The sequence below is a fragment of the Rana temporaria genome, chromosome 2 (assembly GCF_905171775.1).
Source record: "Rana temporaria chromosome 2, aRanTem1.1, whole genome shotgun sequence".
Lineage (NCBI taxonomy): Eukaryota > Metazoa > Chordata > Amphibia > Anura > Ranidae > Rana > Rana temporaria.
This window is the reverse complement of record NC_053490.1, coordinates 488,373,393-488,517,571: the sequence shown is the minus strand read 5'-3', so window position 1 is coordinate 488,517,571 and position 144,179 is coordinate 488,373,393. Positions and strand designations below refer to the sequence as shown.

The window sequence follows — 144,179 nt, the reverse complement described above, 5'->3', positions numbered from 1 at the left end:
TTAATTACGTTCACGTCGCAACCAATGTATTTGCGGCGTACTATGGAGCATGCGCAGTGGCCTACGTTTAAGGCCGGCGCATGCGCAGTTCGTTCGGCACGGGGGCGCGCTTAATTTAAATACAAGCCGCCCCCTTTGATTTACGCGGGGATACGCCGGGCCATTTAGACTACGCCTCCGCAAATTACAGAGCAAGTGCTTGGAGAATACGGCACTTGCTCCAGTAAGTTGCGGCGGCGTAGTGTTAATGGCATACGCTACGCCCCGCTCGTAGATACGCTGATCTACGAGAATCTGGCCCAGAGACTATTAGTTCCAGAAAGGAGTGAACTCAGTGGAGCTGTACAAGGATCACATTTTGTGCAGGAGGAAAAAGAGGAGCTGGAAATAGGGAGGAAGTTGTCCCTGCATTTTCTGTTGTTGTCAAGTTGGGTATCCCATAAATCCCTAACCCCATCCAAGTTAACTTCCCCTCCATAAAACAACAAAATAAAGCTCAAGGACTGTTTTTCTGTGTCTGCATCCATGTTGAAAACGCTAAGTGACTGGCTGTGCAGCAATGGGGAACCCTGACATTTGCAACTCCTACGGGGGTAGTGCTACATGAGTATTTTATTTAAAACATGGCAATTTCTTATGATAAAGAATACTTTAGCAAGCTAAATGTCGTGCAGTTAGGGTTGCATCTACTGTAATTGTTTTATTCATTCAAGAACAAAACAGTAAAATGATTTCAGCCCCGGAATAAAGAACCTTTGTTAACAAACTTCATAAGAGTTTTTCACTGGAGAACAAATCCATTGACAAATAAATAAGACAGAAGATTAGTTCTGGAATAGTTTAACCCATTCTGGTATAGCACTGAACGCAAGAAAATGAAATTTGTTAGTTATTTTTAACATTTTAGTTTTTACTTGAAGTGGAACTGTCATAACTAATCACATGTGCAGACCTCCCAACTTTCTGAGATGGGAATGAGGGACACCTATCAGCAAAAGTATGCAGGCATAGGACACACCCCTTGCCACGCCCCTTAACCACTTAAGACCCGGACCTTTAGGCAGCTAAAGGACCTGGCCAGTTTTTGCGATTCGGCACTGCGTCCCTTTAACTGACAATTGCGCGGTCGTGCGACGTGGCTACCAAACAAAATTGGCGTCCTTTTTTCCCCCACAAATAGAGCTTTCTTTTGGTGGTATTTGATCACCTCTGCGGTTTTTATTTTTTGCGCTATAAACAAAAATAGAGCGACAATTTTGAAAAAAAATGCAATATTTTTTAACTTTTTGCTATAATAAATATTCCCCAAAAATATATAAAAACATTTTTTTTCCTCAGTTTAGGCCGATACGTATTCTTCTACATATTTTTGGTAAAAAAAATCGCAATAAGCGTTTATCGATTGGTTTGCGCAAAATTTATAGCGTTTACAAAATAGGGGATAGTTTTATTGCATTTTTAAAAAAAAATTAAATTTTTACTACTAATGGTGGCGATCAGCATTTTTTTTTGTGACTGTGACATTATGGCAGACACTTTGGACAATTTTGACACATTTTTGGGACCATTGTCATTTTCACAGCAAAAAAAGCATTAAAAATGCATTGTTTACTGTGAAAATGACAATTGCAGTTTGGGAGTTAACCACAAGGGGGCGCTGAAGGGTTTAAGTGAGACCTCATCTGTGTTTCTAACTGTAGGGGGGTGTGGCTGTAGGTGTGACGTCATTGATTGTGTTTCCCTATAAAAGGGAACACATGATCAATGACGGCGCCACAGTGAAGAACGGGGAAGCTGTGTTTACACACAGCTCTCCGCGTTCTTCAGCTCCGGGGACCGATCGCGGGACTCCAGCGGCGATCGGGTCCGCGGCTGGGCTTAAAGGGCAACGTACATGTACGTGGATGTGCCCAGCCGTGCCATTCTGCTGACGTATATCGGCGTGAAGGGGTCCTTAAGTGGTTAAAGGAGACTTGTACAAAAAACAAGATTGGTTAAACCCACAAGTGCTTTTTTTTTTACCACTACTATTCCTTTATATTGGCTTTTGGTATTCACAAATGTAGCAATTTAGAAATCAGATGAAAGGTTTAGCGCTGGAAAACACTTTTTGATAGATAAAAAGTGCATTTTATATACATCTATATAGATCAGACCAAAATGAGGGACAAATCAGGGGGGAAGAGGGACAGAGGGACATTGCCCCAAATCAGGGACAGTCCCTCGAAATCAGGGACAGTTGGGAGCTATGCATGTGCAGCATCATGGCAGTTGTTGATTAAACAGGGGCAAAGATGGCAGCTTCCTTGGCTGAAAACGATAGGGGGGTTTACTTACACTTTCATTTTCCTACCTTACATTAGGATGAAAGGGTTAGGGGGCTCAATGTTCACCAAGTAGAAATCATGGCCCGGATTCAGATACAATTGTGTATCTATCGGCGGGCGTAACGTATCTCAGATACGTTACGCTGCCGTAAATTAGGGCGCAAGTTCCGTATTCAGAAAGAACTTGCGCCCTAAGTTAAGGCGGCGTAGCGTAAGTGGTCCGGCGTAAGCCCGCGGAATCCGCGTGTTGTATGGTAATGAAGGCTGACCCCACATAAATGACGTTTTTGGCTAGCGGCGCATGCGCCGTCCGTGAACGTAGCCCAGTGCGCATGCTCCAAATTAACCCGCAAAAAGCCAATGCTTTTGACGTGAACGTAACTTACGTACAGCCCTATTCGCGAACGACTTACGCAAACAACGTAAAATACGGCACTGTTCGGTCGTTTTCCGACGTCCATACTTAACATGAGTTACCCCTGCTTTATGAGGGGTAACTTTACGCCGGAAAAAGCCTTATGTAAACAATGTAAAAAAATGCGTCGGGCGGACGTACGTTTCTGAATCGGCGTATCTACCTAATTTGCATATTACTCGCGTAAATCTATGGAAGCGCCACCTAGCGGCCAGCGTAAATGTGCAGCCTAAGAGACGACGGTGTAAGAGACTTACGCCGGTCTGATCTTAGGAAAATCTATGCGTAACTGATTCTACGAATCAGTCGCATAGATACGACGCCGCACACTCAGAGTTACGACGGCGTATCCGGAGATACGCCGTCGTAACTCCTATCTGAATCCGGGCCTATGAGTCTTCATATCCAAAGAGAGGAAAGATGTATATCAGTACTCACCAAATTCTCGTTTACACTTGTGACAGCCTCTGAAGAGCGTTCCATGGTGCTTTGAAAGGCACTGAAGAGACATTATGTTGCCTCCACACCACCTGTAATTACAACCACCACTGATTTTATGGTTACAGATGGTTATCACGCAACCCCATTCAGGCGAATCGGCCATGTTCAGTAGCCCACCGAGCTTGACGAGGGGATGGAGGGTGGTAAAAATGTGGTTCAGGCATGTGTTTTATGCTCCCTCCAACCGCAAGTGTAAACCAGCCTGGCTCTCTCTCCACCTCCTGGCATTGACGCTGGTGTTTTGAAGAAACCCATTTTTTTGTACATGCCCTTTCCAAGTATCCTGTTGATGCTAAACAGAGTATGGGCAGGTATTAGCATGTAGTGCCCTTTAACACGGGGTTCCACCTAAGTTTCTGGGCAGCACTCCTTTGAAATCTTCTTTGTTTACTCTAGGTTATTTTACTTGGTTTTACCCCTTTCATGACCAGAACACTTTTAGCTATACACCACTGTGCTATTTTAACTGGCAATTGAGCGGTCATGCAACACTGTATGCAAATGAGATTTCTATAATTCTTTTCACAAATAGAACTTTTTTTTTTGGTGGTATTTGATCAGCACTGGGTTTTTAGTTTTTTGCAATATAATCAAAAAAGGGCAAAAAAAATATTTTTAAAAAAATATATATTAAATTAAAGTATAAAAAAAATATTTATTTTCTCCTTTCTGTTAAATAAATAATACATTTAGGTCAAAATGTATTCTGCTACAGGTCTCTGGTAAAAAAAAGTGTACAATAATTTATTTGCATTAAAGTTATTGCAATCTCTATTTTTATTGTTCTCTTATAATACTCACGTGCTGTCACAGCCTGTGATTAATGCAGGTCCATCAATGCCGCCTATCAGTGCCCATTAGTCTCACCTATCAGTGCCCATTAGTGCAGCCTATAAGTGCTGCCTCCTCATAAGTGCCGCCCATCAGTGCCTCCTCATCAGTGCCACCTATCAGTGCCGCCTATCACTGCCCATTACTGCCACTTATCAGTGCTCATTAGTGAAATCTATCAGTGTCTATGAGTGCTGCCCTTCAGTGCCACCTATCAGTGTCCATCTGTGCCACCTCATCAGTGCAGCCTATAATTGCCCATCAGAGCCACCTCATCATTGCCCATCAGTGCCTCCTTATCAGTGCCACCTATCAGCGTTCATTAGTGCCACTTATCAGTGTGGCATCATCATCGCCCATCAGTGCCACCTCATCAGTGCCGCCTCATCAGTGCCCATCACTGCAATCTATCAGTGCCACTCCATCGGTGCAGCCTCATAAGTGCCACATCATCAGTGCTGCCTTATGAGTGCCCATCAGTGCCGCCTCATCAGTGCCACCTCATCAGTGTCCATCAGTGCTGCCTCATGAGTGCCCATCAGTGCCACCTCATCAGTGCTGCCTCATGAGTGCCCATTAGTGCTGCCAACTAATCAGTACCACCTCATCAGTGCAGACTATCAGTGCCACCTCATCAGTGCCCTTCAGATTTCACCTACAGTTTCACCTACCAGAGCTAAAATCAGGAAGAAAAGCAAGCCAGATCTGTCAGTAAATGCAGCACATACACTTTTAGGCACACAGCTAACCCTTTGATTGCCCTCCTGATCACCCCGCCAGTGCCATTAGTACAGTGACAATGTATAGTATTATCACTCATCACCGTATTAGGGTCACTGGCAACGTCAGATAGCATCAATTGGAGTCAGTTTGCATCCCTCCCAGCCAGTGTCAGTTAGTGCCAGTCCCTGATTTCCCACCACACTATCACAGTCATATAATAATTCGCTGATCACCACCATTACCAGGATAGTGTCTGCCTGGTCACTGCCAGAACTACAGTATACTAGTGTCCGCCAAAAGTATATAGCATAACCAAAATAAAAAGATATATATTTAATTTGTGTACAGTGGTGCATGACCGCGCAATTGCCAGTAAAATTAGTGCAGTGCTGAATAGCAAAAAATGGTCTGGTCCCTAATGGGGTAAAACCTTCCGGAGGTCAATTGATTTAATATACTACAGATCTCTAAACAACTCTGATGTCACAGACTGCATACAGATTTTATTTAGTCATCAGAAGTTTTATTAATACCCACGGGCCATTGCCAGCCATCCAAGGTGTATTAAAACCCTTGACATCCTTTTTAGTAAATACAGAGAGGAGTTATTAAGTTCATCCTAAAAGCCATTTCACAAATGACTGTTCCTGATGTATCTGCTCTTCATATGAATTTAATCACCAGCCATTTGGGTCACATTGTACTCGAACTCTATGCGATTCGCACCATTAGCTCAAATTTCACTCATGTGATTTATATTCGGGGCTATTCATTACTTAATCATCAGCATGTATGGGGAGAGACAAATGTTTTCTTCTGAGACGCATTAGGCTAAAGCGGAATAAACTGAGGTAGGAGTTCTGTGGGTTTAAAGAGGAACTCCGTCATGAACGCTTTGCAGTGCGATTGGCATCATAACTGCAAAGTAATACAGAAAAAATAACTTTAACCACTTGCCAACTGCCTAACGCACTTGTACGTCGGCAGAATGGCATGGGCAGGCAAAGCAACGCGCAGGTACATTGCTTTGAATCTGCCGCCTAGCGAGTGTGCGCGCCGTATCGAGCTCCGTGACCGTGCCCGCAGGACCCGCGGACTCAATGTCAGCCAGTGTCCCGCGACTGTGTCAGGGAGCGGCAGAACAGGGGGGTGCCATTGTAAACAAGGAATCTCCCCCTGTTCTGCCTAGTGACAGGACACTGATCTACTGCTCCCTGTCATCGGGAACAGTGATCAGTGTCATGTCACTGGTAGCCCAACCCCCACACAGTTAGAATCACTCCCTAGGACACACTTAAAGGATCACTAAAGGAAAAAAAATTTTTAGGTAAATAGCTTCCTTTACCTTACTGCAGTACTGGTTTCATGTCCTTATTGTTCGTTTTTGCTTTGAAGTTGCTGTAATTCTGCTGTGATCTCCACACTTCCTGCTTGTCTGGCTCCTTATAACCATCGTACTGGGAGATTTTCACGGTGGTCTAAGCTGTCATTACTGTGTGTCTAAAACTCCTCAGAACCAATCAGATTAATTTTAAAAACAAAACACTGCCCTGGATGTGTTTGTTTTTGTTCTGTGGGTCTCTTTACTTCACAGAAACATGAAACCAGTTTAAAACCGAAAGTGAAAGTACAGGCACATATGATTGAATTTAATCTATTTTTAATCATTTTTAAAAGGAATCAGTTAACTTTTATGTCTCTATACCCAATAAACAGTCATTTCAGCAAAAAAAATGTTTTCCTTTAGTGACCCTTTAACCCCTTCCCTGCCAGTGTCATTTACACAGTAATCAGTGCATTTTTATAGCACCGACCGCTGTATAAATGACAGTGGTCCCAAAATAGCATCAAAAGTGTCCGATGTGTCCGCCATAATGTCACAATCATGATAAAAATCGCAGATCGCCGCCATTACTAGTAAAAAAAATATATAATAAAAATATAATAAATCTATGTCCTATTTTGTAGACGCTATGGCCCAGATAAACGTAGGGAGCGCATATTTGTGAGCGGGCGTAACGTATCCTATTTACGCTACGCCTCCGCAACTTTGACAGGCAAGTGCAGTATTCACAAAGCAAAGTTGCGGCGGCGTAGCGTAAATAGGCCGGCGTAAGCCCGCCTAATTCAAATATGGAACATGTGGGCGTGTTTTATGTTGATCTACTGTGACCCCACGTAAATGACGCTTTTTACGAACGGCGCATGCGCCGTCCGTGAAAGTATCCCAGTGCGCATGCTCCAAATTAACCTGCAAAAAGCCAATGCTTTCGACGTGAACGTAAATGACGCACAGCCCTATTCGCGAACTACTTACGCAAACGACGTAATCGACGGAAAATTTGACGCTGGCACCACGTCCATACTTAACATTGGCTGCGCCTCATAAAGCAGGGGTAACTTTACGCCGGAAAAAGCCTAACGTAAACTGCGTATCTGTATTGCGTCGGCCGGGCGTACGTTCATGAATAGGCGTATCTAGCTGATTTACATATTCTAGGCGTAAATCAGCGTACACGCCCCTAGCGGCCAGCGTAAATATGCAGTTAAGATACGACGGCGTAGGAGACTTACGCTGGTTGTATCTTAGAGAAATTCTGGCGTATCTGATTCTTTTAATCAGGCGCCAAGATACGACGCCTCAGACTCAGAGATACGACGGTGTATCTGGAGATACGCCGTTGTATCTCCTACGTGAATCTGGGCCTATAACTTTTGCACAAACCAGTCAATATACGCTTATAACAATTTTTTTTACCAAAAATATGTAGAATAATATATATCGGCCTAAACTGAGGGGAAAAAATTTTTTATATATATTTTTGGGGGATATTTATTATAGCAAAAAGTAAGAAATATTGCTTTTTTTTCAAAATCGTTGCTTTTTTGTTTATATCGCAAAAAATAAAAACCACAAAGGTGATCAAATACCACCAAAAGAAAGCTCTATTTGTGGGGGAAAAAGACATGTTTGGGTGCCAAGTCGCATGACCGCGCCATTGTAAGTTAAACGACGCAGTGCCGAAACTGGCCCGGTCATTTGGCAGCCAAATCCTCCGGGGCTGAGGAGGTTAAAAGATTTTTTTATGTTTATTTTTTCCCAATGCCTAGGCGACTTCAGACTGTAGGCTTATAGGTGGATTCAGAAAGACTTAGTCTGAATTTGCGCCGGCGCTAATTTAAGCGTATTCTGGAAACCAGATAAGCTTAAATTAGGCTCAGATACGAGCGGCGTAAGTGTCTTACACCGTCGTATCCTAAAGTGTAATTTTTAGGCTGACCGCTAGGTGGTGCTTTAATTGTGGTCGGCGTAGAATATGTAAATCACTAGATACGCCTATTCACGAACGTACGCCCGGCCGACGCAATAAAGATACAACGTTTAGATAACGCATTATCAGGCCTAAAGTTATTCCATCAAATAGCTGGAATAGTAATGTTAAGTATGGCCGTCGTTCCCGCGTCGAAATTCGAAAATTTTACGTCGTTTGCGTAAGTCGTCCGTGAATAGGGATTTACGTCATTTACGTCCACGTCGAAACCATCAAGGACCGTGCGGCGTACTTTGCCGCAATGCACACTGGGATATGTACATGGACGGCGCATGCGCCGTTCGTAAAATACGTCAATCACGTAAGGTCACCCCCCATTATCATAAAACACGCCCCCTCAGCTAAATTTGAATTAGGCGCCATTACGCCTACCCGATTTTCGCTACGCCGCCGTAACTTAGCAGGCAAGTATCTTGTGAATCATGTACTTGCCTCGCTAACTTACGGCGGCGTAGTGTAAACACGATACACTACGCCGCCGCAACGATACGCCTGCCTACCTGGAGCAACTGGAAAACTGCACTTTGCAAAATGCGCAGTCTATTTGCCTTCAGTAAATCAACCCCATTGTGTTAGTCATAATGATGCAATAAAGGAAGTGTGAGGGACACAGAGACAGCATAGTTCCCAATGGCTCCAATTAACCTCTTGCTGCCCAACTAACCCATATGGGTGTCAGCAAAAAGGGCGGGATTTAACATCCACATGATGCACATACGTGCCCATGGGTAGCTGAGGTCTCTGTGCCCTGAGCACGCTCACTGCATGCTGCCAGCACTGTGACCGAGCTGTTAACCACTTCACGCCTGGCCTATAGACAAATGATGGCTGGGCGGTGGCTTTCCCATCCTGACTAGATGTTCACTGATCGCAGGGCCACACAGTGGCGCAAATTGTTTTCCAGGCGCGTCCACTAGACACAGCCGATAACCAATCAATCAGAGTACTGTCTCATTGCCGGCACCATGTGACCGCCATGATGAATCACAGCAGATCACATAACAGTTGTACACAATTGATGGCTTCCTTTAAAGCCATCCGATGTCTACAAATGTGTTGCAAGCTGTGATTGGTCAATTTGATCACATGTTACAGACAAGGCCAATCACAGCCCATCTATACCATGTGATTAGCTTTGATTATAAAAAAAAAAATTGTACTGTGTACCGGGCGCAACCTACAGTGGAAGAAGCAGTCTGCAATTGTCTACAGACATAATCAAACAGCTTTATCTTCAGAGCAGAAATAGGAAGGAATCTGCAACAATGTTTATTAATAGAGAAGTATAGCCAAAGGTCTTTTGGTCATACATCTCATGTGGATCACAGGAGTGCATTAAGTTCTGCACTCCTGTGACGCCAGATTCACTTGACAGTGGGCTGTCACCCAGCAGCCATTTGTAATGGGTGCAATGCTGTAAAGTAGCAGTGTACCATTGTAGTCAGACACAGTCGCGAAGGATCCATGCCAGATAGGGACAGTTCATTTAATCTAGGGAGAGGTTCCTGATAAGGAGGGACATAGTTGGTGTGCTGATAATATTAGAACCCCTGAACTGCCATTTGGAACCCACATCAGTCAGCTGTTTGCCGATACTCTGCCACTTGCCTACAGCTACCCCTCTCCTCAGATGCCGCTCTGGTCATATAAGCCTACCAACCCATTATCTGCTGGAGTCTTGCCAATGTGAGGCGAACATTGCTGGAACTTCTGCAACTGTGTTCTTGTGATATTGTGCCCCTGGTGTGAACATTTTTGTGGAACTCTTAAATAAAGAACTTTGGCGCTGTACCTTGTGTGTTGTTTGCCTACCTACAATTTGACCAAATTATAGTTGTGCGCATTTCTTTGAGTCTCTGTGTGCCATTCTTCCACACTTGGTATCAACTCATTGGCCCCGCCCACAGCCTCCACCAGTCACCCGACTTATTGAAATAATTACACTTCCTCCTTGTTATCTTATCGCAACAGTTGTTGATGTAGACAGAGTAATTGCAAAGAGCAACTAGGTGCTAATCTACAGATCACTATATTCAATGTAATACCAAAGATAAGGGAAGAGCAAACGTGAGAGATAAAAATAGCACTGATAAACACACTGTAAGAAAAACTCATAATAAGCCGTCACTGAAAATACACTAAAATTCTCCTTAAAATATCTCAAATACCATTACAAAAGGGCAGTGCTGGGACAAGGTCAACCCAGTGCCCAGGGCATAGATGGGAAAATGTGGCCACAAACCCCCCCCCCCCCCAGGACAGAGCTCCCCACCCTTATCTATGATTAAGCACTAAGTAATAGTGTGAAACGCGTCAGTTATTTTTTCTGTTCTGCTGTGGCATGTATTTTTTATCCTATTTTACTATTAAAGGCTAATATTTTTTGGAGTGCGGCTGGCCAGAAATCTCCTTTATCCTCATTGCTATATGCATTGCCAGCACCTGTGGCTTCTGATTCGGAGAAGAGGTTCATTACAAGCAGGATCTACCTAGAGCGGTGGCTCCCTTTCCCTAGAGCTCCCCACCCCCTAACTCCCCAGTACAGAGCTCTCCCCACCACCTAGCCCCCAGTATAGAGCTCCCCCCAATCGAGACAGCAGGGAGCATAGGGCTAGTGCCACCATGCTCCAGATGGCAGAAAGCCCTGCTGACAGAATGAAAATGCTGTTACTTCTGTCAATGCGAGGCAAGGAGAAGGGAGCTTCTGGAGCTCCCAGCATGTCCCCTTGATGACGACTCATTAATTAATTGATTTCCTGATACACTCTCAGGGTTACCCATTTCTGCGGCTGATTTCAAATTAAGGAAAGCATGCAAAATCAGACAAGAAAATCTACATCTGCTCACCTTTTAGCTCAGTCCTAACAGGAAGGAGAAACCCTCCTCACTTTAGTTTTATTAGCCATATGAAATCACAAAGCATACATTGATTGGTTCACATGATACAGATACACCCACTAATCCTTCTCCCCTGTCGGGCTTGCACCCGGCATGAAGCTTCTCATTGGTCAGTTCATATAGGGGTCTTTCCTATTCCATCTTCTTCTCACAAGTCCAGTCCATGCTCTTCTTGCAAATCCATGTGTCATAAAAAAGTTCTCTCAGTAAGCAGACAAGGGGGAGGGGTAACTTCCTCTTCCATACAGAGCAAGGAACGAGAAGGGGGTTTTGGAATCTAGGAATGCAGTGGGGGGGGGGATGAGCCAAACACACATTTGAAAGATGAGAAGCAGAAAGAGAAAATGGAGACTGAACTTTTTCCCTTATCCCTTTTGTATAGCCATCCAAGTTGAAATATACTTTAAAAACATATCTGACAAATCTTATCAAGGAAAATAAGCAGTATTGATCATTCTCATACATACATATGCATATATAAAAAGAAATATAAAAAAAACAACAATATAGAAACAATATGAAAATATAAAAGACATTAAAACATTTTAGTGGTTCTAATAAAATAATTCAAAATAGAAATTTTATCCAGATCCATCACACCCTTTGCACAAAGAGCTTGCTTTTGGGGCACATGCTCTTTCTTCCCACTTTGTCCTGACCCTGAAAAAGAGTAGACCAAAGGCTGCCATATACTTTGAATGTAGCACAGAAGGTGTCCCAACTATACATCTTGTTGAGAGTCCACTACACCCCGTCAAAACTCCATAAGATGGGTAGGTTGCGGGACCCTTTATGTTGCTGCTGTCGGCAACACAGCAGAGACCTCATCCATCTCCTGTGGAGGTGCCCGAAGCTTCACAGGTATTGGAGTGAGGTGGTGGGTACACTTAACGGAGTGTTTCAAACGACAATCCCCGTAGACCCTCTGTATTGCTTGCTGGGGGTCCTGGAGGATGTGATTCCTGAGGAATTAACCAGGATCACAGTCTCTAGAGCCTTATTTCAGGCCAAAAAGCTTATATTGATGGGATATAAATCAACCTTACCACCTACCACCGCCTTAATGGATAGCACACATGAGGAATACTCTCATTATGGAAAAGTGTATATACCAACACAGAGGAAGCCCGGGCAGGTTTGAACGAATTTGGTCCCAATGGCTGGATACTCCCGGTTTGAGCCCCAGGGAGCTAGTGTTGTCCAGAATTCTGCAATGTCCATAACACTAATCTATACATGTATGCTGAACTTAGAATTGCAATATTGTGGTGTGCTACACCTAGGTATTCATCTGGTGTTTGTCAGCAGAGTAAAATCTCTGCAAGTTTTTGTACAATGGAAACTGTTGTTTGCCTTATATTCAATAAAAACCTTTTTGATAAAAATAAAAAAAAAGGCTGCCATATACATCTCTATTTTTAAATCAATTCTCCCTTTATCTGCCAATGTGCCGGAATGACAACACTCTCACACCAGCCAATCAAGATGGCGGATGACCAGCATGCAGATGAAGCTGTGGAGAAGAGGTTGGCGCCAGCGTCGAACCGTTTGAGAATGACTTTTGTTCTGCTTTAAGACCAAATTAGACTTAGGCTGTACTATAAAGAAAAAACTATAGAGGGGCTTTAACACACAGTTAGGCCTCTTTCACACGGGGCGGATCAGTAATGATCCGCCCCGTGCACCTTCGCTCGCTCAGCGGGGATCGCTCCGTTGATCCCCGCTGAGCCGGCGGATGACAGGGCGGTCCCTGCACACTGTGCAGGGACCGCTCTGTCTTTTCTCCGCTCCCCCCCATGGGGGGATCAGATGAACATGGACCGTATGTCTGTGTTCACCCGATCCGATCCGCCAGACAGAAGGAAAAGTAGGTTTTTCCTCCGTCACACTTTGGCGGAGCGGGCATGTCACCGCCGACATCCGCGGCTCCATAGAGGAGCACGGAGCGCCCGTACAGGTCCGCAAAAAAAACTGACAGGCGGACCTGTACGGGCGCTCAGTGTGAAAGAGCCCTTAGGCTTCATTTACACTGGCACTGTCAAACTTGCGTTTATATGCATTTAGAAGAAATTCTAAATGCTTCTCAATTCATACTCTATAATGAATTTTCAATGTTGCCATTCAAACTGAGAGTTTTGGTGCAGTGAGTTTAGATATGTTTAGAGAAAATAGGATTTTGTGTATCCATGAATCAAATTAGAAACTCTGGGCTAGATTCACAGTGGAGATACGACGGCGTATCTTCATTTCTGTTGTTCATCTCTTCCATTATTCTCTGTGCAATATAAAGTGTCAGCACTCATTCAAGGCTTCCACATCCATCAGATTTGTCATCACCGTGGATGTCCATGTCTATTAAGGACAGCTCAGGAGGAGAAATCTCTGGCAGCCCACTCTACCCATGCATAGACAGCTTTAGCTGTTAATAAGCCTTAAATGAATACCCATTTCAAAACTCGACGGTTTTCCATTTTTTTTCTTCTTAATTAAAGGTTAAACAAATAATCCCGATAATCTTCTCATGCAGCATGTTGACAGACACGCTCCGTTATCTTTATAGAACATCAAATCGCAGCTGACAACTTTATGACAATGACCTAATTTTCTTAGATGGATTAATTTAGGGTTTTAGTTATGATCCATCATCACACTTAAGTAGAGATTGGCAGGGTGGTATTTTGCATATTTTGTAGATATAGCGCCATTTCCATTAAGCCTTTTTAATAAATGAAAAGAAGATTATTTGTTAAACCCTGAACTGTTAAGTAACGTATGTCACTTGATAAGAGAAAATGTCTACAAATTTAGCTGAAGTGAGATCATTGATCTGCCCACAAATGCCAGGTCAGGTGAACATCTTTAGCCCCACGCTTCACAATTTAAAGAGGAACATCAACCTCCTACCCCCCCCCCCCCATTTAATTTTTTTAAATCCTTGCTTATCTGATTCTGGGTTGCCCTCAATTCAGATACTTATTCACAATTTACATACTTACCTTACACTGCAATCCACCCCTCTGCTGCCACTATCCTCTTCCTTCATGATGTCATTGGGAGGTGGCTCTCACCTCAGGGTTCAGGCTACCACCTCCTGATGATCAGGCATGTACTGGCCATCAGGACTACGGGGATTTTCCCGGTGGGCCGATGGCTCAGTGGGCCGGTTTCAGTGACAGCCAATGGAGTCACTAGGGGGTGGCTTTTGGTGCTATGGCTCCGAATCTGGGGCCCATAGCCCCGAGGTCCCCAACCACAGGGCCGCGGCCCAATACCAGGCCATAGCCTCTCTGCAGCTGTGCGACGGGCAGCACGGGAGAGCCAGAGAGCGGGCAGGAAGCACGGGAGAGCTGGGGGCGGGTGTGAGAGCAGAGAGATTACATCATCTCTCACCACCCGCCCTACATCACCACTGTCCTGCCCTCATGGTGCAGCCGCGGGCAGCAGAGAGATTACATCATCTCTCACTACCCACCTTCTCTCTTGTGACCCTAATGTGAGGAGCGACTCTTTGGGGACTCTGAGGTAAGGAGGGGCACGCTGGGGACCCTGATGTAAAGGGGGGCTCTCTAGGGACTCTGATGTAAGGGAGGCTCTCTAGGGACTCTGATGTAAGGGGAAGGCTTTTTTTGCACAATTGCGTATAGTTTATATACTGTTTTTGTGTGTTTTTGCAAAATTAAAGTGGGCTGGTCTGGAAGAAGTCCAGGGCCAAATTTTTGTCCCAGTCCAGCCCTGCTGATAATGTGCCACCAGGCCCACCCTTCCCCAATCCCTCCATAAATGAAAGCGGATGCCTTCTAGTATATGTGATGTGCATATCCCAGGAGACACCAGGAGCCCAGTACATCATTCTCCCCTAGGCAATAATAAAGGATGGTGAAAGGCTGGAGTGTGCAAGATTTAAAAAAAATGTAGACAAACATAAATAGGGGGGTCGTGTTACAGAGTTACCACTGGGGAAATTTATCTTCACTTCCTGTGCCAGATACGCAACATGAACTTGGTGGAAATCTTCTAAAGTGATGGCAAGTGCTGGAACAAGAGTCCCCAGTAGAAGGTTTCCCCTCACCTATTATGGGGAAAAGTTTAAATTTGGGGATTTTTCCTCACTTACTGTTTTGGTAAAAAATATTCACTAGTTCAAATTAGGTGGTAAATCTCCTCAATTGGAACAAAGACAGCAATAATAGGTTCCTTACCCTATCTAAAACAAAACCAAAAAAAGATAGAGATACACTTCAGTCAGCTTCATCGGTTAACCGATAAAAACGGTCCATCAGTAATAAGCCAGTACACACTTCCTGTTGGCCATAGTAAAGCAGTAGAGTGACAGGTGATATTACAGCGAGTGCAACGGCATTTGTTAACTCATTTGTAAAAAAAATAAAATAAATAGACCTATGATTAAAGTGGAGGTTCACCCAAAAAATCTATTTTTAACATTAGATTGAGGCTAATTACTGGAGGCAGAATCGGGTGTTTTGTTTAAAATCAATGCAGTACTTACCGTCTTAGAAATAGATGTTCTCCGCCGCTTCCGGGTATGGGCTGCGGGACTGGGCGTTCCTATTTGATTGACAGCCTTCCGACCGTCGCATACAGCGCATCACCAGTTTCCGAAAGTAGCCGAACGTGGGTGCGCAGGCGCCGTATAGAGCCCCACCAATGTTCAGCAACTTGTGATGCGCTGTATGCGACGGTTGGAAGGCTGTCAATCAAATAGGAACGCCCAGTCCTGAAGACCAAACCCGGAAGCGGCAGAGAACATCTATCTCTAAAACGGTAAGTACTGCATTGATTTAAAAAAAAAACACCCGATTCTGCCTCCAGTAATTAGCCTCAATCTAATGTTAAAAAATATTTTTCGGGTGAACCCCCGCTTTAAGTGCTGCAGCACATTTTTATTTATTTTTGATTTAAGGCTATAGTTCTACTTTAACGTGAATTTCCATCTTTGCAACCAAATTTGAGAAACCCCCACGATATCTTTGTTATGTGTCCCCATTCACATAGCATACCTAGAAATAATTTATAAAAAACATGATTATACATATCACTCTATGGGCAGCTTTTATTGTTCCCCGGCTGCAAGTGTTGTGTGTGTAGAGTGGTTTTGTAGCCAAAAAAAGGAAGAAAGAGGACACAGGCACTGTGACAGGACTGCATTAGCAGCAGGGGCGGACTGACCATTGAGTCACTCGGGCACTGCCCGAGGGCCCCATGCCACTAGGGAGCCCCATCAGGGTTGCCGGGCTCAGTAAAATCAGGGACAGTATGTAAAAATCTATGTTTTTTTTACATCTGTCCCTGATATGTCCGAAACCGACATGCTTTTGATGTGAAAATCCCGAAGTTTTTAGCTGCCCCGCCTCTGCACTGCCTCCTGGCGTGGTGGCCATCTGTAAGCCCAGGGGCCCCATAATCTTCTATTGCCCGGGGGCCCCATGAGTTGTCAGTCCGCCCCTGATTAGCAGCCACAGCGGCTAGAGGACATCCAGAATACAAAGCAGACTGTAATTTGCTGCAGTGCTGCCTGGAGAGGAACAGCTGTACGGAGCAAAGACTTGTTGGAGAGGTAGTACCCAAAGAGACTGGACTTAGTGTTGTAGATCTGTGTTGGACAACCAGCCCGAGAAGATGAGTGCTAGAGAAAGGAAGAAAATGAAGGAGAAGCCAGGACTAAAAATGGTGCATGTATGCTATACAGTTTTCATGAGCTATTTGCAAACAGTTGGCACCCCCTGTAATAAAGTTGAAAATTGAGAAAATGGAAGAGGGCTCAAAGGATCCACAAAGATCCGGCGTAACGTAAATTCTCCCATTTAGGTTACACTGCCTTAAAATTTCTACCTAAGTGCCCGATCCACAAAGCACTTACCTAGAAATTTTTGGCTATGTAACTTAAATTACGCCGGCACAAGGCGTTCCTCTTTTCATGGGGGCGATTCCCATTTAAATTAGGCGCGCTCCCGCGCCGGCCGTACTGCGCATGCTCGTGACGTCATTTTCCCGACGTGCATAGCGCAAAATTACGTTACGCCGAGCTTTGTGGATCGCGACGGGTCAATAAAGATACAGCGAAAAGAAAAAATTCAAAACAAAAAAAATATTGCGTCGCTGGACAGAAGGGTCTGCTTTTACAAGGTGTAAACAGTTTACACTTTGTAAAAGCAGCCCTAATTTTGCGTTTGCAAACTAAAACTTACGGAGAAAAAACGAAGCTGAAAAGCTTCATGGATCTCCGTAAGTGCTAATTTGCATACCCGAGGCGGCATTTCGACACAAAATGCCCCCAGCGGCGGATGCGGTACTGCATCCTAAGATCCGGCAGTGTAAGTCCCTTACACATGCTGGATCTTCTGTCTATCTCTTGGAAACTGATTCTGTGGATCAGTTCCATAGTTAGAAACAGGGATACGACGGCGTAACAGCAGTTACGTCAGCGTATCCCTTTTGAGGATCTGGCCAAAAGTGCTTCATCAGTGACCAAAGTGATGGCAACAGTCTTCTGGGATTTCAAGGATGTGCTGCAGCAGTGCAGAAGACTGTTGCCTTTACGTCTCCAACTGATGAAACACTTCAGGCCTTCTTCTTGCACTGTCAAGTGTTTGCAAAGTGTGCATGTAAACCATATAGCATGCATGCACCATTTTTAGTGCTCCACAAGACTGCCCCCTGCCATGGCTTCTCTTATATTTCCTCCTTTCTCTCGCACTCAGCTTTTCGGTCTTGTAGTCCTACACAGATCTACAATGCTAGGTCCAGTCTCTCTGGGTACTACCACCCTCACAAGTCTTTGCTCCTCCACGCAGTCCTCAGGCAAATGGGGTTTAGCTTTTGCTCCCAAGGATGCACTACAGACAGTCTCCTTTGTATCCTAGATGGGGCCGGGGGCATCCCTCTTTCATCAGCCAGTGGAAAATGAAGGAAGTGGAAGAAGAAGGCTTAAAGTGTTCCATCAGTGGGCAAAGTGATGGCAACAGTCTTCCAGCATTCCAAGGATATGCAGCAGCAGTGCAGAAGACTGTTGCCATCACTTTGCCCACTGATGGAACACTTCAAGCCTTTCTTTTTGCACTTTCTCAATTTTCAACTTCACTACGGGGGTGCCAACTGTTTGCTAAGTGTCATGTATCTGGTCGGAGGCTGAAGTGATGAGAGGGCTTCCCAGGGCCGATCCTAGGGTCACAGGCGCCTGGGTGCAGAAATATTTCTGGCGCCCCCACATGGGCGTCGTCATTTTACTAACTCCTCCCCTTTACAAATGTTTCTATGGCAATGACTCAACCACAGAGATGCTCCCCCACAAAGTCATCATTAACCTGGGATCCTTACATGATCTCTTAAAAAAATACAGGAAGAGAAGCAGAGTACTTTATTGGGACCTGGAGGGGGGCCTCTGTGATGGACACAGAGAAGGTTTCTGTGAGAGAGTCTGTTAGATGTTTGGCACCCCCACCTCTGCAGGCGCCTGGGTGCAATGCACCCTGTGCACCCTGCCTAGGATCGGCCCTGGGGATTCCCCTCCTCCCTGAGTGTGGAGTACCCATGAAGGTGGGGACAGAGAGTGCTGCGCCCAAAGAAGCATGGGTTGCCAGCTGTGTAGTTGCCTGATGATCAGAGCAGGTGAGGCACCAGATGGAGACTGCTGGGAGGAGAGCATACAGGTCACACTCTAGGTGTGCAGGCAGATCTTGAGATGAGTATGTAGGAAGCGGAGCCAGAACCAGGATTATTTACAGGAGGTCAGTCAGGAACAAGAACAGGAACAAAGTCAAGATCAAGACCAGGGTCATGCACAGGAGAGCAGGCAGTAGCAAAGTCCTTGTGAACAAGCCAAGGTCAAGACAGGTCCAGGTGTGCAAGTCAGCAATGGAAAATCCAAGAATAAAGCAACACAGAAGCACAGGATACAGAAGGCAGACGATCATTCAGCATCTTGTGGGCCAGACTACTCTATTTATAAAGGCCACTGGACACCAGAATCGATCACGCTTTGGGTGCGCCATGGCTCAGACATATATGATGGTGCGCCCATGTGCATGCACACAACATCTGTGCACATTTCCGCACAAATTAGCATGACCATGTTGAGTACTGGCAGACATGCCAGTTTTTCTGCGGTTTATCTTCTGACAGAAAGGGGCCGATCCACAAAGAAAGTACGCCGGCGTATCTATTGATACGACGGCGTACGTTCAAATTTCCCGCGTCGTATCTTTGTTTTGAATCCTCAAAACAAGATACGACAGCATCTGGGTTAGATCCGACAGGCGTACGTCTTCGTACGCCTTCGGATCTTAGATGCAATTCTTCGGCGTCCGCTGGGTGGCATTCCCGTCGTAATCCACGTCGAGTATGCAAATTAGCTATTTCCGACGATCCACGAACGTACGAGCGGCCGTCGCATTCTTTTACGTTGTTTCCGTTCGGCTTTTTTCAACGTATAGTTAAAGCTGCTATCTGGTGGCGTACGCAATGTTAAGTATGGCCGTCGTTCCCGTGTCGAATTTGAATTTTTTTATTTCGTTTGCGTAAGTCATCCGTGAATGGGGCTGGACGCCATTTCCGTTCACGTCAAAACCAATGACGTCCTTGCGACGTCATTTGGAGCAATGCACCCTGGGAGTTTTGACGGACGGGGCATGCGCAGTTCGTTCGGCGCGGGGACGTGCTTCATTTAAATGAAACACGCCCCCTACTCGTCACATTTGAATTCCACGCCCTTACGCCGCGATTTTGTTCTGTGTGCTGCAATAAAATGCAGAATGTTTGCATTTTATCACAGCTCACTGCACTACACCTCCTGAGTGCATTTACAGTGTGAATAGAACACATAGGCCCAGATTCATGTAGGAGATACGACGGCGTATCTCCAGATACGCCGTTGTATCTCTGAGTCTGAGGCGTCGTATCTTGACGCCTGATTCAAAGAATCAGATACGCCAGAATTTTGCTAAGATACGACCAGCGTAAGTCACCTACGCCGTCGTATCTTAACTGCATATTTACGCTGGCCGCTAGGGGCGTGTATGCTGATTCACACCTAGAATATGTAAATCAGCTAGATACGCCTATTCACGAACGTACGCCCGGCCGTCGCAGTACAGATACGCCGTTTACGTTAGGCTTTTTTCCGGCCTAAAGTTACCCCTGCTATATGAGGCGCAGCCAATGTTAAAGGGTCACTAAAGGAATTTTTTTTTTTTAGCTAAATAGCTTCCTTTACCTTACTGCAGTCCTGGTTTCATGTCCTCATTGTTCGTTTTTGCTTTGATGTTGCTGTAATTCCTCTCTGTTCTGGACACTTCCTGGTTGTCTGTTTCCTGATCACCACAGTACTGGGAGATTTCTCACGGTGGTGACTAATCAGGGAGGTGTGATTAATGTGTGTAAAACGAAACTGGATTGGTGCTGAGGAGTTTTAGACAAAGTATCACTGCCCTCTATTGGCTCTCTGACTCTGTACATCAGAGAACCAGGAAACAACAGCAAAAACAAAACTAAACTGCAGGCACATTATGATTGTTTTTTATCTATTTTTAATCATTTTTAAAAGGAATCAGTTAACTATTATGTCTCTATACCCTGTAAACAGTCATTTCAGCTAAAAAAATGTTTTCCTTTAGTGACCCTTTAAAGTATGGACGTCGGGCCAGCATCAAATTTTCCGTCGATTACGTCGTTTGCGTAAATTGTTCGCGAATAGGGCTGTGCGTCATTTACGTTCACGTCGAAAGCATTGGCTTTTTGCGGGTTAATTTGGAGCATGCGCACTGGGATACTTTCACGGACGGCACTTGCGCCGTTCGTAAAAAGCATCATTTACGTGGGGTCACAAGAAATTAACATAAAACACGCCCACATGTTCCATATTTTAATTAGGCAGGCTTACGCTGGCCTATTTACGCTACGCCGCCGCAACTTTGCTTTGTGAATACTGCACTTGACTGTCAAAGTTGCGGAGGCGTAGCGTAAATAGGATACGTTACGCCTGCTCACAAATACGCGCTCCCTACGTGAATCTGGGCCATAGAAAACAATTGTTTTCTGTGGGTCCTAGCGGTGACCTTTGTTCTTCCAGTGCGGTAAAACATAGGTCACCACACTATATGTGAACAGGACTATAAGCGCAATACACAGTTTTTAGTAGTAAAGTAAAATATTGGACAATATATTTTCTGGATAATTAATAACAACCTTTTTTTTCTATACGGTATTTCATTTCATATTTGATCGGCAAAAAGTTACCGTATATTATTGGAAATATGTCTCCTATTAGAAGAAAATACTTCTATACGTTTATCCATTTATTGTTCGTTTGAAATAAGCCAGTAAATATTGTGCAGATACAGTCCCCATCGATTGTTAGGTACAGAAGCTCCAAGCTGGGGACATAAATTTCCCTCTTCCCATTAGAAGAAGTGACATTTACATAAGATTCAGAAGGTCATGACCTTCCTAGTTTTTTATCTCCCGGAAAGAAAATGAGTTTTCTTCAATGCCATAAATACTGAGGTGTTTTATTAGTACAAAGTTTAGGAAATAAAGCCTGTAGCTTACACCACTTTAATCTTTCGGAAAATAAATGAGTTTTGACTAAACTCTATAAATATGAAAGTCCTGAGATAGGGCTAAATGAAATATTTAGCAAAGTAATAGCTTGACGGAATATGGCACAATGAGCTGTCACTGTACAATGAATAGGTGTACTGGAGCAGATATATTAGACAAATCAATACACACTAAAGCCAAACTTCCACTTTAAGAAACAAAATAAGTAAAAATAACATATAATTAACAGGACAATATATTAACTTTATACAATCTCCACTCTTGAAATTGAGAAAATATAAAAAAATGCATTAACATTTTTTGCATTCTGTTTTTGAGCCACCAGGTAAAGCTTTACCTTTTTTTTTTTCAGATACTGGGCCATATTCTCAAATAATTTACGCCGGCGTATCAGCAGATACGCCGACGTAAGTCCGATCCTATGTTTAAGTGTATTCTCAAACTGAGATACACTTAAACATGCCTAAGATACGACGGCCTGCGCCGTTGTATCTTAGGCTGCAATATTTACGCTGACCGCTAGGTGGCGGTCAGCGTAGAATATGCAAATGACTAGTCATGCCGATTCTCTAACGTACGCTTGCCCGCCGTAGTGTTTTAACGTCGTTTCCGTAAGCGATACGCGGCGTAAAGATAAACATGCCCCCTAGGTGGCGTACTCAATGTTAAGTATGGCCGTCGATCCCGCGTAGAAATTTGAAAATTTAACGTCGTTTGCGTAAGTCGTCCGTGAATGGCGCTGGATGCCATTTACGTTACAGTCAAAACAAATGACGTCCGTGAGACGTCATTTAGCGCAATGCACGTCGGGTAATTTACCTAATTTAAATGATCCATGCCCCCTACTAGGATCATATGAATTAGGAGGGCTTGCGCAGGTGGACTTTACGCGACGCCGCTGCAAGTTTACAGGTAAGTGGTTTGGGAATCAGGCACTTGCCACTTAAACTTGCGGCGGCGTAACGTAAAGGACATACGTTCCGCCGCCTCAGATCTTTAAGAATATGCCCCACTGTATGTAGCTCTAGACCCCTTTCACACTGAGGCGTTTTTCAGGCGGTACAGCGCTAAAAATAGCGCTGCTATACCGCCTGAAAAACTCCTGCACTGCATTCTCAATGTGAAAGCCCGATCGGGCCCGATCGGGCCCCCGACCCGCGGAAAGGCAAGGACGTACCTGTACGCCCATTTGCCTGTACGTGCCATTCTGTGGACGTACATATACATGCGGCGGTCGGGAAGTGGTTAAAAGGTGTGATTTTTACTGCATTTCTGTCTCAATCTGATTCATTCACAGTATTTGTAGCTACTGACTTTTTATTTTTTTTCAAACAGGGAAAATAGCCACTTTAAAGTCTTTTGTTTATAGGCTTACAGCTCCATAGCTCAAGCTATGGAGCTGTAACCCAGCAGTAACCCAGTTCAATGACCAATTGCAGTAACCAATTATCATATAGCTTATCATATAGCTTAGGGCAACTTTTCTGTCAAACAAAAGTCTGCCAGTGATTGTTGTGCTCTTTGGCTATCTTACAGTGCCCTAAAAATCCTACAGCATATTAAAGCATTTGTAGCGCCCTCTAGTGTTACTAGCAGTAGTACAGGCAAATTTATCTGGTCCAGGGATAAACCTGAGGCATGGAATCTGGGTCAAGGTTATTAGGGTCAGGACTGGATGACTCATCCTGGCAGCTCTCTGGTGCCTCTCCCTGTTTCTAGAATGTTGGAGAACATTTTAGAAGGTAGTGGGTGGAAACTAGGAGGGGTTACCTTGAATATTTAGGGGCCCTTAGCCAATCCCCAGGAAGTGAGCCTGGCAGGGGACTAAGGAGCCTTTAAATAGGAATGAGCCATACCAGTCAAGGGGTTGGGTGGAAGATGGAGCAGCAGTGCTGAAGGGAGCCTATCCCTTGAGGGACCCCTGTCAGGGACAGGGGTGGATCCAGAGTCTTGTCTCAGGAGGGGCACTGCCAGAAAATAAGATTTTTTGTGGGCAATGTATTTGGGAAATGGCTGGTGTTAACACTTCAATCATCATGGCACCATGGTTGTTATGATGTCAGGATTATTGTACCACATTTATATTATTACATTGTTATAGAAAATGAAATAGTTCAACTCACCATAATGCAGAATCAGTGGGAGCCCCGAGTGTGTCACTTGCCACCATCGCCTGCCACCAGATGCAGATTGTCACTTGCTACAAGTTGCGGGTTGTCACTTGCCACATCACCTGCCACACGTTGTGGATTGTCACTTGCCACACGTTGCGGATTGTCCACTTGCCACGTCACCTGCCGCAAGTTCTGGGTTGTCACTTGCCATGTCACCTGCCACACGTTGCAGATTGTCCACTTGTCACACGCTGCAGATTGTCACTTGCCACACGTTGCGGATTGTCCACTTATCACGCATTGCGGATTGTAACTTGCCACGTCACCTGCCACAAGTTGCATATTTTCCCATGCCACGTCACCTGCCACAAGTTGCGGATTGTCACTTGTCACGTCAACTGCCTCAAGTTGCGGATTGCCCACTTGCCACATCACCTGCCACACATTGCGGATTGTCCACTTGCCACCTCACCTGCCACAAGTTGGCAGATTGTCCACTTGTCACGTCACCTGCTACACGTTGCGGATTGTCCACTTGCCACAAGTTGCGGAATGTCGCTTTCCTGCTGGTGAGAATTGTTACTTCCTGTGTCCCAGAGTCAGGCAGCAGAGAGATGATGTAATCTCTCTGCTGCCCACGGCTGCCTGCACTGTGAGTGAGGGCGGAACTGCCGGGATGCCGGGGTCAGGCGCCGGGTGGTGAGACATGATGTCATCTCTCTGCCTCGCCACCTGCTGATTGGCCAGTCCACCCACCGAGCCTCCCAGCTGGCAGTATCTCGTCCACTCTCTCACCCGCCCATCCAGCTGCGTCCGCTCCCTCATCCGCCCGCCGAGATGCCCAGCTGCCTGTCCGCTCGCACAGTCAGTTTGACTGTGCGAGCGGACGCCGGACAGGCAGCTCGGCGGCTCACCCATCGCGCCGCCCGCACACATGCAATACAGGTGCAGTGCAATTTCAGCCCATTCTTTTGAATGAGCTGTAATTGTGCCAGACTTCACCAAAAGTAGTGCATGCACAACTTTAAAAATGCACAGCAACCAGATCACCTGGTATTACTTTACTATACGATCCGGCAATAATTGCATGTACAAATCCAACACGCTGGTTGTACCCCAGTCGTTCAATGGATCAACTTGGATACAATCAGCCAGCCTGCCCATACATGACTGTATAAACAAAAGGCACTGCGCTAATACTAACAAGCACCAATAAAAATAAGAAAATAATTACAGTATTAACCCCCCACCCTCCGCCGAAACAAAGTGCCCTAATAACCAAACATTATGCCAAATAACATATATATAATTTAAGGTAAACAATCTTATATAAGTGCACATGACTATACATCAATCCATGGTAAAAAAAAAAAATAACACTTTTTTTATTATTATTCCGTTATTGTTTATTCTTTTATTTTGTTAAAGTCACAATGACTATACATTGTATACTTGCCTGAAAAACCTCAATAAAACGTTTGTAAACAAAAGAAAATACATAACAAATTCTCAAGCGCTCCAGTGATAAATGTGATAAGGAAACAATGTAACAAAGTATCTTGAACTGTGAGAAATAAATAAAACAACGTCCAGTGTCACACAGCAAAATGCGAACCAATCTGTGCAGTATCATAAACAAGCCGTTCCAAGTGATCAAAAGAAAGTTCATTGCTCAAACATTTATCCTCTCCGGAAAGTGCACACCTTTGTAATATTCAATAAGCAGCATGAATTTTTAATCCTCCTCTGATCTCAATTTAGGTGGTTCTAGTGCAAAACTCAAAAAAAAAAACTTAATTGAAATGAATTGTTGAATGAAAAAAAAAAAACGTTTTATTTCTATATGAAAATCAAACATAAAAATCACACTCTCGCTTTTGCTTAGTGACATCTCGGAATCAAGCACTGCCCAACGAGTTTCATCAGAATGATTTACTCAGGAGTAGGGTTGAGCGAAACCGAACTGTAAAGTTCGGGTTCATACCGGACTTTTGGGTTTTTGGTACTCGGACCCGAACAATTTACTGTAAGTTTGGGTTCGAGTTCGGGTATGTAATGGCGCACTGCAGGGCAGCCAATCAACATTTGTTTAACTTGTGTGACCTAGAAGCCATCACAGCCATGCCTACTAATGGCATGGCTGTGATTGGCCATGTGCCTTTAATACTTTTTCATTAAAAAGCGTGATTTTTACTGCACTTCTGTCTCAGTCTGATTTATGGTTCCTGACAATTACACCTTGATTGATGGAGGCTTCACTTCCCTATTATTTTAAGACACATATTGCCAATCACAATATGTGATTGGCAAAAAATAATAAAGATTTGATTTCAAATATATATTTGTATGACAATTTAAAATAGCTTATTGATGATGATGATAATCATTTTTTTTTTTTTTATGTGACCAGTAGCAGAGGACTAGAGACTCCTCTTGCCACTGTTTCCCTACAGACAGGCTGGGAAAGAGATGGGACATCTGTAAATCGATTAAGAAACAAGGTACTTAGATTTTTTTTATTAAAATAATTTCAATGCCATCATCCACATACAGAAAGAGAAGGGATAATTTGCATTATAGTGTGTGGGGTTGATTTACTAAAACTGGAGAGTGCAAAATTTGGTGCAGCTCTGAATAGAAATCAATCAGCTTCCATGTTTTTTTCTCGAAGCTTACTTGAACTAGCTGTAGTTATAGAAGCTATTTTTTGTACAAAAAAAAAAAACAAGATTGGTTAAACCCACAAGTGCTTGTTTTACCACTACTATTCCTTTATATTGGCCTTTGGAATCTACAAATGCAGCAATTTAGAAATCAGATGAAGGGTTTAGGTCTGGGAAACACTTTTTGATAGATTAAAAGTGCATTTTTTATACAACTCTATAGATCAGACCAAAATGAGGAGGAACGAGGGACAGAGGGACATTACTTCAAATCAGGGACAGGAAAAGTTTTGTCTATATTTCTACTTTAAAGGAGTTGTAAAGAAAAAAAAATGTTCTATGCATTAAGGTGAAAAAACATCTGATGATGCTAGACCCCCCCCCCCCCCTCGAAAGTCCCGCGCTCGGTCCCGAGATCCTCTTTGCCGCTCAGCCTGGCCACTGATTGGCTAGAGCGGATTGATTGAGAGCAGCGCAGCCATGTGCTGGCGCTGCTGTCAATCACATCCAGTGACGCGGCACACCGACGGGCAGGGCTGAGTGATACAGTGAGCTATAGCCGCTCGCTGTATCACGGGAGCGTGCCCGCAAGGACTCATCACCTTGCAAGCTCTCTCACATGAAGGTGATGAGTTCTTGCGGGGAGGACCAGATACAGCCGCCGAGGGACCCCAGAAGATGTGGATCGGGGCCACTCTGTGCAAAACGAACTGCACAGTGGAGGTAAGTATAACATGTTTGCTATTTTAAAGAAAACACGTTTTTTCCTTTAGTGACCCTTTAAGGGCGGAACCGCCACTCCACTACTCAACAGAACCCGCTGAATTGCCTTTTAGAAGATTCAAGACCATAGAGAGGATATCAGCAATTGGGGATTTAGCCAGCTACACAGTCAGATTTCGAGTCATCCAGCCCGTAGGCTGTCTTCTGTACCAGTTTCAATGCAACATTTTCACGTTTGACTGGTGCCTTCCTTTCAAATATGTGGCAGATTCAATCCAATCTGCAGATTTCTACAGCATTCTCAATGAGTTAAACAATTAATTAGACTCTATTAGCCTGCTGTCAGTTTGGATGTATGAAACCGTTAGTCCGGTTACTAGTCCTGTTCCATGAAAGGTCAAAGTACGTACTCTCCAATCTGCTTCAGTTAGCGCTGACTAATAAGGTAGCAGTGAAGTGTACAGGACTTGGCGGTTGCACAGCAGGCTTATTCGTCGGCGCTCTAGGGAATTGTTTTCTGATTTTAATGCTCACATTCCTCCCAATAAAATCTCTCAAGCTTTTCTAATGTGAACAGAGACCCACTAAACACACTAGATGCATGAACACAGTTTGACCTGGTGAATTTATTGAAGAAATAATGGTCATTTTTAGTGCAACTGCCAGTCTTAATTAAATTTTTCGGCTTTTTCTCCATGTGCCCATGTTTAATCGTCAGTTATGTGAATGCATCCCGGCGAGTTAAACAAATAAAACCCTCGTTATTTTTCTAGTTATATACATGGTAGTGTTTGAAATGCATGGCAGACGTGCATTGAGCAAAACACTACAGTTTGGTTCGTGTTGCCATGGTGACTCCAAAAAGTAGCAGATTGTAGAAATGATATCACTTTTATTTGGACTATAATGCTGGTGTTCATGACTTGTCCCTCTGTACAGAGATGATCAGCAGCGAACAATGCAGGGGTGTATTGATTTTCTGGTCAATTTTGTTTTATTTTTATTAGGTTACTGTAGTTTACATGAAAGAAATTTAACTGTGTGAACAGTACACCAGCTTCTCTTATTTGTTCAATTTTTGTCTGGTAAATTTACCATTGCATTGTTATATCTACAGTGCCTTGCAAAAGTATTCACCCCCCTTGGCTTTTTACCTATTTTGTTACATTACAGCCTTTTGTTCAATGTTTTTGTAATCTGAATTATATGTGATGGATCAGAACACAATAGTATAAGTTGGTGAAGTAAAATTAGAAAAATATATACATAAAACTCTTTTTCAGAAATAAAAAAAATGATAATTGGCATTTGTGTATGTATTTACCCCTTTGGTTATGAAGCCCATAAAAAGCTCTGGTGCAACTAATTACCTTCAGAAGTCACATAATTAGTGAAATGATGTCCACCTATGTGCAATCTAATAGGTAGATTCACAAAGAGTTAGGCCGGCTTATCAGTAGATAAGCCGACCTAACTCTGAATCTACGCCGGCATTTGTTTAAGTGTATTCTCAAACAGAGATACACTTAAACAAAGCTAAGATAGGCCGGCTTGCGCCGTTCTATCTTAGCTTGCAATGTTTCTGTTGGCCGCTAGATGGCGCTTCCAGGCCGGCGTAGATTATGTAAATGAGGGGATACGCCGATTCACGAACGCACGCCAGGCCTACACCGTCGCATTACGTCGTTTCCGTAAGGGATAGGCCGCCTAAAGTTATTCCACCTATGAGGTGGAATAACAATGTTAAGTTTGGCCGCCGTTCCCGCCGCGAGGTTCGAATTTTTTACGTCGTTTGCGCAAGTCGTCCGTGAATCGTGATTTACATCGTTTACGTACACGTCAAAATCAATAGGCCCGTACGGCCTACTTAGCTGCAATGCGCACTGGGAAATGTAGTCGCCCGGCACATGCGCAGTGTCAAAAAAATTAAAAAAACGTGAGGTCAAGCCTCATTTCCATACAACACGCCCCCCTCCAAGTCATTTGAATTAGGCGCCCTTACGCCCGCTCGTTTTAGGCTACACCGCCGTAGATTAGCAGGTAAGTAGATTGTGAATCACTACTAGCCTAACTAATTTACGGCGGTGTAGCCTAAAAAGGCTAGGCCGCCCTAAAGTTAGGCCAATCTACGTGAATCTACCTAATTGTGTCACATGAGCGATCTGTCATTACATATACACACCTTTTTGAAAGGCCCCAGAGGCTGCAACACCTAAGCAAGAGGCATCACTAACCAAATACTGCCATGAAGACCAAGGAACTCTCCATACAAGTAAGGGACAATGTTGTTGAGAAGTGCAAGTCAGGTTAGGTTCTTTAAAAAAAAATCTAAATCTTTGATGATCCCTAGGTGCACCATCAAATCTATCATAACCAAATTGAAAGAACATGGCACAACAGCAAACCTGCCAAGAGACGGCCGCACACCAAAACTCATGGACCGGGCAAGGAGGGCATTAATCAGAGAGCAACTAACAACAAAACCTGGGGAATGCCCAGGGAAAAACCAAGCCTACTTACCGACCAGCTCGCAGAACAACCAATAAACCTGTCTAACAGTATGCATTAAAAACAGGGGTTTTGTCCGCACGCATTTGCAAACGCATGCGTGAGCCACAGAGCCGCGCAAAAGCACCCTGTAATCTGTGGTCCTAACACTAAACAATGAGTATCCCCACAATGGAGGCACATGCATTCTGATGGATAGATAAGGGCAGGTGGACTGAAGGGGAGACACCCCTCCTTAAAGGTGCAGGAGCACACCAAACACCCAGCATGTAGCACAATGGCCGCAAAGGTGTTGGTGCGCTGCTGGACCAATACAAGCACCACAGGTGAAACATAAACGTGTCCACCGCCCCATCTATATTCAGAGAGGCCCACCGCCCCATCTATAATCAGAGAGGCAGCACAGAGACCTGAGGTAACCCTGGAGGAGTTGCAGAGTTCCACAGCAGAGACTGGAGTATCTGTACATAGGACGACAATAAGCCGTATGCTCCATAGAGTTGGGCTTTATGGCAGAGTGGCCAGAAAAAATACATTACTTGCAGCAAAAAAACAAAATAGCACATTTTGAGTTTGCGAAAAGTCATGTGGGAGACTCCCAAAATGTATGGAGGAAGGTGCTCTGGTCTGATGAGACTAAAATGTAGCTTTTCGGCCATCAAAGAAAACAATATGTCTGGCGCAAACCAAACACATTACATCACCCAAAGAACACCATCCCCACAGTGAAACATGGTGGTGGCAGCATCATGTTTTTCAGCAGTCGGGACTGGGAAACTGGTCAGAGTTGAGGGAAAGATGGATGGTGCTAAATACAGGGATATTCTTGAGTAAAACCTGTACCACTCTGTGTGTGATTTGAGGCTAGGATGGAGGTTCACCTTCCAGCAGGACAATGACTCCAAACACACTGCTAAAGTAACACTTAAGTGGTTTAAGGGGAAACATGTAAATGTGTTGGAATGGCCTAGTCAAAGCCCAGACCTCAATCCAATAGAATATCTGTGGTCAGACTTAAAGATTGCTGTTCATAAGCGCAAACCATCCAACTTTAAGGAGCTGGAGCAGTATTGCAAGGAGGACTGGGCAAAAATCCCAGTGGTAAAATGTGGCAAGCTCATAGAGACTTATCCAAAGCGACTTGGAGCTGTTATAGGTGCAAAAGGTGGCTCTATAAAGTATTGATTTTAGGGGGTGAATAGTTATGCACATTGACTTTTTCTGTTATTTTGTCCTATTTGTTGTTTGCTTTACAATAAAAAAAAAATCTTCAAAGTTGTAGGCATGTTCTGTTAATTAAATTACCGGTATGCAAATCCTCAAACAATTCGTGATAATTCCAGGTTGTGAGGCAACAAAACACAGAAAATGCCAAGGGGGGTGAATACTTTTGCAAGGCACTGTATATGAAAAGTGCAAAGAAATACCTGTGGCAAAGTGATCTGATAACTTCCACCTGTTCTGGACTTTTATCAGTTCATAAACCAAAGATATCAATGTGCCACGCTCCTATTACCCAAAGCTAAATGCAAAAAAACTATATAGTATCTAATCTCATCAAAGACACAATTAATATTAATAACAATCCCAAGATTACTTTCTGTGAATAATTACCGGAATGAATATGACCTCACATTTAAGTTCGATCAAACGCGCTTTCTAGTCCCACCAGGACTAAGGTATCCTTATCTCCTTATTCCTCCTCCTTGCCTAACGTCATGATATTCCTACCAAAAAGCATGTATAAAGGATTGCCAATAGTGCTTATATCTTAAAAACCAGGTGATATTTATTTAAATCCAAAAATATAACTACTCAAATTTTTTGAGTGCTTGAAGCGCACCACACTTACACCCCTTAAAATCCTTGCTTATTGTATCCATGACACCACACAAGCTGCTTGTATACACAGGTTCTCCCACAGGGTACAGGCACTGCGCCATTCTATTGCCCCTCCCCTGCGCGTTACGCCACAGGGACACATGACTTCCTTAGGGGCATCAAGGAGGAGGAACGAGGAGATAATTATTAGTCCTGGTGGGACTAGAAAGCTTGTTAGACCGAACTTAGATGTGAGGTCACATCCATTCAGGTGAGAGTACAACCAAGGAGGAGCACGAGTGAGGTGTCACACCAACATATTAATTGAGCAATTTAAGAAGCAAAACGGAGTGAGAATCACAGGGAGCTGTTGGTGTATGGCATTAAAGAGACCGTTTTACTGGAATCACACTACGGACTGCACTTATGTTCATATTTACCTTTTTACACAGCCATCTTTTGGCACATGAATTGTATGAATTCTCATATATGTGTAGCAAACCCCCGAGGAATCTGCTTTTGTTTGTTCTGCCTTTCAACCCCAATGAACTGTCCCAGTTATTAATATTAATTTTGCCTTTGATGAGATTATACACTATATTGTTTTTTTAAGCATTGGGTAATAGGAGCGCGGCAGATTGATATCTTTGGTTTATGTTCTACAAATATTTTATGGGAATGTGAGAAGCTCTCGCGGCTGTCATTTTAGATTTTATTATTATCTAGGGTTGCTAGCAAGGTTTTTCATTAGTTTATGATCACTTTTATCAGTTGCCCTGTTCCCAGTTGTCTTTTGGACTACAGAAGCCCCCATCCCCATGTAAAGGGGAGATGTTCAGTAGTCCACAAGACAGCTGGGAACAATGTAATTAATAGGAGTGCAGCGCAGTGGGGGCATGTCCAAGATGGAGACCAGATCAGATGTCTGAGAGTGTAGCCCTGCTGCTCTTGTTTCTTATATCTGCTTTTAATAGGGATTGCCTCTGCTGCTTGCTCTCTTCTTGAGTCCTTATCGGCTACGGATGGTCCAGTGCAGAGTTTTGACTGGACGCAACCACCCTTCGGCTCCAAGTCTGAAGAAAAGCCTGGCTGATTCTCCCGTGTTCGGAAATCCAACATGGCATCTCAGACTAAGCAATGTAACAAGCCTGCTCCCGACCAGCAGAACATTTCAGCCCTCTTGCAGGGAATTACAACGTGTCAAGCAACACTTACCTCAAAGATGAACCACATGCAAACCAACTTTGGCCTGCTCCACCAAGATATGCACAAATTCCGTGACTGGCTTAGGGAGACAGAATGTCGCATTTGGGACACCAAGGACTCCATCAGAGATAACTTCATGGCTGTCTGGTTGCTCCAGCTAAAGGTGAAAGCAATGGGATCGAAGGCCAATGATGCAGAGAACTGGAACCGCCTCAATAATCTTCAGATCGTGGAATTGCCCAATGGCTCAGATCCAGCAGCCTTTACAGAGCTTAACAATATATGTGCAAATCTGTGCTAGGTCATAAATAGAAAAAAAACTCAGAGCTTGACAAAGGAGTGTGCCCTGAGTTCCATCTACCAGTGCGCATGCTCCGAAACGCCATTGCAACCCACCAGTGACGTCATCACGCCCAGCACTGTGTTTCAGCCCTCACCATCGGCCTGATCCAAGCCTCGGTTTCATTACTGTGGTCCCAGAGATCCTGCTGGCTAGGATTTCTCCCCCACAGGCAGAAAAAACAGCTGTTCAGAACGCTGCTCTGCAGTGAATGCCACGCCAGTGTGGATCCTCCATGTAAGTGGATAATGCAAATGTATCTCATTAAAATGTTTACAGTTCTAAACTAGAGGCACCTGTGTTTCTCTTTTCATTTGCATATCTGGAGTTTCAACTTCCCCCTCAAAGGCTGCCAAGGTTGTTTTGGACTGCTAAAGTAATCTATACAGGTCTCCCCTCTTCACCTCTCCCCCTCCACATATACTGAGTATCCACTTCAAGGACTTATTGATGGACTAATGTAATAAATCTCATACTATTTAGCAGAGCCAGTACTCATTTTTTTTTGTCTAAATTTACCTGTAGCCATGGGCATCCGCTGCAATTTTTTCAGAGGGGGGCGCTTCGGCAGCGGCGATACACAGTCGCATTTTACCCTTTCCTCGACAGCTAGCGGGGGTTAAAAGCACCCCCCCCCATGTTAAAATGTAAAAACACCCCACTGTGCCCCCTGCATCTTTCAATATCTCTTTGTCACTACTGTGTACCCCCTCTCCACAACTGCACCTCTGGACCCCTTTACATTACACAGCACCCCACAGCTCTGGACCCCTTTACATTACACAGCACCCTGCATCACTGGCCCCCTTTACATTACACAGCACCCTGCATCACTGGCCCTCTTTACATTACACAGCACCCTGCATCACTGCCCCCTTTACATTACACAGCACCCTGAACCACTGGACCCCTTTACATTACACAGCACCCTGCATCACTGGCCCCCTTTACATTACACAGCACCCTGCATCACTGGTCCCTTTACATTACACAGTCCCCTGCACCACTGGACCCCTTTACATTACACAGTCCCCTGCACCGCTGGACCCCTTTACATTACACAGCACCCCTTTCTCTTGACTGAAACACTACACTATATTCACAGTATATTTATTTCAGGTCTAAAAGAGGAACATTTTGGAATGAGGGACAAATGGATTTGATTCCAGAAGAGGGAAAGTCACTCTAAATAAGGGACAACTAGAGGGGAGGGGATCACTGCAGTCACCGCTTAAATCGGCCCCAGGGCCAGTTCGGCCCTGCTCCTGGCTCTCCCTGGCGATTCCAGGGAGGGGCAAAAGACCCCCCTTGCCCTATGGAGCGGACACTCATGCCTGTAGCCCTTTGGAACAAGGGTGCTACATCAGTTTGATATAGAATGAGGACATACTGTGAGTGTAAAGTGTCACGAACCAATCACCAGAACATACAATTTACTCATTCACCCCTGGGAGAAGATCCAAAGAGGAAAAGGACCCAGAGCTGAAGACATCTGGAAAGGTAAGTCAAAAATAAAAAACACAGAATGGCCTTGAAGAGCAAGTCTGTGAGGGAGCCCAAAGCCCAGACTTTGGTTTTAAATTTCCTCTTAAGCATATGGCTTAAATATTGTCTTTTTGTCTATAAGTTAGTAAAATCTGGCTTTATTGACTGTAATAGCAGTTGATTATAAGGTAAGATGAATTTCATGTGCTATCCTCACAGCAAAGAATCAGGAAGCACTATCTGTCACACATAATTGCAACCGTTCCACCAAACTAAAATGCTTCTAAAGCATAAATTGTAGATCTTCTTAGAATCCCCTTAGAACAATACATTCACAGAATTGTCAAAATAGCAATCCTTCCGAACTTATGAGGCACAATTTATTATCATAATAAAACGTGTATTGCTGCAGGAATACTACATGAATATGTTTAAAATATTTTAGTATTTAGACGATACTGTTCTATGTACATATACGACAGGAGGGCCAACATTTCAGGATAGGGAATGGATGCCAACCTGTGAATATTGCCCAAACGCAGAATTCGTTCAAGATTTTAAAGCATAATTTCTAACAAGTCAAATCCACTTTTAACTCCTTTGCACCTGCAATCTATTCATAAATGTTCCCCAGCACAATGCCCCATATCAGGGTGTCACAAACTATGGTGAACAAGAGTGAACCACAACTGCGGTTAGATTATTTTAAAGGGGATAATGCATTTCTCAATGTGATATGAGATTCAATATTGGACCCCAGGCATCACTCTTAATCTTAGGCGAAGAGTTTGCATCATCTGTCACACAGAGAGGAATGCGTTGAGGAATTAGGCAAGGAGGTATTATAGCATAGCGCCAAGCCCTAGTTTAAAAGGTATATGCGAACATGTTTCATATTCAGGCCAGAAGCATGTTTTCCACAGGTAACAAATGTCATGCACGTAGCATAAAAAGATACTGTATTAGGCTAATATATTTTGGAGAGAGGTAGCTGCTGATTATTTAAGGAATATTTCACAAGCATTGAAAGTAATATGGCAAGGGTACTTATCCGTTTGCAGAGGATGACGGTTCCCAGTAATAGAAGAGTTTTGTTTGTCTTCTATGAATTCAGGTAGTGAGAGTCTCCTGCAGATAAATATCTTTGAATATTGATGGTAGCATGGATCCGGTTTGGGAGTGCTTAATTCTTAGGGGATAATAGTAACCAGTAGTTTGATGGTAGCGTGGACCGGGGTTCAGCAGGCTACGGCCGACAATAAAGGAACGTTGTATACTGGCAGTGCAATCAATTTTTAGCAGCAAGACATGTGTATCAGGAAGCGCTGATTGCACTGGGCACTTCCGTGTTCCAGCGTGGAACGCATACGGCGCCGGGCAATGACGTCAGTGCGCGGCCGCCGAATGCGTTCCAGCGTGGAACGCAATCAGCGATGAGGACGTCACTTACACAGGGATATATTAATAAGCATCTTCCCTGTCAGAGGATCTGGCACATACATTGCGTGGCTGGTGGCTCTTAATCCAGGCTGTCGCTGACACCAATGGAAACCTCAAGTGCTCAAAATAATGTCCTCAAGAGTGCAGGAGGTATTTCAAAACTCCAGAGGAACCACCCAGAAATCCAATGGAGATAGGAGTGAGGTTGAGGTCACCAGAACCCAATGTCTCTCAAACAAAATGAGAAGCCAAAAGTGCTTCAGAGATAAACCCACAATATGTTTGTGGTAGGTGAGGCAATTCCACTAATGCTTTCGGCTTCACTCTCATATATCAGGAACATGTAAGATATAAACACTCATAGTGCAGTATATTTGCCATTACTTCATACTCTTAGACCTATCTGCTGCCTTTGGCACAGTTCACCACCAGCTCCTTCTCAGCAAACTACACTCCCCTGGCATCCGTGATTCTGCTTTATCCTGGTTCTCCTCCTACCTATCTCAGCGCACTTTTAGTGTCACTTACAACTTCATCTCCTCCGCTCCCCTTCCTCTTTCTGTTGGGGTACCCCAAGGCTCCGTCCTTGGGCCCCTCCTATTCTCACTCTATGCCTCTTCCCTGGGCCAGCTGATAACCTCCCATGGCTTCCAATACCACCTCTATGCCAACGACACCCAGATCTGTCTCTCCACTCCTCAACTCACACCCTCGATCTCCTCACGGATCTCAAACTTACTGAATGACATATCGGTATGGATGTCACACCACTTCCTCAAACTGAGCTTGTTATATTTCCTCCTTCAAAGTCCCCCCCCCTCATGACTTTACCATTAATATCAACAACCCAACCATTGGTCCCTCCGCACATGCCAGGGTGCTGGGTGTAATCCTTGACTCTAACCCTTACTTCCGTCCCCCATAACCAATCACTGGCTAAATCCTGCTGCCTTAACCTCCGCAACATCTCCAGAATTTGACCCTTCCTGACTAATTACACCACAAAGCAACTTATTCACTCCTTGATTATTTCCCGCCTTGACTACTGCAACTATCTCCTTAATGGCCTACCCTTAAGCAGGCTATCCCCCCTTCAGTCTATTATGAATTCTGCTTCTAGACTAATACACCTCACTAACCGATCTGTGACTGCTGCTACTCTGTGCCAATCCCTTCACTGGCTTCCTCTACCCCACTGTGTAAAATTTTAAATGCTAACCAGAATATACAAGGCCATTCACAACATCGCCCCTATCTACATTACCAACCTCATCTGCAGATATCGCCCAAATCGTCTCTTCCTCTCCTCCCAGGACCTCCTGCTCTCTAGCCCCCTTGTTACCTCCTCTCAAGCTCGCCTTCAGGACTTCTCCAGAGCCTCTCCCATCCTCTGGAACTCCCTGCCCCGGTATGTCCGGTCAGCCCCTACCCTGTCTACCTTTAGGAGATCCCTGAAAACTCATTTACTTGGGGAAGCCTATGCCACACCCACCTAACAACTGTCCCCAAGCTACCTCCATCAAATCATTCTCTGCAGCTATTACCTTTTGTACCACCACCCCCTCCCTTTAGAATGTAAACTCTATGAGCAGGGCCCTCTTGTACCTTCTGTATTGAACTGTACTGTAATTGTGCTGTCCCCCTATACATTGTAAGGCCCCGTACACACGACCGAACATGTCTGCTGAAACTGGTCCGCTGACCAGTTTCAGCAGACATGTTCGGTCGTGTGTACGTCCGACCGGACAGGTTTCCAGCGGACATTTGTCCAGCCGACCGTTTTCCAGCGGACAAATGTTTCTTAGCATGCTAAGAAACATGTCCGCTGGAAGCCTGTCCATCGGACATGTTCGGTCGTCTGTACAGACTCACCGTACATGTTCGATCGGCCGCCATCCCTCGCATGCGTCAAAGTGATTCGACTCATGCGTGGAAGCTTTGAACTTCCAGGGCCGCGCACGTCGCCGAGTCATCGTCGCGGAGAACGGCGCGGCCACGTCACCGCGTATCGTGTACGCGCGGATTTCTGTCTGATGGTGTGTACAAACATCATACAGAAATCTCCGGGCGGACAGTCCGTCCGTCTGTACGAGGCCTTGGGCGCTGCGTAAAATGTTGGCGCTATATAAATCATGTATAATAATAATAATATTTGAATCCTACTGCCATTCCCGTCCACCATGTGCTCAGACAAGCTCGGCTCTGGTAGTTTTGCACCGATCGGAGGAAGTCACATGTGATAACATGTACACACAATGCACAGCATAAAGGCATATTTTGGATTTATCCCTGAAGCGCTTTTGGCTTCTCATTTGTTTGAGAGCCATTGGGTTCCAGTAAGCATCCAACCTCACTCCTATCTCTGTTGTATTTTTGGATGCTTCCTCTGGAGTTTTTAGACACCTCTTACACCCTTTGGACATTATTTTGAGCACTCAATGTCATTGGATTGACTGAACTTTGGTCATCTGTTATTTTATATGTATAATTTTCATTCAACATACTGTCGTGTTTTTTATATAATAGCGCTGCACATTGTATACTGATTGTAACGGAATGGCCTGTGATACCCAGAGACTTTTGAAGGATGCGGGGTACTCCTGTGCCAGCTTCACTAATGACTCTTGGGTCTAGGGTCATCCTATGTCCAATAGGGGCATAGGATGATTGAGAAATGATATAATGAATTACATGAGATTTGACAGTAATGATAATTCATGTATTGCAGGATATCTTGAAATATTACAAGTTGTTCCTTCTGAACACAACAGGTCAATAGAGTGTCTCCTTCAATGTGGAACATAGACTGTTGAGGTGCTAATTAAGTTTACCTGGCTGTAATGATAAAAGCTTGCTGTGATTGCATTCTATTGTCTATTGTGCTAATTAAGTCTGCCTCTCAAGAACCTTTCATTGTGTGAAGTTCTATTGATGATAATATGTGTTTTGATTTAACACACTCTAAAGGTCAGACGTCTGACTCATGTTTACTAAAGGAATGTGGATTTTGTAGCAGGTGAGAATAACTTATCGTGGAGTCAGAAAGTCTGTCTAAGATGTGGATTGAGGGGGACTCGTTAAGCACCCATTGTGTGATATTGTGGGTGGAGTGTGTCATTTGATTACTGCAGCATGCTTTGTAACTGTATATAAGTAACTTGAGTTTACCATTAAAGTATTAATTTGTTTGGAACCAGAGAACAGAGCTTGTGTCTCGTTATTCTGGGGGGAAAAATCCATATGGATCGTGTCTGCTGGATTGTGGAGTGTCGGATAAGCTGTCTTGGGTTGGTGGAATGGAATATCGTAAACGGCGTTAACCCCTGACCGTTACACTGATGTTTGCTAAAGGTTGTGTGTCTTTAAACCTTTTATTTTCATTATATTTCTTTGTAAAAAAAAAACAGTCTAAGTGCAGAATTGCACACGTATATATAGACCAATGGAAACCCATTAGAGCGGTTCCTGATCATTTCATCATTATGATATACAATGCCATTAGCAATCACATGCATGATGGAGGCTTCATTTGATGAAATAAGCCTTCAGCCTAAAGATAGCACTGCAAATGCCACTGTAGTCTGAAGATGACAGTGTTTTTCTGCTTAATACTGTAAATGTTAGCTACAATTACATAAATTAAAAAAAATACTTAAAATAAAAATCTTTTTTTGGGGGGGGGGGGGGTTATGTTTTCTGCATTTGTCAGCCAATAATAAAACAAACAGAGCATTTTTTTTAAATTAGTTTAAACAGTGTGCCAAATAAAATCCTTATTTGTCAAAATATAAATAGGTATGCAAATTTGTCAGCTATGCAACTCATATTTAGTCAAGTTACTGTAATTAACGCTGCAGATGCTATGAGCTGGACTGTGAATACCAGTTTCTAAATAATAAATGTTTGTGAATGCCATGCAAACTCAGCTCAGAGTCGAATGGCACAAGCAGTGTCACAAGGGCTTGTGTTTCTATAACTGGTGAGCTCACTGAGCTGTCATTTCACATACTACTCTAGTGTGACTGCATTAATGCAATAAGCATGCCTGTTTAGAGGAGGGGCATTCCTATTGTGGAACTTGACTTAAAAGATGAAGGCAATGGCTTTCTGTGGAAGGTAAGTAGGAACATCCAATTCCTAGCAGCTTTATTAAAAATTACAAAGATTAATATTTATCAAGTTTGTTCTTATACATACCTGTATTTATCATCAAGTTAAAGAGGTTGTAAACTCTATTAAAAAAAACTGTAAGACAAAGGCATAATGAGCTAGTATGCATTGCGTGCTAGCTCATTATGAAATACTTACGTTAGATTGAAGTCCCCGCAGCGGTGCCCACACACCACTGAGACAGCTGACATCTTCCCCGGTGTTTCTTCCGTGTTTCTTCCGGGTTTGGCCGGAGCCGCGATGACGTTACTCCCGCTCATGCGTGCGGAAGCCACCGGTCATGGCACAGGGCTGCGAAGAAACTGCACAGGTGGCCGTTTCTTCAGAGCGCATGCGCTGACGTGTCGGTGCTGCTTGTGTATTAAATATCTCCTAAATGGTGCAAGATTAGGAGATATTTACAGTACCTACAGGTAAGCCTTATTATAGTCTTTATTATAGGCTTACCTGTATGTTTAATTAAAAATGAAGACTGCTTCCTCTTTAACTATAGATGAGCAAAGTTTACAAAATGGCTTGTAATCACTTTATGGTCTATTTAATTGGTGCAAACACACGTGCGCAGTCTGAGGGGTTGGAGCTTGGTTATTAAAGTGAAGTTCCAGCGATTTTTTTTTTAAAACACCCATGTGATGGGGTTGCACCTACACCAGGGGTCAAGTCCTGGGAAAAAAAGTGTGGGAACTCCCACCCAAGATCCACTCCCCTACCAAAAAAAAAAATGATACGTTCATATGCATAATTACTAAACCGCATGTTTAGCAAAGCAAGTTCTTTCTAAAACCCGCGATAACTCGCGGCAGACCTCTGCAATGTCTCCTGGGAACAATGACAAAAGCTCCCAGGAGACATTGCGGAATCGATGAAGTGACGGAATACTCGCACACTACCCGATGAATCCATATACAGGAAGCGGCCAGTGACATAAAGGATTACTTAGGTTCGCCTTCCCCTGACAGTGACTCGAGCTGGGCATCGCCGCTTAGTGAAGGATTGGCTCAGGCGGCTCGGCTGCATTAGTCCTGGAAAGGGAACTGAGTTCCTGCTGTGAAAAAAGTGCAGGAACTCCGTTCCCACGCGTTCCCGCAGGACTTGAGCCCTGGCGTACACGTATATAAATCCGTATGAGTAATAATGTACTGTAATGTTTTAGTAGTCTTTTTCTGGTAAAAAACATACTGTACTTTGGGCTTCCCTGTGGCCTCTCTCCCATATTGAGTGTGGGCATCTGAAGCCCACTCGTTGCTTCTTCCGGCATACGGCGCTCGCGCATTCGCATATCGTAGAAAACATGGAGCACGAATACTGCGATGCTGCAAGTGGAGGATGCCCATTGGTTCCTGGTATTGATGAAACTCATATACCAGGAGCCAATGAGCTGCCCCCAGGCTGGAAATTATGTAACTCGCCATGGAACAGCGGAAGCGGAGCATTGCCCGGCATTAAAAAAAAGTGCCCAATGATCATGCAGTAGTCACGAACGCAGGGGCGAACCATTTAAAATGTGGGCGGAACTCCGCTTTAAGGCCGACTTTCAAAAGCTGGAAATATGCAGATGCCTTCAATAACCATATGTGATGGAACATTGATTCTGTTCTTAAAAATAAAACAATGAAGTTCGAAACACAGATCAGATCATTGCCACACTAAAGTAACATCTGCAAGTTAAACTTAGGAGAGCAGAATTAATTAAACAGTTTACCTAAACTTAGGTATGTCCTCAAAATCTTTGGCTAAAATAATGAATTTAAAGCTGATCTCCAGTGATTCTATATGCTGCATACTTACATTGGGCCCGCTTGGTCCAATGAAGGTACGCGTATGCAATGCCTGATTGGCCTCTGTGAAAGCTGCGATCTTCCAGGTGCTGGTTTGCATGGCTGCCCTTCTGCATAGTAGCCACAGGAGGTCACTCATTCTGCATGGCCGCAATTTAGAGAACACCTTGCATTTTACTTAATGACTGGAAAGCATTCTATGATTGGATTAGGTGGAGAGGAAGGGCTATGACATCACAATGTGACATCAACGCTTTGTATTCATTGAGAAAAAAGCAAGTTGAATTTCTTTGAATGGCAGCTGTGCAGAATGAGTGACCTCCTGTAGTTACAGCGCAGAGCATTCAAGAGGAAGTAAACCCTCTAAAACGTTTCCTAAAAAAAAAAAAAAAAAAACTGCAAGAGAAAAGCATAATGAGCTAGTATGCATAGCATACTAGCTTATTATGAATTACTTACCTGAGATCGAAGCCCCCGCAGGTTGGGAGGACTCGATGTTCGCTAATGCCTTGTACACAGGCAGAACGGGGAAATGCCTATCAAAACAAGGCATTTCCTCATTCTGACAGGTGACATGACAGGGATCTACTGTTCCCAGTAGTCGGGAACAGTGATCGCTGTCATGTCCCAGTAAGTCACTCCCCCCCACAGTTAAAAACACTCATAGGGAACACAGTTAACCCCTAGATCGCCCCCTAGTATTAACCCCTGACAGTGACAATTACACAGTAATCAGTGGCTATTTTTAGCTCTGATAGCTGTATAAATGTCAATGGTCCCAAAAAAGTGTCAAAAGTGTACGGTCTGTCCGCCGCAATGTTGCAGTCCCCAAGAACGCGGTCATGTACAACACTACAACGAGCCGAGAAATGCTTCTGAGCATGCGTTGGAATTTTGCTCGTCGGAATTGCTACAGACGATTGGATTTTCCGATAGGATTTTTTTCCGTCTAAAAATTTGAGAACCAGCTCTTAGGCCTAGATTCACGTACGGCCGATCTACGTTGCGCGGGCGTACCGTACCGTATTTACGCTACGCCGCCGCAACTTAGAGAGGCAAGTGCTGTATTCACAAAGCAGTTGCCTCCTGAGTTACGGCGGCATAGCGTAAATTGGCCGGCATAAGCGCGCGTAATTCAAAGTAGGCTGTAGGGGGCGTGTTGTATTTAAATGAGGCTTGACCCCATGTAGATGCATGGCCGAACAAACGGCGCATGCGCGCGCATGCTCAGTATCACGTCGTATTTACGCCCAAAGATACGTCGGCTCAATGCCTGTGACGTGAACGTAATTTACGCACAGCCCTATTCGCGTACGACTTACGCAAACGACGTAAAAAGATACGCTTGTTCCGACGTCCATACTTTGCATGGGATGCGCCACCTAGAGACCAGCTTTATCTTTACGCCGGCGTATCTCTAACATAAACGGCATAACTAATTGCGACGGGCGCACGTAGGTTCGTGAATCGGCGTATCTAGTAATTTGCATATTCTACGCCAAACTCAGCGGAAGCTAGCGGCCAGCGTAAATATGCACCCTAAGATACGAGGGCGTAGGAGACTTACGCCGCTCGTATATTAGCCTAATTTAAGCGTATCTGGTTTCCAGAATACGCTAAAATTTACGACGGCGCAGATTCGGACTTACGACGGCGTATCTACTGATACGCCAACGTAAGTCTCTGAGAATCTGGCCCTTTATCTTTTGCTGGAGGAAATTCCGCCAGCAAAAGTCAGATGGAGCATACACACGGTCAGAAATTCCGTTCAAAATTTCCGATCGTGTGTGCGGGCCATAACAGTTTTTTTTTCATCTTTTAATGTTTTATGATTCCTTTGAAAAATCAATAAAATTTAAACTGGAAATTTTGAACCAAATTCTCCTGATATATGGCCAACTTTATACTACGCCCAACTCTACAACAGCAGGACCAATTTGCAGGAGGCAATGTATGGATCTTTCCGTACTGGGGACTGCACTTTATATACAGTATAAACATATGTAGATGACTTTTATAACAATATCTTTATATTCCAAAGGATTTTTCAAGTGAAATATTAAAAGTTATGTTTTAATAAAATCTCAGTGCAATATTTATGGCATTTTCATTTTAGATGCTGGTGGTGAGCATCCCCGAATATTCCCGTACTTTCTGATGTTTGAAATACTTTTCTAGTGTTTTCTTATATATTGGAAAGAAATTCACATTAATAAAAAATGTACAGTACCAGTAGAATGATTTATAAATCATCTCAATTATTTTTCGGCCTCAATTCACCAGAGAAATACTCAGGAGAGTTTTAGACTGATTAAAAACGATATATCTACAAACTATATAATGATCTACTTTACAAAAATAGGTCAAACAATACCAAAATGAGAACAGATACTTACTAAAAAAGTTCACATTTAGGAGGAAACAAAGATTGGCACATGGAGAAAAATGAGCCAATTCCTTTATACATGCTTATTTAATGCTTTATGTGCCAAATAAATTATAGTTGAATAATTTGTTAATGTAATTCATTATAGTAGTGCGCTCTTCATCCATTTCTCCTCTCTGGCCGTGATTTTCCTCGCTGCAGTACTTTCTTTTTTTATTTCTTTTTTTTTATTGTTGTACGCGTATCAAAAAAAATACAAAAATTATTACATCATCGTGCGTGTTATAAACAATACACAAGCATACGTTTTTACCCCTATTTTCCCCTTGTCTTTTCCTATCCTCGTTCTTTATGACATTGTGAATAAGTGGAAAAGAAAACCCTAGTTTCTAAACTGTCATTCCTCGCCTCCCCTCCCCCTCTCCCACCCCATTAAACCCTCGCCCGCCCTCCCACCCTCCCATCACACCATAAGCCAATTTTTGAAGTGAATGTACTACGTTAAGTACATCTTCCCCATAAAGAAATACCTAATAGTGGGTTAAGATATTTGTTAAATTTAAATGGCGATTTCTATATAGAGCATCCTGTTTCGTCTAGCCAGGGTTTCCACATCCTCACAAACTTACTATAATTCCCCTGTCGAGTAAGTGTCAGGCCGGGTACACACGGACAAACATGTATGGTGAAAGCGGTCCGTCGGACCGTTTTCACCATACATGTCTGCCAGAGGGCTTCTGTACGATGGTTGTACACACCATCGTACAGAAGTCCGCGCGTAAACAATACGCGGGGCGTGTCCGCGGTGTCGCCGCGTCGATGACGCGGTGTCGCCGCGACAATGACGCGGCGACGTGGGCGGCCCGCCTTTAAAATGCTTCCACGCATGCGTCGAAGTCATTCGACGCATGCGAGGGACGGCGGGCGCCTGGACATGTACGGTAGGTCTGTACTGACGACCGTACATGTCCGAGCGGGCTGAATTCCAGCGGGCTGTTTTAAAACAAGTCCAGGAATATTTGTCTGCTGGGAAAAGGCCCGGCGGGCAAATGTTTGCTGGAATTCGGCCCGCTCGCGCCCACACACGACCAAACATGTCTGCTGAAACTGGCCTGCGGGCCAGTTTCAGCAGACATGTTTGCTCGTGAGTATGGGGCCTCACTCTCTCACTCCAAATCATTGTGTTTATAATTTCAACCCAAGATTTGACAGTAGGTGGTGTCCTGGCCTGCCACCTCAACGCAATTAACTTCCTTGCCTGGAAAAGGCATCTCAGTACCACTTCAAGGGAGCGGGCTGGCACTCTATTTTCCTCTATGCTGCCTAACAGGCATGTCTTAGGCCCCATACACACGATAGAATCCATCCGCAGATAAATCCCAGCAAATGGGTTTCTGCGGATAGATCCTATGGTGTGTACACGCCAGCGGATCTGTTTCCGCGGAGAAATCTCCTCTGGGATGGATTCCAGCAGATCGGATATTTGCTGACATGCACAACAAATCCATCTGCTGGAATCCATTCCAACTGATGGATCCGCTCGTCTGTACAGACTCACCGGATCCATCCGTCCAAAGGGATTCCCCGCACGCGTCGTAATGATTTCACGCATGCGTGGAATTCCTTATATGACAGCGTCGCGCCCGTCGTCGCGTCATAATAGCGGCGACGGCGCGACACGTCATCGCCAGAGGATTTCAGCGCGGATTTTAATGCGATGGTGTGTACACGCCATCGCATAGAAATCTTCTGAAATCCTCGAGAGGATTTATCCGCGGATACGGTCCGCTGGACCGTATCTGCGGATAAATCCTCTCGTGTGTATGGGGCCTTAGACTCAGCTTCTAGCTTAGTTTTATAGGTTTTATTTATTATGGTGACCACCTCCTCCCATCTCGCTGCAGTACTTACACCATTGTGGTAATGCTGAACTTTCTACAACAATTTTTAACTAAGGCCCCTTTCACACTGGGGCGGGAGGTGCGGTGGCGGTAAAGCGTCGCTATTTTTAGTGGCGCTTTACCACTAATTTTACGTCGCTATTCGGCTGCTAGCGGGGGGCATTGCCGGCGGTATAGCTGTGCTGTCCCATTGATTTCAATGGGCGGGAGCGGTATACACACCGCTCCTTCACCACTCCAAAGATGCGGCTAGCCAGACTTTTTTTCCTGTCCTGCCAGCGCACCACTTCAGTGTGAAAGCCCTCGGGGGTTTCACACTGGAGAAACAGCAGCAGCTGTTTAGGGTCGGTTTGCAGACGCTATTTTTAGCGCAATAGCGCCTGCAAACTGCCCCAGTGTGAAAGGGGTCTTAGAACACTGGCGCAAGATTATTTTGGAGCAAGGTATTGGACAGTAATAGAAACTGTCACATATCACTTTTCAAGAGATCATATACAGAGAATATACAGTATATGAGGTGTAACTAGAACCTTCGGTGCAAGAAACCATAAAGTGCCCCTATGACCCTCGGCCAGGGACATGGTGGCAGAATGCTAGGGCCCAGTCGAATGTATTTTTATATTTTATTTTTTTTATGATTTTTTGACCATTTCATTTTAGTGAGTGAGTGAGTAACTTGTATAGCGCAACAAATGCGAACTTAATCGCCTCAAGGCGCTTATATATTTATTTTTACAAATTTTTATTTGTATTTTTGTTTGCAATTTTTTAGGAGCCCCAGAGGTCTAATCAGAACTTTGATGTTCCACCTTAAGAGATTGAGGAGACAGTCCTCAATTTCCATCTCTGCAGCCTCAGCTGTACAGAATGAATGGTCAGGAATAACTCTGTAAAGAGCTTCCCGTTCATTTACAAACTGAAGAATAGTAAACACGGTTTACTAAGCCTCTGTTATGAATGAACAAGGAAGGGGCTGGTAAATTACACATTTACTGTCTCCTTCCCCGCTCTCCATCCTGAAAGTTGTTATATATATATATATATATATATATATATATATATATATACACCATATCTCATAAAAATGAGTACACCCTGCACATTTTTTTAAATATTTTATTATATCTTTTCATGTGACAACACTGAAGAAAGGACACTTTGCTACAATGTAAAGTACTGAGGGCCAGATTCATGTAGTTACGCCGCCGCAAGTTTCCAGCGTAAGTGCTTGATTCACAAAGCACTTGCGTATAAACTTTCGGCGGCGTAGCGCAAAGCCGTCCGGCGCAAGCCCGCCTAATTCAAATGGGGCGTGTACCATTTAAATTAGACGCGTTCCCGCGCCAAACGTTCTGTGCATGCTCCGTTTGGAAATTTCCCGCCGTGCTTTGCGCGAAATTACGGCGCCCCGACGTGTTTTTTGAACGGCGACGTGGATGGTGTAATTTTACACCATCTAAATAGCACTCTTAACTTTACGACGGGAAAAACCGACTTAAGAGAATGCGACGAACGCGCGTACCTTCGTGGATCGCCGTAAACAGCTAATTTGCATACCCGAAGCTGGAAAACGACGCAAACTCCACCCAGCGGCCGCCGGAGAATTGCACCTACGATCCGAAGGCGTACGAAGCCGTACGCCTGTCGGATCTATGCAAAAAGCCGTCGTATCTTGGTTTGAGGATTCCAAATCAAGATACGACGCGGCAAATTTGAAAATACGCCGGTGTATCAGTAGATACGCCAGCGTATTTCTGCTGTGAATCTGGCCCTGAGTGTACAGCTTGTATACCAGTGTAAATCAGCTGTCCCCTCAAGATAACTCAACACACAGCTATTAATGTCTAAACTGCTGGCAACAAAAGAGAGTACACCAAAGTGAAAATGTCAGAATTGGGCCCAATTAGCCATTTCCCTCCTCAGTGTCATGTGACTCGTTAGTGTTACAAGTTCACAGGTGTGAATGGGGAGCAGGTGTGATAAATTTGGTGTTATCGCTCTCACTCCCCATACTGGTCACTGGAAGTTCAACATGGCACCTCATGGCAAAGAACTCTCTGAAAAAAAAAATTGTTGATCTACATAAAGATGGCCTAGGCTATATGAAGATTGCCAAGATCCTGAAACTGAGCTGCAGCACAGTGGCCAAGACCATACAGCGACAGGTTTAACAAGACAGGTTCCACTCAGAACAGTCCTCACCATGGCCGACCAAAGAAGTTGAGTGCACATGCTCAGCATCATATCCAGAGGTTGTCTTCAATACATAGACGTATAAGTGCTGCCAGAATTGCTGCAGAGGTTGAAGGGGTGGGGCCTCAGCCTGTCAGTGATCAGACCATACGCCACACACTGCATCTAATTGGTCTGCATGGCTGTTGTCCCAGAAGGAAGCCTCTTCTAAAGATGATGCACAAACAGTTTGCTTTAGACAAGCAGACTAAGGACATGGATTACTGGAACCATGTCCTGTGGTCTGATGAGACCAAGATAAACTTATTTGGTTCAGATGGTGTCAAGCGTGTGTCACAGAAACCAGGTGAGGAGTACAAAGACAAGTGTGTCTTGTCTACAGATAAGCATGGTGGTGGGAGTGTCATGGTCTGGGGCTGCATGAGTGCTGCCGGCACTGAGGAGCTACAGTATATTGAGGGAACTGACTGGCTCTCTATGGAGCCGGCACACATATCTTTGCAGCAGGTCCGGTGCGGTTAAGCCGGAAAAACGCGTGCCTTTTTGGTGCGTTTCAGGTTCGATTTCAGCCCAAAATTCGGGCTTAACTCGGACCCCTGCTGTGAGCCACATGCGGGGACGGTGTGTACCCGGTGTTGTAAAAAAACATCGGACCTATGTAGAAATCGGACCACGTCACTTCCAGTGCTCCTCCGTCGTGAGAACAGTTGATCGCAGGTCTACTGCGCATGCGCCGCGCACTTTTTTTAGTCCAGGAAAATCATAGACTCGGGTGGGCGGGCGGAGGCGGAGCAAGATTCTTAATAATATTATCGGCAGCACCACCTCCATCCCAGTCCCTAACACACAATAGCCTGCTCTGGAGAAGGGGGGCATGCCCCTTGTAAATCAATGGTCCCGAGGTCGAGAAAAAACTATAGAGCCGCCCCGCCCCTAGCCTGCTCTGCTGAAGTTAGGCAGGCCCCATTTATATCAATGGCAGGTCCAAGAAAATATAGAACTTTGCCTGTGGGAGCAAAATACATATAAAGGAGGTAAAGGAAAATGCTATAGCAGTGTCTGTAACAGTGGCGGCTGGTGCTCAAAAATTTGGGGGAGCAATTGCAGCCTCACTGTGCCCTTCAAATGCAGCCATTGTGCCCGTCATACGCGGCCAGTGTGCCCACCATATGCAGCCAGTGTGCCCACCATATGCAGCCACTTGTGCCCGTCATATGCAGCCAGTGTGCCCACAATATGCAGCCACTTGTGCCCGTCATACGCAGCAATTGTGCCCACCATATGTAGTCACTTGTGCCCATCATACGCAGCCAGTGTGCCCACCATATGCAGCCACTTACAGTGTCCGTAACAGTGGCGGCTGGTGCTCAAAAATTTGGGGGAGCAATTGCAGCCTCACTGTGCCCTTCAAATGCAGCCATTGTGCCCGTCATACGTGGCCAGTGTGCCCACCATATGCAGCCACTTGTGCCCACCATATGTAGCCACTTGTGCCCGTCATACGCAGCAATTGTGCCCACCATATGCAGTCACTTGTGCCCGTCATACGCAGCCAGTGTGCCCACCATATGCAGCCACTTGTGTCCGTCATACACAGCCAGCGTGCCCAACATATGCAGCCACTTGTGCCTGTCATACGCAGCAATTGTGCCCACCATATGCAGTCACTTGTGTCCATCATACGCAGCCAGTGTGCCCACCATTTGCAGCCACTTGTGCCCGTCATACGCAGCAATTGTGCCCACCATATGCAGCCATTGTGCCCACTATTTGCAGCCACTTGTGCCCGTCATACGCAGCCAGTGTGCCCACCATATGCAGCCACTTGTGCCCATCATACGCAGCCAGTGTGCCCGCCATACACAGTCACTTGTGCCCATCATACGCAGCAATTGTGCCCACCATTTGCAGCCACTTGTGCCCGTCATACACAGCCATTGTGCCCGCCATATGCAGCCACTTGTGCCCATCGTACGCAGCCATTGTGCCCACTATTTGCAGCCACTTGTGCCCGTCATACGCAGCCAGTGTGCCCACCATATGCAGCCACTTGTGCCCATCATACGCAGCCAGTGTGCCGGCCATACACAGCCACTTGTGCCCGTCATACGCAGCAATTTTGCCCATCATACACAGCCACTTGTGCCCGCCATACACAGCCACTTGTGCCCACCATATGCAGCCACTTGTGCCCGTCATATGCAGGAATTGTGCTCACCATTTGCAGCCACTTGTGCCCGTTATATGCAGCCAGTGTGCCCACCATATGCAGCCACTTGTGCCTGTCATACGCAGCAATTGTGCCCACCATATGCAGCCAGTGTGCCCACCATATGCAGCCACTTGTGCCCGTCATATGCAGCCAGTGTGCCCACCATATGCAGCCACTTGTGCCCGTCATACGCAGCAATTGTGCCCACCATATGCAGTCACTGGTGCCCGTCATACGCAGCCAGTGTGCCCACCATATGCAGCCACTTGTGTCCATCATACACAGCCAGCGTGCCCAACATATGCAGCCACTTGTGCCCGTCATACGCAGCAATTGTTCCCACCATTTGCAGCCACTTGTGTCCATCATACGCAGCCAGTGTGCCCACCATTTGCAGCCACTTGTGCCCGTCATACGCAGCAAATGTGCCCACCATTTGCACGACTTGTGCCCGTCATATGCAGCAATTGTGCCCACCATTTGCAGGCATTTGTGTCCGTCATACACAGCCATTGTGCCTGTCATATGCAGCCACTTGTGCCCATTGTACGCAGCCATTGTGCCCACTATTTGCAGCCACTTGTGCCCGTCATATGCAACCAGTGTGCCCACCATATGCAGCCACTTGTGTCCACGTCCTCCGGGGGAGAGAATGGTGTCCCCTACCTCTGGGGAGAGAAGGGTGTCCTCTTCCTTGGGGGAGAGAATGGTGTCCCCATCCTCCGGGGGAGAGAATGGTGTCGCCGTCCTCCGGGGGAGAGAATGGTGTCCTCGTCCTCCGGGGGAGAGAATGGTGTTCTTGTCCTCTGGGGGAGAGAATGGTGTCCCCTACCTCTGGGGAGAGAAGGGTGTCCTCGTCCTCGGGGGAGAGAATGGTGTCCCCTACCTCTGGGGAGAGAAGGGTGTCCTCGTCCTCGGGGGAGAGAATGGTGTCCTCGCCCTCCGGTGGAGAGAATGGTGTCTCCGCCCTCCGGGGGAGAGAATGGTGTCGCCGTCCTCCGGGGGAGAGAATGGTGTCCTCGTCCTCCGGGGGAGAGAATGGTGTTCTTGTCCTCTGGGGGAGAGAATGGTGTCCCCTACCTCTGGGGAGAGAAGGGTGTCCTCGTCCTCGGGGGAGAGAATGGTGTCCCCTACCTCTGGGGAGAGAAGGGTGTCCTCGTCCTCGGGGGAGAGAATGGTGTCCCCGCCCTCCGGGGGAGAGAATGGTGTCCTCGTCCTCCAGGGAAGAGAATGGTGTCCTTGTCCTCTGGGAGAGAGAATGGTGTCCTGGTCCTCCAGGGGAGAGAATGGTGTCCTTGTCCTCTGGGAGAGAGAATGGTGTCCTCATCCTCTGGGGGAGAGAATGGTGTCCTCGTCCTCCGGGGGAGAAAATGGTGTCCCCTACCTCTGGGGAGAGAAGGGTGTCCTCGTCCTCGGGGGAGAGAATGGTGTCCCCGTCCTCCGGGGGAGAGAATAGTGTCCTCGCCCTCCGGTGGAGAGAATGGTGTCCTCGTCCTCTGGCGGAGAGAATGGTGTCCCCGTCCTCCGGGGGAGAGAATGGTGTTCTTGTCCTCTGGGGGAGAGAATGGTGTCCCCTACCTCTGGGGAGAGAAGGGTGTCCTCGTCCTCGGGGGAGAGAATGGTGTCCCCTACCTCTGGGGAGAGAAGGGTGTCCTCGTCCTCGGGGGAGAGAATGGTGTCCCTGCCCTCCGGGGGAGAGAATGGTGTCCTCGTCCTCCAGGGAAGAGAATGGTGTCCTTGTCCTCTGGGAGAGAGAATGGTGTCCTCGTCCTCCAGGGGAGAGAATGGTGTCCTTGTCCTCTGGGAGAGAGAATGGTGTCCTCATCCTCTGGGGGAGAGAATGGTGTCCTTGTCCTCTGGGAGAGAGAATGGTGTCCTCATCCTCTGGGGGAGAGAATGGTGTCCTCGTCCTCCGGGGGAGAAAATGATGTCCCCTACCTCTGGGGAGAGAAGGGTGTCCTCGTCCTCGGGGGAGAAAATGATGTCCCCTACCTCTGGGGAGAGAAGGGTGTCCTCGTCCTCGGGGGAGAGAATGGTGTCCCCGTCCTCCGGGGGAGAGAATAGTGTCCTCGCCCTCCGGTGGAGAGAATGGTGTCCTCGTCCTCGGGGGAGAGAATGGTGTCCCCTACCTCTGGGGAGAGAAGGGTGTCCTCGTCCTCGGGGGAGAGAATGGTGTCCCTGCCCTCCGGGGGAGAGAATGGTGTCCTCGTCCTCCAGGGAAGAGAATGGTGTCCTCGTCCTCTGGGAGAGAGAATGGTGTCCTCGTCCTCCAGGGGAGAGAATGGTGTCCTTGTCCTCTGGGAGAGAGAATGGTGTCCTCATCCTCTGGGGGAGAGAATGGTGTCCTTGTCCTCTGGGAGAGAGAATGGTGTCCTCATCCTCTGGGGGAGAGAATGGTGTCCTCGTCCTCCGGGGGAGAAAATGGTGTCCCCTACCTCTGGGGAGAGAAGGGTGTCCTCGTCCTCGGGGGAGAGAATGGTGTCCCCGTCCTCCGGGGGAGAGAATAGTGTCCTCGCCCTCCGGTGGAGAGAATGGTGTCCTCGTCCTCGGGGGAGAGAATGGTGTCCCCGTCCTCCAGGGGAGAGAATAGTGTCCTCGCCCTCCGGTGGAGAGAATAGTGTCCTCGCCCTCCGGTGGAGAGAATGGTGTCTCCGCCCTCCGGGGGAGAGAATGGTGTCTCCGCCCTCCGGGGGAGAGAATGGTGTCCCCGTCCTCCGCGGGAGAGAATGGTGTCCTCGTCCTCCGGGGGAGAGAATGGTGTCCCCTACCTCTGGGGAGAGAATGGTGTCCTCGTCCTCAGTGGAGAGAATGGTGTCCTCGTCCTCCGGAGGAGAGAATGGCGGGCACACTGGCTGCGTATGACGGGCACAAGTGGCTGCATATGGTGGGCACACTGGCTGCATATGGTGGGCACACTGGCTGAATATGACGGGCACAGGTGGCTGCATATGGTGGGCACAATGGCTGCGTATGACGGGCACAATGGCTGCATTTGACGGGCACAGTGAGGCTGCAATTGCTCCCCCAAATTTTTGAGCACCAGCCGCCACTGTTACAGACACTGCTATAGCATTTTCCTTGACCTCCTCTATATGTATTTTGCTCCCACAGGCAAAGTTCTATATTTTCTTGGACCTGCCATTGATATAAATGGGGCCCGCCCCCCTTAAGCAGAGCAGGCTAGGGGCGGGACCATTGATTTACAAGGGGCACGCCCCCCTTCTCCAGAGCAGGCTATTGTGTGTTAGGGACTGGGATGGAGGTGGTGCTGCCGATAATATCATTAAAAATCTTGCTCCGCCTCCGCCCGCCCACCCGAGTCTATGATTTTCCTGGACTAAAAAAAGTGTCTGCGAGGTGCATACGCAGTAGACCTGCGATCAGCTGTTCTCATGACGGAGGAGCACCGGAAGTGACGTGGTCCGATTTCTACATAGGTTCGATGTTTTTTTACAACACCGGCCTCAAAGTGCAACAGCGCTGAAAGCTGAAAATTGGCCTTGGCAGGAAGGGGGTAAAAGTGGCCAGTATTGAAGTGGTTAAAATATTATTTTTTTTCCAAAAAAATAGCAAACACAATTTTTTTTGTTTGCAATTTTTGCAAACAAATATCGTGTAACATAAAAATAATGCAACCATCGCCATTTTATTCCCTGGGGTCTCTACTAATAAAATAAAATGTATAATGTTTGGGGACTATAAGTAACTTTCTAGCAAATGATACCGATTTAACAAAAAGTGTCAGAAAAGCCTGGTCTTATACAGTGTAATGTATAGTACACACAGCCCTTACATTGTTCTGCCACATAACATGCAGCCAGAATGAAATCTGCCCGCCCGCATTATATAACTCCAACAGAAAATCTGTGATACATAAAAAACAAGGCGGGCGGGCGCAGAACGGTAGCTCAGCCTGAGTCTACCGGGAAAAGAAAGGCGGGCCAGTGACGCTTCGCTTACCACGTTTGCAAAGACCAATCCGCTTCGTGGGCGGGGCCACACGAGTTCTGTGTTTTCATTGTCCCTTTCCTCTCTGCCTCAGAACGTCTCTTTCTATGACGTAAAGAACAGCGTGTACTTTCCTTGGGAATATACCCGGGCGGACTGTACCATACCCCGAGAAGAGTACGGAGAGCCGGCGGAGGTAAAGTCCCACATCTTTCATATACTTTAGCGCAGTTACATTCACTATATTAACTTTATGTTGTACTATCCTGCTGTGTAACGAGGTCGGAGAAGACTTTTCCTCTTTGTCCTCCCCCCTTTTCCTGTGTAATGGTTCGGTCTGGCAATGTATTAGCATTGTATGATGTAGTTATTGGCTGGGGAAGGAAGGAACCATAGCTGGAGGGGGGGAGAGGTGAGTGACAAGTTTGTATCCGGGCTCTGTGTGCCATCGCTCCGCCACTACCATGTTAGGAGGAGGGGGGCTCTGCGCGTGTTTGTGTTTACTTTGTTGTAGTTTAGTTGGATTGTATGTTGTGCCCCCCGGGCAGTGCGGAGTTGGTATGATCCAGCAGAGTGAGTGGGAGATGATGATGATGTAGGTAGGGGATGTCCATGCTGGTGTAGTAATGAGGAGAGAGAAGAAGGGGACCAGGGGACGTTTCCTACAGGAGGACACAGGTGAGTCTTTTCTCTGCTGTGGGTGAGTGGGCACATGTACTGTCATGTCTGTCCCTGGGATCACGGATACAATGTATGTGTTATACAGGAGGAAGTACATGTTGTTCTATGAGGTCACTTACAATAAATAGATGACAGTATCTCCATGAGATGAATGCAATGTGTGATGATCTCCAGGAGGAAGTAGTACATGTTGTTCTATGAGATCCCTTACAGTAAACAGATGAGATGGATACAATGTCTGTGGTAGGATGAGGACAGGTTGTAGTAAGAGATCACTTACAGTAATCAGATAACTATACTGTCACTTAAAGACGCCGGCCGTTTTTTCAGGGAAAGATCAACTAAAGCGGAACTTCGCCATAAAAAGGTTCTCTGATTCCCCCCCCCCCCCTATTTATGGCATGTACCCGCTCCCGCCTAGGCTAGGGGTCTCCAAACTTTCTAAGGAAAGGGCCGTTTTTTAACTGTCCTTCAGTCTATTGGGTGGGTGTATTAGGGGGAGAAATGGTTGGCATTGGTTGGCATTCGTGTGAGGGATGGTGCCCCATTGTTGATTTTAGTGGAAGAAATAGTGCCTCATTGTTGGTGTCAGTGGAAAGAATAGTGCTCCGTTGTTGGCGTCGGCAGGAATAGTGCCCCGTTGTTGGTGTCAGTGGCAGATCTAGAGCCCCGTTGTTGGTGTCAGTGGCAGGTCTAGAGCCCCGTTGTTGGTGTCAGTGGCAGGACTAGTGCCCCGTTGTTGGTGTCAGTGGCAGGTCTAGAGCCCCGTTGTTGGTGTCAGTGGCAGGACTAGTGCCCCGTTGTTGGTGTCAGTGGCAGGTCTAGAGCCCCGTTGTTGGTGTCAGCGGCAGGACTAGTGCCCCGTTGTTGGTGTCAGCGGCAGGACCAGAGCCCCGTTGTTGATGTCAGCGGCAGGACCAGAGCCCCGTTGTTGGTGTCAGTGGCAGGACCAGAGCCCCGTTGTTGGTGTCAGCGGCAGGACCAGAGCCCCGTTGTTGGTGTCAGTGGCAGGTCTAGAGCCCCGTTGTTGGTGTCAGTGGCAGGACTAGTGCCCCTTTTTCTTGGTGGCAGGACTAGTGCCCCTTTTTCTTGGTGACAGGACTAGTGCCACGTTTTGTTGGTGGCAGGACTAGTGCCCCTTTTTCTTGGTGACAGGACTAGTGCCCCTTTTTCTTGGTGACAGGACTAGTGCCACGTTTTGTTGGTGGCAGGAATAGTGCCCCTTTGTCAGTGGCAGGAATAATGCCTCAAGGGCTGGATAAAGGCAAGCAAAGGGCCACTTCCGGCCCCAGGGTTGTAGTTTGGAGACCACTGACCTAGGCGATCAAAGCAGAAACCCTCCCTTTCCGGGACTCCTCATGGGTTGCAGGAGTCTGCGGGTCCATTGGAGACCTGCACATGTGTAGGGTGATGCTATAGGAAGTCACTGCCAGCTTCCCACAGTGAATTTGGAGGTGCCAAGGACACTCATGTTGCTGGTATAACAAGGTTGGTACACCACAATACACAGCCCTGGAGTTATCCAGCATAATGCTCATAGTCGTAAGCAATCATTGGTCAGCACAGTCACCTGGCTGTGCTGACCAATGAGAAGTGCTTCCGAGGGGCTTCTTCCCGTAAGGTGTCCCAGAAGAAAGAAGTGCTTCTCATTGGATATTTAGTCTTGCCGACCAATGAGAAATATATCTTTCTTCGTCTTACGCAGCACTTTACAATGTAGAGGGGAGACCGTACAATTACTGTCAGGGTGGATTTGATTTAAAGCGGGGGTTCACCCTTAGAGGGCACTTTTCCCCCTTAGATTCCTGCTCGTTTTTACTAGGGGAATCGGCTATTTATTTTAAAATATGTGCAGTACTTACCCGTTTACGAGATGCATCCTCTCCGTCGCTTCCGGGTATGGGCTTCGGGACTGGGCGTTCCTTCTTGATTGACAGGCTTCCGAGAGGCTTCCGACGGTCGCATCCATCGCGTCAGGATTTTCCGAAAGAAGCCGAACGTCGGTGCGCAGGCGCAGTATAGAGCCGCACCGACGTTCGGCTTCTTTCGGCTACGAGTGACGCGATGGATGCGACCGTCGGAAGCCTCTCGGAAGACTGCCAATCAAGAAGGAACGCCCGTTCCCGAAGACCCATACCCGGAAGCGACGGAGAAGATGCATCTCGAAAACGGGTAAGTACAGCTCATATTTTAATACAAATAGCCGATTCCCCTAGACCGAACGAGCAGGAAGCTAAGGGGAGAACAAATTTTTTTTTACAAATGGGTGAACTCCCGCTTTAAATCATAATTTTTAAAGAGCAACTGTCATCTCTGCCCCGCTGTTGACTCACCAACAGTCACATTCACTTTAATGGGAGTGCTGGTGATGCTGTAGGGACACGACGAGGTGAGGGACGTGGCGGCAGTAGGTGAGTGGATGCCCGCTAACAGGCGCTGCCATGATGGATCTGAAATGACAGGTGCTCTTTAAATGTAAGGACTTATTCTTGCTAGTAGTTAGAATCTTTAATATGTGCAAACAAAATGAAGGTTTCCTATTTAGAACAGTAAACTGTCAGGTTAGTAAGACGGCGACTATCAGAACAGATTCAATCATACAGTTTGTAGTGTACATAGATTTGCAAAACAATGGGGTAATTGAATATTCCTGAACTTTGTTTTATCTCACGGTTACTGTTAAATTGTTTGAACGCATCCATGCAGTGCATGTCATCTCAGCTTGCAGAGCTTGGAATCATTGAATGAGTTTCCCAAAAATGTAAATATTGCAGAATATACAGCCTTATGCTACATAACTAAGCTCCATTTCATGCTGAATAAACTAAATTATTATTGTATCCTTAATAGAAAACTATCTTTAGATAGATTTTTTTACTCCAAAAAGCATTTTATGAAAATACATTTTGTTAAAAATAAAAAATAAATCTTATTTAAATAACTTTTTTTTTTATATAAATAATGTTTTATTTAAATAAGATTCTTTTTTTTGATTTTTAACAAAATTTATTTTAATAAAATGCTTTTAAAAAAAAAAAAAAAAAAAAAAAACCCATCACACACTTTACAATTGGTTGGAAGTTGTGACTGTTCATTTGTTCGTAGATTTAGGGGTAGATTCACATAGAAGATACGACGGCGTATCTCCAGATACGCCATCGTAACTCTGAGTGTGCAGGGTCGTATCTATGCGCCCGATTCATAGAATCAGTTACGCATAGATTTCCCTAAGATCCACCGGCGTAAGTGTCTTACACCGTCGTATCTTAGGCTGCATATTTACACTGGCCGCTAGGTGGCGCTTCCGTATATTTACGCGAGGAATATGCAAATGAGCTAGATACGCCGATTCAGAAACGTCCGGCCGGCGCATTTCTTTACATCGTTTACGTTAGTTTTTTTTAGGCGTATCCTATGTTAAGTATGGCCATCGTTCCCGCGTCGACTTTTGAAAATTTTACGTCGTTTGCGTAAGTCGTTCGCGAATAGGGCTGACGTAATTTACGTTAATGTCAAAAGCAATGACGATTTGCGGCGGAATTTCGAGCATGCGCACTGGGACTTTTTCACGAACGGCGCATGCGCCGTTCGTAAAAAACGTCAAATACGCGGGGTCACAGTTATTATACATAAAACACGCCCACATCATCCACATTTGAATTAGGCGGGCTTACGCCGACACAGATACGTTATGCCGCCGTAACTAAGGGCGCAAGTTGTTTCTGAATACAGAACTTGCGCCCTAAATTACGGCGGATAGATAGACCATTCTATCTGAATCTAGCCCTTAATCTTTTGTATCAAATCGCTCACCGATTGGGAAAACAAAACTGAAGCGCGTGGCCGTCATGATGAAAATCACCTCCAGCAGTCGTTTTCTGTACACATAATAGGCAAGGTTGGCGGGAAAATCGATTTTTTTCCGAGGGTGAAATCTCACCAAAGTAGAAACCCACTTATTGAGCTGCTAGAGAAAAGTTGATTGGAAAAAAATAAAATAATTATATTTAGAGGAATGGTTGGTTTTGTTTTTGTTTTTTGTTTTAGATATATTTTTGTTTAGGGTATTTCCTTTAGAGGTCCGTTTATGAATGTTTTCACATCAAGATCCCGGCACACTTCTAGTTGGATTACTTTGGAAGATGTGTATATCCGGGTGAAAGTTGTGTTATTAGGGTTGTTTAGTTTATACCATTGAGCCCTGGTTCACACTGGGTACGATTTGGAACGATTTGAGATGCGATTTGACATGTCAAATCGCATCTCAAATCGGCGGCAATTGTCGGCAATGGCACTGTCCTAATCAGTGCGACGCCGCATCTACGATTTCAAAAAGTAGTTCCTGTACTACTTTTTGCGATTTTGGGCCGCGATTTACATTAAATTGCGGCCGAAATCGCGGCCGCGAAATCGCGGTAAAATCACGCATTTTACCGCGATTTTGAATTCGCAGCAGTGTGAACCTAGGCTGAGGGGTCTTTTTATAAATAGTGTCGCACAACTTTGACTCAAGATTCACATACTTTTCTGTTTTCATAACATTTTTGTCGGGGCTTTTTTTTTTTTTTAACACTAGGTTATGTCCATTTACAAAGAATAGAACAACTCAATACATTTCAGATAATATGGTCCCAGAAGGACCCAACCTCAGGAGAGCATCCTTATGGGTTCACACTCTATTCTAATTGGATTCCATTTAAAACCCTGTAAACCCCGGGGGAAGGATGCATGCAAAAACAATTATAAATAGACCCGCGTGTGTTTTTAGGGTAGTTTAGTTAATTTCAGGGTCTTAGTAAATGTTTTCACTCAAGATTATCCAAACTAGAAGCTTGTTTGTTAAGATGTTAAAGCAAAATTTGATTGCATTTCTTTTGTCTTTATTTAGCAAATGTTTTGTGTTTTTTACAAAGATTCACGCAATGTTAACCCACTTTTTTTTATGGATTGAGTTAAAAACAAAATATGTCAATCTTGGGTGACAGTCGTGTTAATCTTGTGTGAGACCTTTTATTAAATGGACCCTAGTGTTTTTTTTTTGTTTTGTTTTTTAAATTAATTAATTTTTTCCGTGTATTTGGTTGCAGTTGGTGTACTGTTGCTTTAATGAAAAAATTGTACTTTTTATTTTCTCCCCTGCTGGCTATTTCCTCTTGCACTTCTTCTTTTTTTTTTTTTTTTTTTTTTTTTTTTATGTAAGAATTTAACTTTATTTTTTAATTTTTTTTATATTCGAAAACGTAAAATGGGGGTGGGTTGGCTCAGGAGCTGCTTCCAGGTAGCTGAAAGGAGCATGTGTAACCCTCATGAGGTATTTATAGCACAGTACTCTCTGATTATGCACATTTTCACCCCTAAATCCCCCCCCCCCCTTACACATACACACTTTCTTTTTTTTTTAACGTCCAATTTTCTGTGAAATTTCGGTAAACTGAAACCCTCAATTAGCTCCTCCCTAATGATAAGGTACGATATCTACTTCATTGTTGAATAACTGAGATCACTATTAAAGCAACTTTTTCTGCTTTGAGTGTGACCGGATGATCTGTAGAACTCGCAGAGGTTTGTCTTATATTATGTACATTGCAAAGTAAATTGTAAAATATCACTAAAGACTTTAATGTAACACTCATAACTACAGTTATGAGACTGATGTTATGTAATGTGGATCATATGCCGTGTCAGATGTGACGATTGTTTCTCCTCTAAAACACATCTATTTTAGTATTACTTATATATAGTGTAGTTTTTGTTGTGTACATTTGTATTCAGGGATTCCTTTGTTATGGCCATTCATCACATGTGCTGCCAGAGGTGTTGTGATGCTAATAATGTGTGTGCTGATACGGTGGGGGGAGGCAAGAAACATGGCCTGAGGGCATCCAAACTGGTCTCTGTATGGGATCAAAGCTTGCCTCACAGGTTACTTTAAAAAGGAGCTTCACTCCCCCATTATGTGTCTGTGTGTTGTTGTGTTTTTTATTTATTTATTTATTTTCCCCTTTTACCTTTTTTTTTTTTTTTTGACCTTTTATATATTTTTTTTCCTCGCCCTTCTCTCCCTTTTCATGAGATATATATCACGTTCTCGGCAAATCCAGCGGTGTTCTGTAGGTATCCTGTGCTCCACATCAAGCACACTTCGTCCTACACTGCCTTCTTCTTTCTTCTTCTTTTTCTTCTTTCTTCTTTTTTCTTCTTTTTCTTTTTTACTCCTTTTTTCTTCTTTCCTCTTTTTTCTTCTGATTTATTTTTTCTTCTTTTTCTGCTTTTTCTTTTTCTGCTTTTTCTTTTTCTGCTTTTTCTTTTTCTGCTTTTTCTTTTTCTGCTTTTTTCTTTTTCTTCTTTTTCTTTTTTCTTTTTCTTCTTCCTTTTTTTTTTTTTATTGCCTTCTTCCCCCAACCCCCTTGCCATTCTTTTTTTTAAAAATAACTTTTTCCTTGCCCTTCGCTTTCCTTTTTATATGTTTTTTTTTTTGACCACTGGGCACTTAAACCCCCTTAATAACCAGACCAATTTTCAGCTTTCGGTGCTCTCACATTTTGAATGACAATTACTCAGACATACAACACTGTACCCAAATAAAATTGTTGTCATTTTTTTCACACAAAAATGGAGCTTTCTTTTGGTGGTATTTAATCACCGTTGGGTTTTTTATTTTTTGTGCTTTAAAAAAAAAAAGACTGAAAATTATGTAAAAAAAAAAAAAAAAATGAATTTTTCCTTGTTTCTGTTATAAAATTTAGCAAATTTGTAATTTTTTCTTCATACATTTTGGCCAAAATGTATACTGCTACATATCTTTGGTAAAAATAAGTACAACTTGGTGCATATTATTTGGTCTTTGTGAAAGTTATAGAGTCCACAAGCTATGGTGCCAATATCTGAAAATTGTGCGGGGGTATTGCAGAGTATTGCGCAGGGGGTATTGTAGGGATGGCTGGATCTGTGACTGCAATAGTCACCGATCCAGCCCACAGCGCTGCTGACACCCGCTCTCTCCTCTCACACTGAACCGATCGGTACAGAGAGAGGAGGGAGGAACCGGCGTCATCAAATGACGGCGGTTTGTTTACATGTGATCGCTCCGTCATTGGACAAGAGCGATCACGTGGAAACGGCCGCTATCAGCGGCAATTTACCGTGATCCGTGAAAATCTGCTTTGGGGTAATAATTCAGTGGTCCTGGTCCTCCTACAAATTAAAATAAAGTTTTACCAAACTCTTGTTTAACAACTTTTTAGTTGAAAAAGAGTAAGTTGGCCTCGTTTATACTGTTGTCTTCATGTCCTGCAACACTCACCTTACAACAAAATTGGCACCCCAGTACCTTATTAGGATAACGGGCAATGCATGTACACTGCAGAACTTTGCACCACACAAAGGGTCGTGTCCCATTTTATTTGGGTGTTGACCAAGCAATGTTTTCTACAAGAGTTTTCTTGCTGTTGTCAGCGTCTTGGCTTTCTGTGTGCGCTGCCCAGACCTGTTCATACTCGCTATGTAACTCCCAGTGACTTTGTTAATATTATCACACCCTACACAGCGTGAGGAGAGTTGGGTACTTTTTTTTTTTTTCTCTTTTTTTTTTTTTAACAAACTTCATGACCGGTGTTGACACTGTGGCATTAAAGCAGAAGTTTAGTGAAATATTTTTATTTTAAAGTGGATGTAAATCTAAATATTTTATTTTTTATGTTTTGATGTCACACTGTAGAGTATAAGATTTCCTATCATCTGTGCCCAGTCTTGCCACACAGAGTTAAAGGAACACTAAAGGTTTGTTTTTTTATTAGGTCAATTGATTGCTGTAAGCTAGAGCATTTAAATATCACTTACCTCGTTTTTCCTTTTGACCTCCAAAATACAGTAATCCAGGTTTGAAAATGCCATTTCCTGTCACTCCTCTCCTTGCTTTCCACCAGCATCTGAGCCGTTTTGCATGGTGGAAAGAATGTGCTCACCCCCTCCCTATGACTACAGCCCTGCGTGAAGATGCTCTCTTATCCCTCACAGGCATGGAGGCTAAGCCTAATGGGAACTGTAGTTCCCATTAGGCCGTGATGTAGCAAGAATGAATGCGCACCGCAAACCAGGAAGTCAGTGAGAATAATGATTCAGGAGTGCTGGAGGTGAATAAAACAGCTCAATTTCAACAGGTATCAAACCAGTTATAATGCAAAACATTACTTTTTACTTTATCAGCTACTGTCAGACTTTAATTTAAGAGGAAAATATTTTTGTCTTTACAACCCCTTTAATCCAGCTCTGAGCAATCCTCTTTTATTGTTCAGTGAAATAAAACGGACTTACAGAGAAGAACCTTAGTCCGTTCCGCCCCCTTGCTGTGAGTGACAGGTTATTTACATATCTTATGCACTAGCTTCAGACAGGCATTATTTTTTAATTCCCACCCCCACTCCATTTCTGAAGTCATGTGGTTACTTTTCTGGATTTTGACTGGATGTTAGTGATCATAGCAGAATTCAGTGTAAGGAATACACAGGGAAAAAATGCATGTTGACGAGTGTAGAGGAGGGCGGAGAGTCTACTGACATCACGACTCCACCCACCGAGCTCCAGACAACAGATCTACCGATTCTGCAGTTTTTCAGTTCTTATAACAGACAGAGGGGAGACATTTGACAGGTAAGGATACATGCAGGAGGCATCTATATCCTTCTAGATCAGCACTATGGCAGTGGTTTAGAAAGGATGAGAGCGGCTTTACATCCACTTTATATAAGCACCTGTAATGGTATTTTATGTCGGAGTGGATCAGCGACCTGTTTTACCAGCCATGTGAGAACTTGGAGGAACTGCAGCCGTCTCACATCATTTGTTATAAAATCCTTGTTGCCATTCTGAAGCTTCCCTCCAACTACTTTGCATATTTTTTTATATATATATACTGTAATTCTGTATTTGCCAAATAGGCTGCAGAAATCTCCCTCCACTGAGTCCGGCTGCAAGCATTTTAACTGTGGGCAGCTGAAGCTGCTGCCTGTTCAGTTCCTGGATTTACAGAGGCACACCTGCAGCTCTCATTGGCCCTCTTATGACTCATCCCCCCCCCCCCCCTTCCCTTCCTGGCAAACTGTCACGAGAGTAAAGCCTCGTACACACAATCGGATTATCCAACAGGGATTGTGTGATGACAGGCTGTTGGTGGAAAATCTGACCGTTTGCTCCATCAGACAATTGTCAGATTTTCCGTGGACAAATGTGGGATAGCATGCTTTAAAATTGTCTGCCAACAATTGTGTGTTGTCGGATTTTCCGATCGTGTGTACTAGGGTTGTCCCGATACCACTTTTTTAGGACTGAGTACGAGTACCGATACTTTTTTTCAAGTACTCGCCGATACCGAATACCGATACTTTATTTTCTTTTTAAATGTGTCCCCAAATGCAGCCATGTCCCCCCCCCCCCCCATATATGCAGCCATGTCCCCCCCCCCCATATATACAGCCATGTCCCCCCCCCCATATATACAGCCATGTCCCCCCCACCATATATACAGCCATGTCCCCCCCCCCATATATACAGCCATGTCCCCCCCCCATATATACAGCCATGTCCCCCCCCATATATGCAGCCATGTCCCCCCCCCCCCCATATATGCAGCCATGTCCCCCCCCCCCCCATATATGCAGCCATGTCCGTCCCCCCCCCCCCATATATGCAGCCATGTCCGTCCCCCCCCCCATATATGCAGCCATGTCCCCCCCCCCATATATGCAGCCATGTCCCCCCCCCCCCCCACAAGTACTCCCGCAAATACTCAGAATCGGTCCCGATACCGATGCTAGTATCGGTATCGGGACAACCCTAGTGTGTACACAACATGCATGCTCGGAAGCAATGCTCACCATAGCACATTAGCAAAATGCCCAAAGGGTGGCACTAAAGAGCTAGAAAAAAGTTTCGTGTTTGTTGGCCGACAATTCTTTGCCGTTTTTGTATGCAAGACAAGTTCCTGGCCAACGCACTTCTGACAAAAGTCCTACGCTTTGTCTGCTGAAAATCCGATCGTGTGTACCAGGCTTTAGAGAGAGAACTGTGCAAGATGATGTCATAAGCCTTGGCTTTTTATCAGACAAGAAAGAGGAAGTGGCCTGTATAAGGTATTTATTGGCAGAAAAAATATGTTTTACTATCCAAAGTTAAAGGGGTTGTAAAGGTAAAAAAATGTTTTTCCTAAATAACTTCCTTTACCTTAGTGCAGTCCTCCTTCACTTACCTCATCCTTCCATTTTACTTTTAAATGTCCTTATTTCTCCTGAGAAATCCTCACTTCCTGTTCTTCCGTCTGTAACTACACACAGTAATGTAAGGCTTTCTCCCTGGTGTGGAGTGTCGTGCTCGCCCCCTCCCTTGGACTACAGGAGAGTCGGGACGCTCTCTACCTTGCAGATAGAGAAAGGAGCTGTGTGTTAGTGGGCATCCTGACTCTCCTGTAGTCCAAGGGAGGGGGCGAGCACGACACTCCACACCAGGGAGAAAGCCTTGCATTACTGTGTGGAGTTACAGACCGAAGAACAGGAAGTGAGGATTTCTCAGAAGAAATAAGGACATTTAAAAGCAAAATGGAAGAATGAGGTAAGTGAAGGAGGACTGCACTAAGGTAAAGGAAGCTATTTAGGGAAAACATGTTTTCCTTTACAAGGGCAAAAGATTTAATAGATGAAAAAAATGACTGAAGGTCTGCTTTAAAGGGGGGTGTACCTGGTTGTTTGGGTAAGGAGGAGCATGTGACTTGTGTCATGTGACACATATGAACCAATCAGCGCTGTTGTATAGGGCAGTCATAACCCTGTGTAATCTACTATTCCAGCAGCTTTCCTTGATGGCCCGAGGCTCAGGATCACTTGGTGTTGTAGCCGTGAAAATGAATTCTGCTTTGCAGTTTGGTAATCTAAAGCTCCTAAATGGGCACCAATTCTGCTTGAACGCTCCTTTTTCTGCAGTTAGAGGTTTCACCCTGCGGGCAAATGGGTTGGCCTATAATATGCTGAAATAAATAAAAAGCCGTTCCCTCAGATCCTGTGAAATGTAACTAAAGAAAGCCTAAAGTCCATTTATTTTCCACTTTTCAGGATGTTTTTGTTCCAGATTTGCAGAGCGCCATTCTTCCCCTGTGCCCCCCAGGGCTGCCTTGTGCTGTTTTCTAACAAAGCCTTTCACAATGGACAGTGTGCGGCTTCCTGATTATGTTTTTTGGGACACAATAGATTGCAGAAAGTGTATTGAATGTTTTCCAGACATACCGGGATTTATTAGTTTGTATAAACAGTTCATTTTATAAAACAAAATGCTAAACATTTTAATGCCCTGTACACATGACCGGTTTACCCATCAGAAAAAAAAAAAAACAATGGTTTTCCCGACGGGATTCCGCTCAAGCTTGTCTTGCGTACACACGGTCACATCAAGTTCCGACAGTGAAAAACGCAGTGACGTCCAACACTACGGCGAGCCGAGAAAAAGGAAGTTCAATGCTGAGGTGTGTTGCTGCCCATTTATGTTGAGTGAGCTGCATAACACAGTGGTGTAGGTTCTCTAAAACGGGAGGAGCTCTAGATAGGAGCCAATCGGCTTCCAGGTTATATTGTCAAAGATTAATTGAACAAGCTAAAGTTAGAAGCTGATTGGTTACTATGCACAGCTGCGCAATATTCTGAATGTTTCTGTAAGAGCCCTTTCACACTGAGGAGTTTTTCAGGCGGTACAGCGCTAAAAATAGCGCTACTATACCGCCTGAAAAACTCCTGCACTGCAGACTCAATGTGAAAGCCCGAGGGCTTTCACACTGAGGCGATGCGCTGGCGGGAGAGAGAAAAATCTCCTGTCAGCAGCATCTTTGGAGCGGTGAGAGGAGCGGCGTGTATACCGCTCCTTCCCATTTAAAGCGGGGGTTCACCCAAAAATAAATTTTTAACATTACATTTAGCCGAGTTGTCCTAATGACAATCGGCTGTTTGTCCCCCCCCCCCCCCCCCCCGTACATACCGACTTTCACCGCCGCTTCCGGGTATGCCTTCTTCGGGACTGGGCGTTCCTATCTCATTGACAGGCTTCCGACCTGCGCGTCATGATTTGCCGAAAGAAGCCGAGCGTCGGTGCGGCTCTATACGGCGCCTGCGCACCGACGTTCGGCTTCTTTCGGCAACTCGTGACGCGCAGTATGCGACGGTCGGAAGCCTGTCCATCAGATAGGAACGCTCAGTCCCACAGAAGACATACCCGGAAGCGGCGGTGAAAGTCAGTATGTACAGGGAAAAAAATAAATAAAACAGCCGATTGTCATTAGGACAACTTGGCTGAATGTAATGTTAAAAAAAAAATGTTTTGGGTGAACCTCCACTTTAAAACAATGGGAAACCACGGCAAGAGGCGCATTGCGGGCGGTATTAACCCTTTAGGCCTCATTCACATGAGGCGGACTCCGTTCCCGATCAGCGCTCTTAGCCAAAGGTGGAGAGCACTGAGTGTTCTGGCGAGGGGGGGGCATCCTCCTGTCATCTCAGCGGGGGGGGGGGGGGGGTTGGTGTACTAACATTGGATAGTTAGTACAGCGGCTCCAACCAGTGCTGACTGTCCCGTCCCCCCCCCCCGTCCCCCCCAACAAAAAACTCATAGTATGTACCAGGCTTTAGGCATGCTGCTTGGTATAGATTTAAACTGGTGGGGGTCAGGAGTCCCATGCTTGGGAGTACCAGGTATTTGTGGGGGTCCTGGCAGTAGTTCCTTGTTGGCAGGAGCACGATGGAAGCATCCTATGACACTGTATATGTGTCTTCTATACTGAGGCAGGCTTTGTTGTTGTGTCCAACCCCCCCCCAGCCCCCAGATGGGATTCCTTTTATGCATGCTGCCCATTTGTTGTAGCAGTGTGGTGTAACATATCACAGAAAATACTTTAGTATGTGCTAATTGCCTACATAATGATGAATTTTAATTAGACGACAGTGTTTGTCATCCGCTCTGTACACTGTTACTTCACGAGTCTGAGTCAATGGTAAACATGCACTGAATATTCAAAACAAAACTATTAGTTCTGAGCTGTAAGTGTGCTTGTCATGCGTGGAGCATTAATCCGAGAATCGTGATGTTCTGTGCCGACTTGTGTGACCACAACACACGGGGTCTCTGTTCAGCCATCAATAATGCCAGTGACCCCCGGCCTTTGGGACGCCGTTCATTGCTATGAAAGTGTTAGAGGCTGCTCAGTACTGCTAGCATTTTCCACTTGATTATTTCTACAACAAGCTGTTTGAACTCTTGGCTGGCTTGCAAATTATATACCATTGCTTTGATCACAGGCCCTTCTTACATGAACATTGGAAAATGTGCAGCTGTTACCATCCGTTCTCACTTCAGTCCAACTGTGTACATAAACAACGCTTAGTAAGTTCTAGTGACCTACAGTTTTAAATATATATATATATATATATATATATATATATATATATATATATATATATATATATATATATATATATATATATATATATATATATATATATATATATATATATATATATATATATATTTGTGTGTGTAGATAGATAGATAGATAGATAGATAGATAGATAGATGGATAGATTATAATGTAGACAGACCTGGACAGTTTTGTTGGTACCATTCCAGACACTGCACGGCGGCCCCAAAACAGAACTGAGTTTCCACCATGCTTCACAGTAAGTACATTGTTGTTATCTTACAAAGATATTTTTTTTTTATCTGTAAACATGGAGTTGATTTGACTTGCCAAAGAGCTTCTGTTTTGTCTACTCTGTCCAAAGGACATTCTTCCCAGAAGCATTTAGGCACTTTAGTAAGTTCTTGTCTGTCATTTTTATGTTTTTTTTTTTCTTTAACTGGTGACCGCCATTGTCTTCTTCCTTTTAGGTTCCATGCACACTAGCACTATTTTTTTTTTAACCACTTCAGGACCGAGACTCTTTCAAATATGTTGTTTACAAGCTAAACTTTTTTTTTTTCAAACTTAATTTTAAAAAACGACGTTGCCTACACACCATCATTTTTTCAAAATGCTCTAGCAAAACACGGTTACGTACAACACGTACGACGGCACTCTGTTTCATTCAAGCTCGCGTCATAACTTGCTTCTGAGCATGCGCGGGTTTAAAAACGTTGTTTTAAACGTCTTTTTATCCCACACATGATCATTTTTTGTGACACAAACAACGTTTTGAAAAACGACAAAAAATTGAAGCATGTTCGAATTTTTTTTTTTTGTCGTTTTTTTTAGAAGACATAAAACAAATTTTTCCCACACACGATCATTTTAAATGACGTTTTTAAAAATGTCGTTTTTTTTTCCATCACAAAAAACGACCGTGTGTACGCGGCATAGCAATCACGGCGATACCTCACGTGTATTGTGTGAACACAGTTTTCATATGTGGCCGCTGCTCATGTATGCGTTCGCTTCTGCACGCGAGCTTGGCGGGCGTGGAGCATATATATATATATATATATATATATATATATATATATATATATATATATATATATATATATATATATATTAATAGAAAAACGCATGACGGGTCCTCTTAAATATGAGATCTGGGGTCAAAAAGACCTCAGATCTCATATTTAGACTAAAATGCAAAAAAAAAAAAATGTTGTCATTTGAAAAAATTTGCTAAAAAAATGGCCCTTTAAGAGCTATGGGCGGAAGTGACGTTTTGACGTCGCTTCCGCCTTACTATGGTATAGAGACGGGTGGGGGCCATCTTCCCCCTCACTCCTCTCCATACCCAGCCAAGACAAGGACCCGACGGTTCCGGTAACTGGCGGAGGGCACGTGAGAGCGGCAGAAGGGGGGGGCCTCTCCCGCCGCCAATAACGCTGATCTCGTGACGAATTCATCGCAGAGACCACCATTATCGGAAACCGAAATCCAAAGTTTAAAAGCACAAGGGCAGAAGATTTAATGGATGAAAAAATGACTGAAGTTCCACTTTAAGCCGTATTAAACACAAAAGCAAACCTTTTATTATATTGCAGCTTAGATGTGATGGCTATATTCGTTTTGTTTTTTTACGTCTTCTTTCCTTTTACTTTTCCTTGGTGATCTTACCAGTAAGTCTGTCACTCAAAAGTGATGGCTGGTGCAATCCAGTAACTTCTGTACCTTGACCTTTTGAGTACAGCTGCTATCTCTCAAAGTTTAGCTCTTGGTCTACTATTTCAATCTAGGGTCAGTTTTTTTTTGTTTGTTTTTTTGTCCCTTGAAGGTCCATTGAGTTTGCTACACCAGGGCTTTACAAAGTTGCTTTGAATCTAAGAGCCAGCTGAAAAAGTTGGAAGCCATTATTTTATTTTCACTAAGAAAGGTTTATTTTCAATGACAAAACCCTTAACTTATGTAGCCCTATGACGCCCTAGAGAATAAAATGGTGGTAGTTACAAATTTTTATGTCACACGATATTACCGCAAAGGTAAAATATAAAAGCCAAAGTTGCGTCAAGACAAACCTTAAATTTGTTTGCGCCCGTGAAATGGCGACAAACTTCAGTACCCTATATTTTCCATAGGTGATGCTTTTAAAAGCCCCCTTTAGGTTATCAGTTTAGCGTTCCGAAGGAGTTCTGGTGGTAGAATTATTCTCATTCCGGCGGGCACAGCGATTTGTAAAGCGTATTTTGATCAACCTTTTCAGGCATATGTGATGATTTGTTTGGTGACAGGTTCTTTTTAATGAGACATGCAGGGTCTAAAATACCCGGCATGTCTCCCCTGTGCTCCACTGAATGTAATGCAATGCACATTGCACTGCATTGCATGCTTTCCTGGCCTTGATGGCAAGGGAAACTATCAACAGGGACCCGGAATCAATGTCATACACATCACTTCCGTGGGAAAACAAGAGGGGGAGACGAGTGGATGGGTCCACTGTCCTCCCTTCCCTCTACTTGGAGGTACCCAGTATGCCGGTCACCCGCCCACAGATGGGCAATCTGAGGCCGGATACATAGCTAAGGGGCGCATGCAGGGTTTGTAGAATAATTCAGGGGCGCAGAGCCACCCGAATGCTTCCATCCGACGAGTAAATTGCCCACCACTAGGAACTACATGTCCCAGGCATCGGCCGATTGAAATTGTGCCAACAGTGAATGGGCTGACAAAAGCCCAGGCACCAGGATGCAAGTTTTAGTAGCCATGGCCTGTGGACCTTAAACTGCTAAACGCACCAAGCTGCTTGAAGACGTTGCACCTCCTATGCACGTTAAACCTTCAGCAGTTTATTTCCTGATTGATTCTTTTTATGGGGTAACTTCCCCAAGTTTTAGGTTAAGCCCCAATCACTAGGGCTGTGTCTTGCTCACTTGGTGCTTTCTTGCACTAGGTCACGGGTCTCCAAACTTTCTAACCATTGGCCAGTTTACTGTGCTTCAGTCTTTAGTGGGGCTGGACTGGTCGGTGGGAGTGGAAGATTCCCTCAGCATCAGTGAGGGTGAACAATGCCTCAGGCTTGATGGTCAGTGGGAGTAGGAACGGTGCCCCATGGCCGGTGCCAGCGGGAGTAGGATTGGTGCCCCAGTGAGAGCAATATATTTTTATTTATTTTTTGTCTGTAAATCATTCGAGTTTTGAACACCTTTTTATCATTTTTTTGGTCTGGTGCTCCTTCTTCTGTTGGTGTTTGCCTTAGCATTTAGTATTTGTTCGATTTTGGCCATCACCGTGGCTATCAAAATCTCCTGCAGATCAGACTGCCGCTAAAGGAAAAGTGACTGGCAGTGCACCCCACCCATGTATGATATCTTGGCTTCTAAAAACACAAATAGCCAAGAGAATTTGGTCTTTCTGAGTTTTGTCCTTCTACATATACTAGGATGACTAAGAGTCGGTTCACACTAGGGCGACACGACTTCCAGCGCGACTTTCAGAGGCGACTCCGACACGACTTGAGCATGAACCACAGGGAGATCTGGGGCGATTTACAAAACGACTTCTCGAGTCATGTGTATTAACACCGCTCCCATTCACTTGCATTGTTTTTCTCGACAGCGCGACTTGGGACGACTTCAAGTCGGATCCCAAGTCGCCCCAGTGTGAACCGGCTCTAAATGTCTTCTGACAGACAAAAGTTTCATATGAATTGAGCTTTGTTGTGTGCATGGTTGTTGGTTGTTGAAAGGAGGGGGTGGGGGGGTCGCGCTGGCGCTAACAGCTGTGTTTTCCTAGACCTTTATCCTTTTTCCCCTCAGAAGCTCTCTGCTAATAAAACTTTTTTTCTTTGTCTCAGGGGCACCATGGCTGAAGAGGAGCAGTTTGTGAACATTGACTTGAATGACGACAATGTGTGCAATATCTGCAAGCTGGGCACGGACATCGAGACCCTGTCATTTTGCCACATCTGCTTTGAGCTGAATCTCGAGGGTAAGATTGACTTGTCAGGTTTCGTTTTATATGATGGGCATGGATGAACGATGCCCCAGTCCACAATTGCTATTTTTGTCCCATTTCTAGGATATGGTTAGACACATCTCAGTCTTTAAAGAGAAAAATGGGTTATTATTTGTAAAGATTCCTGTCTTTCCTTAACATTGTGTTAGGCCTCGTACACACACACCGTTTTCTCGGCAAGAAAACTGCTGGCAGAGCTTTTTGCCGAGAAAACCGTTCGTGTGTATGGTTTTTCGGCGAGAAAACTGACGGGAATCACGACGAGAAAAATAGAGAACCTGCTCTCTACTTTCTCGTCCGGAATCTCAATTTTCTCGTCTGGATTCTCGGCAGTGTTTTCCTGCCCAGAAACCCGAGCGTGTGTATACTTGCCTGCCTCCATGGAAACCCGTGCATGCTCGATGGGACTTCGGCGCATGCGCGGTAGCTTCCAAGGCATAGTGTAGCAAGATGGCGGCGACGGCATCGAATGTGACGAGCGCATGCTCGTCGTAGTCGATGATTTCACCGCGTTCTTGCCATTCAACAGAACGGCGGTTCTTTTGAATGGTGTGTGTATATACACTCGGCGAGCAAGAAAGCTTGCCAGGAATCTCGTTGGGAAAACCCAATTTTTTTTATTTATTTTTTCCTGATGAGATTCCCGGCCGTGTGTACAGGGCTTCACAGTGAATAAATGATCTTTTACATGTAATATTCTGTGTATGGAAGATTTAGGTAATGGATGACCATGCCAGCCAATCAAAATATTACAATTTCAAAATTTCTTCAGAAAAGATTAAGCTGGCATCTTATTGGTTATGGGCTTTTTCTCCTTTTCTATACTTTTTGCTTTTTATAATGACCGATTTCCAGTTTAGGTTTTATTAGCACTAGGGGCAAAAACTGCCGCTCCTATGGAAAGAGTCCTGCAACTGCTAGTGCAAACGAGCCCTTACTGCTACATTACTTAGGTGCCCAAACCTGGGGCCCTGCATTTGGATGCAGGGGTTTTAGCACAGTTTGAACCTAAATTTCCCTGTTAACTTTAGTACTTTACCTATGGCCTGTCCCTAACATTTATTGTCCTACAAAAACACTGAACCTTTGATTGCTAACACGTTTTTAATGGTGCAACTCAACTGGCTGTCATTGACCTACCAAATGTTTGCAGTTTGTGTTTCACTGGTTGGATGCTCATCTTGGTACATAGTAAAATTAGGATCAAGTTGAGGGCTCCTGTGCATGTACCTTTTTGTGCATTACAAAAAAATCAGCAGTAACATTGAAACTTTCACTCCCTTTTCTTTTTCTTTTATGAAGAATATTGCTCCTTCCCCCCCAACCAGCTTCCCTTTTTTCATAAAGTTGCATATATAACATTTTATTTCTTAAAGGGGTTGTAAAGCTAAAAAAAAAAATCCCTAAATAGCTTCCTTTACCTTAGTGCAGTCCTCCTTCACTTACCTCATCCTTCCATTTTGCTTTGAAATGTCCTTATTTCTTCTGAGAAATCCTCACTTCCTGTTCTTCTGTCTGTAACTCCACACAGTAATGCAAGTCTTTCTCCCTGGTGTGGAGAAAGCCTCTTGAGGGGGAAGCAGGTGAGCAGGAGTGTCAGGACTCTCTCTAACACAGCTCTTTTCTCTATCTGCAAAGTAAAATGTCCTGACACTCCTGTTCACCCCCTCAAGAGGCTTTCTCTACACCAGGGAGAAAGCCTTGTATTACTGTGTGGAGTTACAGACAGAAAAACAGGAAGTGAGGATTTCTCAGAAGAAATAAGGACATTTAAAAGCAAAATCGAAGGATGAGATAAGTGAAGGAGGACTGCACCAAGGTAAAAATTAGGGATTTTTTTTTTTTTTTACCTTTACAACCCCTTCAAAATACAATATAATGTCTCCAGCTGCCCAGAGCCTTCTGGGATACTAATGTCATTCATCCAAGGAGGCTTTGGGGAAATCTAGAGCGCACTGCGCCTGTGCTATGGTGCATATTGAGGGAGGCGGCTGCAAGAACCTGGAAGAGACCGTCGGCTCCTGATGACATAAGCAAAAAAAAAGATGGCCGTGCAAGACTCGGCAGCGGATTACAGCAACATGACAAGACTGGATTCGCTTGACGTGTGTGTACCTGGGTGGGGTTGTAGTTTTTCCCTAATGCTGAAACCTAACCCTGAAAGATAACTCTTAACAGAATTAGGGGTCTGTTTATAATTTGATTTTTTTTTTCAGATTCACCCAGCTGTTCACATAAGATTCACACCTTTTTCTATTTGGATGTGGGGATCCTGCTTGAAAGTTGTGTAAAAACCTGAAAAAATAAACCCCTAATCTGCCTCGGCACTCGGGGGCAAGTCCAAGGAAGGACACCACTTTCCTCCCTGCAATTTGACGCATTTGGGAAAACTGAATATTATTGCTTTTTATTTTAAAGTGATTTTAAAGGCTAAAGTTTTTTTTTTTTTTTCCTTAATGCATTCTCCCTTATACCTGCATGAGTTCACTCTAGATCCAGCGATGTGCACAAGGGCAATGGCTCTCCCAGTTCTCTCACCCCTTATTGGCTCAGACAGCAACAGGAGCCATTGGTTCCCACTATTGTCAATCACATCCAGTGAGGAGGGAGTGGAGGTGGGGGGGGGGGGGCAGCCACAATTTGTGTGTCAATGGAGAGGGCAGGGTTTGGGAGCAAGTCTGCACGAGTGCCCCCCACAGCAAGCAACTTGCTCTGGTGGGCACTTGGCAGGGGTGGAGGAGGCAGGAACATGGGGGGGGGGGCTGAGAAGAGGAGGATTGGGGCTGCTGTGTGCAAAACCATTGCACAGAGCAGTTAAGTGTAACATGTTTGTTATTTAACCACTTGCCATCCAGGCCAATTGTGACATTTCTCTTATATGTAAAAAGCTGTGTTTGTTTTGTGCTAGAAAATTACTTTAAACCCCCAAGGGTCCTATGCTGCAGCTGCTGGCAGGAGGCGGGCTTTTTTACTCGAGCTCTGGCTACTTTAGAAGCAAAACAATCTTTAGGACTTTGCACTTCCTTTGTGTTGATGCATTTAGCATGGATTTAGTTGATTTTTAAATGAAAAGGTTTTGTTTTTTGCTTTGAATAAAGATTTTTATACAAGCAAGTTAAGATGATGATAAAAATAGACAACAATAATGACCTGATGGATATGACGACCCTTCACCCCCCCCCCCAAAAAAAAAAAAAGTTATGGCTTTAAAAACAGGTTTTGGCTAGAGTTCTGGTTTCCTACTTGGAAATCAAAGTGCTGTCATTGCACAGTATGGCCGATTCCTCAAAGCTGAACTTGTATAAAATAATGAGTTGCCTGCAGTAACCGATTACACTCTAGCTGTCAGTTTTGTGTAGAAGGATGGGAAATAAGGGCAAACCTCCTGTGTAAACTTGCAGTGACAGGCGTATGACGTTCATGTCAAATAGATCTTTCCCATTGCTTGAACATCGATAAGCCATCACAGATCGGTGGGCAGATGAGGCCGGAGATGTTACATCAGGAAGAAGCCACTTCCTAGTCTTCTGCTGGCCACAGAACCTCCGTCACACTAATTAACAAGGATCCAAAATGGAAGACTCCCAGATCTGATGAGAATTGTACAATATATTGACCTCTTGTCCTGCTTTCAACCCTGAAATTGTAAATCGATGGTGAGGGTGCTGTGGTGTAGGCTGAGAATCTGTAAATAAAGGAGCTGCGTTGAGAAAAAAAAAAAGTTTTATGATCAGATATTTCAAGTTGTTGCTAGTATATCAGGACTTGCACACCATTTCTTTTTATTTAATTTCAGTGTCGGTTAGAGTTTCACAAGACTTGCTGCAGCTTGGCTGTAAGTATAACAAAGCCTCATTGCAGGGGATTTTTGTGTGATTCCTTTTAGGCTCCTCCCTTGCACCATATGATTGTGTGACTGGACCTATAACAGAAAATGAAGCCTGTCTGCGACATTATGCGTCTTTTGTGTGGTCAGGATCCCATACAGCCATTCTACACCATGCAGCTTGATTATTCTGCAATATCCTCTCCCCATCCTTTCATCTATAAACCTCTGTTGTCATGTCAGGTTTTTTTAAAACAACAAACATTATTATATTTCCCTGCTCTGTGCAATGGTTTTGCACAGAGCAGCCCCGATCCCCTCTTTTGGGCTCCCCCGCTGGTGCTCCTCGCTCCTCCTCTTTGGCGTGTACCGCTTCCTATGGGGACACTTGTGCAGGATGTGCATCCATTGATAGACAAGGCCCTGCTCCCTTGATTGACAGCGGCTCCCGCCACTATTAATCTACAACGAGTGGGAACCTATCTGGGTAAACAACTGCTCTCATGCACATCGGTGTAAGTATAATTAGGGTGAGGGGGGACACATGTAGTGCAGAATTTCTTTTTTTTTTTTACTTAATGCAGAGAGTGCATTATAAGGTAAGAAAACTTAAAGCGGAGTTCTACCTAAAAATGGAACTTAACCCACTCCTCGCCCCCTTACATGCCACATTTGGCATGTAATTTTTTTTTGGGGGGGGGGGGGGGAGTGGGGGCTTCAGGAGAAGGGGACTTCCTGTCCCACTTCCGCCGAGGGGCTGGTAAGGCGATTAGCTTAATCGCCTTATTGCAGCCCCTCCCTGTAAGCGAGCACCTGTCCAATCAGACGGCGCCACGTCGCTTGCGCATGCGCAGTGGGTGCCCGGCCGTGAAGCCGAAAGCTGTCACTGCCGGGTGCCCACACTAGGAATGAAGACCGGCGGAGCCCCCGCCGTCGCGTCGCTGGAGCCGTGGAGCAGGTAAGTGTCTGTTTATTAAAAGCCAGCAGCTACACTTTTTGTAGCTGCTGACTTTTAATAAACTTAAAAAAAGGCTGGAACATCCCTTTAAAGTGGTTCTAAGGTCAGAAGGTGTTTTTTTTTTTTTTTTTTTTTTTTTTTTTTAATGCAATCTATGCATTAAGATGAAAGGCCTTCTGTGTGCAGCATCCCCCCAGCACCCCCTAATACTCACCTGAGGTTCCTCTTGCTCCAGTGATGTTGACCAAATGTCCCGGCTGTCAGACTCCCCTCATTTGGCTGATACGGCAGTGCGGAGCCATTCGCTCACATTGCTGTCCATCAGCCAGTGAGAATAAAAAGGGGGCTGCAACGCTGGGGCACCCAGCAGGAGGGAGGGGACAGGAGAGCAGAAGAGGGACATAAGAAGAGGATCCGGCCTGCTCTGTGCAAATCCACTGCGCAGAGCAGGTAAGTATAACATGTTTGTATAGTCTCTTATTTTATTAAAAATAACAATCACTTTTATGCATTAAGATAAAAAAAACTTCGCCCCCCTAATGCTGCACGAGAGTCTCGGCTGTCCGGGACTCTCTCTTATCGTTGGCTGAGACAGCAGCAGGGCGCCATTGGCTCCCGTTGCTGTCAGGCAAAATTAGTTGGCCAATGAGGGGAGAGAGGGGGCGGGGTAAAGCCACGGCTCTGTCTGAAAAAACAAACGGAGCAGCCTCTCGGGTGCCCTCATAGCAAGCTACATGCTGTGGGGGTCACTCGGCAGGAGAGAGGGGCTAGGAGCGCTGGTGTGGGACCTGAGAAGAGGAGGATTGGGGCTGCTCTGTGCAAAACCATTACACAGAGCAGATAAGTTGAACATGTGTTTTCTTTTTTTTTTTTTTTTTTGCTTTTTTTTTAAATAACAAACAAGACTTTAATATCACTGTTTAGTTAAAGTTGCATATAAGGTTCCTCCCCGCCCCCCCCAAAAAAAAATATTCTACTTGCCTGCACTGTGCAAGAGCAGCCCCGATTCTTTTTCCTCTGGGTCCCCTGCTGATGCTCCTGGCTACTCTTCTTTGGTAAATGCCCCATAGAAAGCTGTTTCCTATGGGGGGCACTTGTGCTGGATCTCAAGCCGCCTTGTCTTCATCCAATGACACAGACAGCAGCTCACCCCCTTTTACTTGTCACAAAATTTAATAGACAGCAGCGGGAGCTAATGGCTCCAACTGCTGTCACTCTGCAGTGAGAAGGGACAGAGCCCCGGGAGAGTCACTGCTCTCATGCACATCTGTGGATAGGAATTGGACTTGATTAAAAAACCTTAAGGTTTACAACCACAAGCAATGAGGTATTGCTGATCTCAGCTGGGTGTTTCCATAAGTGTTGAATGGTCATCTAAAGCGTTGTTGCAGCTCTCTGCCAGGGGGGACCATCGCCTGAAGCGTTGTTGCAGCTCTCTGCCAGGGGGGACCATTGCCTGAAGCGTTGTTGCAGCTCTCTCTGCCAGGGGGGACCATCGCCTGAAGCGTTGTTGCAGCTCTCTGCCAGGGCGGACCATCGCCTGAAGCGTTGTTGCAGCTCTCTGCCAGGGGGGACCATCGCCTGAAGCGTTGTTGCAGCTCTCTGCCAGGGGGGACCATCGCCTGAAGCGTTGTTGCAGCTCTCTGCCAGGGGGGACCATCGCCTGAAGCGTTGTTGCAGCTCTCTGCCAGGGCGGACCATCGTCTGAAGCGTTGTTGCAGCTCTCTGCCAGGGGGGACCATCGCCTGAAGCGTTGTTGCAGCTCTCTGCCAGGGGGGACCATCGCCTGAAGCGTTGTAGCAGCTCTCTGCCAGGGGGGACCATCGCCTGAAGCGTTGTTGCAGCTCTCTGCCAGGGGGGACCATCGCCTGAAACGTTGTAGCAGCTCTCTGCCAGGGGGGACCATCGCCTGAAGCGTTGTTGCAGCTCTCTGCCAGGGGGGGACCATCGCCTGAAGCGTTGTTGCAGCTCTCTGCCAGGGGGGACCATCGCCTGAAGCGTTGTTGCAGCTCTCTGCCAGGGCGGACCATCGCCTGAAGCGTTGTTGCAGCTCTCTGCCAGGGGGGACCATTGCCTGAAGCGTTGTTGCAGCTCTCTGCCAGGGCGGACCATCGCCTGAAGCGTTGTTGCAGCTCTCTGCCAGGGCGGACCATCGCCTGAAGCGTTGTTGCAGCTCTCTGCCAGGGCGGACCATCGCCTGAAGCGTTGTTGCAGCTCTCTGCCAGGGGGGACTATCGCCTGAAGCGTTGTTGCAGCTCTCTGCCAGGGGGGACTATCGCCTGAAGCGTTGTTGCAGCTCTCTGCCAGGGGGGACCATCGCCTGAAGCGTTGTTGCAGCTCTCTGCCAGGGCGGACCATCGCCTGAAGCGTTGTTGCAGCTCTCTGCCAGGGGGGACCATTGCCTGAAGCGTTGTTGCAGCTCTCTGCCAGGGCGGACCATCGCCTGAAGCGTTGTTGCAGCTCTCTCTGCCAGGGGGGACCATTGCCTGAAGCGTTGTTGCAGCTCTCTGCCAGGGCGGACCATCGCCTGAAGCGTTGTTGCAGCTCTCTCTGCCAGGGGGGACTATCGCCTGAAGCGTTGTTGCAGCTCTCTGCCAGGGCGGACCATCGCCTGAAGCGTTGTTGCAGCTCTCTGCCAGGGGGGACCATTGCCTGAAGCGTTGTTGCAGCTCTCTGCCAGGGCGGACCATCGCCTGAAGCGTCGTTGCAGCTCTCTGCCAGGGCGGACCATCGCCTGAAGCGTTGTTGCAGCGCTCTCTGCCAGGGGGGACCATCGCCTGAAGCGTTGTTGCAGCTCTCTCTGCCAGGGGGGACCATCGCCTGAAGCGTTGTTGCAGCTCTCTCTGCCAGGGGGGACCATTGCCTGAAGCGTTGTTGCAGCTCTCTGCCAGGGCGGACCATCGCCTGAAGCGTTGTTGCAGCTCTCTCTGCCAGGGGGGACCATTGCCTGAAGCGTTGTTGCAGCTCTCTCTGCCAGGGGGGACTATCGCCTGAAGTGTTGTTGCAGCGCTCTCTGCCAGGGGGGACTATCGCCTGAAGCGTTGTTGCAGCTCTCTGCCAGGGCGGACCATCGCCTGAAGCGTTGTTGAAGATCTTTGTAAAAGAAAAAAAGCCAAGCATGCGTTGCAATCATTAAGGATTTTTTTTTTCTTGGCTGCAGTTTTTCTTGAGCTATAAAGTAAAGGAAAATTAAATGGGATTGTTGTCGGTAGCTTTATTTCCCACATCAGCCTAGCTCTAGTCTAGGCACCTTATTCAGTATAGGCCGATTTGTTTACAGCAGGCGGCTGGAACTTTTCAGTCTTCTATTTTCACCGCGGTCTCTGTGGAATTTTTTCTGTCTCAGTCCAACATCCTGTTTTCCGAACCTTCTAACAACTCGCTACATACGTATTGTACTTGCCATACTGCCAATGTCCCTGCTGACACTGATTATACATTATCTCTGCAGATTGTCTCCGTTTATTTTCACTACAAAGCTAGATAACTTTGTTTGAAATTGATTTTTATATAGTGCTGGTTCAAGTGTTTACTGCCAAAACTGCTTTTATGTTTCATAATTTCAAGTCTCCCATGCTGACATGGTTCGAGAAATGCTTGTTTGCATTATATTGCTTTTATTGTGTCAACCTTAAAGAGAACCTGTCAAGTTTTAGCTTACCTAAGAGCAGAGCTTTTTTTCTCAGAAAATGAGTGCAGGAACTCAAATACGGCCCGTTCAGATTTCACAAACAGTAGAAGGGTCTTAAAGGGGCATTAAATACCAGGATTGCATTACATAGAGTGTAGAGTTCAGGGTGTTACATACAGAGTGCAGAGCTGTCACTTGTAAACACAGAAACCAGACTTCTGTGTTTACAAGTGATTGTGGTGAGCAGGCCTCCCCAAGGGTCTGAGCCAGAGGTGGTGGAACTGAGTTCCCCCTGAAAAAAAGCCCTGCCTAAGAGTGCTCAATGTCTCGTGCAGCACCATCTCCCTTCATGCAGTTTTTAAAACGGGACTTTACCCATAGCAGTTTGATAGTTAATGTTGTTTAGCAAAAGAACATACATTCAATATTAAAGCGGAGTTCCACCCAAAAGTGGAACTTCCGCTTAATCCACTCCTCGCCCCTTGCATGCCACATTTGGCATGTAATTTTTTTTGGGGGGGAGTGGGGGCTTCAGGAGGAGTGGGACTTCCTGTCCCACTTCCTCCTTCCGCCGAGGGGCTGCTAAGGCGAATAGTCAGATCGCCTTTTGGCAGCCCCTCCCTTTTGGACGATCGCCTGGGACATGTGACAGGTCCCAGGCGATCGCCTGTCCAATCGGATGGTGCAGCGCGGCTCGCGCATGCGCAGTGGGTGCCCGGTCGTAAAGCCGAAAGCTGTCACGGCCGGGTGCCCACACTTAGAATGAAGACGCCAGCCGGAGAGGAGCGGACCGGACCCTCGGCCGGCGCGTCGCTGGAACGTGTAGCAGGTGAGTGTATGTTTATTAAAAGCCAGCAGCTACACTTTTTTTGTAGCTGCTGACTTTTAATGAACATTAAAAATGACTGGAACACCCCTTTAATAATTATGCTCCCAAATGAGTATGCTGTAAATTGCCTCCAGCATTGCGCCTGTTTCCTGTTGCTGGAGGCTGCCATTTTGTTGAAGCACAGAAATCCTTTTTTTAATTGGAAATCCCCCCCCCCCCCTCCTTAGTCTCAGAAACTGTATGTCACTTTCTTCAATTAGATTTGCAGCCTTGATTGTATGTCTCGGCAAAGTTGGAGACAACGGCTGACGGAAGCTTTATGCCTAGTACACACAATGAGAATATCAGACAAATGATCCTCCTGTTTTTTTTTTTTTTTACCCGAGTATAAGCCTAGGGTGAGAATGCAGCAGCCACTGTAAGCAGAAAAGATGGTCACCAATGCCCATTTTCATGCCTCACTGTGCCCATTGCCACTGTGCCCATTTCAGCCTCCCTGTGCCCGAGTCATTGTACCTGAAATTTTTACAGCCTGTGGGCATCCATTCATTGTTTAAAAGTCACGGTCTCTTCCTGGTCCCGTTCCGTGATGGGTGTTTCGCAGCAGCCTATCACAGACGTCTTCTCATCCTCAGACTCGGTTTCCCAGCAGTCACTGTGTTCAGTGTTTTGCCTATCACGGACGTTCTCTTGTCCGAAGGATGAGAGGACATCCCTGATGGGCTGAACAGTGTCTGCTGGGAAACGCCTATCACGGAAGGGACTAGGGGGAAGCCGCGACTTTTAAACAATGGACGCACGCGGCCCTTCAGGAACACTGACTGGAGTATAAGCCGAGGGGGGTATTTTCAGCCCTAAAAAGGGGCTGAAAAACTTGGCGTATATACAGTACGTTTTAGGTTTTGTGTAATAAAATGAAATGACACAGGGAAAAAGTATTGAACACGCTAACTGAAATGTATTTAATACTTCGTACAAAATCCTTTGTTGGTTATGACAGCTTCAAGACACCTCCTGTATGAAGAAACTGTATACAAGATTGCCCCAGGTGTGATTGTAGCCAATTCTTCAACATAAACAGTCTTTCCATGGATTTTCTATTGGATCAAGTCGGGTGATTGGCCGGGCCATTCTAGCAGCTTTATTTTCTTTCTTTGAAACCAATTGAGAGTTCCCTTGGCTTTGTGTTTGGGATCATTGTCCCCCTTGTTTCATCTTCACCATCCTGGTAGGTGGCAGCAGATTTTTATCAAGAATGTCTTGGCACATTTTTCCATTCATCCGTCAATGATCTGAAGTTTGCCAGTACCGTATGCTGGAAAACGACCCCACACCATGATGTTCCCACCTCTAAACTTCACTGTTGGCATGGGGGTGTTTTTGGGGCGATGTGCAGTGTCATTTGACCTCCAACCAGGGTGTGTATTATGGCATCCAAAGAGTTAAATTTTGGTGTCATCTGACCGGACTATATTCTTCTAGTATTTCACAGGCTTGAAAGCAAACTTTAACCACTTAAGGACCGCCTCCTGCACATTTACGTCGGCAGAATGGCACGGCTGGGCACATGTACGTCCTGTGCTAGTACCCAGCCGCGGGGCGTGCGCCCGCGACCCGGTCCGAAGCTCCGTTACCCGCGGACCCGATCGCCGCTGGAGTCCCGCGATCGCTCCCCGGAGCTGAAGAACGGGGAGATCTGTATGTAAACACGGCTTCCCTGTTCTTCACTGTGGCGGCGGCATCGATCGTGTGATCCCTTTTATAGGGATACACAATCGATGACGTCACATCTACAGCCACACCCCCCTACAGTTGTAAACACACATGAGGTCACACATAACCCCTTCAGCGCCCCCTTGTGGTTAACTCCCAAACGGCAACTGTCATTTTCACAGTAAACAATGCATTTTAAATGCATTTTTTGCTGTGAAAATGACAATGGTCCCAAAAATGTGTCCGAAGTGTCCGCCATAATGTCGCAGTCACGCCATTAGTAGTAAAAAAAAAAAAATATTAATAAAAATGCAATAAAACTATCCCCTATTTTGTAAACGCTATAAATTTTGCACAAACCAACCGATAAACGCTTATTGCGATTTTTTTTTTTTTTTTTTTTTACCAAAAATAGGTAGAAGAATACGTATCGGCCTAAACTGAGGAAAAAAATTTTTTTATATATATTTTTGGGGGATATTTATTATAGCAAAAATTAAAAAATATTTTATTTTTTTTCAAAATTGTCGCTCTATTTTTTATTTATAGCGCAAAAAATAAAAACCGCAGAGGTGATCAAATACCACCAAATGAAAGCTCTATTTGTGGGAAAAAAAGGACGCCAATTTTGTTTGGGAGCCACATCCCACGACCGCGCAATTGTCTGTTAAAGCGACGCAGTGCCGAATCGCAAAACCTGGCCGGGTCTTTTAGCTGCCTAAAGGTCCGGGTCTTAAGTGGTTAAACAAGCTTCAAAATGCTTTTTCTTCAGCAGTGGAGTCTTGCGCGGTGAGCGTGCACACAGGCCATGGCGGTTCGGTGCATTACTTATTAAACTAACTGCCAGGAGTACTCCTTTTCCACTTGACATCAGAAACGGCCCAATTAAGGTAAATTGGGTGCAATTCCTGCTATTACTGGGCCATGCGTGTCCAGCGTTTTGCCGCGCGTAGTTCTTTTAGGCTATCCTTGTTTGCAGAGCTCTTCCCCGTGTTTACATTCCATTACATTTGAGTGCGGAGTGAGGTATTCTATTTTGTGCTCTGTAATGTGTAGAAAGGGAACTTGTAATGTGGAATGCTCACTGTCCTCTGCAGCGTGATCTCCAAAATCTGCCTAATCAAGCTATATAATGCGAAATTAACAGCGCGGGGTACATTACACAGAACAGACCTAATGAGCTGGGAGAAGCTCACCCTGTGGAAATGGAAGCGCCATTATCTGTGGAATATATCGCGCCGTTGTTTTTCTATTTCAGAGATAACATTTAGCATAGGACATTAACCACTCTAATGTTTCCACAGTCAGGGCTTCTGTTTCACTTGGCAAATGTTTGGTTTGTTGTGTTTTTTCCGGCAATTTTTTTCAGACATTACCCAGGAGATATCTTCTGTCTAATATAAGAACGCAGGCTTTGTTCTGGGACAGAAACTACTTTATATGTTAAAGGAAACGATGGAAGCTGCATTCTGGCAATCGTTTTTTGCAGTGTGACCGTGTATCAATATGCATGCTCTGACTCGGAGAGCTTGTAGTTTGCACCAGGATTTGATTCTTTCCTGGAGGCCAAATGAAGTTCCAGAAGAGAAAAACAAAGCAGAAAATATTCTGTTAGGCCTGATTCACACCGATGTGTTTTTTGTGCTTTTTTTTTTTCCTTTCTTTTTTAAAGTGTATTTTTTGCGTGTACTCGAGAGAGGAGCCGGACTGCAGGAGTTGGGAGTAGGCAGGCCTCCCCCAGAGGCAATCTGCCACCTTTCTCCATGCCCCGGGTGGCAATGGCGGGTGTGTGAGGGGGTCCTCCCACACAGCCCGCCCTACCTGCTCCGCTTTGAAGCCCAACGGGGCAGAGGGACTCCCTATAAGGGAGTGAGAGGATCTAGCCTGCTCAACCAGCCCCGTAAGTCCTTTGCCTCTCTCTTTTTAGAGACCGCGTGGTCAAAGTGCGTGCATGTTAACCCAATTTCGAGTGCGTGTGTAAGTGTGGTGGTTTTTGTGGGGGGGGGGGGTGGGTGGGTGTACTAAGCGCAGGCTTACCTCGCATAGCACACCCACCGGGAGCCAGGCTGAGACCACCAAACTCAATTCACATGTAGCCGAGACCGGGATCCAAACCCCTAGCTGCAGAGATGAATGGCTTGTCAGCGCAGTGCCAATCGTGTTGAGCCATCGCAGCTCCCATTTTTTTTGTGCTTTTTGCAGATTTACACTACATTCCATTTAGCATGATTTCCTATGGAAGACGTTCTGTAGTGCAAAAAGCACAAAAAATGCATAGGTGTGTATCGGGCCTTGGGGAGGTCTGCATTAAAGAAGACCTGTTGCACACTATTTTTATTTTTATTTTTTTAAATCAAACCCTTTTTATTTTACCAATTCTCATTTAGTAAATGTATATGTCTTTCGATATCCCATACAATTCAATTGGAATACATTATAAACAATTTTAATTCTTATAACAATATCCATATCTATTTTGCCTATAACCTTTTTTGTACTGTATTTCAAACTCGAAGATGAATACTTATTTGTTTATTTTTTACCTTGGGACTTATGTTAATAGGCGTATGCTTTCAGGAGCATTCCACTTGATGCTTCTGTTCTTGTTCTCAAAGTGCTGTCAGAGGTGCATTTGACCTCCTTTTCTGACTTGCGTTTGATCACCTACTAAGCTGCATTTCCATTTACTTGCATGGGAAGAGACGCAGTTCTTGCACAAATACTGTACACTTTAGCCCTGGTTTACACTGCTGTGACTTGTCATACGACTTGCAACACAAAGTTGCATGACAAGTCAAAACACATTTGTTTCAATCAATGCCACTCAAGTCGCAGCGACTTCAAAAAAAGGTTTCTGCACTTTGAAGCGCAGTTGGGTTGCAGAAATGTGAACTGAGCCTTTATTCAAAACTTTTTTTTTTTTTTGCTTCTGGTACAAGGTTGGTCTTTAATTTCATACAGGATCTGCTGGTGACTAGAGCTGCAGGATTCTGGCTAAAACGATAATCACAATTGTTTTGCTTAGAAGATAGATCACTATTCTCTCACGATTCTCGCGGCGTAACATCATTTTACATTAAAACAAAAAAAAATTGGGCTTGGGGTTTAGCCTTTTTTTTTATTCATTGAAGTGTATTTTTCCCCAAAAAACTGCATTTGAAAGACCGCTGGACGAATACAGTGTAACATAAAATATTGCAGCAATTGCCATTTTATTCCAAAATATATATATATATATATATATATATATATTTTGTGTGTATATGTATGTACACACACACCGTGTTTCCCTCGATAATAAGACCTACCTAGACTTTCGGGAAGGGCTGCAATATAAGCCCTACCCCGAAAATAAGCCCTAGTGTAAAGTGGTTGGAAAAAGGTAGAATCCACTGTCCTAGAATAGTACACAATTCAAAAGGTGTGTGCCTCGGCATTACAATCGTATCACATACCCCTTGGTACAGCGGCGCTCGGCTGATCTCTTCTCCTTTTCTTCTCCTGGTTGTCAGCGGGGGATGTCGCCCCCCCCCCTCCCTCTGCAGGCGCTCAGTTCCGCTGCTCTCATTGTCTCCCGGGTGTCAGTGGGGGATCTCACCCCCCGTCTGCAGGCACTTAGCTCTACTTGTCTCCTGGGTGTCAGTGGAGGATCTCGGCCACCCTCCCTCTACAGTGCTCAGAATTGTGGAAGAAAGTTCAGGCAGCCATGGAAGCGCCAAGCAGCACTATAGGAAGGTACTTGCACAATTTTATTACAGAAACACACACCCTCCACATTACACAATCCTGTAATAGAGAGAATTCCAGCATTTTACAGGCACTTTTACTCTGTTCACACTAGGGATTCCTGGCATGCAAGCCCTACCCGAAAATAAGCCCTACCGCATTTTTGGTTCCTAAAAAAATATATAAGACCCGGGCTTATTTTCAGGGAAACACTATGTATGTGTGTGTGTGTGTTCCAAGTAATTTTCTAGCAAAATATATTAACTGTGAAGTTCCCCTGGTGAATTTCTTTGCTATATGTGCTGCTCATGTAGTTATAAAGTACCTTTTTGGAGGTAGGTGGTGTCGATGCCAAATTCCAGGAGGCAGAAAGAGCTCAAGAAAAGAGAGTGGGGAACATGAGTTTTGTGTAAGGGCTTTGACTTGACATACGACTCCTGTAGTAACTTGCAGTCTTACTTTCTTGGATATAGTCTTGTTGTGCTTTAGGCTTCTACCTTGAAGCAGTTGCCTGCACTCAGACTTTGGAGCTGCGGGGAGCCATGTTCATCCACATTTGCAAGACTTTGTTTTGGAATATAAACAATTGCTTATAGAGTTGGTGATGGACAATGGGTTAAGGTACACAAGGGCTCATCCATCCCTCTAGCTCGTCCTTTTATTTTTTATTGGTTACTGCTTTAAACAACATGGACCACACAGCATTTTATGGTACAATGCATTAAATACATTTACAATGATCTCTTGGGGCCCCCCTGCAACGTCCCACAGATGCCGGTTATCCTGCCACTAAAGTCAAACTTCCTGTGATGGGGTGGCAACAATGCTGCACTGTTCCTGAATGCAGAGTAGAGTTGCCATTCATGTATGCTGTACCTGCTTGCGCTTCCATCTGATAATAAATGTTTTAGGGGGTGTGGCTATCGGCATTGTCACTGCTGATTCAGGTCTGTAGCTTGTCAACAAGGAGCTGGCCACATCTAATTCTGCCCACTGCTTTCTGGATTGGCAGCACTGCTTTTGCTTAAAACCCTTCTACTGGGACCTGCAGTGTCAGAGTGGGAGCGTGTCAGACATGAACAAAGGAGGATTTGGCTCAGTCAGGAGAGGTGAAGGAAGATTTTTGTTTACTTTTGGAGTCTTGTGAATTGCATAGTAACAGCATTTAGTACTGGTTTAAACTGACTTTAGTTGTACCATAAAGTGATACTAAAGCTTTATTTTAAAATGACAAACCTTTCATACTTGCCTGCTCTGTGCAATGGTTTTGCACAGAGCAGCTCCAATCCTCCTCTTCTGGGTCCCCCACCAGCGCTCCTGGCCCCCCTCTTTGGTGGCCGCTTTCCATTGGGTCACCTGCGCATGCTCGCTCCATTGACACAGACAGCGGGACTCAGCCCTGCCCCCCTCGCTCTTGTCACAGCTTTTGATTGACAGCAGCTGAAGCTAATGGCTATCAACTTGTCCAATGAGGGAGACAGTAACTTGTGCACATTGCTGGATCGGATCGAGCTGCAGCATAAAATGCGTTAAGGTGAAAAACCTTAAGGCTTTAGAACCACTTTAAAAGGTGTAGTCACAAGTTCTTGTAAGGATTCCAGTTGCTACACTTTGATGAAGATTGTAGACATGGTACAGGATTCATGCTTATCCACCCATTCATGTTCTTGTATGTTCTTGTATGTTCTTATATGTACTGGGATTGTTGGATGCATTCAAATCCTTTTCTGAATCCTGAAAGACTTGTTTTAAAGTAAACCTATTGTGAAATCTGTATGTGTAATGCAACTTGCCTATACAAGCACAGGCATTCTATAGTTACAGTACACACCCTTACTTCCTATGCCGGTCTGCACTTCTAGCAAGCCCAAGAATCCCTGCACTTACTATGGGGATTCTTCAATCTGGCCACACCTCCTGTATCACACAGTGCAATAGGAGCAATCATAAATAAAGTCCAGATGGCTGCACATAAACGATCCCCTTCATTGAATATTATAGACCAAAATGACACGTGGTGAAAAGAGGGTAATCGCCTCTTACACGGGTAATGGTGCAAAATGTGTTTACCTTTTCCCTTTTCTGTCTTTGTACCTCCTGTCATTTTGGTCTTTTATCTTCAATAAAGTGGATCGTTAGTGTGTAACCATCCGGACTTTATTTGCCCTACGCTGTGCAGACGTGAGCTGGGCTTGCACCCCATCGGAAGATGTGTATGCGGAGGAGATTGGAGAGAACTTGCATGGAGCAGCAGTGCATTGGTTATAGCAATCATAAATAACCTGAAGCACAAACTTTTTTCCTGTTTCACTGATGTTAAAGGGGTTGTAAAGGTAATTTTTTTATTTTTTTCCCCCTAAATAGCTTCCTTTACCTTAGACAGTCCTCCTTCACTTACCTCATCCTTAGATTTTGCTTTAAAATGTCCTTATTACTTCTGAGAAATCCTCACTTCCTGTTCTTCTACCTGTAACTCCACACAGTAATGTAAGGCTTTCTCCCTGGTGTGGAGAAAGCCTCTTGAGGGGGAGGGGGTGAGCAGGAGAGTCAGGACGCCCACTAACACACAGCTCCTTTCTCTAACTGCAAAGTAGAGAGTGTCCTGACACTCCTGCTCGCCCCCTCAAGAGGCTTTCTCCACACCAGGGAGAAAGCCTTGCATTACTGTGTGTAGTTAGACAGAAGAACAGGAAGTGAGGATTACTCAGAGGAAATGAGGACATTTAAAAGCAAAATCTAGGGATGAGGTAAAGGAAGCTATTTAGGGGATTTTTTTTTTTTTTTACCTTTGCAACCCCTTTTAAAGGCAGAACAAATGATTATTTTCCTAATCGATTAGTTGGCAGATTAATCGAAACAATAATCGGATAATAGCCTTAAAAAAAATTGCATTTTTACATATTTTTTTTTGGCCCAATTTGTTATTGGGCAGATTACAAAACACAAATTGCCGCACAAACACATTACATGCTCTCCTGCAGCTTCTCCATTAAAGTATATTGAACCCCAAAAAAAAAAAAATTGCACCGTTTTGCATTAAAAAGTCCTTGCCCTTTCCAAATACACAGCAGCCCAAAAAAAAATCATGGATGTGAACGTGTCCAATAGGAAAACATATAAATGAACTGTAGTGTGTTTCTGCAAAAAGCACCAAAAAACAGAGGTGTGAACCCCAGGCCTGAGATGTTTAGTAACATAATGGGGTTAAAAAAACAAAAATAAGTACAAAAAGAGCAAATCGCTATTGTAAGGGGTTCATTTTTTTTATTCTGGGACAGTGAAAGTAATATTTACAGTAGCGATTTGCTTTTTTGTACTATAAAAGGCTAATTTTAGTTTTATTAACCCAATTATGTTACTGACCGATTAATCTATTTATGAAAATTGTAATCGATTTAATTTCATAATCGATTAGTTGTCGATTAATCGATTAGTTGTTTCGGCCCTAGGCAGAACTATCACCATACTTTATAAATCTATGTAGTATCTATCCCACAGCGAACAAGTAAAAGAAGCACCTGCTCCCATTTGGATTCATTACTGGATTGTGCTGTAAAGCGCATCTTTTTTTCTGTTTGTTTGGCTGTAGCTCCACCCAGGGCTTAACCCAATTTATGGGCATGCCCACTAGGATCTACAGTACAGCAATAGCTGTGCCCCCTATAGCGGGACCACCAAGGCAAGGGGGCAGACTCTGCATTTGGCCATCACTGCCTTTTAATAACTAGAGCAAATCTGTAACGATCACATTGATGGCTTAAAAGTAGAACTTTTTTAAGTTCTAGATCAAACCCACTTTAAAGGTTTGATGTTTTACTGCATCATAAGTGTTCTTTGACAGTTTTTATGCTGACACTTAGAAGCCAGACTGCACTGATCACACAGATGCTCGTTCCACGGCCGAGCACTCACGCATGTCCCTGATGCTGGCTGAGCCCAGGAAGCACATTTACTGCAAAGGACACGGGACATATAAAGATATCTGTTCTGTTTAAGTAGCACTTACTACATTTTTTGCACTGGATTGTAAAAAACAAAATCTAATTCGGCAATGACAGCGCTTGGCTCTCCATTTTAAAGCCAACATGTCCTTTTAAAAGAGAAAGTACCCAGCTATCTCACCCTATTAGATTGTAAGCTCTTCGTAGCAGGGCCCTCTATTGTAATGGTATTGTCTCCCTTTTAGATTGTAATACGCTATAAAAATCATGTATAATAATAATCACTAAGTTCAGGCACGACCATGACAGCTATTTGTGGGGCCTGCAATTGGAGACTCTTGTTTTTCTTGTAGCAAAAGGATAAATTTTAGTGTGTGTGTGTGTGTGTGTGTGTGTGTGTGTGTGTGTGTGTGTGTGTGTGTTTTTGTTTTGTTTTTAACTTTGGAGCCCAATTATAGTTTAAAACTAGTTCACATACCTTTGCAAAAAAAAAAAAATTCTATAAAAATGTTGGGGCACATTTCTGTTGCTCTAGTGTAGGCAATCGGCAAATGTTCTTATGGGCAGTTAGAGATGTAAGCTGTAACGGTCACCACCGTTTACGACTTCCATCCCATCCAAGACAGCTCATCCGACGCTCCAACCGTCCAACAGACATCAGACATCCCAGAATAACGAGACTTGCTCCATTACTGGTTTCAAAATGAAGACAACTTTAATGGTTTCTTCTCAACTTATATACAGTACAAGGCATGGAAGTATTCAAAGGGACAATGAAATCTCCACCCCCCCTAATCACACACTAAGGCTAATTACTAAACATTCCTTCATTAACAGCATAACAAACAAAACACCATCACACAATGATCTCCTTCCAATCCACATTCCCAGACAGACGCTCTGCCTCCGACAAGTACATTCCACACATAAACAGTATTTAGCCTACATAATTAGAGGTCTGGGAGCAGACCTGGATTAACACCTTTACACAAGGACAATGGAATGTCTTCCAGGCCCCATTACTCAATTAGCATGTCACTAGTCAGGGCTGAGCATAGAAATGAGTCATAGAATATTCTTTGCAGGCATTAAGGAATATACTGTAAATCACTGTCCACGCCAAAACAATCCAACATGTGTACCCCATCTCCTGGCTCAATCTGTGCCCAAAAGTGACTCCTGTTACATAAGCGATGAAGCAACATGCCTGTGTGAGAATCCTCTAGTGCAGTGATGGCAAACCTTGGCACCCCAGATGTTTTTGGAACTACATTTCCCATGATGCTCATGCATTCTGCAGTGTTGTGGAGCATCATGGGAAATGAAGTTCCAAAACATCTGGGGTGCCAAGGTTTGCCATCACTGCTCGAGTGGAACCTGCCTTTCTGTGACTTATCACTAGTCCGCAGTTTGGGAATCGCAGAAAGGTTGTTTGTATCGAAAGCTTCCATCTCCGGGATTTTGTTGTGACAGATTGTGTTATGGCTTGCACCACTCAGATTGAAAGCACAACGTAAGGCTTTTCTGGGAGCCGTCAACACCCTAAATAAGACTAAAAATCACATACTATTGTAGATAAAACAAATAAAATATGAAAAATACGTTTGATCCCAGCTTCTGGCCACGTAAAAGCCCTGGTGGAGTCACTATGCTTTGCCACTTGCCTTCTAAAAGAGTTGAGTGCCCAAAATCCTGCTAGAATACGTCCTTCCTTCACCGTGCTGCAAGCTACACCTTGTGTGACTGGTGATGTGAAGGGATGGACACACACAGGAGCAAAAATAAAAATCAAGCTTTTCTTATGCCTAGTACACACGTACGGGATTCCTGGCGGTAAAAAGTCAACCGGGAAAACAGAGAACCTGCTCGGTAAGTTTTTTTTTTCTTCTTTTTCCCCCACACGAGAGGGTTTTCCCGTCAGGAAAACTGCGCTGGAGCTTTGGTCGGTAATCCAGCCCGTGTGTATGCTCCATTGCAGTTTTTCACATAGGAAAACTGCTGGGAAAAAGACCGCCGGGAAAAAAGAGAGCTGGTTCTCCTTCTTCTTTTTTTTTTCTTCTTCTTTTTCTTCTATCGTTTTTTTTTTTTTTTTTGTCGGGAAAACTGCGATGGAGCATACACACGGACGGTTTTACCGGCCAAAAGCTCTCATGGTAGTTTTCCCGACGGGAAAACCGGTCGCGTGTATGAGGCTTGAGTCATACAGGCAGATGTGCAGACATATTTCAACAAAATATTTTGTAATTTTCCTAAGATTTTATAATCCGGTTAGGTTATCATGGGTGTTTTGAAGGCGATGTTAATGCTCATCAGAGTTCTTCTTTGACCTTGTTAAGTGTTTCACTAAGTTTGGTTTATTGTTCCTTTTTATTTTTCTGTGCCTTGCACTTGACTTCTCAGTGGCTCAGAGTTCTAAATCTATTATTATGTCTAGAATTGGAAAATTATTGTATAGCCATCCTAGCTGAACGGCTGTGGGAACTGTGATCCAGGGGCAGTGAAAGGCACCCAGTCTCCGCTGGATTAATGTCACTTGATGGAGCGGAAAGACTGAAGTCATGCTTAGCGACTTACAACACAAAATGCACAAACATAATGGAGGTTAAGCGAGCAGGCGATTTCTGACTGGTTCCTTCTCAATAAAGTGACATTTGTTGGTATAAATGTCGGAGTCTTCACGCTTCAAAGCTCCCCTCTAAGATATTTTTTTTTCTTGTGCGTTTGTTTTACTTTTATTTTTAGCTCTCCTTAGTATATTATTAGTTTCCTGTTATTCTACAGCCCCAATGAATCTGCAATTGTCTAGAGCAGGGGTCTCCAAACTTTACAAACAAAGGGCCACTTTATTGCCCTTCAGACTTTAGGAGGGCCGGATTGGGGCCAGCAAGGGAAGAAAAAGTCACGGGTCCGGCATCAGTGAAAACATATATGGCCTCAGGGTTGGTGGTCAATAGGAAGAGAAGTATTCCCCCTATTAGCAGGAGTAGTATCCCATCATTGGTATCGGTGGATAATATAGTGCCCCATTGTTTGTGTCAATGTGAGTATTAGTGCCTCATGTCAGTGGGAGGAATTGTGCCCCAAGGGCTGGATTAAGGCTAGCAAAGGGCCACATCTGGCCCTCGGGCCGCAGTTTGGAGACCTCTGGTCTAGAGCAGTGGTCTCCAAACTGCGGCCCTTTGCTTGTTTTTTTCCTGGCCCATGGGGTACCATTTCATCCACTGATACCAACAATGGGGCACTATTTCCCCCCGACACCAATAAAGGGGGCACAATTTCTCCCAATGACACCAACAATTGGGCGCAATTCCTCCTAATAACACCAACGATGAGGCCCAATGACTTCAATTCCTTTTACTTACACCAATAATGGGAACGCAGTTACTCTTACTGAAACAATGGGGCATTATTTTTTCCCATTGGCCACAGTTTGGTCCTCCTAAAGTCTAAAAAACCGTAAACTTGCCCTTTTTGTTTAGAACGTTTGGAGACCCCTGGTATAGAGAGTAGGTGTGATCTGAGTAGATTGAGTTTGAGGTTTGCCACTTTATAGCCAGTGACCATTGTACCACCGTAGAAGCATTTGACTTGGACAGAGTGGATCTGATGCTGGTTTTTCCATCTTTAACATCTTTAACGATCATAAAACAACCTATTTAGTTTAAAATGGAAATTAAATGTGTGTGTGTGTGTGTGTGTGTGTGTGTGTGTGTGTGTAAAAAAAAAATATATACATATATATATATATATACTAATCTAATCTAATTTTATATTTATTTACTACTTTTTTTTTTTATGTGATCACATTCTCTCAGTTCTCAGCTGCATACAAGCTGGGGGGGGGGGGGGGGAGAGAAGCCGCAGCACACCAAGCTTCCCAGTGAATGGCTGTGCAGAAGAGTGTGTCACAAGTCTGATCATTGGAGGCGAGCAGGGGCTGAGTTACCCGCATAGCTAGAGAACTAATCTTGTGTACTCTCCTGCTTAGTGTGGTCAGTTTTTAATGGGAAAGCATGGGAACTCGCAGGAACACCAGGGATTTCACACAAAGGTAGCAATACGAAGAGAACAAGATACTTTGTCATACAAATGCATGATACAGCAGGCATATATCAGGAAGATTAAGTAGTCTACTGCATCAGCGTGAGGAGAGAGGAAGAAAGCCGGTAACAGTCTTCTGTTACAGGGACATCGGTGCCCATCATTTTTTTTTTTTTATCAAAAAATTTAAACCCCAGCGGTGATTAAATACTACCAAAAGAAAAAGCTCTGTGTGGCAAAAATTACGATAAAAATGTTGTTTGGGTGCAGTGTAGCATGACCGCGCAATTGTCATTCAACGTGCGGCAGCGCTGAAAGTTGGCCTGGGCAGGAAGGGGGTATAAGTACCCAGTAAGCAAGTGGATATGTTTGATTCCCATGTTGAAGAGGGACCTGCTTTTTGTGATACAGAGTGGTATGTCTATATGTATTGGAGTTGTGCAGTGTTGTGTATGTGTCATAGTTGGGAATCCGTTGTATGTGTGTGTTGGAGGAGAGGGGGCAGGGGGGGGCTGTTACCCAGCTGCCAACTGCTGAGCTACATTTGTCCGCTATCCACAGAAGGATAACCCGAGCCTCCAGCCTTGTATTTTAGCAATATGCTTTGAGCCGGAGATGCACATTCCATGCCTGGGGCTGGATTCAGGGCTCGGAAGAGACTGTCTGCCTTTATTATCCTCTCTCTTTCCAATTTAGCACATAAGTCTGAATCCCAGCTGACCGATTTCGGCAGGAATATGCTAACTGCTTGTCTATTTCCAGCAAGGCTGCACAGCTCTGTTCCTGGAGGACGACATAAAGAGCAATTCTAGGGCAGGCATGCTCATTTTGCTTAGTGAACTACAAATTCATATAATTCATTGTCATTTTAAATGAATTAGATCTTCAAAAACTGCGAGGGTTCTAGCCTTTGAGATGTTACCCAATGGCTGCTCACACTGTGTATGAGACCGGTACGGTTTAAACTGTGTGTCAAAGTGGCATCCAAATTGTGCCACATGATCGCACTGAAGCAATGTGAACCTAGCCTTAGGAGGCTAACTATCTATTTTTATAATATGATGATTTTCCAAGGTCACACAATCTTATGTGCTTTATCCTAAAACATTTAACCACTTCACTACAGGGCATTTTGACCCCCTTCCTGCCCAGGCTTTTTTTTAGTTTTCAGCGCTATCGCACTTTGAATGACATTTGCATGGTATTTGATCACCTCTGCGGTTCTTATTTTTTGCGCTATAAACAGAAGAAGAGTTACAAGTTTGAAAAAAAAACTTTTTGCCATAATAAATATCCCAATTTTTTAAATAAAAAAAAAATATTTTTTTCCTCAGTTTAGGCCGATATGTATTCTTCATATTTTTGGTTAAAAAAATAAAAAAAAACACTAAGCGTATATTGATTGGTTTGTGCAAAGGTTATAAAAAGTTATAGCATCTACAAAATAGGGGATAGATTTATGGCTTTTTTTTTTTATTTTTTTTCTTACTAATGGCGGCGATCACCTTCTCTCTCTTTCTTTCTTCTTTTTTTTTTTTTTTTTATCGTGACTGTGGCATTGCAACAGATGCTTTTGACACATTTTTGGGACCATTCACATTTATACAGCGATCAGTCCTATAGAAATGCACGGATTACTGTGTTAATGTGACCGGCAGGTAAGGGGTTACCACTAGGGGGTGATCAAGGGGTTAATTGTGTCAGGGAGTGATTACTGTAGGGGGGAGGGGACTCACCAGGGCAGGAGACCGATCAGTGTTCTGAGAACACACCATCGGTCTCCTCTCACCTGACAGGACATGGATCTGGCGCGCGCCCCCTAGATGGTCGGGAAGCCCAGGATGGAAGATCCCCCCTGCAGACGTCATATGACTATGGGCAGGATGGGAAATGGTTAAATGTTCTATCGCAGCCTTTCTCAACCTTTTCAACAGGGAGGAACCCTTAAAAAATTTTTTTTTTTTTTAGGCAACCCTTGCTAAAAAATACTAGATCTACAAACCATGACAGATGAATGTGATGATCATTGGGAAGAATGCTCCCCTATGACATGTTTGATATACAAAAAAAAACCTTTGCAATCACTTTAGGGATTAGGATATTAAAGGCTCAGGATATCAAACCTGGGCACATGCCACCCTAAGCATTCTTATCGCTAGGTGCCCTGTTCAACTTCAGAAGCTGCTGGCCCCTCATAATTTTCCAGGTTGCCTGCCCGTCTGTGCCCTCCACTGGTAACTAGGCACCGAAACTTGGTGTATCAGGGCCAAATACCCAATGTATATGGGGCCCAAAGCAAAGCCAGGCAAATCCTGGTGAACCGGTCACCATGATGACAAATTGACAAATGCTTACATGGTTTATGGATCCTCATTTTATCGATTTCTTCTTCTTCTTTTTTTTTTTTTTGCTTAGTTTTTTGCAAGATTGGGTGTACTTAAAATCACTTTCCGTTTTTCTCCCGCTACCTCAGAAACACTTCTCCATCCCTGCTCTGAGCCAAGCCCTGCATAGCCATTCTAGTGATAGAACCTTTAGCCTGTTGCACACTAGCAGTTTTTTTTTTTTTCGTCCCAGAGAAGAGCTGATGTACTAACAGTTAGTACATCGATCTTCCCCACTGAACTATTGTGTTCTGCCCTGGTAAGAACACACCGGCCCAGGTTTTCAACCATTGGCTTAGAGCGGTGATCAGGGTTCTGACCAGCAGACCTTTTTTGGTCATGCCCTTTTAATAGAAGGCCAGCTTCTGTCAGACCAACTGCCATATACACGGGCCAAATGTTGGCTGGTTTCTTTTGAACCCGCGGATGCCGCCCGTTTTTTTTTTTAATTTAATTTTTATTATTTTTTATTTTTTTTATTTTTTGGGCCCGTGTGTAGAGCCCTTAACCAAGGCTATGGAATTGGCTTGTTGAACAGTAGGGTCAGGATATTATTATTATTATACACGATTCATATAACGCCAACAGTTTATGCAACGCTTTACAATGTATAGGGGGACAACACAATTGCAGTACAGTTCAATACAGAAGGTGCAGGAGGGCCCTCCTTGTAGAGCTTACATTCTAAAGGGAGGGTGTGGTGGTACAAAAGGTAATGGCTGCAGAGAACGATTTGATGGGGGTGACTCTGGCACAGTTGTTAGGTGGGCATGGGATAGGCTTCCCTGAATAAATGAGTTTTCAGGGATCTCCTAAAGGTGGACAGGGTAGAGGCTGATCAGACATATCAGGGCAGGGAGTTCCAGAGGATGGGAGAGGCTCTGTAGAAATCCTGAATGCGGGCATGGGAGAAGGTAACAAGGGAGCTAGAGAGCAGGAGGTCCTGGGAGGAGTGGAGGGGACAATTTGGGTGATATCTGCAGATGTGGTTGGTGATGTAGATGGGGGCAATGTTGTAAATGGCCTTGTATGTTATGGTTAGTATTTTGAATTCTACATGGTGGGGTAGGGGAAGCCAGTGAAGGGATCGGCAGAGGGGACATAGCTCTGAGATGGGCTAGAAGTTGAGGTCCTTTTGCCTTCCGCTACTCGATAAGCATTCTGGAGCTCTGCACTTGAGAACCCCTAGATCTCAGTGGGGTTCTGAGGGCCAGGAGTATGCAATATAAAAAGTTTTAGTAAGTCCTCCCTTGTGTTGGTGATCAGTCATTACCGATGTGCCATATTTCTGCTCGTGTGTTGAGTGGTTTGAAAACCAATAATTATAGATTTCCAGCCATAATACATGGGCAGTAACACTATTTAAAGTTTGTAAAAAGTCTCATGCAGTATTAAGACTACGAGTGACCTAATTTTACATTACATTCCCTCTCGTCAAACGTTTCATGTCCACCAGCCCTGTCAAGAATTTCACGTCCCTTTGTGAAATCGGCTAATAAGCGTGAAATTAAAACATTCTCAATCCTATCTCTGCTCCACAGTCCTACCTGCTTTCAGGACAAGCCGCCTGTTCAGAGGGAAATTCTTTCAATGTTTTCAGTCTTTTTTTTTAAGCCCTGGGTACTAAGCTTTTCATTTGCAAACAGGCGATTCCAGTAAGAACCTCCAGTGCTGTTTGTATAAGTACTTTCAACCATAATTCTTTGGAAGAATAGTTTTCAGTGTTTGCCTTGAAGTGCAACCTTAAAAGAAAGTTCACCGCTCGGGACCCTTGTGCATAAACAATGTAAAATATTGGCATCTTCAATAGTCGCCTCAATAAAGCCCCATGTGCTTGCAAAATGAAATGACTCAAATGTAACTCATCTAATGTATGAGAGAAGGGACGGAGAAACCCAGATTCAAATCTGTATTTATTTTCTGGGTATTTAAAGCGCCAATACACCCAGAGTCCTCTTGCTTTACGCTAACGTAGCATTTTGTGGCCTTGCTGCTAGCCGCTAGCAGTAATCGCTGTGTTCTCCCAATGGGGGCAGCGTCTCCTGCCGGGAGAACACAATGGTAGCATGGGAGGGATTTCCCCATTAACACAGTCAGTGTTGATGGGAGAACTGAGCAATATGGGCGGTTTAAAAATTGGTAGAGTTGTGCACCCAAGTCTAACACGTCTTTGTTGCCCACAGGATTCTAGAGTAATGTTCAGCCTTAATTATTCCTCGTGACCATGTGCCATGTTGTAGTGACCATGTGCCATGTTGTAGTGACCATGTGCCATGTTGTAGTGACCATGTGCCATGTTGTCGTGACCATGTGCCATGTTGTCGTGACCATGTGCCATGTTGTCGTGACCATGTGCCATGTTGTCGTGACCATGTGCCATGTTGTCGTGACCATGTGCCATGTTGTACCCACATATAGGTTGTAACATGGCCACATTTCCAAGTTGGAGAGGAGTCAAAAATGTGGGTCGTCACTGCAGAGAAATAGGATATTTTTCATTAGGGATACTAGTTCCACTGACCACTCTAAATTGCTTTCTACTCCTTTCTGGTCATGCTTTATTACAATATATAAAGGCATGTTTATGAGGAGATGCACAGCAACAAAGGGCAGGTAGAGGTTTGACCCTTTTTTGGCTGAAGCACTACAATAAAGAGTATTTATACCCGAGATCAAAAATTGAATCTATTTTAGCTTTACAGTACTTGGATGTGGCAGCAGTTTTTTTTTTTTTTTTTTTATAAACCTTCATCTGTCCTGGGGTGACAATGCTGTACTGAATCTAAGGAGGAACAGCTATGTCACCCTAGGACAATAGAAGAGTTGTGACTAAAGACTTGGCAAGCCTCGACAGGTTCTCGGCTCACAAGACTTTTGACAGTATCATCTGAATGGAGATATATCCCCTTCCTGCCCAGCTTGCCTTTACTAGGGTCTGTACCCACAGGGAAGCAGGAAGGATCACCGATCATGAGACATGATTGATTGGCTGTAACAAGGGTCACATGATCAGGAGCTGGTCCCACTGGCTACTGATCGTTAGTGGTGACCGAGAGCTGTCTTCGCACACTCGGCATAGAAACCTCAGCCATCCAGTGATGTATATTTGAGCCCTGTGGGAATGAATACACTTTAAAGCGGTAGTAGACTCTAATCAGGCTTACCTGTAGGCACCATGAATTGTATGCACGTTCAGGAGATATACACATCTGCAATAGCTGATGATGTTACCCACGCAGTGAAGCTCTGCATTCCGGGCATCGAGTATGCTGTGGAAAGAAGAGCACTGTGGCTGCAGTGATGTCCTCATGGCCCCCGGCCATTCAAATAGCCAGAGCCCACAAACCCCGAAGGAAGACCTGGTAAAGATGGATCCCTGGCAGAAGCGAAAGTGTGCTGCTGGAGGTCCTACAGGGGACCCAATTTTTATTTTTTTTGCCCAGTTTACTACCACTTTAAGAAGCGGGTTGATGATCCATCCCTAGCTTGTACCAAAGGCTAAAATAATATGTTTTGGTGGACTAATCTTTTATTCATTGTCTGCACATCTAACAAGCTGTTATGTATTTGCCATGGCAGAAGATTTGGAGCATTACATGCATGTTTATACAATGAAAACATGTGGCTGATAGCATTTGCCGGTAATTTTTATCTGTTTTTTTGATGTTTGAACAGTTGCGCTATTTTTAAAGCTTTTGCTCATCAGTGATAAGATATCCATCATTCTGTTTGTTCTAAAGGCTGTTTTTCCTTTTCATCATCGGACCTCTGTATGGAAAAGAAAATGATTTTGGTTATCACACAGAGCGATATATTTACATTGGTTTTTGTTTTCCAGGGTTCCCCAGGTCTGATCTTCTGCACACCAAGTCTGTACGGGGGCACAAGGACTGTTTTGAAAAATATCATAAGATTGCAAACCAAGACTGTTCCCGTTCCAAACTCACCAAAAGTCCCTATGAGGAGGTCAAGACCATCTTGAGCAAAAAGATCGGCTGGATTGTCCAGTATGCACAGAATAAAGATTTGTATGTGGATACAGAGTGTTCCAAACCGACCCAGCAAAAGCTTTATAAGTTCAGGCAGCTGAACGACCGGTCCCTCCTTCCCCAGTATGACTCGCAGGTACCCCGCTACTCTGAGAAATGGCTGGACGCGGGAGCACGCAGCCTGTCTAGCTGTAGACAGGGAGTCCTGGAACAAAGCAACTCTCTTCAGAATCCTAGGACTGCTTACTGCCATGGCCAGCTGTGGCCCAGTAGCAGCCAATCACAGTCGAGTGAGAACTCCGCCTTGGAATCTAGACCCGATGCACAACGAAGATATCAGCATTACAGCAAAGAACAATGTAAGTCTTTTATACTTCACCCCCAAACTTACTTTTTACTAAAAACGTATTGCAGTACTTGACTGTACTGTTCAGTAACACTGGTATATGCCTGTTATAGGTTAAAACCTGTCATAGCACAAAATGACTGCCTAGTTCCAATCTTCCTTTGCATTCTTATTTCCTGTAAAATACTTTTAGGTGATTGTGAAAATACAAGACAGATAATGTAGAGTGGAAGTAAACTGCCATAAAAAAAATTATTATAAACCAATTGGGTCCCTGGAGCTTTTTGCTATACTTGCACATGTCGCGCTTGCCTAGTAAGCCATCCCCTCTAATAAATGACTGTGCTACCCTCCATCGCTGGCGATTCCATCTTCACCCAGTCTTTTTTTACAGGTTCATAGTCTTCGGCCATAACTAATAAATACCAAGTTCTTCCAGCTGTGGGGAGGCAAAAGACTGGCCCCCTCTTCTTACCTGTATGCAGTGCATGGACCTCATCAGCCAGTCATATGTCTGTAAGCTCCGATACCATGCGACATGGAGCTTACACACTGCTTGAGCTCCTAGCTCAGATGAAAGAGTTGAGGGTGGGTAAGGTATGTCAGTGGTTTCGGGTTGGTCTTTTTGGAAAACTTATCGTTGACTTGAATGCTCAAAGTGACAAAATGTCTTTAAAGTGGGTGTAAACCTCAGACATGAAATATTAACAAAGCATATACCTCTATACGAAAAAATAAATGGTGCGCTGTTCCTTTAAAAAATTATATAAACACGTGTGACCTTAAACTAAGGTTACAAATTGGATAAGTGAATCCATCTGATTGAGTAGTTCCTCTGACATTAATGCATAATGTACATGTTTGCTCTGATCACAAAATCAAGATTAAGGGTCCTTTCACACGGAGCGGACCGTTTCTGTGTCCGCCAAAGCTCAGCGGGGATCCTCCGTCATCCCCGCTGAGCTGTCGGCGGATAGGGCGGTCCCCGCACACAGTGCAGAGACCGCCCTGTCTCTGTTCCGCTCTCCCCTATGGGGGATCGGATGCAGACGGAACCGTCTGTCCGTCTGCATCCGTTCCGCCGAACGGAAGAAAAATAGGGTTTCTTCCGTTCGCAAAAGCGGATGACGCGGACGCTAGCGGATGCTCCATCCGCTAACGGACGCGATCCCATAGGGATTCATTACAAGTCCGTTAACGGACTTGTAATGAACGGACGAACGGTCCACTAGTGTGAAAGGACCCTAAGTGTAAAAAAAAATTAAATTATAAAAGGTATAAACAGGTGCATAGATAATTAATGTGAAAAAAAAAAGATAATTAATCAATGTGCCAAGTGAAAGTCTATAAATCAAGTCCACACACTTAATGAAAAATCTATATAACAATATCAAGTGTGTAAAATGACAAATGTTCCACTCCGTTTCCAGCAGTACTCAAAGAATGAAAAAGGTGCTACGTCAAGAAGAAAAAGGTTGGCCTCTTACCAGATACAATGGAACCCTATTACAGAGATCAGGGTATGTGAAGGAATAATCACAGGTGTGGAAGTCTCAAATGGCGTGTCTCCATATGCTTGCCGGGATAAACGCCATATATGCAGAGATCATATATATCAGTGGTCGTCAACCCTGTCCTCAGGGCCCACTAACAGGCCAGGTTTGCAAGATAACTGAAATGCATTACAGGTGATATAATTTGATGCTCAGTGATTGCAGTATTCTAGTCTGCATCTCCCCAAGGTAATACATAAAACCTGAGGACAGGGTTGATGACCACTGATATATAGAAAAGTGAGAAACCCCATGGTGTGTGTCGGCCAAACTTTTTATTAAAACTGATAAAGGTTACTACACTCACATTGAGGTTTAAAAATTCAAGCATGAACCACTAGATAGATGGAATTTATCCCGGCAAGCATATGGAGACACGTCATTTAAGACTTCCACACCTGTGATTATTCCTTCACAAGCTACCATGATCCATTGTGTCTGGTAAGAGGCCAACCTTTTCTTGTGGATGGAGCACCTTTTTCATTGTTTGAACACAGTGGAACATTTGACATTTTACACACTTGCTATTGTTCTATGATTTTTCATTAAGTGTGTGGATTTGATTTATGGACTTTCACTTGGCACATTGATTATTATTTGAGCACCTGTTTATACCCTTTAATGCCTCGTACACACAACCGTTTTTTCCATCGGAAAAACTGCGATGAGAGCTTTTGGCCGGAAATTCCAACCGTGTGTATGCTCCATCGCAGTTTTTTCAACAGGGAAAAAAAGAGAGCCGGATCTATTTTTTTCCCATCTGGGAAAAAATCCTAGCGGCAAAACGGTTCGTCTGTATGCTTTTCCAACAGGGAAAAAATGCGCATGCTTGGAATCCAAGTATGAGACAAGAGCGCTCGTTCTGGTAAAACTAGCATTAGTAATGGAGATGGCACATTCGTCACGCTGTAACGGACTGAAAAGCACGAGGCTCAAAAGCGCGAATCGTCTCTCACCAAACTTTTACTAACACGAGGATCAGCAAAAGCAGCCCAAAGGGTGGCGCCATTGGAATTGAACTTCCCCTTTTTATAGTGCCATCGTACGTGTTTTATGTCACCACGCTTTGGAAGGGCGGAAATTGGTCTGATCCTGTGTACGCAAGACAAGCTTGGCCAGAATTCCGTCTGGAAAACCATCAATTTTTTTTTTATCCAAAGGGAAAACTGGTCGTGTGTACGTGGCATTAGAGTTTTTTTTTTGGACACTTTTATTCTTGATTTTGTGATCAGAGCAAATTCATGTAAATAATTGTATTTATGTCAGGGGAACTACTCAATCTGATTTGATTTATTTATCCAATTTGTTAGTTTATGGTCACACGTGTTTATATTATTTATAAAGGAACAGCGCTTTCTTCTTCTTTTTTATGGTTTTTATTCCTGTGCAAAGTTTGGGTTGCAGCAGTTCAATATCAGACCAGCTAAGAGATACTTGTTTTTTGTTTATATCCCTCTATAGTGTGTACTTGTGTCAATTAAGAACTCCAAGTGCCATTTCTGTCTGTTGCGCCGTTCCTCTGCTATCCGCATGAATCGCTTCCGACAAGTTTTCCTGACACCAAGAGAAAAATAGTGACCAGGGGAGGGACCTCCTGCAGATTTGACGACCTTAGCTCTGTTCCTGTGTGAAGGGGGGGTGGGTCTCTTCCCTCCAATTAGCTCCCAGACCTCTCCTCCCTGAGCTCTGCAGAGTGTAACTTCAGCTCTCTGCTTTTTTTTCTAAACTCTCCGACAAGCTTATCAATTCTGCACTTTGCAAGGCTGTAAAGAAGAGAATTGCCTGAAGATGGTCCCTTCACTGGGTACATGTAAGGGTTTACAACCACTTTAAGTATTTCCATTCTTCACATCTAAATTGGTCTAGTAGTCGGTCATACCAGAGAGGGGGGACCTCTCAACAGGAAAAAGTAAAGGTGACTCTTTTATTCCTTTTTATAGGACACAGATGGTCATCCTCATAAATATATACTGTTTAAATGTTTTATATAGTTCGAGATTGCTATTCTTTTAATACCAACCATGTATTTACTGAGTACTATAAATTCAAATGATAAAAAAAAAATATGTTTTTCTTTTGAACACACAATGCATAAAAACAATCCTTGTACTGTTCCAGGGGGAGGATCAGTCACTCTGATCTTTCTTTTCAACAGAGATCATGCGACTCAACGCCCAGTATTTTGGTTCATGTGAGCAGTGCTGGCGTGTAATTGGAGCAAAATTTTCTCTAAGAAAGTATTTAAAATGTATGTGAACCCTCAACTTGTAAATCGACCCATTCAGTTTAAAATAGAAATGAAAGGATAAACATTAAAGTGGAGGTCCCGCAATTTTTTTTTTTTATTATTATTAAAAGCCAGCCGCTACAAATACTGCAGCTGCTGACTTTTAAAGCGGGGGTTCACCCTAAAAAAACTTTTTTTTTTTTTTTTCTAACATGCCTACCAGCGCGAGCTACAGTATGCCTTTATTTTATTTTTTTGCGCCGTACTCGCTGTTTAATCCCATAGTTACTTTTTAGTCTAGTAGGCGTTCCTATGCAGAGGGGAACATGATTGAAGGTCGGCTATGGCGCGTCACGCTTCACGGAAATAGCCGAAATAGGACTTGGCTCTTCACGGCGCCTGCGCAGTCAGCTCCTAGTCTGTGCACAGGCGCCGTGAAGAGCCGAGTCCTACTCGGGAAGCGTGACGCGCCATAGCTGGCCGTCAATCATTGTCCCCTCTGACTAGGAACGCCCATTCCCCGCGGGGAGTCTGAAACTTATCTCCAGGATTAAACGGTGAGTACGGCGCCAAAAAAATAAATAAAGGCATACTGTAGCTCACGCTACTATGCTGTATTTCATGGTAGAAACTTGCATTTTAGGGTGAACCACCGCTTTAATAAATGGAAACTTACCTGTCCTGGGTGCCTGCGATGTCGGTAGCAGAAGACAAGCAATCGCTCGTCTCTCGGCTGCCCCCACCGCCATCCTCAGTGAGGGAATCGGGAAGGGAAGCCTTTTTGTCGCACAAATAGGGCTTTCTTTTGGTAGTATTTAATCAACACTGGGTTTAAATTTTTTTTGCTAAATGAATAAAGACCAAAAAATTTGAGGGGGGGGGGGGGGGAAGGTTTTCATAGGTTGCAAAATTTTATAATAAACGGGTAACTTTTCTCCTTCACTGATGTGGGCTGATGAGGTGGCATTGAGGGGCATTAATGGGCACTGGCAAGTGGCACTGATAGGTGACACCTAAGGAGGCAAGGATTGGTAGCACTGTTGGGACTGCACTGATCAGGACACCGATAATCTGTGTACATGTCCCTTTTTAGAGAAGCCGGTTATCGTCTCTTCTCCTCCTATGCTGTCAGCGCGAGGAAATGAATGCCGATAACTGGCTTCTGTTTACATCCATGATCAGTTGTGTTCGGACACAGCTGATCACGTGGTAAAGAGCCGCTGATTGGCTCTTTACCTCAAGCTGTGATCAGCAGTTGTCACTGCTATCACAGAGTGCACCTCCCGCACCCTGCAGCGGGTGCAATGGCGCGCTAGCCGGCCGTACTGTAGCCATTTCTCGGGTATAGAGCAAGTGGTCAAAGTGGTTGTAGAGCTAGAAGGTTTTTTGCCGTTTTATGCATTCTGTGCATTACGGGGAAAAGTCTGTGCAGGGGACCCAAGAAGAGAAGGCTCGGGCCGCTTTGTAAAAAAACATTGCACAGAGCAGTTAGGCCTCGTACAAACGAGTCTGATGGACCATTTTCATCGGTTAACCGATGAAGCTGACTGATGGTCCGTCGCGCCTACACACCATCGGTTAAAAAAACGATTTGTGTCAGAACGTGGTGACGTAAAACACAACGACGTGCTGAAAAAAACAAAGTTTAATGCTTCCAAGCATGCGTCGACTTGATTCTGAGCATGCATGGATTTTTGACCGATGGTCGTGCCTACAAACGATCGTTTTTTTACTATCAGTTGGGTATCCATCGGTTAAATTTAAAACAAGATTTCTTTTTTTGTAACCTATGGATAAATAACCTATGGGGCCCACACACGATCGGTTTTGACCGATGAAAACAGTCCATCAGACCGTTGTCCTCTGTTTAACCGATCATGTGTACGAGGCCCAAGTATAACATGTTCTTTCAGAAAAAAAAATAGTTTATTTACAATCCCTTTTTAAGCCTGCTCAACGAACATGGTGTGATTTCTGTAATCTGGGTTCCATAGCTGAACGTTCATATTTGCTCTTTGCCCTACTTTTTATTGAGAAAGCTCAGAAGTGTTTACAAAGAAGTCAGTTTAGTCTTTTCCCCACTGCGTCTTGTCAAAGTGACTCCAAAGGACAAAGAAAGGTCAGTCTTGCTTTGCCTTGCAACCTTATTACTGCCTTAGGAATAGTGCATGCCTTAAAAATATTGTCCCTCTTGAGTGACAGACAAATGGACTGTGACTGCCTCTGTTTTGCATAAGATGTTGCTTAATGTTAAAAAGAAACTGCAGTCTGCTCACATAATTTGTAATAAAAAAACATCTTTGCCATTCTGAAGCTTCCCTCCAACCACTTTGCATAGTATTTTATATATACTGCGATTCTGTACTCGCCAAATATGCTGCAGAAATCTCCCTCCACTGAGTCTGGCTGCAGCCATTTTAACTGTGGGCAGCTGAAGCTGCTGCCTGTTCACTTCCTGGATTTGCCCAGACACACACCTGCAGCTCTCATTGGCCCTCTTATGACTCATCCCTTCCTGGCAAACTCTCACGAGAGAGAGAGCTGTGCATGAAGTCATAAGCCTAGGCTAATGACCAGACAAAGAGCAAGTGGGCTGTATAAGGTATTTACTGGCAGAAAAAAAAAATTACTATCCAAAGTTAAAACAACAAGGGCTGAAGATTTAATGGATGGAAAGTTGAAAAAATGACAAGTTCCACTTTAACTTATTTTAACGAGTCTGCAGTTTTTCAGCACACCTCCCGCGGTCTGCATTATGTGTCACCTGTCTGATTTGAGAGATAATCCTGCCCTCTAACAAAGTCACGCTGGCAGACGTTTGTCATTATGATCTATGGCATGGCCCTTGCTGCTTGATTGCATAGACCTGAGTTATTAGCGGAGACTTTATGGGTCAATGGCGATCTGACTCTCCCGCTGTGGAGATCAGTACAGCTCTGTCTTGTGCTGCTACAGTCTCTTTACAAGGAGGAAATTCAAACTAATGGCAAGTTCTAACTGGATCGCTGCCAACCAAAAGTTTGCCGCTTTTTATATATATATATATAGGAATGTTGTAAACAGAGGATGCGTGGCGATAACATGTAACCAGGTGCTCAAAATAAATTGCCGGTACGCATACAAAACAGGATATTCAAAAGATAAGAAACAAAAGTCCATAAAACTTTTTTACATTTTGTAAAGTTTAAAAAAAAATGATGTTCTATTAAAGCATTATGAGTAGCAAAGATTCAGTTCCACTACAGGCTGCTCTACTTTGAGTTTACAGTGATCTCTAAAACATAGTGGGGTAGATTCAGTAAGATATGCGCTTTTTTTACGTAGGCGCAGGGCACCGTTTTTGCCCTGCGCCCCCGCAAATTTTCTGCACTACCCGCGATTCATGTAGCTCCGTAAATTGCGTGGACGCTCCGGCACAATGCCCGGCGTAAGCGCGCGCAATTTAAATGATCCCGTAGGGGGCGGGAATCATTTAAATTAGGCGCGTTCCCGCGCCGATCGTAGAGCACATGCTCCGTCAGGAAACATTCCCGAAGTGCATTGCGGCAAATGATGTCGCAAGGACGTCATTTGCTTCAAAGTGAACGTGAATGGCGTCCAGCGCCATTCACGAATCACTTACGCAAACTACGAAAAGTTAAAATTTCGCAACGTGAGAACGACGGGTATACGCAACATTGGCTGCCCCTAATAGCAGGGGCAGCCTTACGCGAAAACGGCCGTACGCAAACGACGTAAACTGCGTACGCAGGGCTCGCGTAACGCTGTGAATCGGCGTTAGTATGCAATTTGCATACTATACGCTGAGCACAACGGGAACGCCACCTAACGGCCATCGCAAGAATGCAGCCTAAGATATGCAGGCATAAGAGCCTTATGCCACGCATATCTTAGGCTGCAGTCGGCGTAACGAGGTTCCTGAATCAGGAGCATTCGTTACGCCGGCGCAAGTAAGCAATTGCGCTGCCTAACTATGGTTACGCAGGCGCAATTGCTCTCTGAATCCGGGCCAAAGGACAGCAAGGGGCGCCAACTAAGTGTAGAAGATAAGTACTTTTTTTATTTTTTTTAAATGGACAAATGGCAACTCGCAATTTAAAACCTAAAGAATCGCTCAGCTCATGTGATGCTGATAAGCCGCATGGGAAGAACTTACAGGGCAGGATGCTTGTGCAGCTGCCAGATGGATTACAGAATGCTGGGGGGATGGAGAGCCAGACCCAGAAGGTGAGGTGCACAGCAATAGGCTGTCTCCCAGGGGCTTGTTCATTCATCGCCTTGCCTAGATCATCCTTCTATGGGCATTATATACAGGTGGGCTATACTATACCCTGCCAGCATATATGAGCTCCGTCTGCGTATTGTCTACGTATCTCCCGGTTGGATTCCGCATCTCATAATATATGTTCTTTTTGATGCCGTACACATGAGACGTACACATGGCCCTGCTCAGCAACCGTCTTATTTAGTTGCAAAACTAGCCGCGTGCTGCTTGCCTTTCGGGAATTATTCCACATTTTGAAATTTTCCGGCCAGCGGATACTTAAACATAAGGCCCAGTCTAAGACCGTGAGGCGCGTTCTTTTTTTATCTCTTTGAACGGAATTGGAGGGGAGACTGCGAGCCAGGCCACCTTGTCCACATCAGTGCCTGACCTCACAAATGGGATTCTGGAAGAATAGTTAAACCTTCCCATAGACACCTAAACCTTGTGGACAGCCATCCCAGAAGAGTTGAAGCTGTTTAGCTATAAAGGGAGGGCCAACTCAATATTGAACCCTACGGACTAAGACTGGGATACCATTGACGTTTATGTGCGTGTAAAGGCAGACGTCCCAATACTTTTGGTAATATAGTGTAATTTCCTGCTAAAATAAGATCTGGCCACGAACTATAGCCAGCCTGCCAAGCACTGTTCACACCAGCAGGAAGGGGATCCCACTGGTGTAGGAGGCGAGAATAATTTCCTCTAGTTTTATCATGGTGTTCTTTCCTGCACTGTACAATTCTAGGTTTGCTTTACCCATTAACTCTACATTACCCCAGGCACTAAGGGTCTATAGTGAATGAAAGCACCTGAGGAACTGAACAATTGGAATTAAGCAATTGCTGTACCATGGCATTGCCAAATGTGCCGTCAGCCAGGAGGGAATATTGCAGGGCATTGTGGGAGATGATGGGAAACAAAACACGCTGTATGGTATGAAAGAATCTGCCAAAGGCGATTTCTAATCCCCTGGATGCTAATTAGGAGACTGGCGAAGATCGGCTGGACGTTTTTATTTATTTTACATTTTATTATAATTATTGATCACAACTAGATTCATCGTGCAAGTAGGAAGAACTGTTCTTGTTTACCATCGCAACCAATCGCCATGTTTCCACTAGACTACAGTCATTTGTGGTTGCCAACAAATGAAATGCATTCCAAAATCCAGAAACCTGTGCTTGCCTTGTAAACGGTCTCATCCATTACATCAGTCAGTGGTCTCCAAACTGCGGCCCGGGGGCCAGATGCGACCTTTGCTTGCCTGTATCTGGCCTTGGGGCACCATGCCTCCCACTGACCCCAACGATGGGGCTCTAGTCCCCCCACTGATGCCAAACTTGGTGGCTTACTCCCATTGATGCCAGAAAAATGTCCACTTCTGCTGGCCATAGTCCCATATCTATTGAATGGTGCTATAGTGTTAATTCCAAGGAACTGGAAAGAAAAAAAAAAGCGCCATCAATAGGAGAATAGTTGAGAGATTGACCGAATTAGATTGATGGAGGAGCTGCTATCAAATCATAATGAGTGTAGGCCAAAATTCAATAAGATCTGGAGAGGATGGAGGGAGTACATATGGAGGGGTTGGGGGATTGGGGATAAAAAGAGGGCAGGGAGCTAATTTTTGGGTATCCCTTGCCATAGGTTAGGTTCTTTGGGTTAGGGGGGATACTTGGTTCATTTATTCTTTATTTGAGCCATGAGTGGTCAGTTTGTGTATCCAGTAGAGCGATTTCCCTCTATTTCATGCCCAATTGATGGGGTAAGCTCTGAGTAAATGGGAATCTCCTCAGCAGGGACATAGGAACCCCGATGACGAGGTTGTTCCTTCCCCCCACATCAAATATGAATAAGTGTTTAAAATACATTTTGATGTTTCGTTGATAAATAAAGCTTTAATCTTGTGAGAAAGTCCTCAGCACATGTTATCCACTTTCTGACCAGTCACATACCAGGTACATCATTGTACTTCAAGTGGTTGTACCGGGATGATGCCTGTCTCTGCAGGCATCAACCTGGTACTGTTTAGAGCCGATAGTGGGCTCTCTTGTATTGGCAATTGGAGCGGCTAACTAGCTGCTCGACTGCTATTGCAAGCAGCGAGAGGAAACATCTCCCCCCCAACTTCATAACACCTTCCGTGCCTTGCTTGGGCACTTCCATCTCACCAGGAGATATTTGTTGCACCTGGTTAAAGTGGTCTGTATGGGTTGATCAGGGCCGGCCTTTGGGGTGTGCGAGCTGTGCGGACGCACAGGGCACCATTGGCAACCGGGGCGCCGTGTGGCCATCCAGAGGCGTACTAGTAGCGGAGGGGGGGGGCGAGCCTCCCCCTGGTACCACACACTGGGGGGGGGTGGCAGACCCCCCTCCGCGATTGTATTACACCCGCGGTGGCAGCGGCACGGGTTTAGGCAGTGGCACACTGGCACAGGCAGGGAGAGGGAGCTAGCTACAGTGGCGAGGGTGTGTGCGGGGGGGGGGGGGTGCAGGCTGACACTGCTGCACCTACCATCCCCTCCTCTTGTGGCCACGGGCTGCCTGTCTGTGCAATCCCGGATGTCACACAGGCACAGCCAATTGAAGCTGCCTTCCCCTCCTCTCTGTTTACGTGTAAACAGGGGGAGGGGACCTGCTGTACATGTGCCGCTGCGCTGATCTGAGGTACTGAAGGGGGGGCTGCACTGAAGGGGGTCTGTGTAACATTCAGGGGGTCCAGAGCTGCAGGGTTCTGTGTAATGTAAAAGGTGTCCAGAGGTGCAGGGTGCTGTGTAATGTAAAGGGGTCCAGAGATGCAGGTGCTGTGTAATGTAAAGTTAAATTAAAACAAATTATTTGTTACAAATATTTTTTCCCTCTTTGTGTATGTTTAGGTGACATGGAGGGGGGGGGGGGGGGGGGCCACAGGTTTAGCTCGCACAAGGCGCCTGAACACCTAAGGCCGGCCCTGGGGTTGATAACCACTTTAAGTGGTTAGTTTGGGTCAGTCCGCCCAAAATTATTTCATGTTTTGGCCGCATCTTTCACTGCCGTCCCCAGTGGTAAGAACCCAACTTTCCTTGCCCTTCCCACTAGCAGTTTTGCTGCCTCCAAAGCCGTAAGAAGAGACTTGATGGACCAGCAGCATTTTCTATAATGGAAACGTAAACCCAGCAGGCACCCCCATCCTCTGTGCACAAATCTTGTTGCTGACAAAAGAAGTCAGTTAATAATGAGACCCAAAGGGGCTGAAGCAGTTTAGAGGAAATGTCAGAATACTTTGTGGTCACCATCACTGAACTCTCAACATTTTTAAGGGCGGCAATGTTGACTGTGATATTTGTTTTTACAAATAATTGACTGTGTGCTTCTCCTCCCTTCTAGTGAGTTTGATGAGCACAGAAGAACTGGGACGATTAAAGGAACATTTCCTCCGGCAAATTGAAGGTATGTCTGAAAATCCAATGACTGGGACTCTGGAGATCAGGGGGCTTCGGCTTTGTATTCTGTGTCTTGCCAGGTTATTGTGTGCTTAAGGCAGAGATCTGAACCTGACGGCAAACCGCACATCTTTGTGTGCATCATTACCTGTAATCCTCTCTAATGTTAAAGCTGAATTCCTGGCAGATAGAAACAATAATAATGAATGCAGCTCTCATTTTAAATGTTTTTAGGTATATTTTAGGTATTTTAATAGTTTAGGTATTTAATAGCACCAACAATTTGTACGCAGCACTTTACATATATTGTACTGTGCAAAAGTTTTAGACAGGTGTGGGAATAAAATGCTGTTAATTAAGAATGCTTTTAGAAAAAGAAGTGTTTAATAGTTTATTTTTATCAGTTTTTTTATCAACAAAAGGAAAATAAAAAGAACAGGAGAGATCCAAAGCAAATCAATATTTGGTGTGGCCACCCTCTGCCTTCAAATCGGCATCAATTCTTCTGGGTACACTTGCACATCGATTTTGAAGAAACTTGGCAAGTTGGGTTGTTCCGAACATCTTGGAGAACTCACCAGAGATCTTCTGTGGATGTGGGCTGCCTCAAATCCTTCGGTCTCCTCATGTACTCCCAGTCAGGCTCAATGTTGAGATCAGGGCTCTGCGGGGGCCAAACCGTCACTTCCAGGACTCCTTGTTCTTTACACTGAAGATGGTTCTTAAAGCGGAGGTTCACCCGTACATAACACTTTTTTTCCCCTTATGCCGGGTACAGACGAGAGGATTGATCCGCGGATACGGTCCGCCGGACCGTATCCGCGGATAAATCCTCTCGAGGATTTCCGCGGATTTGGATCCGATGGAGTGTACTCACCATCGGATCGAAATCCGCGCCGAAATCCCGTCGCGATGACGTGTCGCGCCGTCGCCGCGATGATGACGTGCGCGACGCTGTCATATAAGGATACCCACGCATGCGTCGAATCATTACAACGCATGCGAGGGAGGGAATCGCACGGATCGATCCGGTGAGTCTGTACAGACCACCGGATCGATCAGCTGAAGCCGATTCCAGCGGATAGATTTCTTAGCATGCTAAGAAATTTTTATCTGCTGGAAATCGGTCGGCCCGAAAAAAATCAGCGGAAAAAGATCCGCTGGGTTGTACACACCAGTGGATCTATCCGCTGGAACTGATCCGCAGATCAATTCCAGCGGATAGATCCTCTCGTGTGTACGAGGCCTAAGATGGATGCTCGTTTTGTCTAGGGGAATCGGCTAGTTGTTTTAAAATATGAGCTGTACTTACCGTTTACGAGATGCATCTTCTCCGCCGCTTCCGGGTATGGGCTGCGGGACTGGGCGTTCCTATTTTGATTGACAGTCTTCCGAGAGGTTTCCGACGGTCGCATCCATCGCGTCACGATTTTCCGAAAGAAGCCGAACGTTGGTGCGCAGGCGCAGTATAGAGCCGCACCGACGTTCGGCTTCTTTCGGCTACGAGTGACGCGATGGATGCGACCGTCGGAAGCCTCTCGGAAGACTGTCAATCAAGAAGGAACGCCCGCTCCCGAAGACCCATACCCGGAAGCGACGGAGAAGATGCATCTCGTAAACCGTAAGTACAGCTCATATTTTAAAACAACTAGCCGATTCCCCTAGACAAAACGAGCATCCATCTAGCATCCATCTAAGGGGAAAAATTGTTTTATGGGTGAACTCCCACTTTAAGAACATTGGCTGTGTGTTTGGGCTTGTTGTTCTGCTGTAAAATACCGTACTTGTGGGGCCAATCGCACATCTGCCTGTATTTTTTAGCATTGAGGACACAATTGATCATGACCAAATCTCCAACTCTATTTTCAGAAATGCAGCCCCAAACATGCAAGGAACCTCCACCAGGCTTCACTGTTGCCTGCAAACGCTCATTATTGTACCGCTTTCTAGCCCTTCCGTGAAAAATACTGCCTCATGCTACAAATATTTCAAATTTTTGACTCGTCAGACCAGAGAACCCGCTGCCATTTTCGGTAACCCCCCCCCCCCCCCCCAGTTCCTATGTTTTCATGCATAGTTGGGTCGCTTAGCCTGGTTTCCATGTCCTATGCACAGAAACGTAGGAACTGAGGGTGTCGAAAATGGCAAGTGCTCTGGACTGATAAATCAAAATTTTGCTTTGAATTTCCATAACCCACTAGCTCACATTCTTAGTAGCTTTTTGCGCAGAACTTTCCCTGCGCGCAAAACTTTTCCTGGTTTCGAGGAACTTTAGTTTCCCGAACGTACAAACTCATACCCCGTGGTATGCTTTTTGAATATGGGAGTTGAGCATCCAGTCAAAGCCTCTGTCCTCAGGTTGTCTAAGAACCATATCCTCCATCCGACCAGATCATTCTGGCCTCAGAAGGCACTGTCTGCAGATTTTTGGTAGGGACGATTCAAAAAGGATATTTCTCTGCTCATAATATGCAAATAAATGCAGTAGCCATTATATTTGTAGAAACTAGTTCTTTTTTTGAGCTTATTCACTGTTTAAGAAGCGAATTGTTTAGTTTTAATGAGCTTTTACAATAGAGCGGTTCCTCTTCATTGTCAGGAAATCGGCATAACACCGCCGCGGCAGCTGCAGATGTGCAGTAATCTAAGCCGCCAGCTAAGTATAGGTTACAGTAAAGCTTATCAGTGCTTGATGGCATTAAAGCTTTTATTTTTAGCCTGTGCTTTACAAGGCAGAAAAGCTTTACCGGCATTAAGTGGCATATTTTACTGAGTGCAGGCATTTTTGTAGCACAGCCAGTGAATTGCATATTATAACCTTCCAATTGTGTATTACAAATGCACATTACAAATTTTCATCAGTAATGTGAATGAGAGGGCATGTATAGGGAAAGACTGAACTCTGAAATGTATTTATAAAGGAAAAAAAGCCTCATCCCTGGTAAGCTTTTGCAGAATTAACACTTATTACATTTTAATGATGCAGATTTATTTTGATTTTATTTTTTTTGTTGTGTTGTGTGAACACCAAGGTGCTCGTAACATAAAGCAAAAAATGCAGAATGGTGCACACATGCAGAAATGGGATCAGTATGAATGTTCTAATGGTATAGAAAAGTGGATTCATATGAGAAATGCACTCAATGAGCCCAAGTTTGTGGACCAGTGATAATTACACCTACTTTATGGCCAAATGCGGATAATCCTCCAGATTATTGGGTTTGGGTGTTCGCTTCTGCGCGCGAGCTCTTCGTGACGGGGCGATTTAAAAAAAAAAAAAATTAATTTTCTTATTTATTTTACTTAATTTTATTTATTTTTACACTGTTAAAAAAAAAAAAAAAAAAATGGGTCACTTTTATTCCTATTACAAGGAATGTAAACATCCCTTGTAATAGAAAAAAGCATGACAGGTCCTCTTAAATATGAGATCTGGGGTCAAAAAGACCTCGGATCTCATATTTAGACTAAAATGCAATAAAAAAAAGTGCCTTAAGACGTATGGGGTGGAAGTGACGTATCCATGCCACAGGGTGGGAGAAGGACCCGATAACCTCCGCTGCTACCGCCTGCTCCAGTAAGTGGTGGAGGGCGTGGGAGGGGGGGCCCCTTTCCCGCCACCGATAATGCTGATCTCGCCGCAGAGACCGCCATGATCGTTTACAGGACTGCTCACTGAAAAGATGGATATCTCGGTTGTGGCAGCAGCTGCTGCCGTTACCGAGATATCCATCTTTAAAGTACCGACGTATATGTACATGATCAGGTCCTTAAGTGGTTAATTTTTTTAAGTGCTGTGGATTACTACTGCTTTTAACCCTTTCATGCTGGTAGTACACAAATATGCGGCCCCATTGGACTGGGCTTTTTTCTGTGGGGCTGCAAATTTGCATACCTCCCTTTGTGCTGGGGGTGCGCTGCACAGCACGCTTCCAGCACAGAGACTGGGGTTTTATCGAGAGCCCCGTTCTAACGATTGGGACCCGAAATGGCTGGTTTCGGGTCACCTAATTGTTGTGATGGCCTCCGATTGGCTATCGCACTGATCAATCACTGAAGCACGCCCACGTGTTTTATGTCTCTGTGAATGGACGAGACACTGTATCACTGTCCATGCAGAATTGGGGGGGGGGGGGGGGGGGGGTGCGTGAAGAAAAAAAAGTACATAGATCAAGGTTTGATCTAGGTCAGTGCCAGGGTGAGTGTTTGAGTCAAAGGTTAGGGTTAGTATTTTTTTTTTTTTTTTTAATTAGTGCGTTTTTAGGTAGGATTAAAAAAAATAAATGTGCACTATTGTTTCTGGGCTATACCATGGGTGCAATCCAGAACTTGCATACATATATGTGGGATTGCTGCGATCATCAGGAGCAGGAGAATATATCTTGTGGTGTTCTTTGGTGGTAGGTTATGGTAGCAAGAAATGTACAAGAACATTTTTTATTTTTTTTACAATTTTTGGGTCAGTTTTCCTTTTGATAATAAAAACAAATCGGGAGATCTCCATTACAATTTACCACCAAATGAATGTTCCATTTGTCCTGAAAAACAAAGTATAATTCACCTGGATGCACAAAGTAGTTGTGGTGATATGTACGGTCTTACTAACGCATGCCAAAATGACAAAATTGGGCATAGGCATTTAGATTTGTTTTACCCTTAAGGCATGAAGGGGTTAAATCCTATTCCAGGAAAGACCTTCCATATAATAGTCCAGAACAACCGAAGAGACAATTTGCCCATGGAAACATATTATATATTTTTTTATTTTTTATGTAAATTTTAATAAATTTTGTATTTTTATACATTTGTTACATAAGTCCCTTGGGCAAATTGTCTCCCTGAGCAGGGGCGACCCTGTTTTACTTCCATATAATATGTGCAGTATGGGCGTTGGGGGAGAGCAATCTTTTTAACCATACGTGTGTATGTGTATATGTGTGTGTATGTATATATATATATATATATATATATATATATAATGTGTATGTATGTAGCCTAAAATTGATATTTAGAATTTCATTCGTTCTTATTTTATATTTTATTTTTTTAGATGTGTTTGAAGACCTCAGCTGCGTTGTTCAAGAGAAGGATACTTTGTCAGCGGAACTCCACGGGCGTCACATTGCCATAGAGCAACTTGTGAAGAACTGTTCAAAGCTACCTGGTCTCCAGATGGGTCGGGCAGGAATGAAAGGAATGAATTAATATGACAATCAATAACTAGTACAAGCAAAGTTTGGTTGCACAGCAAAAAACGCCACCCAGTCAGCCTCCAGCAAACAACCATAGACTTGTCTATTTAGAGTCTTGCTACACCTCCGTTTTTTTCTTCCTGTAAGGAAGATGGAAGCTTTATACAAAGATAAACTGTGGTTGGCATTTCACTTCTTATTACATGATGGATATATATATATGCTAAAGCCATTCCGTGTTTGTGGAATGGAATTTTTACCAACTTCATACAGAAAATATTTTTCTAAAGATATTTAACTTGTGATTCGAGAAGACGATTCGCGACTCTCAAGTCCCTTGCACATTATATGGAAGATGTAGATATGAGGACAGAGACAAAGTTAGTGGAGGCTGTGCTTGGCCTCCTATCGGCAGGCTGTTTTTGTTGGATATCTTTTATGGCTCCATCTTTCAAACTTTGAGGGTCTCTGCCTTTTTGCTCCTTTAAAAGCATTTAAGATGTCACCTTTACAACTGGCAAGTATTGCGACAGACCATGCAGCCTCAGTGCCTATTTGAAAACATTGTGGAGATGTCGTGGGTTACATTTTTAAAGTTGCATCTTGTTCTTCCAAAAAGCAGCGCTGGTCTGTCTTAACATTTTAAAGAAAATGCATATTGTCTACTAGGGCTCATATGTGGGTGCTTTTGGTGTACCCTTGGGTGCTTATCCTGTGATCATGATCCGTTTGCGTATTGTTGCTCTTTCTGGTAGCCGAGACCTTGAACGCTGCAAGTAGAGTTCCTTAAGCCCTACATATGCATACAGCAATAAACCTGAGAATGCTTAGTAAAGCAGGACAACAACCTGAAGAACTGTAGTGTCTGTGGGTATTTTCACGATGGACTGCTAATCTGCAGAAGTTGGAGGGCTAAGTTATGTGATCTATTTACTGACTCTTGGAATTGGTCATATGATAGATTTTCTTTTGCCACTTCTTTGAATATGGGTTTCCCCTTCCAGGCTGCCAATAATAAGGGTCGTTGTTGATGGGCTTTGGGCTTGTGTCAATGACGTGAGTTTAACTTAAAGGAGAAGAATGGCTGAAAGCTTTGTTGGCTATACTTCTCCTGTGGGTCACCAGTGCAGTTCATTTTGCACTCCTGTAGCCCGTTGTCGGCTGAGGTCCGAGTCGGTCCAAGCTTTGAAAAGGTCCCCACCATATGGCCAGGACCCGCCCAGAATCCTGGACCGGCAGCTGGCTCTGCCTCTTCTGTCCCCTCCACTACTACTGTAGAGGAGTATGATTTTTATTTTATTTTTTTGTTTTTCTGATTCCCATACTTCTCTTTTAAGTTGAAGACACTTCCGAGATCATTCAAAATTTTGACCTGCAGTTGACCGCCTTATGGCCAGCATTCCCATAGACTTGTATGAGAATGCAAAACACATTTTAAGTAAGCAAAGCCTTTCAACACAGGCTCTCATGGAGCTCATCAAAAAGTAAGACATATTGGAGATTTCCAAATGAAATGCGATCAGATTTTTTTCTTTGTTGCATCTCCTACTGCTAAAATCTATGTAGTGACACAAACGCAGAGATCTGTTGGTTCTTTGAGAATTTTGGTGGTTGGAAAAGTTTACTTAAAGTGGTTGTAAACCTCAGTCATGAAATATGAACAAAGCATATCCCTCTATAGCAGTGGTTCTCAACCTGGGGGTCGGGACCCCTTCAGGGGTCAAATGATGATTTGCTAGGGGTCACCAAATCCTGGGCTGTTCCTGAAGCCTGCACCACTCTCCCAGCCTTTTTGCGGCTGCCCAGCAAGGCTGTCTCTGGAGCCTATGGCCACACCAAGTTGGGCTGTTCCTGGAGCCCACGGCCGCCCACTCGGCCTCTTCACAGCCGCCCATTCAGTTCAAGGCATGGCCTGGAGGCAGAGACTAGAGGTCAGCTGACTGGTGAGGATTGTGATGTGGGAGGGGCTGGAGGTAACACTACCTGTGATTTATAGTTGCCATTAAAAGTCCCCACTACAGTTCTCAGATCAGCAGATGATCAAGAGCACCTAAGTTGGCTGATCAAAACTCCCCCCACCAAGGAGTAAGAGAAATAATAAAAATAGAGAATACATGGAAGAGAGAGGAAAGAAAAAGGGTAGAGAAAGACTAAGAGAAAAAACAGACGCCTAGAGAGTGGGATGGGATGGGATGGGGGGGGGGGGGAGAAATTAGGATAGCGAGAGATAAAAGGGAAAGGAGAACACAGAGAAAGTGTGGTACATCCTAAAATGTACCATATGAGGTTTTAATACTCTACGAGTGGAGGGGGCTCAGAGAGCGCTACATTTCCATGGGCTAGGGGCACAAATTACTTGTCTTGCCTTGGGTGCTGACAACCCACACTACGAAAATAATTTTACTGTTAGGGGTCCCCACAACTTTGGAAATTTTATCAAGGGGTCACCGCACTAAAAGGTTGAGAACTACTGCTCTATAGTGTGTACTTGTCTCAATTAAAAGCACTAAGTGTCATTTCTGTCTGCTACTTCATTCCTCCATCAGAATGAGTCACTTCTGACAAGTTTTCCTGACACCAAGACAACGATGGAGACGGGAGGGTTTTCCAGCTGATTGACGGCCTCGGCTCTGTTTGTGAGCTGTGTGAAGGGGTGTGTGTCCCTTCCCTCCAATCAGCTCTGCAGAGTGTAACTTCACCACCTTTTTTCTGAGCTTTCAGACAAGCTTATAAATCCTGGAATTCGGTACAACTTATCTAGGAGGATTTGTTTAATTTCTGTGCATCACCTGAGGCCAGTCACTTCACTGAGTATATGTAAGGGTTTACAATCACTTTACGTTTTCTGAGCTGGAATTACAAGGTGGCAACAAGCACATGTACAGAAGATTTGGTATTTTGCAGCAGAGCAACCCCCTTTTCCCAATCACAGTTGTACACTGTATAAAAAAACATGGCTTTAGGCCTGCCTTGGAGCTCCGGCGCCACCAACTATCTAATAAGAGCATCACAATGGTCAATAACATTGCCTACATTGGATTAGAAGACAGTCAGCGGGTGTAAGGCCTCTGTAAAGCATGCATCAGGGGTCAGAGGGGGTTCCCTGGTTCAGAAAGGAGTATTTTCTGTATATTAACGGTGCTTTAAAACACCTTGTGGTCCCTTCCTTTAGACTGCAGTTTGTTTTACAGGTTTGGACAATATAAAGAATGCAAGCTAAAAGCTAATGGACCACCAAATGGGGCAAAGGGGCACACTACACTGTTTGCTATTCTTTTTTCCATAAAGCATTCTCAAGCGTATTGCTGTGCATTGTACTTGATGGCCAAAACGGTGCACTAGAAAATGCATGCATGGCTCCCGGACGTCATCTATGGACTTTTTCTTTTGTTTTTTAACCTGTGAAGGTCTGAAAAAAAATGCAACAAAGGGTCACTGTTATATGAAATGCTTAAAGTCCTATTGCTTTGACCCTTTTCCATGTTTACACTGAGACTTTTACTATCTACTGTTTTTTTTACAAAGAAAAGATATTTTGGTACCTTTTTGTAATAGTTCTATATAAAAACTTTGCTTCATATAGTATTCTGCTTTGCACATATTACAATGGCAAGCAGAGGGTTTATTTATTCTCCGACTTGTGTTTTTCATTGCATTGCTATTTTAGGGGTTTGAATGCACAAAGCAAAAAGCTGGCATATACAGATTTCTAGCACTCATTTCTTTTTGTATTTTTCCATTATCCTCATCCATGGTAGTGTACAGTACACTTTATTTCATAGATACTTTGTACATGATGAACAAAAATGATAATTCTGTCCTCGTAGCTCTCCTAAAGTTAGGTTTGTGCTTCTCTGCTTATCCTTAAAGCAAGGTAATGGTCTTTAATTCTACATGTACTCCCTCTCTCTATTGGTACATTCAGTGTTGAGGCCAAAGAAAAGTGTGAAAAGAGCATTTGGGCGAATCAGCAGTGTTACAAGTGGAGTCTATAGCCTTGTGTAAGCTGTGACCTACACAGGGTTTTCCTCCTGGCAACTGAATGGAGCAATGGGGAAAGCATAAGGGATGTAAGTTTTATGCTGCAATACAAGGCTGCAATCAAGTTAACCTGTTGCTTTGCTTTGCATGGGCAAAACGGCATGTCAAAGTGCTTGTGGACTCCCTTGAATTCTAGGCACAAGGTGAACCCAGCAGCTTCTCATCTGGAGCCAATCCCTGTTTGATTTGATAATTGAATGGCAGTGAGTGAGGCCTAGTACTTGGATGGAATGGCTTAATAGCAACTTTGGAGAGACATCAAGCCCTGTGCCAGAAGATACTTTACTTCAGCGCTATTGCTACTTTATGCGCTACTCAGGTTAGGTGAGATTGACCCCTTTTCAAGTTGTTTTCTACAGCTCCATAGAAACAGAGAACATATGGGGCCTTAAAGATGAAGTAAACCCACCAAAACATAAAAAAAAATACACCCTTCAAGAAAGGCATAATGAGCTAGTATGCATGGCATATTACGACGCGCCTGTGCACCATAGACATCTGTGCCGTCTTTCTTGCAAGTATATCCTTAACCGTGTAGGTTAGGAGATATTTCTTGCACCTACAGGTAAGCCTTAATCTAGGCTTACTTGTAGGTCTTACAACCACTTTAACCTTGTAAAATGACTGCGTAGGAGGGAAGGCTATGATTCTATTTTTTAACTATGCAATAATTGCAAAATTGAGTTGGATCAGGGTTTGTGATTTGCAGTTCTTGCTGTTGAAGATCTACATTACCCAACATGCCTGTAAGGGCAAGCTGCAATATCTCCAAGAACTGGATCTACAGGTTGGCCTTAGACGATCATATACAATATCCATGCACAAATATCCATTTTGGACAATTTCTATGCTACAAGGTACAGTGCTGAGCTTATCCACCGATTTTTTTTTTTTTCCTGTTTTTTTTTCTCTTGTACAAGCGTTGACGCTGCCATTTTTTTTCCAATATATGTTTATTCAAGCATATAAAACACAAGAAAAACGAAGAACAGACTGGCATCATGGTATGACAACCAAAAGGTAGAAAAGTGCAATCCGAATGCAAAGCTGCCATTTTGACAATCCAGAAATAATATATTTTTCTATGGTGCCATGGAGGGAGCTGCCAGCCTATGGAATGCTGTGTCTGTATTAACATTCTGTAGACCGTGCTGTCTACAGTTTCAAGCAGCAAAAAAACTTGGAACATTTCCTGTTTGACAGATTGGATCATTAAAGAGCCTGTAAAAGTATAAAGTAACATGATAGGCAATACATTCTTCTTACAAAGCTTATTTTATTGATCTACCCTTAAATACTACATTTGTCATAAAGGTGGAGCTGTGTTTTTGATATGGCTTACACATAACCGTGGTTTATTTACTTTTGTTTTTTTAATGCCCAATTATTACATTTGCATTTTTTTTGTAGAAAAGAGACAATGGCGTTTTTGATTTTGCAGTCAAAACTATTTTTTACGGTCCTTAAAGCGGAGGTCCACCCTTTTTTTTTTTTTTTTTTAAGCCAGCAGCTACAAATACTGCAGCTGCTGACTTTTAAAAAATGGACACTTTACCTGTCCAGCGCGCCCGCAATGTCGGCAGCAGCCGAGGCTGGGCAATCGCTCGGTCCTCGGCTGCTTCCGCCGCCATCCTCGGTGAGGGAATCAGGCAGTGAAGCCTTGGGGCTTCACTACCCGATTCCCTACTGCGCATGCGCCAGGATCGCGGCGCACCATCACTGGTCCCCGCTCGGGAACAGTGTTTCCCAGAAGACAGCGGGGGGGGGTGACGAGACGAGGCTGGATTCCCCACGGGAGTCAGAACCCGGAAGTGGTGCAGATACCTGTCTCAGACAGGTATCTGCACCCCCTGAAAGGTGCCAAATGTGACACCGGAGGGGGGGAGGGATCCAAAAAGTGGAGGTTCACTTTTTGTGTGAACCTCCGCTTTAAGCTGGTCATACCCATGGTCTGAACAAGAGAAATCATTTCTCCCTATCACTTTCCCATCCGTGCTAAACAGCGGGGATGGAGGAATCTGCAGTGCTGGCTATTGTGTTCTGACAACCACCACTCCCAAATGTCAGAATACCCACACTGTGTCAGCATTTGATTGAATGCAGGTACGGTTCGGCTGAAAATTGTAAACAGTCAATTATAAAAATCGACGTTTATTGAACCAGGTAGTGCTGAAGGTTCACCCAACAGAGTTTGACGGATTCAATTTCAGCAATTACTGTTAAATCAATGTATTGGCAGCTTTACACTCCTTGCATAGAAATATTAAAGGAGGGTGCATAAGGCTGTGTAGAAACTCCTCTGTTGGGTGTATTAAGCAGGTCCCCAAGGTGTCTGGTTGGCGAGACTTGAAGACACGGTGGCTGTTTTCTGGGCTGTTGTTTTCAGAAGAATCTTTGGTCAAACTGACATCTGTGCTTACAATGCAGAGTTGCTGTGGGTCACATGACCTAAGGCTGGGCGCGTGCCCTTGAACCAAAGCGCCAAGGCATATCTGCTTAATTGCAGCTGACAGGTAAGTGAAAGCGCAGTCTGGCCTCTGCTCTAATGCCCCATGTGGCTTTTTCAATTAGGAACCAGAGTTCATCTTTTTTTTTTTTTTTTTTTTTTCAGTAGCATTTCGAATGGCTACATTTTATTATATAAAAAAAAAAATCATCCTTGCCCCAAGGTTTTGAGGAAACTTGTCGCGTTTTTTAGACTTTATGTATGTCCAAAACTTTTCAAGTACTTTAGTTTTAAGTACACCCTTGGATTGTTGTCCTCTTCGCTTCCAAATGCCGATATGACAAATACGTTTGGAAATGCCTTGATACTTCGGTGTATGAAGTGCGCCTAGGGTCCAGTTTACAAATATCGCTACTTCCGGAGCAGTGAAAAGAAATGAGGTTTGCTTTGTTTCATTTCCCCTTCCCGGTACCTGCTTACTGCCAGCTCTCACCAAAGGTTGCCCCAGTTGTATCCGCATACAGTCCTGGGTACACAGATTCATTTTAAAAGAAAAAGCTTTCATTTCAACATCTTTCACCCAAATTCTTTGGAGGATATATAATATGCCTTTTATATTTAAGAAGTGTTTTTCGTGTATTTCTTATTTTTTTTTTTTTTTTTGTGCTTTAATTTTGTAGCAAGCCCTATGTTTTGTTTATACCACTTCCTTTCAGACTTTTTCTGTTGTACTTCCTTTACTGCCAAAGCAAGACACAATTTCATTTCGAGTTTGTGTTTTTTTTTTGTTGTTTGTTTTTATGTTGTAAATCAGTATTTTTTTCTTTTATTTTATTTTTTTATAGTCTTAACTTTTGTTTTTGCTTTAGGATTTAGCATCTTTATTTAAGTTTATAGAAATAAGAGTGCATAGGTTAATTATGCAAGTGTTACCTGACCATGTCATTTTATGACTGTGTGCTTGAGAACTATGTCTTACAATATATATTTTGTCTTTGTAAGATCTTTACACTGGTAAAAAGCTGTGCTTTTTAGAAAGCATTTTATAAAAAAAAAAAAAAAAGTTTTTTTTTAACTAGCAAGTTTTGCTTTTAAGCTGTTGTTGATTACCTTTTGTGTTGCACTGTGTGCTGTTTTTTTTTCATTTGTTTTGGAATAAAATTATATTAATAATATCTGTATTTTGATTGATTTCTTTTTTAATTATTCTGGTATCACTGCCTTAGGAGCTTGTAATAGCGCAGATGCTATTTGGTGTCATGGCATTCTTTGTAGTTGCATTTAACGGCTTCAGCCCCGGACCATTTTGGTGGTCAAAGACCCGGCCACTTTTTGCGATTCGGCACTGCGTCACTTTAACTGATAATTGCACGGACATGCTACGTGGCGCCCAAACAAAATTAACGTCCTTTTTTTTTCCCCCACAAATAGAGCTTTCTTTTGGTGGTATTTGATCACCTCTGCAGTTTTTTTGTTTTGTTTTCACTATAAACAAAAAAAAGAGCGACAATTTTGAAAAAAAAAATGAAATATTTTTTACTTTTTGCTATAATAAATATCCCCAAAAAATCTATAAATTTATTTTTCTCCCACAGTTTAGGCCGATACGTATTCTTCTTCTACATATTTTTGGTAAAAAAAAAATCGCAATAAATGTTTGGTTTTGTGCAAAAGTTATAGCTTCTACAAAATAGGGGACTGTTTTTTTTATTATTTTATGGCATTTTTATTAAAAAAAAATATTTTACTAGTTTATGGCGGCGATCAGCGATTTTTATCATGATTGCAACATTATGACGAACACTTTTTGTTTACAGCGATCAGTGCTATAAAAATACACTAATTACTGTAAAAATTACACTGGCAGTGAAGGGGTTAACCACTAGGTGGCACTTAAGGGGTTAAGTGTTCCCTAGGAAGTGATTCTTACTGTTAAGTGGCGTGGATACACGTGACATGTCACTGATGACCGATCACGGGGAACGGTCATCAGTGACAGTGTCACTAGGCAGAATAGGGGAATGCCTTGTTTACAAAGGCATCCCCCTGTTCTGCCCTTGCCGACCGCAATCACAGGACTCCCGGGAACATAGAGTTCCTGGGGCGCGCGCACACACTGGGCAGCAGATTTAAAGGGACGTACCTGTACGCCAATCTGCCTGCCCATGCCATGTTGTCAACGTAAATAGTCGTGTGGTGGTCGGCAAGCGGTTTAAGTGACACTAAGCCCAGGTTCACACTGGGTACGATTTTCTTCGATTTGAGATGCGATTTCACATGTGAAATAGCATCTCAAATCGGCGGCAATTGTCGGCAATGACACCATCCTAATCGGTGCGACGCCGCACCGATTTCAAAAAGTACTTCCTGTACTACTTTTTGCAATTTCGGGCCGCGATTTACATAAACATCTGTGCAGAAACCTGCACAGATGTCTCTTAAATCGCGGCCGAAATCGGGACTGCCGGCGGGAGTGAAATCGTGCGAGTTCAGCTGAACTCGCACGGCTTCACTCCCGCAGCCCATTGTGAACCAGGACTAAACCTTATTCCAAAATGGATCAAATTCATTATTTTCCTAAACCTTCTACAAACAGTACCCCATAATGACAATGTGAAAGAAGTTTGAAATCTTGGCAAATTTAATAAAAAAAAAGTCATATGTACGTAAGTATTCACAGCCTTTGCAATGACACGCAGAATTAAGCTCAGGTGCATCCTGTTTCCACTGATCATCCTTAAGATATTTCTACAACTTGATTGGCGTCCACCTGTGGTATATTCAGTTGCTTAAATATGTTTTTGAAAGGCACACCTGTCTATATAAGGTCCCACAGTTACCAGTGCATGTCAGAGCACAAACCAAGCCATGAAGTCTAAGGAATTGTCTGTAGACCTCCGAGACAGGATTGTATCAAGGCACAGATCTGGGGAAGGGTACAGAAACATTTCTGCAGTGAAGTCCCAATGGGTACAGTTCCCAAAAATAGGTGTGCTAAGCTTGTAGCATCATACTCAAAGACTTGAGGTTGTAATTGGTGACAATGGTATTGAGCAAAGGTTGTGTCAGAACTATTGGGGTTAATTATATATATATATATATATATATATATATATATATATATATATATATATATATAATTTTGTGTGTATATGTGTGTGTGTGTATATATATATATATATATATATATATATATATATATATATATATAATCACAGTACAGACCAAAAGTTTGGACACACATTCTCATTCAAACAGTTTTCTTTATTTTCATGACTATGAAAATTGTAGATTCTCACTAAAGGCATCAAAACTATGAATTAACGCATGTGAAATTATACATAACAAAAAAGTGTAAAACAACTGAAAATATATTTCATATTCTAGGTTCTTCAAAGTAGCCACCTTTTGCTTTGATGAGCTTCAAGAGGTAGTCATCTGGCGCAGCACCCCATCACTCTCCTTCTTGGTCAAATAGCCCTTACACAGCCTGGAGGTGTGTTTGGGGTCATTGTCCTGTTGAAAAATAAATGATGGTCCAACTAAATGCAAACCGGATGGAATAGCATGCCGCTGCAAGATGCTGTGGTAGCCATGCTGGTTCAGTATGCCTTAAATTTTGAATAAATCCCCAACAGTGTCACCAGCAAAGCACCCCCACACCATCATACCTCCTCCTCCATGCTTCACGGTGGGAACCAGGCATGTAGAGTCCATCCGTTCCCCTTTTCTGCGTTGCACAAAGACACGGGGGTTGGAACCAAAGATCTCAAGTTTGGACTCATCAGACCAAAGCACAGATTTCCACTGGTCTAATGTCCATTCCTTGTGTTCTTTAGCCCAAACAAGTCTCTTCTGCTTGTTGCCTTTCTTTAGCAGTGGTTTCCTAGCAGATATTCTACCATGAAGGCCTGATTCACACAGTCTCCTCTTAACAGTTCTAGAGATGTGTCTGCTGCAAAAGGTGGCGACTTTGAAGAACCTAGAATATGAAATATATTTTCAGTTGTTTCACACTTTTTTGTTATGTATAATTCCACATGTGTTCATTCATAGTTTTGATGCCTTCAGTGTGAATCTACAATTTTCATAGTCCTGAAAATAAAGAAAACTCTTTGAATGAGAAGGTGTGTCCAAACTTTTGGTCTGTACTGTATATGTATGTATGTATATATATATATGTGTGTATATGTATGTATATATATATATATATATATATATATAGGCCTTTATATTATGTGTATCTTTTGCATATATGTTATGAACAATACCAAAGCCACTTCGGTTTTCATTTTTTTTAAGAGTTGAAATTAAGTTCATAGCTTATGAATTGACCTTGTTACAAAAAGTTTCACAAGAAGTCTGTACCATCTCCTAGGTTATAATTCAAAGGCTTAGACACTTGGTAAAATAAACAAGATAAGAAAATGTTAAGAAGCTCTTGTTTCACATGAGCTCACAGGAATTGTCTTTGCATGAACAAAACTAGAGGGCTTATTCCTATTGTATTATATATTTTAAATAATAATGTTTCTTTTATTAAATCTCAACAATGTATTGGTTATTATAAAACCCATCAATGCGCATATATATATATATATATATATATATATATATATATATATATTAGTGCTGTCAGTTAAACGCGTTAACGGCATTAACACAAACCCATGTTAACGCCGTCAATTTTTTTATCGCGATAAACGAGGCGGCGTTCGGGGGTTATACCGGGATGATGCCTGCAGCCGCAGTACCGTTGTTTAGAGCGGGCGATCTGCTATCCAAACATAACAACCGATGCGGCTAAAAGCCGCTCGGTTGTTATGCCGGAGGAGCGGGAGGGGACATCCCCGCCGCCTTTCGCCGCTCTGACCGGGCCTCCCGTCCCACCGGGAGACCCGATCCTCCATCCGCCGCGTTCTGTGTCCAGGCGGAGACTGACACTAAGCCGTAAACGGCTTTGATTCAGTCTCCGCATTGAAACCACGGAAGCGGCGTCATGACGTCACTTCCGGGTTTCTCGGCTGCCAATGGCGCCGGATTTAAAAAAGTACACAGTATTCAGAATCGCCGTTTTCGGCGATCTGAATACTTTGAAGTGCAAAGGAGGGCTCGGAGGTCTTTTAGACCCCGATCCCTCCATAAAGAGTACCTGTCACCACCTATTGCCGTCACAAGGGATGTTTACATTCCTTGTGACAGCAATAAAAGTGATCAAAATGTAAAAAATAAAAAAACACAATTTAATATTATAAAAAAATAAATAAATAAATAAGAAAACAAAAAAAAAATGTTTTAAAGGGTGAACCTCCTTAATCCCGCGATTAATCGTGAGTTAACTATGACATTAATGCGATTAATCGCGATTAGAAATTGTAATCGCTTGACAGCACTAATATATATATATATATATATATATATATATATATATATATATATATATATATATATATATATATATATATATATATATAATCACTGACTCCGTCCATTCACATAACTGAAACCTCGTAAACTGTGTTTACAATGTCTCAGTTTATGAATGAAGAGGAGCTTCTGTCTTCTCTCCATTCATTTTCAGTGCAGCTGAGACTGTTGAGAAAGGGACTGGGGAATCTGTGTCCTTGGTCCCTTTCTCTGTCTCAAAGGGGAGATGTCAGAGGTCTGTTAAGACCCCTAATATCTCACCAAAGCCCACCAACAGGGCTGATACAAAAAAAACAAATAAAAAAATTAATTGTAAAAAATAATAAAATGAAACAAAAAAACACACTGACACTGTCCACCCCCCCCCCCCCTTCAAAAAAAAAAAAAGCATTGTAAAAAACCTAAAAAATCAACTATTAACACATGTGCCACATGTGCCAATACAAAAAGTATCGGTAATCAGTATCGGCGAGTACTTGGGGGGGGGGGGGGGGGGAGAATCGGTACTTGTACTCGGTCTTAAAAAAGTGGTATCGGGACAACCCTAGTGGTTTTGAATTTTACACAGTGGGGTGGAGGAAGCCAGTGAAGGGATTGGCAGAGAGGAGCAGCAGTCACGGATTGGTTAATGAGGTGTATTATTCTAGCAGCAGAATTCATAATAGACTGAAGGGGGGATATCCTGCGTAAGGGTAGGCCATTAAGGAGAGAGTTGCAGTAGTGAAGGCGGGAAATAATCAAGGAGTGAAAAAGTTGCTTTGTGGTGTCATTAGTCAGGAAGGGTTGAATTCTGGAGATGTTGCAGAGGTTAAGGCAGCATGATTTAGCCAGTGATTGGATGTGGGGACTGAAGGAGAGGTCAGAGTGAAGGATTGCACCCTGGCATGTGTGGAGGGACCAATGGTTGTGTTGTTAGTATTAATGGTAAAGTCATGGGGGGCTTTAAAAAGGAAAAATAACAAGCTCGGTTTTAGAAAGATTGAGTTTGAGGAAGTGGTGTGACATCCATACCGTTATGTCATGCAGTAAGTTTGAGATCTGTGAGGAGAATTCGAGGGGGTGAGTTGAGGAGTTGAGGAGTGGAGAGACAGATCTGGGTGTCTTCGGCATAGAGGTGGTATTGGAAGCCATGGGAGGTTATCAACTGGCCCAGGGAAGAGGTATAGATTGAGTATAGGAGGGGCCCAAGGATAGTTGAGAGTGTTGCTGTTGGAGTGAGTGGTGGTTTTTGTCCATTGTGTTAGGTTAAAAGAGGAGGTTGGGTTGAGTAGTTGAGAAGTGGTTGCAGTATTAACATTGATTGAAATGTTAGTCACCTAGGATGATGGCAGGCACTTCAGATGAGATAAAATAGAACGAGTGCAGTGCATTTCGAAAGAGAAGGAGGTTTATTGTGGGGAGAGGAGAAGTCCAAAACCACCTCCTTTTCGTCCACTGAGTCTGATGAAGTGAGTCTAGAGGAGGCCACTGTCGGACAGGGCAGCTGGAGAGGTAGTGTCGAATTCCTGGAGCCAGGTTTCGGTAATCGCGAATTGATTAAGGGATTTGGAGAGCAAAAAGGCATTGACAGAAGCTAGTTTTTGGAAGACTGAGCAGGCATTCCAGAGGGCACATGAAAGAGGGGTGCTTTGTGGAATCAGGGGATTTGGGATGAGAAGGTGGGAGTTACGACTACTGTTGGAGGAGGTAGACAGCCAGTTTTAGCGTTGGGAATTGGTGTGGAAGGACCGGGGCTTGGTGCGATGTCCCCAGACATTAGGAGTAACAGGAGGGTAAAGGTGGTAAGGCGGGAGTAGGATTTATAGGAGGGTAGATGCTGTAGCAATGCATCATGGCATATGTAGTCCTTAGAAATTGAAAGTGAACAGCAAAAGAGAAAGTGCAAGGCATGAAGGGAATTCGGGAACATGTGAAAAGAGATAGCTGATGCAATGCTGATGTTGAAATTACATTTTAATTTGAGCTATTGAGGGCTGTGAATGGAACAGCATGTATGGAGAAACTGGTAAAACTAGAAAAGGAGTCTGAAGTGCCACCTGCTGACTGCTTGTAAACATTTTAACACAAGCAATGCAGAAACAGCTGTACTATCACCTTTTAATATCAGAATATACTGCCACAATTAGATAAGGATTATATCGGCCACATGTGGATTATGGTGGATTATTCCCACAATGACGTGGTTGGTTAACATGGTGGACTCTCTATTTGGATAGAAATGTCTGTCTGATGATGGGTGAGCTTGTGGCACACCCACACTGTGTGGCCGATATACTGCTCATCTTATGTGGCCCATACAAATACAGCACCGATTTGCATTAGATCTGTAAAACACTGTGTTTTGCTAACGCCTTATTTGATGTGGGCTCTTCCTATGGGCCGGTAGGTATAATCTTGCAAACACCCTTTTTTCTGTCTTTACAGTTGATATATCACACATATATCCTTTTTTGGATTAAGCCAGAGCTATGGGCTATATATAGTGAATGATTTAAATGATATATACAGTCCCGATAAAGCAGGAGTTTCCACAAAATGCATAGATCAACAATTCATTGAATCACAGACCAACGGAATGTAACCATATAAAGTGAAGGGAAAAAAGTATTTGATCCCCTGCAGATTTTGTATGTTTGCCCACTGACAAAGAAATGATCAGTCTATAATTTTAACGGTAGGTTTATTTTTTGGGCTAAAGCCTCGTACACACGCACAGTTTTCTCTGCAAGAAAACTGCTGCCAGAGCTTTCTTGCCGAGTACACCGTGCGTGTGTACGAGGCTTTGAGGTTTCTCAGCGAGAAAACTGCCCAGAATCTAGAGGCGAACAATAGAGAACCTGCTCTCTATTTTCTCGTCGTGATTCTCGGCAGTGTTTTCCTGCCGAGAAACCCGAGCGTCTGTATACTTACCTGCCTCCTTGGAAACCCGCGCATGCTCGAAATGACTTTGATGCATGCGCAGTAGTTTCCAAGGCATAGGTAGGGTGAAGCAAGATGGCATCGAATGTGACGAGCGCATGCTCGTCGTAGTTGATGACGTCACCACGTTCGTGCCATTCAAAAGAACAGCGTTTTTTTGAATCGTACGTTTGTATCTTGCCAGGAATCTCGTCAGGAAAAACAACGATGTTTTCCTGACGAGAATCCCGGCCGTGTGTACAGGGCTTGAGTCTATCAAATTGGCTGCACCATAGCTACTGTGGCTGTTTGCTGCAGCTTCCAAGTTGACTGGTTGAGGTCAACTCCCAGACAGCACCTCGGAAGACAGCGCTCAGACCCCACTACAATGAAGATGTGGGTCCAGCCTGTAATTTTACTCTATGTATTGTATACTGCTGTGCACACACCCCTTGGCATGCAGTGTAACTCTTGGAGTTGGTGCAGGATGCTCTACAAGTCCAGAGCCATGGTCTACCTGGTGCAGAGCCCAGACTCTGAAGACCTCTGTGGCACTATGCCTATTCAGGAGGATGAAGCTAGGATGATTACCGTACATTTGTCTGCCTTTGGCTTTTTTTCCAGGGTTGTAAGCTGAAATGTTGCACTCCCATTGCTTCATGCTCTCAAGCGTACCCTATTTCCATCTTGACAGGTGGATTAAATGGCTGCTGTACTCAGGGGATAGTTGCCCCAGTTCTGACAGAACATTTTCAAGGATTTTATTTGAGCCTCTTTACAGTCTTGAAGCCCAATGGGGTAGTTTCATCCAGTTCTGGACCTAAACGTTATCAACTTGTTCCTGTAGGCAGCAATATTTCACACAGAAAATTCAAAGTCAGTCAATGACCTAATTTTTCTGGGTGATTTTCTGGCCTCTATAGATGCCAAGGATGCCTACCTGCACATACCTTTTTTTCACACTACACCAACCATATCTGCATTTTGCAGTGAGTGACCTACACTGGCAATTTCTATTTCTTCCTTCCTTTTGGGCACCTCTTCAAGTTTTGCTTGCTTCAGTATTGGCTCTGCTCCACTCATGGGGGTTCAGGTTGTGGGGTACCTGATGATCTATTGCTGAAGGATCAGTCTCATCTGCCCCTGATCTGCCAGACTGCAAATGCTGCACAATCTCATTGGGATCCTCAAACTGAGGTAATCATCAATGGAACTTTCTCCCAGGCTGGAATATCTGGGTCCCATCTAGGACCTTCCTGGCCCAGGACAAACTTCTATCCCTCTGAACCCCTGCCCAGAACCTCAGAGCTCAAAGGACACCATTGGGTTGTGCCTGTATGAGTGTGCTGGATCTACCTTCTTTGAGGTAGTACTGTATGCCCAGATTCATTCAATTCAATATTCTGGTAGCATGGCCAAAGCAGACTTTTGTCCTGGGACCATCCTGTGCACGTGGCTCCCAGGGTCAGAGTCTCCCTAGTGTGGTGAATTTACAACCCAGTGCTAGAGTTAGGGAAACCTTTTTCTCCACAATCATGGAAAGTTTACACGACAAATGCCAGCCTGACTGGTCTGGGAGCAGTTATGGTCTCCCTCGCTTTGCAGGAATGTGATCATTGAAGGAGGCTCATCTCCCATCTACAGTGCCTTGCAAAAGTATTCACCCCCCTTGGCTTTATACCTATTTTGTTACATTACAGCAGGCATGTCTAAAGTCTGGCCCACGGGCCAAATGCGGCCCCCCTGTTGATTTAATATGGCCCCCCTGGGGATTTGGATATATATATTGTTTGTGGTCCCCCGGGCCACAAAAGATATATACCGTATTTATCTGCGCTCCCTTGGAGGGGACAGGACGAGCGCCGTCAGATTACATGAAGAGAATCTCCTGTTTACTTAGCAGCGTCTCTATTGGAAGTCCCGTCTGCTGGGATGCCATTGGACGACTGTTCTGTCTATCATAGGAGGCAGGACTTTGTATTAAAGAGGCCACAGAGTAAACAAGAGATTGTCCTGTTTGTAATCTGTCGGCACTCGTCCCGCCCCCCTGCCTCTGCCCTCTGAGGCTGCAGATGGGCATCGATCAGGCTGCACTGATGGCAATGTTGAGGCTGCATTCATGGCACATGTGAGGCTGCATTTATGGCACATGTGAGGCTGCATTGGTTGCAATGGTAAGGCTGCATTGGTTGCAGTGGTAAGGCTGCATTGGTTGCAATGGTAAGGCTGCATTCATGGCACATGTAAGGCTGCATTGGTTGCAATGGTGAGGCTGCATTCATGGCAATGGTGAGGCTGCATTCATGGCAATGGTGAGGCTGCATTCATGGCAATGGTAACACGGTATATCCAAATAACACGTCCAAGCTCACCCTTAGTCCTGAGCAGTGCTCTGGGATTCGTTGGGGCCACAAAAGAAATATATACAGTGTATCCAAATAACACGCCCGAGCTCATCTCTTCACCACACACAGCCACAAAGGCAAGGGAATTCTTGTTGGGTGGTGTATTAGTTGCTTGGACGAACACGCTTAGACCGAATTTTAATGGTTCAAAGAATGTCAGGCAAAATAGTGGGCCCTCGCGCATTTTCACTTCATCAAATCTGGCCCTCTTTGAAAAAAGTTTGGACACCCCTGCATTACAGCCTTTAGTTCAATGTTTCTTTTAATCTGAATTATATGGGCTGGATCAGAACACAATAGTCAAAGTTGGTGAAGTAAAATTTGAAAAATATATACATAAAACTATTTTTCAGAAAGAAAAAAAAAATGATAATTGGCATGTGCGTATGTATTCACCCCCTTTGGTTATGAAGCCCATAAAATGCTCTTGTGCAACCAATTACCTTTTAAAAGTCACATGATTAGTGAAATTGTCCACCTGTGTGCAATCTAAGTGTCACATGATCTGTCATTACATTTTTTAAAGGCCCCAGAGGCTGCAACACCTAAGCAAGAGGCACCACTAACCAAACACTGCCATGAAGACCAAGGAACTCTCCAAACAAGTAAGGGACAATGTTGTTGAGAAGTAAAAGTCAGGGTTAGGTTATAAAAATATATCCAAATCTTTGATGATCCCTAGAAGCACCATCAAATCTATCATAACCAAATGGAAAGAACATGGCAAATCTGCCAAGAGATGGCCGTACACCAAAACTCACAGACCGGGCAAATAGGGCATTAATCAGAGAGGCAGCACAGAGACCTGAATCTTCAATTATGTTCAACCATTTTTTTTATTGAAGAAAGATCACATCACAAACCGTGCAGCGCAACGTTTCACAGCCACGCAGGACCCCAAAAGGTCCTGCATGGCTCTGAAATGCTGAACTACACTGTTTGTAATTTCATATTTTTTTTATAAAAAAACCTTTAGCAATTTAATGCTATAGTCGCTTTGGGTGGCATTAATGTCAGGATTAGATTTTTTTTGCAAGTTAGTATCCTAACTAAAGTTCTGTGTGGACCTGGAGCTGGGTGTAAACAATGCAGAAGGCTGCACCTTCCACCAACACTGACACACTATATGATGTTAAAAAACACTCCTGAGTATAAAGGAGTTGTAAAGGATTTTTTTTATCTTAAAGTGGCGTTCCACCCTAAAGTGGAACTTCCGCTCATCGAATCCCCGTTCCCCCCTCCTGTGTCACAATTGGCACCTTTGGGGGGAGGGGGGACAGGATACCTTTTACAGGAATCCTTTCCCACTTCAGGGAGTCCGGGCCGTGGCCCGTGACAGCACCGCAGGGTTCCCTCCTCCTCTCCTGGCCGCTGGTCCAATAGGAGAGAGGAGCGGGGCCTTGGCATGAAGCCAAAAGGCTATACTGCCTGGTTCCTTTACCCGCAATGGCGGTGGCAGCACCCGACAGCTGATGGAAACGTCAGCTGCGGGTGCCGACATCGAGGGACTTCAGGACAGGTAAGTGTCCTATTATTAAAAGACAGCAGCTGCAGTATGTGTAGCTGCTGGCTTTTAATTATCATTTTTTTGTCCAGAACACCACTTTAATGCATTCTGTGTGTAGCAGACTCCCCAGCACCCCCCTAATTACTTATGTGAGCCCCTTCTCTCTCCAGCGATGTCCACGAATGTCTAAGCCAGGGGTGGGCAATTATTTTTTCAATGGGGCCACATGAGAAACTAAAAATATTTTGGAGGGCCGGGCCAAAAGGCTAAACTCAATACTGCATAAAATCAATTGTATTTCTTTATAAAAAAGCAGTAAATATCATTTTTGGACAACTGGTACGAGTACTTGTTATAGACATGGCACAGGAGGGGGACAGAGGCTGGGCACATGGCACAGGAGGGGGACAGAGGCTGGGGACATGGCACAGGAGGGGGACAGAGGCTGGGGACATGGCACAGGAGGGGGACAGAGGCTGGGGACTTGACACAGGAGGGGGACAGAGGCTGGGGACATGACACAGGAGGGGGACAGAGGCTGGGGACATGACACAGGAGGGGGACAGAGGCTGGGGACATGACACAGGAGGGGGACAGAGGCTGGGGACATGACACAGGAGGGGGACAGAGGCTGGGGACTTGACACAGGAGGGGGACAGAGGCTGGGGACATGACACAGGAGGGGGATAGAGGCTGGGGACATGACACAGGAGGGGGACAGAGGCTGGGGATATGACACAGGAGGGGGACAGAGGCTGGGGACATGACACAGGAGGGGGACAGAGGCTGGGGACATGACACAGGAGGGGGACAGAGGCTGGGGACATGACACAGGAGGGGCACAGACGCTGGGGACATGACACAGGAGGGGGACAGACGCTGGGGACATGACACAGGAGAGGGACAGACGCTGGGGACATGACACAGGAGAGGGACAGACGCTGGGGACATGACACAGGAGGGGGACAGACGCTGGGGACATGACACAGGAGGGGGACAGACGCTGGGGACATGACACAGGAGGGGGACAGACGCTGGGGACATGACACAGGAGGGGGACAGACGCTGGGGACATGACACAGGAGGGGGACAGAAGCTGGGGACATGACACAGGAGGGGGACAGAGGCTGGGGACATGGCACAGAGGCTGCAAATAAATTATCATATCACTTCTTCACATCATCAGTATGCTGTGTCTTCCTCCTGTGCCCCTTTCACCTCTCCACAGATCTGACCTGTGGAGAGGTGAAAGGGGCACAGGAGGAGGACACAGCATACTGATGATGTCTAGGTAGGATAGCACTTCACACTCTGCTGCTGGACTGAGGAGGACTCACCAGACAAGGCCAGGGCAGTGCACTGAGGGCAGGCAGCAGGCGTCGCGAGGAGTCCTACTCCAACGAAGAGAGTGGAGACCAGGGTCCACTCCAGGTCCGGGCACCAGCATGGCGGCTGGCCGACTGCTACAGTCAGTCAGTCGGGCGGGCAGAGCAGGCAGGCAGGCGCACTGGTCGGTCTCCGTCTGCCTTCACTCAGTCCACTCCGTCACAGTGGGGGTGCGTCTGCAGTGTGTCCACTACATCTGCTGCTGTGTGCTATCCCGCCGGTGCCGCTCTCCACAGAGTCCACACATTCTACGATGTTCCTCAGTTTCTGGGCTGGGCGGTCAGAGAGGGCGAGGCTATGCATAATGTAGGAGGACTAGACGCTGCCTGCGCTGCAGCTCACATTCGGATCTTTTTACGGGCACATTTCCCTTATTACGGACTTTTACGAACAGGGAAAAAGTGCCTTTTATTTACGTACTGTCCGTAATTCTACGGACCGTTGGCAACTAGGGTTGTCCCGATACCACTTTTTTAGGACTGAGTACAAGTACCGATACTTTTTTTTATGTACTCGCCGATACCGAATACCGATACTTTTTTTTAAATGTGTCCCCAAATGCAGCCATGTCCCCCGTATAACAGCCATGTCCCCCGTATAGCAGCCATGTCCCCCGTATAACAGCCATGTCCCCCGTATAACAGCCATGTCCCCCGTATAGCAGCCTTGTCCCCCGTATAGCAGCCTTGTCCCCCGTATAGCAGCCATGTCCCCCGTATAGCAGCCATGTCCCCAGTATAGCAGCCATGTCCCCCGTACAGCAGCCATGTCCCCCGTACAGCAGCCATGTCCCCAGTACAGCAGCCATGTCCCCAGTATAGCAGCCATGTCCCCCGTACAGCAGCCATGTCCCCCGTACAGCAGCCATGTCCCCAGTACAGCAGCCATGTCCCCAGTATAGCAGCCATGTCCCTCGTACAGCAGCCATGTCCCCAGTACATCAGCCATGTCCCCCGTACAGCAGCCATTGTCCCCCGTACAGCAGCCATTGTCCCCCGTACAGCAGCCATTGTCCCCCGTACCTACTGTTATCACCACGGTGGGGAACATTACAGACAGCGTTTGTTTGAACAGCTGTTTTCCCCGCTGCGCATAGACACTCCCCCTTGGACGGATCTGTCCAATCGCGATCAAGAGGGAGTGTCTATGTGACTCCCCCTTGCTCGCGATTGGACAGATCCGTCCAAGGGGGAGTGTCTATGCGCGCGGTGATTAACGTGGCGGCGGCGGTTTCGGCAGCGGCTGGGGGGCGGGGAAGTATTCTATTTTAGTATCGGGGGTATTAGCGGGAGTACGAGTACTCCCGCTAATACTCGGTATCGGGACAACCCTATTGGCAACACTGCCTGGGGGCCGGATTAAAAGGTCCGCCGGGCCGTAGTTTGCCCAGGTCTGGTCTAAGCCATTGGCTCCCGCGGCTGTCAAAGTCAGTCAGCCAATCAGGGGAGAGAGGGGGGGCAGGTCGGGGCTCCATGTCTGAATGGATACTCGTAGCTCGTACTTGGCTTGCGTGCCCCCATAGTAAGGTGCTGGCTGAGGGGGGCACTCAATAGAAGGGGGGGCCAGGAGCAGCGAAGCAGGACCCGAGAAGAGGAGGATTCGGGCTGCTCTGTGCAAAACCAACTACACAGAGGAGGTAAGTATAACATGTTTGTTATTTTATTTATTTTTTAAAACAAGACTTTACAATCACTTTAATGCAAAATTTAATACATTCCCTTTTTTTTTTTATTAACCACTTGCCGACCTCCTCATGTACATATACGTCAGCAGAATGGCACGGGCAGGCACATGTACGTACCTGTACATGCTCTGCTTGACGTGGGTCGGGGGTCCGATCGGGAGCGATCGTTCCCTCGGAGAGCGATCCGGGACGACGGCGCGGCTATTTGTTTATAGCCGCCCCGTCGCGATCGCTCCCCGGAGCTGAAGAACGGGGAGAGCCGTATGTAAACACGGCTTCCCCGTGCTTCACTGTGGCGGCTGCATCGATCGAGTGATCCCTTTTTTTAGGGAGACTCGATCGATGATGTCAGTCCTACAGCCACACCCCCCTACAGTTGTAAACACACACTAGGCGAACCCTAAATGTTACAGCACCCCCTGTGTTTAACTCCCAAACTGCAACTGTCATGTTCACAATAAAGAATGCAATTTAAATGCATTTTTTGCTGTGAAAATGACAATGGTCCCAAAAATGTGTCCGCCATAATGTCGCAGTCACGAAAAAAATCGCTGATCGCTGCCATTAGTAGTAAAAAAAAAAAAAAATGCAATAAAACTATCCCCTATTTTGTAAACGCTATAAATTTTGCGCAAACCAACCGATAAACGATTATTGCGTTTTTTTTTACCAAAAATAGGTAGAAGAATACGTATCGGCCTAAACTGAGGGAAAAAAAAATTATATATGTTTTTGGGGGATATTTATTATAGCAAAAAGTAAAAAATATTGATTTTTTTTCAAAATTGTCGTTCTATTTTTGTTTATAGCGCAAAAACTAAAAACCGCAGATGTGATCAAATACCACCAAAAGAAAGCTCTATTTGTGGGGAAAAAAGGACGTCAATTTTGTTTGGGAGCCACGTCGCACGACCGCGCAATTGTCTGTTAAAGCGACGCAGTCCCGAACTGTAAAAACACCTTGGGTCTTTAGGCAGCATATTGGTCCGGTCCTTAAGTGGTTAATGTGGGTGCATTTATTACATTTCTGAATGTGTTTGCCTTTACAGCCACACGAAGCTGAACATACATTTAAAGAAAGTTAAATATAGTGTAAAAAGTTTAGCAAGATCCATTCGTTGGGAGTAGTACTTGCGGTGAATGTGATGAAATGTCTTCATCTCTCAGGTGGAAGTAATGTCTGACCTTTCTTCTCTAATAAACTATTCATTCTCCCTAAATTATAGTACTTGGCAACTAAACCGGAGCGGTCACATGACTGTAAGGAAAGTTCAGAGCTGCCTGTGGCTAACCAATGGACTGTGCAATTATGGCGATCCGTCCTACAGCTACTGTGGGTTCCAAATTAAGAGTAATGTGATGTATTCTATATGGCTTGCAGCACTTTGTATCTTTGCACAATATAGAGCATGACGGCTCTGATTAGAATACCGACTTTAGACAGCATCAGTCTTCGTACCAGCAAGGTTCTCTTTGCAGTTGGATACAACTGTGAACTCCTAGTATTTTTGGGGATTTCTGAATAAATGTTTCCTAAATTGGACATCAATTGTCCAATTTAACAAATAACGCAGCCCATTTTGTATTTGTATTGAACACATTGGCCTAGATTCACGTAGGGCGGCTTTACGTTGTGCGGGCGTAGCGTATCTTATTTACGCTACGCCGCCGCTACTTAGAGAGGCAAGTGCTGTATTCACAAAGCACTTGCGTCCTAAGTTACGGCGGCGTAGCGTAAATCGGCCGGCGTAAGCGCGCGTTATTCAAAGTAGGCAGGTCGTGGGCGTGTTGTATTTAAATTAAGCATGACCCCATGTGGATGCATGGCCGAACGAACGGCGCATGCGTGCGCATGCTCAGTAACACGTCGTATTTACGCCCAAAGATACGCCGGCTCAATGCCTGTGACGTGAAAGTAACCTACGCACAGCCCCATTCATGTACGACTTACGTAAACGACGTAAAAAGATACGCTTGTTCCGACGTCCATACCTTGCATGGGCTGCGCCACCTAGAGACCAGATTTATCTTTACGCCGGCGTATGTCTTACGTAAACGGCGTAACTAATTGCGATGGGCGTACGTGCGTTCGTGAATCGGCGTATCTTGCTCATTTACATATTCGACGGAGAAATCAACGGAAGCGCCACCTAGCGGCCAGCGTAAATATGCACCCCAAGATACGACGGCGTAGGAGACGTACGCCGCTCGTATCTTGGCCAAATCTATGCATAACTGATTCCATGAATCAGGCGCATAGATACGACGGCGGCCATTCGGACTTACGACGGCGTATCTGGAGATACGCCGTCGTAAGTCTTTGAGAATCTGGTCATTGTTTAACCCTGACTGTACGCAAATTGGCATCCATGGCTTGGGATGACACCTACAGCTGCAGGCGTCACCCCGGTACCGTTTTTTAGAGCGGGCGGTTTGGCTCTTTAGTGATAACCGATGTGGCTGTCATCCTAAAGGAGCGGGAGGGGTTGTCACCTCCCCCCCCCCTTCCGCCGCTCCTCCCGTCCCACCAGGAGACCAGAGCCACGAGCCGGCGCATCCGCTGGCTAGGCTGAGACTCGAACAAAGCCGGGTTCAGCTCTGATCGGGTCTCCGATGTCAAATCCCAGAAGCGTCATCACAAAGTCATTTCCGGTTTACTCAGCTGCCAATGGCGCGATTAAAAAAAATGACAGTATTTAGAATCTGCGATTTTGGCGATCTGAATACTTTTAAGTGCAAAGGAGGGATTTGGGGTCTTTTAGTACCAGGCTGTTACCATCTATTACCGTCACAAGGGGTGTTTACATCCTTGTGACCGCGACAATAGTGATCAGATTTTTTTTAAAGGGACAATGTAAAATTAATAAATAAATAAATACAATTTTTTTTTTTTTTTAAAAGACCCACCGTCCCCGCGTACTCGTGCAACAAAAAAAAAACGTACACGTAAGTCACGCCCGCAAATGGTATTCAAAACATGTGAGGTATCGCCGCGATCATCAGAGTAAGAGCAATAATTGTAGCAAAAGATCTCCTCTGTAACTCTAACCTGGTAACCGTTTTTGTTTTTTTAAACGTCTCCTATGGAGATATTTTAGGTAACTTGTCGCCATTCCACGAGTATGCGCAATTTTAGCATGACATGTTGGGCATCTATTTACTTGGCATAAAATCATCTTTCACATAATACAAAAAAAATTGGGGTAGTTTCGTTTTTTTTTTATTCATGAAAGTGTCTTTTTCCCCCAAAAAATGCATTTGAGAGACCGCTGTGCAAATACTGTGTGACATAAAATATTGCAACAATCACCATTTAATTCTCTATGGTCTCTGCTAAAAAAATATTTATAATGTTTGGGGGTTCTAAGTAATTTTCTAGCAAAAAATACTGATTTGTAAGCAACAAATGTAGGCTTAGGCATGAAAGGGTTTAAACAATCAAAGTTATTAATGACAAGATATTGAACCCTTTATACTATTTTCAAACACATTGGGGTATTTTTATAAAGTATTTGTTGAATGAGTGTGCCAAGCAGTCACTCATCCTTGCCCAACTCTGGCTGTAATTTTTTTAATACAGTGATATTTTTTATGATCACTTGCTCCATCTAGTGGCCATAATGTGGTGGAATTCTCAAATATCGGAATCAGTAAAAATACTGCATAATGGCCACCAGATGAAGCTGGTGGCTCCTGCTGCTATCAATCTGTCCAATGATG

The 144,179-nt window shown here is 44.6% G+C and overlaps 1 protein-coding gene across 2 annotated transcripts; it reads left to right on the top strand.

The window, feature by feature from the left end:
* The first annotated feature begins 54,539 nt into the window (after positions 1-54,539).
* Positions 54,540-120,361, top strand: C2H21orf91 (chromosome 2 C21orf91 homolog). Of its 2 annotated transcripts, none has more exons than XM_040338810.1 (5): positions 54,540-54,686; positions 72,460-72,593; positions 101,508-102,017; positions 113,418-113,480; positions 118,524-120,361. In XM_040338810.1, exons 2-5 carry the CDS (start codon positions 72,467-72,469, stop codon positions 118,676-118,678), a joined length of 855 nt encoding a protein of 284 aa, XP_040194744.1. In that variant the 5' UTR covers positions 54,540-54,686; positions 72,460-72,466; the 3' UTR covers positions 118,679-120,361. The 2 variants fall into 2 exon arrangements, with proteins under 2 accessions (XP_040194744.1, XP_040194745.1); XM_040338811.1 differs by lacking the exon at positions 54,540-54,686 and adding an exon at positions 54,740-55,168.
* The last annotated feature ends 23,818 nt before the right edge of the window (positions 120,362-144,179 follow it).

Bases quoted from the DNA above. Each gene is read 5' to 3' on its own strand.
- C2H21orf91 (XM_040338810.1), top strand. From the start codon at position 72,467: ATGGCTGAAGAGGAGCAGTTTGTGAACATTGACTTGAATGACGACAAT. The intron at 72,594-101,507 runs GTAAGATTGACT...TTTGTTTTCCAG, and splicing joins CTTTGAGCTGAATCTCGAGG to GGTTCCCCAGGTCTGATCTT. The intron at 113,481-118,523 runs GTATGTCTGAAA...TTATTTTTTTAG, and splicing joins TTTCCTCCGGCAAATTGAAG to ATGTGTTTGAAGACCTCAGC.